This window comes from Streptopelia decaocto, assembly GCF_964273445.1.
Source record: "Streptopelia decaocto genome assembly, chromosome: 4".
Taxonomy (NCBI): domain Eukaryota; kingdom Metazoa; phylum Chordata; class Aves; order Columbiformes; family Columbidae; genus Streptopelia; species Streptopelia decaocto.
Window position 1 is genome coordinate 67,676,606 of NC_138658.1, and position 144,179 is coordinate 67,820,784.

A 144,179-nucleotide genomic window follows, 5' to 3' on the forward strand; every position below is an offset into this window, starting at 1 on the left:
TGAGATAATTTCGGGAAAGACAAACCAATTTCTTTTGACTTTAACACCAGACAGGTTGGTGAGGAACTGTAATAAGGAACAGAATTAATAAATATGGATGAAATTATTGATTTGGAATGAGTCGCAAGAATGTCTTGTGAAACTATCAGTGTTCTCCGAAGATGGCAGTTTACTGGTAAGGAGAACCTGTCAGTCCAGTATATTTGGCTTTAAGAAAAAAGGTTGACAGGGGCTTTCAGCAAAAGCTGCTAAAGAAATTTTCCCTCAACCAAAAGAATTTTTGTCTCCGTCCTTTTGTAACCAGATATATTAGTAAATGAATTTTTTTAGCAGCTTGTTAAGAGTCTCAAAGGATATGTGGTAGGACTTGTCATGCTCAGCATATTCACAAATGATAACAGAAAAGAAGTAAATAGTGAGGGAACAAATTTTGTAGAGGACATAAAATTATTCAAGATAGTTAAATCTGAAGCTGCTATGCAGAGATGCAGAGATTCACAGTGCTGAATGACCAGGTGAAGATCAGATGATATTCCAGGCTGATAAATGGAAAATAATCCACATGAAAGCTATTCTAATGTAGCTCTCTGTACTTAATGGTAGACATACAAATACAGTATTATCACACAGAAATGAGACTTTGGGGTCATTTGCGGCAGTTCTCTAAATATGGTAATGGAAATTTTTTGTCAGTGAGGCATATGTACAGTTCTGCTGTGGCGGAGAGTTAAATGAATAGTTCTGAGAAAACCCACACAACAAAATCCATCCAGATGGGTGATTCAAAGCTCTGCCATAGTACATGAATTATGTTCAAAAACTTTTTTTTAGAAAAAAAAAAAAAAAGAGCCAAAATTTGATTCAAATGGATTAGAGCAGGATGCAAAAGTTGCAAGTGAAGTTTCCACTTTCTTTGTTGTTGTCTTCAGCAAACCTTTCACTTTTGATTTGAAAGCTCATTTGGTGATGTAGTTACTTTAGTGCAGTGATGCGCTGGGGAGGATAGCTGAGTAGCTGCATTTAGATTTACTGCGAAGTAATAAGCAATATTACTGCTGGATATTCTTGGAAGGATTTGACTTTCAATATATTCTTTGATTCTTCTCAAACTGCTTACTCGTATACTTCCCACTAGCTCCATTGGATGACCTAAAAATGCCATTTTGTAATGAAATATAAAAGCAAAAAATATTAGGTTTGTGGGGGTTTTTTGTTTTTCTTTCTTTGTTTGTTTTGCTGTTGTTGTTTTTTATTTGTCACTTGATTTTACATGTAAGGCAAAATATTTTGAATCATAAAGTACAAAGTTTTCAGGTAGGGACACTGTATTCCTTTATCCATGACACCTAGCACCTCATATTTGCCTTATGTTCTTCTGAACTGATTACGTATCCACTTATTTGTCATTTTTCTGTCATTATTTTATCTCTGTTCTTACAGAGATTTTGCAAGGATGTATTTCACCTTTAATATGTCTGAAATAATAAAATATCTGTTTCTGCCTTCCTGGCTTGGAGAACAGTGAAGTGCTTTTGGTTTGTTTATTCCTTTTTACTGCATACAACTAGCAACAAATACCATTACTGTGAGGTGCTGTTTATTTTTTCTGTAGACAACACTTGGCACAAAATGTCCCTGAAATGAGTACAAAATTGTCATTAAAGTTCACAGATCTCAGATATTCTTTTGATATTAAACCCTGAATTGTTCATTCTGCAGAAGGGGGTTGTGAGAGTTGGTCTGAAGATGGAGCAGTATTTGCCTGAACATTGCCATCAGGCGATGGGGACCAGAGACCAGAGGGACGCCTCTGAAGCTCTACTGGTGGCAAACACATCCTCACTTCCCATCTTTACTTTTACATTCCCCATTTCTTTTCCCTTTTCTCTTTCTTTCTCTCTCTCTATCATGTGCTGCCTTACAGGCAAATTAATTAAGTAACACTGTTTGATTGAATCATAACTCCTTGGCTTTTTGGTTGCCTTAATTTTGTGCTCTGATATCAAGGTAAACAAACCATCGCAAGTCCATCACCGAGTGGACTGTGACAGGGGTAAATTTTTATTTCTTTGGACCCTTTTCCTCATGAAAGTACTCTGAAGGTTACTTACCATCATGACTGTTCTTTTTGGTTTTTTTAGTGAGTACTAGGCCAAATTTAAGTTAAACTGCTCTAGAAATATTACAGTTGCTTGGACCAATCTGGTTTCAAAAGTTCATTGGCAGTCCGAAATCCCACATAAAGTAATGGCAATGGTGGAGCAGAGACTTTAGCGCTCTTGAGAACTACAGTATTTCAGTGTGAGACCATCCTTCCCATGCCTGCAATCCCTCCTTCGGTCTTTCAACTCTGACTTTTTACAACGAGTAAAACTGTTTTGAAGTGGGGCAAAATAAGAAGTTTGGCCAACAGCTTTCTGCCTTACAAAACCATAATCTGCCTCCAAAGCAGAGTCCATTAGTACCTCAAAGAAAAGACTGCTGAATATACATGTACTTTTGATTCTGGCAATTCCTTGTTTTTGGACGGCACAACCTTCACAGCACTCTGTGTCCAAACAGATTTTGTGGAGACTTTTCTTGGTGTGCAGATCCCTAAACTTTTAAATATAGTGGACGTGAGCTCATTTTCTTTTCAATTGTTGGCATGACACCCCATGGTGTTCCATGGTTCTCCAACAGGGAAGTGGTTTCAGACCCTCTCCATGCATTGGGGGACAGTCCCCACTGCTGCTCACTCCTCTGGAACCAGACACATAAATGGGTCAGGACGTCTGCAGCCTCTGCTCCTGGTAGCTCCTCTGCCCACATCCAAACAGGGTAATGAAAGGAGACTGTCAGAAGTCTGCAAGGTCAGAACCCAGGCACTGGGGGTTCTGCAGTAACTCACCACCATGGGAGGTGGCACATGATCCAAGGGTCTTTCTCTCCTCTCCTGGCTTGCTTTCAGTGGGGTTCCCATCCAGCTGGGGAAGCACAGGAAAAGTAATCCCCAAGCCTCATTTTATGTGTCACAGAAAACTAAGCCCATGGTCAAAGTGCTCCCTCCAAGCCCTGTACTGAGGATGGAGCAAGCTAAATCCAAAGCAGGTCCTTGACATATTTAGCCACTAACCTCCGGCTACTGGCTGCTGATGTGTGGAAGCAGGTTTTTTCAAAGTCTTAAACGCTGAGTATATTTTCCATGGGAACATAAGGGCTTAAACTTTGCAGCAGGGTAGCCCTCATACCTCACCTGACAAGACCTGCGTGCCCTGGGCTGCTGCACACTCAGCTTCTGTGGTACCGTGTTCACCCATGGCAAGCCCAAGGAGGACACCCTGTCAGGGATCAAGGACATCAAGAAATGGAGAACCAGTTAACCTTTGACTGTTGAAGATGGGAGACTTGGACAGAGTAAAAGTATGAATCAGGAACATACATTGCACCAGTCTGAAAGGAAACAGGCAAGATTAATTATACTTGAAAACAATTATTATAGCAACTGAATATGTGCAAATGCCAAGTAAAAGCTATTGTGCTGAGTCTCCAAACTATGAGTATTAAACTACATGCACAGAACAAGTCAGGCATGCATGTCTGAAATATATTTGACATAAATGCACCTTTTGTTGTGATGGTTGAATCCCCAGAAGCTGATTTATTTCTGATATCAGACAATCAGTTTCTTAACAAACTTATATAAAATGCTTTTTGGAATAAGATAGCTTAGTTGAGTAAAGCACATTTCTTATAACTTTTAGAAACTGAATAGTGAAAAATGTTAGATAGGACTGCTTCTTTGCCAAGGAGGCAATTTAATCAACCAAATATTTTTGTGAGAATATACTCTTCTTTCAATGTAAATATAAAATAAATGAAGATAATTTAACAAGGCACTGAAAGTACTGTACTAAAATTCTCCTCTTAATCACAGTTATCACATACATTAAATGTTTTCTAAATAAGGTCTTATGTGTGTGCTAGACCACTGGACATTCGGAGTATAATCATGTTGTTTTCCCTTAGGCTTTAGATTTTGAAACAAGTTTGAAGAAGAAGATATAGATATTTCCCCTTCTCTAACTCAAGCTTCTGAAAAATGACAGTCTGCACATTGTGTTGGATTTCAGTTATCTGGACCTAGGACAGTGAGCACCAAAGTCGTAATTAGTCAGTGCTTGTGAGAAGTTGTGCAAAATATTGAAAAGCCTTCCTAGTCATAGAATAGCATCATTTCGTACTGTGATTTGTTAAACAACTGTTGTAGTATGTTGCTGTTCTGCATTATGTTGAGGTTGAAATATCCTAACAATACAGAGTTTGGAAAGGCTTTAAAGCCTACTATTGACTAGCAAGAGTTTCCCACCTCACCCTTTGTCAAGCATCTTTTATCTCCCAGGAGAGCAGACATTGGCAGTCTTCGCATGTAGACTTTTGGTAGGTGCATGAGGTCCCCAGGAGCACGGTGCTGTGCAGAGCACCGCTCCTCTGTCCTGGACACTGTCCTTTGCCTTCCACGCTTTCTGTCTGACATGGCAGAGCCTATGTTGGAGAACCCAGGGCAATCTGAAGCCCATTTCTGCTGAGGCTGTGCAATGGGAAAGGAGACAGGACTTCTTACAGAAAGAAGCACTGTGCTCTGTGCTGGTCACTAGAGCTTGACAGCACCACCTTTAAGGTGGTCCAGCCTTGTTCTCCACTGAGGAGTCAAATGTGACTTTCAAATAGCTGAGAAAAGTGGCAGTGGGGCAGATGTTAAGGATGTCCATTACAGGAGTGTGACATCTATATCAGGAGAAGAAACTGAACAGGATGGAGAACACTTTGGGATTGGCTGGTCACCTGCTTGTTTCTTTTATTCTCATTACTTACCTCAAGGTAATTACTGTGCAAGTCGGACCAGAAAATTAGCATCAGGTATTTCTTAAACCACATGTTGCTCTGGGCAGCAACCTATTCCATAAAGCATCCAGTACTCTGATCTGCTGCGATGAGAAGAGTAGATTTGTAAGCAACACAACTCACACTTCTCCATTTCTTTGTATTTCTGAAATTCTTTCTTCTGCTATCTACTCACAGCTCCTCTTGTGAAATGTGAACTACCTCACATTTAAAACCTTCATTGTGTCTTTGAAATATACTTAAACCTCAGGTTAAAGAAATTATAGGATACTTTTGGTGAATAGCTTCATTCTTGATCCTGTCTGCATTTTGGATATTACAGTATACATGGCAGCTATTTCTCTTCTCTTAGTGAAACTGGATATTCATTGATTATATGGCATTCCTTTCTGGTCCATTACAAAATACAGGGATAGCAAACGTTCCTGAACCTCTCGTGATCTGCTATTAAATTGAAATTTTAACCATGTCAGAGGATGGATGAAAGTTTACTTTGCTGAAAAAAACAAAATTACTTAGATTTCATCCCAACAATAACTGGTAACCAGGAACCAGCCTAACAGCTTTGATATAAAAAATATGCCACTAATAAAGCCCTCAAGAGCAAACTGGTCACTGTAACAACAAGTGACTTATATGTGTGATTTTCAGTGTTAGAACCAGCTTCTCTAGTGCACTTCTGACTGGGATTTGGACTCCAACATGATCATCTTTTTGAAAGCCTCTTGGCTCCATATATTCACCGGAGTTCTTGCAATTTCACACCCTTGTGAAAGAGAGGAGGAATTACATGGGATCTACTAACAAGGGGCTGGGCACAGCTTAACGTTCTACTTCTCTTATTGTGCCATGGCCAGTTTGAACCTTTCACAACCCAAAGTTTTAAAGACTTACTTTAAAAGTCTCACATCAGTTGCTAAAGTTTTATCTCAATTTTCACAATGCAACAACCATGACAGCACCAGTATCATTTTTGTGAGGATGCACAACGTCTTGAGCAGTGTTTCACCCAACACCATGGGGTTTTTTCTGTCTGCAAGAGTTTTGTTCAAATAAGACATTCATTACCAATGTCACAAAAATATTTTCACCTGCCTTCACTTTGGATGTCTCTCTTTCTTCATTCTTTCTAACCCCAGTGTCTACATGCCAGTCCAACTGTAAAATTGAAAATATTTAAATGTAAACCGCTCTTGTGTCACTAGTATCATTCTTCTTGAGAAACCCAGCAGAGAAAGCAGAAAGCTTATTTTTCTGCTGTCAGCACTTGCATCAAAAAAGCTCTGCTGGTGACTTTCTGAACAGCGTTCCAGGATGTCGCTTGAGGAAGAATGAACCAGTTGATGGAGGATTATAAAAATAAATAAATAGATTGTTCTCGGAAAGCTGGAGATCTTTTTGAGCCAAATATTTTATAAGATTTGAAATAGGCAGCTAACTCCTCTCTGTCATTATTGTACCTGTGTTTTTAATGTGTTGTGAAAAAAAACAACCAAACAAAATCCAACAAAGTATAATGCTGGACAGCAGGTAGAGAAGAGTTTTTGAGAGTTTTCTACTGGGATATTAAACTGAAAGTACCAGGACACCTTATAAAAGAGGTCCCATTATCTTTTCATCCCATCCTTTTCAGAAGGCTGTTGAGAAGAACATCCACATAGAAATCAGTGTTTTGGAGGTGCAGCCATCACTGATTCTAATTGAAACATCATCTGAGGAACAAAAACTTTGAGTCATTTCTGAGACTTGTTTTTGTTCTGCCTGTGCCAGATTTTTGTGTATATAAAGAGTTTGTATATAACTTGTGATTTTATTGATAAAGTTATTTGTTATAACCAATACACACATCCATTATTAAAAAATTACAGTCCATAAAGATAATCAATGCAAATAATAAGTAGTAGGAATGATGAATCTACTTCTGCAGCTGGGTTTATTATGGCAGAGTGCACAGAGGAAAAAGATGATCTAAAGACAAAAAACAACAACAACAAAACAAACAAACAAACAAACAAAACACCCTTAGAAGACAGATTAGTATTTTAAAATAAATTCACTGAATTTCTTATTCTTAGAAGCACATTGTGCCCCGAGTCAAATATAACCAACATATAGACCACTGTTGGTCCAAGTTATTCTGGATGTGGGTAGAACTGCACACAAAAAATTCAGAGAGAAACAAAATGGCCAGCTAAGTTTTGAGCCTATCAAAAGGATAAAACTCCCACTGATTCCCTTGAGCCAAACATTCATTCCAGAAGAAGTTGTACAACAGGTAGGGACAGCAAATAGGCAGATATGAATTCTGCTGTGATAAATGACAAAAGGTATTTTTCAACTGACATTTCATGGAGAAGTTAAAAAATAACAGAGATCAAGGTTCATGTGCAGGACTTAGAAATAAATCAGTACTAGGACTCTAGCAGTTTTTGTGAGTATATAATACAGCAGATTAGCAGAAGTGTTTAAAAGAAAATGGCCAAGTGATTACTGAAAGAAAACCAAACAAGAATAATGAGTTTATTTTTTCTTGTACAGAACTGTTGACACCTGAAGACCAAAGGAGAAATAAATAATAGACATACTGCAATAAAACTAAGTAGTGAAAAGAATGTTTTCCGGAAGATTGTATTAAGTTTGAAATACATGACATTGCACTTCTGTGATTTTGATCATTGTGATACTTGGCTGTCAGTGAGAAGAGCAAATGACAGTGTTATCCACTTATTTGTACAATCTAATGAAGTATAAGAGTTTTCTGGTTAGAGAAAAGCTGTTTGTCATTGAGAATACTTGTTAACAATGCCCTGTGCTTGAGAAATCTGAAAACATCAGATATTTTATTTTTCTTCTGTTTCCATAAGTGTAGTAGTTATCTTGATCCACTGCTATTTAGGAAAAAAGTAAATAACACACTGCTGGCCCAATTCAGCAATCCAAATTTCCCCCAACTGAAAAAGGGACAAATCTAACAGTTGCTGTGAATTTTTCTGGTGCTTATCTCAATCATTTCTTCCGCATTTTGATTTGTTGCAAAAAAGCTACCGACGATTTAAACACAGATGCCTAAGTGTGGCTTCCTCTGCATCTGAATGTTAGAGAGGGAAATGTTCGCTCGTGCAAAGTTAAAATAGGTTCTATCCATGGATAGATAATTTTAAATCTGAGGGTACTTATTTTATGCATGCAGTCATTCATCTGTAAGCATCTGTTTGTATCTTGCAAGTGCAACTCAGATGGAAAATATAAAGTGTGTCCCATGTTTCTGGAATTTTAACTCCTCACAAATCCCTAACCCAGCTTAACTTCAGCATCTGATTTCTTGCCAGCTCCAACCCTAGCAAATGAAAGTATTACAGTCTACAGAATTCTACACTAGGGTATCATGTCGTCTCCCCACAACCTCTTCATACCTGAAAGCTCAGTCCATTAATAGAGTTGACTTTCATGCAAGCAAGTTCCTTTAAGGACCTGTAAGCAGGCATTTGCTCTTCCTTGTCATTGTCTGACACATTCTCTCACTTTTCCCCCTTATTTTCATCTCTTCTTCTTCCCATGAGTAAATGGTGTAATGCTACTGGAGGCTGCATAAAATAACTGAAAATAGATTGCTGTTCTACAGAGCATCTAATAAAGGCTCATCTGGAAAAGACCTACATTATGTTGCTTTTTTTAACCATTCAATAGAGATCAATGAAGGATGACATTGCTCCTACCAAGCACTGTGTTATGGATTTGTTTTGCAAAGGAAAACATTTCTTCTTTATGCTAAATATAAAATATTATTTTGATAAATTCTGTTTTTGTTTATAGAACAGAACATTATTGGACCCCAAAAAATCTGTCTCCTAAGGCTGCAAAATACCAGGTTTTCTTTATACCCCAATAGAATGCTTATTTTTGACCCATACCATGTGTCAGTCCTCCCTTCTTCTGTTGACATGTTATAGATCCAGCACTGAGACACAAATGGTAATTATCGCATTTCTGGTGATAAAAAAGTGATGATAGGCACACACAAATTGCCACATTGAAGCACAGAGTAGCTCAGTTATGCTTTTCATCTCTGACACAGGTCAGCATCAAATTTAGGGACGTACTTGGAAACCAGAATGTACAAATCTAGAATTCATTTTCTGGCTGCTGTCATTTAATGTTTTGTTTATGCCTGAAAACATGTGGATAAATATTTCTTACATGTGTAGCTTATCTATATGACTTGGTAGTATCTTTCTACTCATATAAACTTCTCACCTTTCTCTAAATCCTAATTATGCTCTTGGCCTCAAAAACACTGGATAGCATTTCTTCAGAGGAGCAATGCCCAAGTAATTGCTACACCATCATGTAAAACCAGCAACAGCAAACGATACCATTGTATGGCAGATGTTTAATGCAGAGCATGGCAGTAAACATGATTGCTTTTTATTTCATTTCATTTCATGCTCTGAAATTTCTGTGGAGGAAACTATGTGAGAAGGCTGACAACACTACTGATTGTATTACCTTTATTTATGTGGAAGATTCTCGTCAGCCAGTTATTACTGTTGTTATCCTTGACTAAGACTTAATCGCTCAAGATGTAGCAGTTACTTGTCTCCTTTCCAGCCACTGAGTGGAAACAAGTGAGTTCAATTCAAAGCAGTCAGCATAACTCTGATTTATCAAGAGATTTATCAGGAGCTGCCAGCCTTCTAAATACAAGGGTGTCCCTGGGTCAGTAGAGGTACAAATATTTCAGTGGCTGTCACCGTGTTGCACTGTGTTGTTCATTTGTCAGCGGAGCTCTGCCCTTAGCAAAACAAGCTGAATATTCAAACACTGTAATACATGGCAGCGAAGAACAAGACTGTAGGCTGACTTTTTTGTAGCACTGAGGCCCTAAAGTAGCAGGAACATTATTGCAACATTTGTATTTTGATTAAAATTTGCCATGTGGATGCACAGATTTGCCAGTCTGGTTTCTGAGGTTCCAAAATCATGACTGACACTGTGAAAAATGTAGTGATATTAGTAAATCGTACTTCAGTGTGTGTACAGGCACATATACAAACACACCGCCCTGCCACACACACACATAATGTACATGAATTATTATTATAAGCCTTGTTTATGCATATAGATTGTGTGTGTACGTATAAGCTGCAGACTTAACTTGATTCCAACCTCTACAGTTGATCTCTTATTCCTGTCAATATAAAAATCCTATACGCAGGCTGAATAAAACTGAAACTCCTGCAAAACTTTGTAAGATTTCCAGAATTTCTTTATCTATAGAAATGCAAAACCATGGCATTTTGCTTAAGAAAAGCAAACCAGAAATTGGGTAAGAGTGACAAATAAACCTCATTTTTTTCATCCTAACCAGAGATTTTTTCCTTGACATAAGATATCTTTCCCAATTTTTTCACTGAAATAGATATATTTCTACCACAAAGTTTTGTTTCTAATAGATTTGCATCAAAACCCCATCATTTCCAAAGAGAAAGATTTTTCTCTATGTTTACACTTAAGGTGCTGCAACCTATAGGCATTTAATAGGGACTTTTGACTAAATAAGTAGGATCTGTCCCTAACAGCATTTAAGACCAATTCGCATTTTCAGGTGCTAATTTTCTGAATCATCTCACCCTCCATTTCTGCATATTCTAGTCATATGCAGATGATAATTGTAATTACATACTTGGAAAGGAGTCTGTTAAAATCATGGTCAAAATGCAGGAAATAGGTATTAAACTCTTTTGCTGCTGACCACTTCATACAAGATGCAAAGAAATGATCCTTGAGTTTTCCAGGAAGAGAGACACACTACAAATCTTCTTTCTTTTGTAACTTCCTTTTAAGACAGACATCTGCGCTGAGCCCCACCTCCAAAAGACAGGTTTGTGGTTGTATTTTGCTGATCCTATATGTGTCAATCTTTCTGCTCTTGTTTCCCCCGCACACTCATCAACATCTCTTTGTCTTTCAGCTCACAGGCCTTTTTTGTTCTTGTGAACAATATATCCACCTTCCATATTACTGGCACCACCTTTTCCAAGTGAAGAATCCAAGTACAGAAGGGAAAAATGGCTCCAAAAGTTGTCTCTGACACCGATTAGCAGGGAAGTTTTCTAAGGGAAAGACTAAAATGCCAGCAAAATCAAGCACAGACAATTGTGTGCAATCTTTTAGGTTTAGAGACTTTTAGTTTAAAGTCACACCCTTGAATTTTGAACTAAATTATACCTGTTACATTCCAGTCTTGCTGCTGGAGAGCATGCACTGAAATGGAGTAACCTAAGAGAAGCTTTTACAATGACATTTCATCCTGACTAAAGTGAGGAAGCACTGGAAATTGAAAAGACAGGCTGTTGTTTCTGAGACTAATTGCAAAAATCCAGCACGTTATATACTTTGAGCTCTGCAGAAGTGTCTGAGCTTCTGAGAGCTGACAAGAACAAGAAATGATCTCTGAACCTGCAAGTGAACCATATGAGACTCAGCCCTTATTAATAATCTCTTTCAATATCATCTAACCTTTTTTTTCTTTGCTACATCTGTGAATTGGCCAGGAGCCATTGTATTTCACACAAAATCCTCCCTTTGTTGCTACGTCTAAGCTGTGCTCTGCCTTCTGCAGATTCTCATGGATGTGTTCAGCACAAAGATATGGGCTTCAGATTACCATTAAGGTCTGATCACACTTCCAGAGTTAAATTTACCACCATAAAGATGGAAATTTATATTCGAATCACCAGCCCCACTGTTAACAACAACAGCTCGAAATCCTACTGCACCTGTATTAAATTACTCCAAATGTTTGTTGGAAAAACTGAGGCCATAAAACAATTGCACTCACATCTGGCCTCCGGCTCTAGGCTGTAAGGCGGCAGCACCATGAATCCTCCTCAGCAGCAGAGAGCAGATGACTGGAGATTGAAGTGCCTTTAAACCTGCTCCAGCTGTCATTGAATTCTTCTGGCTCCCTGCTAGTGGCAATTTCAGCTGTAGCAGAGTACAGTGGCCATTTTGTTGCAAGGGTTAAGAACAAACAAACGAGTATTTTGTAAGCCTGAAAAATCAGCTTGGACATCTCTCAGCATCATCCATAGTGTACCAGCTGCAGCATGTAATGAAGGGAAGAGCACAGAGCATCCCTCAAACTGAGGTTTTAGAGGGATTACAGATTCTATACAAGCAATGTAAAAGGTGGTGAGATTAACTAAAATGCAACTTGGAATTAAATGAATATAAGACCTTTACAAAGGCAGTTCAATCTTTGCCACATTTTTTTTGTGAAGGCTCACCTTATCATTATTTTTTCTCAGGTCCATCAAAGACCATTCAAGACCCACTAACACCAGTAGAAATTTTGTCACAAATTTGTTTGCCCTTGAATTTAACTGACTGTTCATTTGTTGTATGCTATTTCATGAAAAGAAAAAGTTTCTTCACTGAAAGAATCATCAGGCATTGGAAGCAGTGTCACCATCCCTGGAGGCGTTTGGGTGCAAACTGGAACACAAAAGGTTCCACTTGAATTTGAGAAGAAACTTCTTCTCAGTGAGGGTGACAGACACTGGAACAGGCTGCCCAGGGAGGTTGTGGAGTCTCCTACTCTGGAGACATTCTAACTAGCCTGGATGCCTTCCTGGGTAACCTCATCTGGGTGTTCCTGCTCTGACAGGGGGATTGGACTGGATGATCTTTCGAAGTCCCTTCCAATCCCTGACATTCAGTGATTCTGTGATTCTGCATTTAACAGACATGTAGATGTGGCATTTAGGGACATGATTTAGTGGTGGACTTGGCAGTGCCAGACTTGTGGTTGGACATTATGATCTTAAAGGTCTTTTCCGACCTAAATCATTCTGTGGTTCTGTGAATGACCCTCCACCAAGACTTCATCCACTCTTAGAAGAGGAAAGGACTCTGGCTCACTCACTCAGTCACTCATCTCCCATGTTTGTCATCAGCCAAGAGTGGCCTAAAAAATCTTCTGGTGCCTTTAACAATAACAAGATGACCATTTTATACACAGATATACTGAAAAATTAGCTTCCATTTACCAGTGACTTTATTTTGTCCTAACATTTGCTTTACATTCCTGTCTTCTGAAATTAGAATAATTTTGCCCTAAAAGGCCCCAGATACACGCTGCAGGGATACTTCACTGCTGTCCTCAGGTAATTAAATATTCCTTTCCACCCCAGGGCACTTGCCTCCATGGCAGATCACAAGGTATCAGTGATGAATGGGGTGTAACAGAATAAGGAGATAACAATTCTCATTTACAATAAACTGTGAAGTTGTTATACACTAAGTGAAGTTTTTCTGAGATAAACAGATGTATTCTTTAATCTCCTTTACATACATATTTAGGGAGCTGCAAAACTCCAGTCTGCAAGTTAATACCTCCAGTTTCTTTCACACTGCATTATTTTACAGTGAAATTTTTAAAATTTTCATTGGTCATTTCTGCACTTTGTCTCCTGCCTTTTTTTTTATCTTCTCCAACTGGGAACCTGTTGTAATGAATTTTCAAAAATATTTAGCATGTATGGAAGAGCATGCTTTCCTCGCTTAGCTCTTTCAAAACATATCTGAATATCTTAGTACAAAGTAGAGGAGGGAGTAGTGCCTACTTTACATTCAAGTAAAATCCTGGGGGAAAAAAATATATCTATATAAATATATATGTATTCTTTAAAAAGTAAAGAGAATCAACAGTTGGTGCTGCTTCGCTAAAACAAGATGTCATTTGCAAAGGAGGTTAGGTTATTCCAGGAATGTAACTCCTTCCTGTTTATTAGTAGTTCACAACCATTAAATATTTTATCAAATCTCCAGTCATCAAAGCTATCTTATTAAGAACTGTAAGATGAACTTGATTGGTTTGCTGATTTTTCCTCTGAAGACATAAAACTCCGACAGGCATGAAGACTTGAAAAATGAGTTTTCAACCAAAAGAAACTGTTTTAAAAGTTAAAACCCATGTGACAATCAAAAGCCATTCTGTATTTAGGAAGACACAAACTTTTTTTATTTTTAACTTAGTTAACACCACTGGTCCTACAAAACTTGTATTGAAATTAAGGAAAACAGATCAGATCCATCAAGTTTCCTCTATGATGTTAAGAGGAGTTCTTCCAGCTGGGTGGGAGTCAGTATTACAAGTGATATGGTGGGATTTTGTCAGCTTATTTTCAGTCTACAGCACTTTCTGTTTTCACCATTTTTCCTTCTGTTGCACAAAAAACTGTCATTGCCGTTTTACATTTTATGCCAAGGAGAATGTGCTGATCTAAAAAATAGGGAGTATCTTTTTTGTAATTTCTGAGCAGATTGTTGTGAAATAGGTTATGAAACTCAGATGCTAGCTTACTGGAACACAGGGGAATTTACTGTTGGAAGCTTTCATTTAGCAATGTTTATTTCATTCTTCAAAGATATGCGCTCTTTTGTGTTAGGTGAAATGTGTGATATGTTCACTGAGTCTAAGAATTTGAAATTATTTTATGTAGTAGCTTTGAAATCCTAGTGTTTCCTTTAATATATTGTAATGCTTATTTATTTTCAACTGTCTACTTTTTAAAAAACAGATATAACATGCTTTGCAGGGTGCTTCAGCTGAAGCCGTGTTAGGCAGATAGAGTTAGCTGTAGTTCTAAATATTTTTTAAAAAATAAAGTTGTGACAAACTTCTACTAATTTTCTACTTTAAAACAATTCTTCTCTTGGCCTCCAGCATTTCTCTGGTTTGTTTTTGTTTTGGGGTTTTTGCTGTTGGTGGTGGGTTTTGAGGGTTTTGGATGTTTTTTTTTTGTTCTGAAAATATTTTGCTTAAAGCATTCTTTGTTTCATCCAGGTTTTGATGGCCTTGTTCTTTGTTTTTCTGAACTTAAATTGGAATATTAAGTTAAAACACCTACTAAATAAAAAGGGGAATAAATGTTTCAGATAAAATAATTCATCCAAATTATTAATTTTCACATTAGGAGAAATCTGCTAGAGAAATTTTGTAGGCGACCTGATTATACTCAGATATACCATGTTACCTGACAGAGGTATCTCACAAGGAGCAAAACTACATGGAAAAAGATATCACTTACCTCAGATTCATGTGTCCTCAGGTGTGTGTATATGCATATGCAGATGTGCAGATGTAACTTTTAGGTTCCAGCGCTTCCCTTCCATCTGTCCTTCCACCCAGTCTTTACATGTGTCTCAAGTACGTGAATGATCAATAGAATCAAATGTTTCTGTAGGGAACAAAAAAAGTCTGGGCAAAATATTTTATGATACACAAGTCACCAAATGAAGGTTTATTGCATGTGTTACATAGTTCAGGTTATACAGGCAGAGTGGTCCTCTCTGGACTGGAAAACTATTGAAATTATCTGTCTAGCAATTCCCAGACTAATTTGTTAGAGGCTGGATATCTATCATATTTTTTAAATGAATTGTCACTTTGAAATTCATAAATGTTCCCAGAATATTTCCTGCAATCATAAAACTAATCCTAGTGGACTCTTGAGCCTCATTATGGAGCTGACAACACTCCAAGGAATTTCTGTCTTCTATTAGTTTTTAAATAATTGAAAAGACATGCATAGGTCAGATACAGCAGAAAATTGAGGAAGAATGGAGGATGCTTTAAGAACATTACCCAACAATTTGGCAGCGATATATACTTAGAATTACACTACTTATAGAAATACTTTTCCCCAAGGAATGCCAAAGTATATGTTTCAGATGTTACTCATGACCTCTGATGACCTGACCACACATAACCATACCAGATTGTTGAATCTGAGTTCAAAAAATATTGACTTCATATGAACAAATTGAAATGTTTCCTATCTTTTTACTCACATAAATGTTCTTTTAAAAAGCCATTCTAAACAAAACTCAAAATAATCTGGAGAAGAGCCATTTTCTTCACCCCAAGACATGTAACAGTTATCCCCAGATAATTCTTTTATTATGAAAATGGCTTCTATAATTTTTTAAAATTTATTTCCTTTTCCATCAATTTTGGTTTTGACATGATGCTTAAGAAAAACTTCATGTTGACATTTGTAGAAACTGGGTTCCATTTCCAACAGATTGTGTTTGCTTGGTTATTTTCAATTTTTGGGCAGAAAAGAGAACAACAGGAGAGCAGTGGGGCAGAGTTTTAATGCCTGTTCAGGCATCAATGGAAAGACTGTTGAAGACAGTTGAAGGACTATTGGAAATTTCAAATGGGCTTTGCAACAGTCATCTTTTATTCTGCCTGCATAAAAGACAGTATTTAGACAGTTTTTCATTTTGTGGTTTTGTTTGTTCTTTTGCTTGTTCTGTTGTTTTTTTTGTTTTGTTTTGTTTTGTTTTATTAATAAGAAGGGAATACTGGAACTAAACTGGAACCACCCCCAGAGTCACAGTCATCATGGTATTTTGGATACTACTAAAATCATCAGGTAGTTAATAGAAGTTTAATATAGCTTAAATCATAAAATCATAGAACAATGTGGGTTAGCAGGGACCAATAAAGGTCATCTAGTCCAACCCCCTGCAAAGCCCCATCCAGCCTGGCCTTGAATGTCTTCAGGGATGAGGCATCTACCACCTCTCTGAGCAACCTGTGCCAGGGTTTCACCACCCTCACTGTAAAAAATTTCTTTCTCGTGTCTAGCCTGAATCTTCCCTCATTTACTTTAAAACTAAAGTCCAGTTTATCGTTATGTCTCCCCATACCTGAAAACAGAAAAAAAAAAATCCCTGTGAATGAATGTCTTCTATTCAAAGGAGAAATGTGTTATAACAAAAAGATACAGACTAGTGGACTTGGCCAGGCTATCAACAGAGACCGTGCTTGTCTTGCAGACATGGAGGTATTTAGTTCTGTGTGTTTCTAACTATGTTTTTCTTTTAGCCCTATCCTTAAGACAAATGTCAGTTTACAGCTGACTGAAGATGACAGGTTGTCGAACTGTAAGTCACCTCTCTTGCTCCAAACAAAAACTGTCAGGAGGTGACAGGCTGATACCTGCCAGCTTTGCTGATAGTGACAGAGAGGTGCCACACAAAAGCCTCTTTACCTGTCCCACCACGCATTTCTGTGAGTCATTTCCAAGCGAGAGTGGCTAACAGGTGAAGAAAAGGATCAGCAAGATTCTGCATTGAAGCATTAAATGATGGCACATGCTGTGAGCAAAATTGGCCAAGACAGCACAGTCTGACTTAATGTCTTCCATAGATGGCTCCAGCTGAATTACTGTAGGGCAAGAGCATATCGATATTTTTTCTTTCCAACTGACAGACTAGCTGAAATGCGGAAGACAGAGAGGAATGAAAGCTGAAATTAATGAACAACCAAAGATTATGAAGAGGAGAAAACCAAGAGGAGTTTGTAGGTGTAAAATATTTTTGCAAAAAATCCTTGCCTTGCCACTGGTCTGGTGAACCAAATGGCAAACATGCTTTTATCTTCTGTGCTAAGCAAAGTATGGAAATGGTCTTGTTCCTGTGGTAGTGACATTGCAGCGGACGCCCTCCACCAGTGCTCCTGCACTGGGAATTTTGCATGATTTTGACAGCTCCAGTTTGATGGAATCAGAGATTCATGCTGGAAAAGCCTGACGAGGTGCTTGGAAAGTACGTCAGAGCTCCTGCCTTCCTGCTAATTTCTGAGATTTTGCTGTAATGAATTTTAAATCTGGCCATTCAAAGCCAAACCAAGCTTGTTGTTCCTTTTACCACAGCACAATGGTAATAATAATAATCGGTGTTATATTGTAACAATAAAAGATATAAAATTGTCTCTAAAACCCACAGGATTCAGAAGGTAGCAACTACAGTAGCTCTTGAGAGACTTCACTGGTAGTTATAAACAGCAGAAATACAGTTAAGGGAGCAAAAAATCCAGCAGCTGAATAAGGATTATTTAAATTAGATTTGCCTCAGATCTGAGTGTTTCTGATTTGTTCATGCTTATGAATTTCCTTTCATGCATGTGTGCATCCCCTCCTGAGCTTTAAAGCGACTAGACACGAATATGGAGTGGAAAGGAAAGCCTCTGTCCCACGAGGAAATAAAAACACAAGTCTACCTGAAAAGGAATACTGACTCAGTTATACTTTACTATATTTTCTCAATTAATTATACAGAAGCCAGTACAAAGACTAAAATAGAAGGAGAATAAATGAAATGTTGCCTCCATTTGTTTATTAAATGGAAATGACTGTGAGGCATATTAATTAAAAAAATATCACCCCAGGAGGCACTTTTTTGAGCTAGTCACCTCAGCATGTCTCCAGCATCCTTGCATAACAAAGATTTATGACAACTTTGCAGCTGAGGCTTCACTTAATTGACAGTACTTTGTTGCCACCACTGAAAAATAATGTTGGGAGCTTTAGGATATGGAATCAGCGACTGGTACACATGAAGTCCATCCCAGTTTACTTCCAAACTCTATTGAAACAAAATCCCTCAGAGGTGGCCCCTGGTATATCTCATTCTGAACCAGGCAAACTCAAGGGATCTTTAACTTTGGAGAACAAGCTGCTTTTGTAAGATCATTTTGAATTTTCAGGTTACCTTTGCCTCTAATTCCAGCCTCATTGCTGTTCGCAGCTTTGCTAACAAGAAAGCCTTCCTTAACTCCTAATGTTTCCTACAGACAACAAGAACCGAACTGTTAAAAAAAAATGAACCTGGAAAATTGTTATATAACTCCATGTCTGAAGGAAATCCCAGGATTTCAAGCATACCTGTGACACTACACACCTCAATGGTTTTACTGGGAGCAGCACAGATCAGAAATCAATCCACTCATTCAGATACTTGTAAAAAAATTAGCATTAGAGCTGCAAATAAGCAATTCTACCTCATGAAGAATTCTAACATTTCACTAACCCATGACTGAGGGGAAACTTGGCTGAAAATGAACGAATGTTTAGAGAGAAAAAGCTCTGAAGATCTAAACTGCAACCTGGGAAATACCAAAAATATTGAACTTGATGCTAATCTATGCCTTCACAAGCAGCTGTGTCAGGACAGAAAAGAAACTTAAAAAGAGAAAAAGAGAAGGACTTTGTTATATTATAAAGATTTCCTTGTTGATTTTATAAAAGAGAACTTATTAAAAAGAAGTTGAAATATCAAATTAGACTCTGAATGGTCTGTGGGTTTTGCAACAGAATAGATTAGTGGTAAAAATATCATGCTTCCAGAAAGTATACTGCTCATTTCTATAAAACCTTAATTACCGGGTCCTATGGTAGCCATCAATACTGACTACTTCTGTGAACTAGAATTTGGGAATGACTTTGTAACAAACAACCCCATGGTGAAGTCCTATCAAATGTGATCCACCTTTTTTGTTGTAATCAAATACAGATCCTTGTTAAGTTTTGTATCTTTTCTCTCTACCGGTTCCTCTGTAATGACTGACATTACTGTAGCTCCCCTTACAGATAGCTTTGGTCACAGGGCTGATGTTACTCTGCTCTGGAAGCAGTGAAATTTGTAGTTGTCAAATGCTTTTCCTTGATCCTTACAAATTTGACTACCCAGATTCTACAATACTGAAATACTTTTCAATCAAAATGACACATTAAAAGAAAAAAAAAAATATGAATTGACCAAAAAAATTACACTTGAATGTTCAAAATAAATAGATATGTTTGTATGGTGGGGGTAATTTGTGATTACTTAGACTAGATTTTTTTAATCTCACTTTTAGATCTGCAACTGAAATCCACGATCTAATGTTCTTAAAAATCTGATTTCTTAAACTGAGGCAACAACACAGAGGGAAAGAGAGGAAGGGAGGAAGGGAGGAAGGGAGGGAGGAAGGGAGGAAGGAAGGGAGGAAGGGAGGAAGGGAGGGAGGAAGGGAAGAAGGGAGGAAGGGAAGAAGGGAGGAAGGGAGGAAGGGAGAGAGGAAGGGAGGGAGGAAGGGAGGGAGGAAGGGAGGGAGGAAGGGAGGGAGGAAGGGAGGGAGGAAGGGAGGGAGGAAGGAAGGGGGGAAGGGAGGAAGGGAGGAAGGGAGGAAGGGAGGGAGGAAGGGAGGAAGGGAGGGAGGAAGGGAGGAAGGGAGGAAGGGAGGAAGGGAGGAAGGAAGGAAGGAAGGAAGGAAGGAAGGAAGGCAGGCAATTTCATTCATTTAAGAGTGAAAGAATATAATCGTCTAATAATCTTGCATGATGAGTGAAGGTATCTTGCCTATTTTTGTAACACAAATTAAAAAAATCAGTATAAACTATGAATCTCAGTAGGTGCTTTAAAGTATTACATTTAAGACAATTCCTATCAGCAAAACAGAATCCAAGTCCTGAGTTTTTAACCCACAAGGGCTTAAGAAATCCAGATAGAGCTGTGGTGGATGCCAAATGAAGAGTTATCAGGACCTTTCTTCTCATGCTGATATTTTCAAAATGGGTTTCAGTGGTCCATGTTTACCTCCTAAAGAACCTCTTCCTTTACTGAAATTTAACAGTTTAACTCCTTGTCCTTTGTCAAGGTTTAAGGCAAGGCAGCAATAAACCGTGGAAGACACTCTCTGTTATCCCCTTTACCTTCCTCCACCCCTTCCTTTAGATTGGAAAGATGATAAGAAAGATAAGGGGAAAGGAAGACAGACTTCAAGCTGGAGAGTTTTAAAGGGTTTTACTAATGCTACTAATAAATAGAGAACATATATACAAAATATACAAAACCAATCTCGAGTGCTCGATGTGGAGTTGGCGTCACTCCAGCAGCAGAGCTGGGTGTGCGGAGCTGGCGGCTCCAGCTGCTGCAGCTCAGTCATGGGCGGGACTGCACAGCCAACCGGAACCTGTTTGCAGGATGCAGGGCCTGAGGCCTGTGGATCACAGACAGACAGACAGAGGCCTCTCCAGATACCGGCCATGGTCGAAGAGAGCGTGACCCTCGTGATCACCCTCTCATATAAGGGGGTATGACGATTGATGGAATCAATCAATACTTCCATTGGTCAGTTCTAGTCACCTGTTCCATCCACCCCTCCTCAAACACACCCCTCTCCCAACGGAACGTGGGAAAACTTGTCAGCCTTTCTTAGCTACCATAGTAATAAAACTGAACAAGAGCTTCTTCAGCATTCCCTTGGTCTCTTATCAGCACTGAGTACAGCATCCTAGGAAAAATACGCAGGCTAAAACTCAGAAAAGTACAGCCACCCAAAAGAACTTAGCTGAAAGAAAAATCATTAAAAGAGAAACGGTCTTGTTTTTAGCAAAACCAGGACATCCTTGTACCACTTCTCATTGTACTACTGTGACTGCCTCATAGTCTTAACTTAATCAACACCTTATCGTTTAACTTTGCTCCGTATCTCTTTATGATTCTGTTGGTGTGATTACAGAGTTCTCTCTGCCTTAATCTTCACCAAATAAATTAAATTATTGCTTTCCAATCTAAATTAATTAAATGTAATGAATTAATTAGACTTAAATGAGTTTAATGACCCAAAGAGATATATTTGCATACTCAAGATACCTGTTTCAACTGTCACTGTAGCCACAAATTAGATCATAAATATAAAGTCACTCAAGCTGCACAGTTATAAAGTCTCCATAATGTCAGAAAGAAGCTTCCACAAATGCATTTATCTTAAAAAATACTGGAAAGTAGCAATTTTTGTCTTGCTTTGAGATGAAAAACAACATACTGGTTTTCTACAATCAGTTATATCTTCAAATTGAAAATATCGCTGATCTTCAACAGTTGTCTTAACTCTGTAGCTAGAGTGACAAAAGAAACCTTCATTAACAAACTTATTTAGTTAGGCAAAACTCCTGTACATATACATGCACATATGTATGGTAGTACTCACTATATTGAAAATGAAGTTTTCCAGTCTCTTGAAAAATGATGGCAGTTCAGTAAAAGCTGGAACCTGAGATCCATGAGAGCTTGTTGCTTTTGAGAGACTGGTTGTTTCACACAGGTCTGTTTTACTCCACAGAAGACTGGAGATATTTTTTCCAATAGTATGCCAATTTGAGTTAGTCAGCGAGCTGAAGCACCAGTATGCATAGAATAAAAGATTATTGGAGAAGTTTGTGAAATTCTGTAGGCATTTTTTTTTTTGTTTTACTTAAACCATTGCCTATCAGCTGTAAGTAACAGCTTCACTCCTAGTTAGCAAAATGTGTTAATAGATAATACTCAGTGCTCTGGTATAAAGTAATGGAGCTAAATCCTGAATTTTAAAAGGCTATGTAATATTTATTAAATCAAAGCTGGGAATAAGAACCAGTAGGACAAGCTGTGGTATGACGTCTGATACCTCACCAAACTCACTTTCCAAGAGCTGAAGGCTCATAACGTGTATTGTTTGTACACCCTGCTTGTGAGATCAGCACTAGTCACTTACACAGTGAATTTTGGTTTTCCTCCAAGAGCTCATAGATGCTCCCAGATGTTCCTCCTAATTTATGATTCAGGCACAGAGACCCCCTCCTACAAACTTCTGGATTCTTTGCCCTCCTCTGCCATGGAAACATGATATTACTGTTTTAGGGGTGGGCTGTGTATTAGCACAAGCCTTGCTTTGGATTTCCCTGGGGGTTACTGAGGCTCATGAGACACTATGAAAGCTTACATTTCTCTTTTGGAAGATTACAGTTTTAAAAACCAGATATTGCCAATCACATCTGACTGGGTTGTGTGTTACTGAGGTGACTACATTATTTTTATCCCATACCATCTGTTAGATGGAAGTAACAAAAATATTAACTCTGTCTATAATGTGTTTTGCAATAATTAATTTATAACAAGAACATTTAAGCCTTTCAATGCAGAATTTAATTTCACTTTTAGTTTTCTACTGTTGCCGTTCTTTTAAGATCTATGTGATCAGTCACCCTATTTTACCCGTGTTTCAATAAGCAGCTGTCTGATACACATCATATTTTGTCTAACCTGGATGTGGTACTGTTTTGTTTAAAATCTCTTGCTGCTTATTTACTAGTTTTTGTCCCGTTTGTTCATTAGGTGATTTGGTTTTAAATGGGTCATGGTGTTACCCTGTCTTCACAGCAGCTTTTAACTGTGTCATACATTCTTCCACCCCACACATGGTTTCTGTTTCTGTTTCTGTGTATGTTACCTCCATGCAAGTCTTTATCCTGAGCAACATGATTACTTTTGCAGACGTCTACAAAGGTATCAGTGAGCACTCAGGTAACTATGTTTATTTTATTCCTCTAGTAGCATATTAACTGGCTCAATTTTCTGCCATAGCCTTCACGATATTTCCTTACTCATTGTTTTGGAGGGAGAAGAAGGATTTTACTGCAACCCGATAAAATGTTTATTTTCCGCACTCCTTAATTCCGTTATCACCTGCAAGTTTCTGTTGTTTGGCTCTAATGGATTGTTTTTTCATCATTTACTCTTTCCCACTTTAGAGATAATTTTGTCTGTAGGATTCATTATGTGAAATTTTTTCTAATCTTTTGTAAATACTATAATGACAGAAGACAAAACTCCAACCTACAATAATTAAAAGCCATCTTTGGATAATACATTTATTCCAAGGATCTTAAGTTGCTTTACACATGAGGATACATGCCTAGACACTGTGGTGACGTGGCTTAGCTCCTGGGAGAAGATTCAGCAAGAACCACATCTGAAAGCACTCAGGAAAAGTGTCAAAGGGACCAAAAGTCCTTGGTGTGTCCTGCTGTGGGCCCATGGGATTCAAGATGCCAGCAGAGCTGTGCTTAGGCATAAGACGCACAAACAGAATGAAACTCTTCCCAGACATCATAACCACTTTTTTTCTTTTTAACGTACAGTCCAAATAAATTGTGTTTTCTTTTTAGTATGTAGTGTCTGAGGAGGATATCAAAGTTTGCCTTGTTGCTTTCGGGAAAGTAATCTAAGTGGAAGGAAGAAATCTCAAGGGATTTTTCGCCTTGGGCTAGAATGATCAGCTGCATCCCCGCCTCAAAGCAAAAATGCTTTTAGGCAGTGGGCAGTATTTCTGGAAGTCTATGAGGATGATACTACCTATATTCTGCTTCTCTTTTGCACCAGTCAGCAATAACTTGACAAAAAGAGAATTATGCCAAGATCCTCATCTCAGCTGCACAATTCTCACTGCAGTTGTCTCTTGTTCCAAAGTATTCTATTTTAGCCATTCATTTTCACAAAGTCTTCCTATATTATCATATAGCAGTTTGTGTCATTGAACTATTTTTGTTGCCTTTCTTCTGTGTTCATATTTTGCTTTCTGCCCTCAGATCCAAGGGCTGAGTAGCTGGGGATGCTGAGAGAATTCATAATGGTAGACTGAACATGAGACTGATGTTAATGGCAATTCCTCTTTGTGTTCAGACATAGATTTTATAAAGCTTGAATGTTCCCTCAGCAGGAAATCTCAGGTAGAAAGAAAAATATAAACATAAGTGTGGAAATTCAGTTGTAGGAGCACAGAAGATGGGAAATAAAGGTCTGCAATAAGAAAACTAAGTCAAATTGTAAATAACTGCTTGTGTTCTCCAGTCAAAATAACATTGTTCTTTATTCCAGCTCAGTCACTGTGGTGAGTGATAAAGTGAGAGTATAATGCACAATAATTTTAAATTATCATGAGAATTACCAACAGTATCTCTGAGCTTCAGGATCTTGGCTGTCACAAACCAATGAGAGGAACCATGATGTTTGCTTTCTTCGCACCTAATGTTGTGGGGGTTCTGCTTAACCTATCACTTACCAATGAAAATGTATCTGATTTTACTCCAAAGGCTTTGAGAAGTAAAAATTATACCCTGTGTATTAAATTTAACTGAATGAAATATATAACAGTATAAATCAAATTTAATTGGTGTACTATTCCATGCAAGAAATGACAAGATATTTCTTCAGCTGTGGAAAAGATAAAGTGTGATTGATGGCAGAAATTAATAATTGAGGAAAGACAGTCACTGCAACAGATACGATCTACAGAGCAGTTTTCACAATGGTTAGACAAGGCTAATAAATGGGAAAAGTGTTTCCATAGCTCTTGTTCAAGAAGCACAAGGTGGTGAGATAAATAAACAAACAAATAAATTAGAAGGCTCTTAAAGACAAACAGAGCCAAACTCCAACACATTTTTAAACAGTATGCCCATGTCTTCGGCACATTCGAGAGGAATCACAGAGATGCGGAGTCCCCAGTGCTCGGGACCACAACTGGCTCTGCTCTGTCACACAGCAGACGTTTGCAGTGTCTTCCATCAGTGTAGCAAAGGGGGATGCAGAAACTGCTTTTGAAATGTGAATTTGACAATGTGAATAATCTTATTTTAAAGTAAGTTCCTGCACATCTGCACCTCTTGACAAGAAATGAGTCTTCAGTGCCCAGGTTTCATGGCAGAGTCCTGTGCCAGACACACATTAAAACACCTGCTCCTGCTCCTTGATGTAACCAAAGTCTCTCTTTGATTTGGGAAATTAATATTATGTCCTCTCTTCCTCACTCCTGCCCTGGACCGAAACCCCCACATTTGCCCCAGTCATTGGGATCAAACCTGGGAATGGAGGGAGGAGCGGAAAAGATATTGCTGGCACAGAGGTGTTGAGTAGCTCCAGCAGGATTAGGTGTTAAGGTTTTGTTCTTAACAATGCTTAAGTATAGTTTACTCATCACTAGACCCTTTTCTTTACCCCTTGTTTGATGAACTTCAATAAAAATAGAAGTGAAGCTGTAAAAGAGCTAAGAAAAATCTGATTATACGCTGTTACTTAGAAGTGCTTTTGTGAACTGTTGTTTGGGCTGTAAAAGGATTCAAATTTGAACAGTTTTACCCCCGTGAGTGATGGAAAAGCACAGCTCTGCCCTCTTTCCCTTTCCCGAGCTGTGAGAAACCTTCACACCTTCCCTGTGCAATCAGCTGATCAAATGAGTGTCCAAAATATTGAGTGGCTAAAGAGCTGAGGAAAGCAGTCAGTCATTCCAGCTATGCCAAGGACCCATCACTTCTTCTTATGCTAATGTCTTGTGGGTACCATTTTGTACGATCAATAAAGCACTTCCTGTTGATGGCTAGAGGAGTAAAGGGTTGTGCTGGATTCAGTTTGCAATATGCGTTTCCAATGGTCATGACAAACAGGACATTCGGCTCATTATCTACCTGTTATGCACCAGTGTCACAGCCAGGTGACTGACATTATTTCTGCAGAGCTGATCCCTCGACCTCTGCTTCCTCCACATGCTCATGCTATGGCTCCTGCTACCTCCAGGCCAAAGAGCCGTGATGAGCTGCTGTGACCCTGACAAGATACAGACAGTCCTCTGGAGCCCAGGCTTCACATGCGCAATCCTTTCAATACTGCTTCTTCCTGTTAATCTCCCAAATTCAACAGTATTAGAAATAAAAAATGTTACAATCCACTAAACGAGTAGGTGAACAGAGGTACCCCAAATCAGGCCCAAATTCAGCACAGCATCACTTCATAGGACTAATCTGTTTGATGTTACCAAGTTGCAAGCTTGAATGAAAGTTCATGCTTCAGCGCCTGCAGTCCAGAGGAGTGGCATTTTCCATCTTCCAGGCAGTGCATAGTTTATGTTGACATTGAATAAATCCTTTTTTTAAGCTAATACATTAGAGAAATTGTTCAAGAACAGTTCATCCTTTATAAACATCATAATGACTGAATGGAATGTTTGCACAATGAGTGCGCATGAGGTTTGAGACACAGGTGCGGAGATCAGTAATTGAATTTTTGTTTTGGATTAAACTGCAAGTGGACTTTTTTCCCCATAATGATTACTGCTACTGTTTAATATCACATTGTAAATTAGACAAAATACAATTATTATCTGGATTGCAGTTTTATTATTGCAATAATACATTATTGCTATTTTGTTGGGCTTTTTATTTTATTTTATTTTTTTTTAAGGCATTATTATTTCAGCAAGGATGAAGGAAGTGAACAAAGGGCTAGGACCCGGGGCACACTGCTTGCTGCACTGTGCACCGTGGGGATGCAGCTGCAGCTGCCCTGTGCCCATCAATAAGCATATTAACCCTGGGCTCTAACTCCTACCTCTACACTAACCTGTGTTAAAAAGTGCTAAGTTAATGTCAGCTCTTTTTCAGCTTTTGTGGAAAAAAACAAATGAATCCCTCTTGAGATGTCTGCCCTCTGCCCTTGAAGGTTCTGATTTGAAATCTTACTGGTGGGCATGGATGGAGACCATGCTGCCTTCCAGGAGAAGACTTAATAAGGCGGCTCAAAAAGCACATTTTAAGATTTCTATTGTTCTCTCCATATCAATGATTTTTTCCTCCCTGCTTCTCTCTCTCTGTGAGTCTTCCTCCCCACGTGTTTTTCTCCTTTTATATTATTTTCATGCTTTTATGTTCATAACTTTCCTGTAACTAATCCCTGCCCCTCACCTTCAAAGACCTCAATTTACAGCAGCTGAATCATTTCACAGCCTGGAAGAGAGGATGCTCTGCTCCCAACAGTGGAAACCTCACATGTGAGCACAGTGCCCTTGCCCTTGGCCAGGTGCAGTGGGATAGTTTCCTCACCATCCCTTCTAGTCTGCCCAGCTTCTCCTGAAGGCTTAATCATGAAACAACAGATATGTCTTGGAGAGTTTTTCAGGAGTCAGTAATGCACATTATTTCTTTTATCTCCACATGTCATTTCCCACTCATAATCACACACCTAGACTGAGATACTGGCACTAATTCTCAGATACTTAACAGGGCCTGTTGCTGTGCGCATCAAGTCTGCGATATTTATCCACAAAACTGCTGCTGCAGTTCCTCAAGGGATGATCTTGCTTGTCTCTCACCTATTTGAAATTTTCTTAGTGTCTTATAAACACATTTTTTTCCATATCAATTTGAAGAGTTCCCAAATTTCTCTTGGAGAGGGCCAGATTCTGACACTTTACAGTGGGCACTAACTTCAGGATCCATTCCACTGAAAACAAAGAGACTACTTAAGAAGTAAAAGGTTACCCAGTTTCTAAAATCAAGGCAACTGTTTATCTGTTTTTCTGACTTTGAGAGTTTAATCACACATTGCCTTGTTTAGATCTAGCAAGTTTGTGCTGGAAAGGGCATTTAATTTCCTCCATTCAGTTGTTATAAATATTTTGCAGATACTCTGTCCCTGTCAAAAGGTTGCACTCCATCACAAAATGGACATGAGTGTTTCGTACAACAGTCTCTCCTTTTGAGAAGTATCTCCTTAAGTGTTACCCTCCTTACTTTCAAGCCTCAGGGACCAGCTTCTCTTTCCAGGAGTGGAACAGGTTTCACCTGTAAAGATGTTCTGAGGTTTATACTCAATTTGGTGCAGTTTGTCTTTCATTTGTAGATATGAAGAAAACCCATACTGAAAAGCAAACCTACATAAACACTGCATTTTACCTTATTTCATAATCAAAAGCCAAAGTTTTATAATTCTCATGGAAAAGTATGATTTAGTAGTATTAATATTATAATGATTCCTGGATTCCCTCGTGCAGGACATTTATGAGTTTGTAAGAAAAGCAGGCAGAGGCACAAACAGCTTCTGAAGGAATTCCTGCAAAATACAAGCAAATATTTATGTACAGAGTATTTCTGCAGGTCATCCGCACCTGTAGCAAACATATACTTCTGAAGAATAGTCAGAGGTTATAAAGACACTTGACACCTTTTATTCTAAACTGCAGCAGTGTTAAGTGACACTTGTGTGCATGGCACACAAGGACTGTTCCTGCTACCCTCGGAGTAAAGAAGGGCTTTCAGTCATTCCCGCACCATTCCCAACCCAGAGTAAGTACTTCAATAATAATAAAGCTCCAGTTATATTGAACCTGCAATTTTCCAAGGATAATACATAATTTTAACTCAGGACAATGGGGTATTATATGGATTTTCTTTTGGTTTTCAGCTTTCCTTTTATTTAAGCTAGTGATGTATAATAGAGCTCAAATATTCAGCAGATTTCAGGTCTTGAATAATAGGTCACAGAAAAAAAAAATATGGTCATCACAGTGCCTGTCAACTAAACTAGCTGTACTGTAAAATTACTATTAAAAAGTCAAAAAATGCCCTATGTGAAGCCCTCTGTTTTCTTTTTTCTCCCACCTCCTGTAAGAAGATCCTTTAGCTGTATTCAGAACACAGCTAGCACACCGTTTCCTGCACTTTGAAATGCAAAATCACTTCTTTTCTACCTGAACCCAAAAGCCATGTGTATGGGTGCATTACACTCAGTGCCACGATGTCTGTAGCAGCCAGACAAACCAACAACTGCAGTGATATTAATAATTTCAGTTCAGCAATGCATTCCTCCTCCTTATTAGTGTTACTCATTTGCACAGCCCCTGCATGTACCCAGGCATTGGCAATACAAAGAAAAACTTATTTGAGGAGATTAGAGTCTCATCTGAGTTATGATCTGAAGGAGGGGTTGAGAGGTAGGAAGCAGTCCCAGGCTTTGCGATGAGAAATTCAGTGCTAACTAACATCAGCTGGGGTCTTTGCTGGGTCAGCAACATGGTCAAATACTCTTAGGTACCTCAGCTTCTGCAGCTGCCATATGGCTGGCACTGTCTCTCTTCCATAAGAGGTGATAGGATTATAAACAAGGACATGAAAGAGACTATGGAGAACCTGTCGTGTTGCAAGGACTGCATGGAGCCAGGTGGGCAGAAGTAAATGCCATAAAGCTCTTCTAAGGGAGGCCGTTATCCTGGCGCTGGTGTGCAGGGATGCTTCAGCCAGCTTTCCAATTGCTGGGTCTTTCTACTGAGCCTTGTGACAGAAATCTGAAGAAGAGGAAGATATCTGAGGAATCGCAGTAGGAATTAAGTCATAGAGTTATAGAATAGTTTAGATTGGAAAGGACCTCTACTGTTCATACAACCTGACATCCTGCACAAAGCAGGGCTCACTTCACAAATTATACCGAGGGCCTGGCCCTCCTGGATATTAAAACGCCAGTGTCTCTGGGCAGACATTCAAGGGTGACTTGTTTTTTCCACCATATATCCATCAGAATTTTCTTGTTGCAGCATATGGCTGTCATGTACCTCTGTGAAGAGGCTGGCTCCTTCTCCTCATAGACCCTCACTGGGGAGGTGGAAACAGCAACCACATTCCCCATCACCTCCCTCAGCCTTTTCTTCTCCAGGATGGACAATCCCAGAGTCCTCAGTCTCTCCTCACATGTCATGTGCCCAAGTTCCCCAGACGTCTCAGGGACCTTCTGCTGGACTTGTCAATCTCTCTCTTGTACGGGAGACCCAAAAATATTTCAGAAAACACCTCCCAAGTTCTGAGCAGTGGGGAGCAGTCATATCCCTTAACCTGTAGCAGGGGGCAGTCTGAGCTGGGGAGTGAGCTAGTGCTTACTGGGATACTGTTAAGATGAATAAATGGGAAGGTGTTGGTACTAACATCTGAGAGCTGCCACAGTTTGAATGACACAAATGAGCCTTCAAATGCGTAAGTGCTTATTCAAACCAGCTCCCTAAAACTTGTGAAGTTCTCCCATCCCTAAATTATAAGAGTAGTTTCAAGATGTTTCTGTTTTCCTCTATCTGTTCTTGTTTCCTTGGGAATTTGTTTTGCTGAGGGAAAATGATGGTCTTTTTGCTTTCTATGAGCAGCACTGACACATTGCTATGGAAACTGGAAGTTCAATATTTTAGTGTTATAACTTCAAGAAAAACAGGCAGGCTCAGTCAGGACCATTCCAATTTATTTGCATAAGTTTTTCTTTAATTTGCTGCTGTTTCTGGTTAACTGTGATTTTTCATCTGTGCTAAGATTATTTTGCAGAGGTTGGCCAGTTGCACATAATTCATAAAGATGAAATGAGGGTTTCTTTCAGCATGGTAACTGCTCCCCGGCTTTCATGGAAATTGATTTGCCAGCTTCAGTTTGTGCAGATGGAGCCACACGTGTGTGTACAGGGTTTGGACTTTCCAGTGGCTGGGAGCAAGTGAGTTTTACAGCCTCAAGTTTTGGTTGTCTCATCTGAGACACTTATTTAAGTCAGCATATTCTGAAAATCCTGCCTGCCAGGCACCCTAGCTATTAGCTACCCATGACTGTTAGTTAAAGACAGTCCAGATAAAGAGACACCCTTTACCTGGGCACTCATCCTACTGAACAGCCACATGGAAATTATGGAAGGAAATGCTGTCTGTATTCACAGCAGAAACAACCCGATGTATATTAAAAGTTTTTTGTAACTAAAAGTAATCATTTTAGCTAAATACATGCAGTCTTTCTGGCTTTTCTGGAATAAGACACATGACAGATAGCAGAGATCTTATCCTGTGGAAGCAGCTCCTGCAGCTACATCTCAAAGCAGGTGGTGAGCCTTCGCCTATCTAACATACATGTGCTCCGGTAAGTGATAATTGCAAATTAGATCTTTTTCAAAATATTGAGTGCTTGTTAACACTGCATTTACATCCCTCCACTATTACAGTATCAGCTGCCACAGAGTTGTTAAACATCAATTTTCCTAAGTATCTTATAAAATATAATCTGCCTTCAAGGACACTCAATGCCAAAACATTGCTGTTATCTAGTCTGCAAACATTTCAAATTATATATTAATGTGTTACAAGGTTAATTATGCTCATTACACCATTAGGAAATCCTATGTCTTGTCTTACATGTGCATTTCTGTTATGCAGAATGGTTATGCTTATTACACAAGCCTCCTAAGTTGTTAACAAGGTTTCTCAGCACTCCTGCGTCCCCACCACCAGCCCCTACATTTTTCCAGGTGAGAGCAGCAGTTGCTTTGTCTTCCTCAGGGACATTGCAAGTTTGACTGGTCCTGTGCCAGGAGAGAAGAAAAAACCCAAGGGAAGAAGGTCTGTTCCCTCTTAGAGGCAGGTGGGGAGATGGAGGTGCTCATCTTCTGCTGAGGAGGAGGAGTGCTACTGTGGAAAGTCCTGTCCCTTTTTAAAATGTATGCATTCTCCGTTTATTTATCCATAATTCATACTGCTTGGATGAAGAAGAATGGGACTGACTTTCCTTTATGTAAACTATTTCTCAAAAAAAACACACTTATTATTTAAAAAGTAAAAGAATGATGGCAGTAACTGTGAAATAGAATCTGTTTGATTAATTATTTAGACTAAAATCAAATGCTCCAGGGTGGAAGAACATTATTGTTTTACTTTAAATCTCATTGTCATGAGTGAGTGTGGTTTATGTGGAGAAGCTTAAACTGAGAACTAGTCAAACCCAAATAATTTGTTTCCTTGATAATAAACATCATAATACAAGCCAGAGAATGGCACTGATTCAACCCACCATGAAATGAACTGGAGAAACAAAGGAACTTGGTGCGTCAGGGCAGCAGAGTGAGGTTGTACCCCCTGTAATAAGGCAGAAGTTATTCACGGAAGAAATAAAACTGAGATTGTTAATTTTCTGTGTTTCTAGCTGCTACATACTGTTAATTTGGAAAAGGTCATGGTGGCAGGAACCCAGTTAATGTCAGGCTTAACCTCTTGCACCAGAAGAAGCTACTGTGCATATTAGAAATCTGTCTAATGGGAAGCACATGATAATATTCAAAGAAACAGCAATTAATCATGCAATAAAATGATTCATCTATATCATACACCAAATGAAATGTGAAAATTACTCCAAGGGCATTTTAAATATTAAAAAGAAATTTGTACATTAGCATTAGGGAAAAATTATTACTTCACTGTTATTATTGTCTATGTGCTCTTGACGAGGTTACAGTGACAATATAGGGAAGTAGGGTTTTCTTCGCAATCCAGACCACCCAAGCAGGTAATATCTGTTAAGAATCATCCCCAGAACATTCACTTGTGCATTGTAACCCACGAAGAACACCCAAGAGGCCGCAGCTTATAGCTAAATGTAGTCAGAAAGCAGAGGTCTGCAGGCTCCAAAGGCCAGGAGAGCTTGCAGGTCTAAGAGTAGTTTGGATGACCCTAATTAGAAAATTGTTCTTAAAATGCAGGTCAACGTAAAAATTTAGACAGTGAAAAAAATGTACAGTTCAGATGAAGCTACATGGAGTTTGGAGGCTATCAGTCAGAAGAAATCATTTATTGCACAGAGTTGATACACTCAGTGGCAGCCAGTTCATTCAAAAGACCATTTAATCCTGAAGTTTACTTAAAAATAAAAATATTATTTTTTGAAATTCAAAATGTATAATTGTGCATAGAGATTAAAGCTGAAATTGCATTCCTTACCCTCAATGCCACTTGGATACTCCAGCCGTATGTTCCTGTGTTAATATGATAGTAGCTCTCACAAACCTTGCCTAAAGATTAAGACCTGTAAACTTAATTTGTTGCATTTGTAGTCTCACTTTAAAACAAAAGCTCTTTCATTTTGAAATGCCAAAAATATTCCTGGTTGTTTTAAGAAGGACTTTGCCTTAGTTTTCATTCTCTACTGTACCAAAAAGGGGGAATGATGGAGTATGACGGCTTGTCAATATAGAACAAAATGCCACCAGAAAAACAGAAGGTCTGTGCTTGAATTTGGAACACTTATTTTCAAATGGAAAGTAAAAAAATCAGAGAGATATAGAAACTGTTGCATATCTACTACATCTAAATTGCTATATATCTACTCCCACAAGCAGTCCTTGTGACATAGATGTTCCTAATGATTTCAATTACTTTCTATTGAAGCTGTAAGATGTTACATACTCAGAGAAAATATGCAGAAATTTTTTCAAGTATGTGATTTATAAGCCTAAGATCTAATCTCACTGTTTTGCACAAAGACATTTTAGATCACAAAATTATTCTGTATAAAAAATAAACACATATATTCTTATGTCATTTTTCTGTAGTTCACAAAATCATGTTTTAGCAGTAGTACTAATTGTAGTAGGACTGACAGCAAGAGAAGTATAAAATATCTTGGTAACTTCAGATCTTTCTGAGGGTGTCCATTTGTATGTCAGAAACCTGGGAGCTACCTAGCCATAAACTGCGGTTGTGTTCTCATGTACTAGCTGTCATTGCAGCAATTGATGTCATTTCAGTGCAGAAAAATGATCATTTGTCTGCAGATAAGAGGTCTTAAGTTTGAGGTCTGATGATGCAATCTCCCTTGTGAAAATTGGGACTAGAGTTGCAGGATAATCTTAATAATGTGAATTTACAGCACATCCAATTTAAAAAATAAATTTTATATAGAGAGGTCATATCTTCCAGTAGATCAACTAGTGCAGTTGGGAAAAATCACAGGGTTTTGAACATAGATTTTTATTTGCATCCAAAATGGGATGGAAAGTTCAAAGCTAAATGCAGACTGAGAACGACAGCTCTGAATTTAATTAGCAGTGTTAATCAGTCTGACCACACGTAAGAAAAGGTTATCGGTATCTATAGAGCAAAAGGAGAGGTGATAAGCTGGTTTTCTCTTGAGAATGAAAGAGTGGCAGACCACTTATTACCTGTGGAACATTGAAGAATTAGTGAGACGGATAATAATGGTCCAAGAAAACAGTATGCCTCTGAGGTTCATGACTTCAGGACTCTGTCGAATTAGGAATTAAAATTCCCAGAAATGAAAAGACAAAGAAGGGTCTTTATTCTTTATAAAGAAATACTTCCATACTTGCGATGGATGTTTCTATCCTTGTTGTTTGTACGTGCCTGATTTATGGTGATGCTCAGTTACCTGAAACATGAGACTGTAACAGAAATCAAAGCTGTTGGAGTACAGAAAGACGTCCGTCTGTGGCACAGGTCAGTATTGACATTTTCCTGGAAAGAATAGCCACACTGTGGTTCTGTGAACTGTTCCATGTCAGCAGAGAGTGTAAGGAAATCTTAGCAGAACCTGGAAGAAACAGAATAAAAAATGGTCTTTGCCTCTGGCTTCAGAAGTGAGTGCAGACTCCCCTTGAAGGTAGGGGATGAAAGACAGACCAGTGATACAACCTGTGAGGGCAAATTATTCTGCCAATCATGCTCTCCCTTGTTGCCCCCCCCCCCCCCCCCCCACTTCCTCGCATCTATTTTGTTTTCAAATTAAAATAACCCAAATCTTTAAAAGTGCTTAGGGATGCACATCTCCTCCTGAACTTACTAGATTGTTCTTTATTGAACTTCTGTACCTATGTTTCTTATCTCTGTGTTCTGAGAGCTCCCAGCACCCGGATGAGACTTGCATACAGCCCTGTCCCAACCAGCACCGACCTTCCTGGGACAGAAAATGGGGCAACACCAGGGGAGAGGGCTGAAAGGGGCCCAGGTGAGAGGACTGGAGAGAGACATATTGCTAGGAGGGTCTTAGAGCACTCCTTCCCTGCAGTCTGGGTGCAGCCGACATAGCCTGGCTCTCTATTTAACAGCCACATTGGAGTGCACCCTTTTGCATCCTTCTGCACAAAGGCTTCCTTATGCGTTTCCCTGAAATGCAATTAAATAGACCAAGCAAATATTCATATTTACTTTGAATAAGAAAATGTTGCCCCATCTAGCTGATTCCTAGAGTACTATGGTCCTAGAGTTCCTAGAGCCCATGGTATCTGACAGAAGCTGTGCAGTGTACATTTTATTTGGACTTCTTTAATCGATGCTGTGAGTGGACATTTGGAAAGGAAGAATCTGTTTGCAGTTCTAATTTGAGTCTTTAATTTCAGATTTTCTAGTTTTCATTGTATTTTCTTTTATCTTTTGAATCACAAGCATTTGGTGTGATCCTGTGAGCTTTCCTTCCCCGCCCCCCCCGCCTCATATTCTGCCGCTGTATCAGTGTACAACTTTCTAAACAGAGTTGAGGATGTGAATGGAAATTATTCTTCTATCTGCAATATTTCACTGAGCTTTCTACAAAGAATACTGTATTTTCCTCTGAAGTAAGTTTACAAAATAGTTCCATGCTGCCATAGGTCCATGAAATATATTGTTTTTAATTTACAGTGCTGAAGGTAACTTAGATGTGGAGAACCCAAAGATATTTTAGGAATAGCTGAGGTCAGCACAAAAATCCACTCTGATCCCCTTTGTCATAGAGGACACAGAATCTCAATCACAAGCACCAATCAAGCCCCAAACTCTTAAGAAGAGGTATCTAGCCTCGATTAAAGGCTGTGAGGGGTAGAGAATCCAGTGTACACCCAGTAAATTGTCCCAATGAGTATTCACCCTCACTACTAAAAATGTTTCATATTTCTAGTGACATAGTACTAAATTGTCTTTAATGCTATCAATGTATTCTGATATATACTCAGAAATTGTTGCAAGTTTTCCTTACTCTTCTTACAACATATTGATGATTGCTGGTTTTCTAGTTACTGTTGGATCAATTAATGACATTGCCTGAAATTTCCTTCACTGTCTCTGCATTGACAAATGTTATATGAAAGTACATTTAGAGGAAAAGGTTAAAACCCTTTCATGGTATTGCAATTAGAATGAACATCATTTTATATCCATCAGATGTGAAATCCATTGCACAAAATCCATTGTACACAATGGATTTCAGCTGGAAAACTCTGCTTTTGCTGTCCCTGATGAAGTCCAAGGTTTATCAGCAGAGGCAGATATTTAGAGTTATCTTGCAAACCTAAGGCTAAAATGTGTCCACTGTCAGGAATAAAGACAAAGATTCAGACTATAACTGCAAGGTAGGAGTAATTTCACTGCAATCAGTGACAATTGTATTAAAGGAAATTAGCTCAGAGTCTTACATAACATTTTTTTTCAACATATTAACAGGCCAGCTTCTGTCATTCTTGTTATGCTAAATAACCTTTTCCACAGAAAAATGCTGTAGAAAATGGCCCTTTAAAATATATTAATTTCTGCACTAATGGTCAGAAGGGGATGAAGAAGTATCCAAATGAAAATTTTGAAGTTATGGTAAATCTGTTCTGTTCCACTTCTCCACAGCAAGCACCAAGGTACTTATTTGAAGTGCTCAGATGGCAAATCAGCTTTTACCAGCCTGTTTCAGCCACTGATTACAGCTATAAGCCTTTGATAAACTCCATGGAATGGGAAATTAGCCTTATTTGACTTTCTAATTTTGATTTTTATAGGTTGCTGATGTTTTAAAAAATAGCCCAGTTGTATTTTTATTGCTAGAAATAAACAAAATCCTGTAGTTTCCTTCCCGTTTCAATAGCTAGATTATAAATACTAATTTTAAAATAAAGGTAAATAATACAATATATGTTGCTCCACAAGCTAGTCAGCATGCAGCTAATCCTGCCTGCAATCCCAGCTGGCAGGGTGGTCCTGAAAGTATGGATTGCTGAGCAAAGAGGAATCTCAGATCCTACTCTGGCTGCAGAAATGTTACAAAATCGGTGGCATATTTGCACAGAAAAATAAACCTGTGACAAAGGACTTTTTCAATTACAGGTACCCCTAAGAACTGAATTCATTTAAATGTGTGAGTAAAAGAAGAATTTCAAATCTTTTCTATCCTAAATAGGATACCTAATTTTAAAATCAGGGAGTCAAAAATGATCATTCGACTGACCTTCTACATAAAACAGGTCATTGAATTCCACTGATAGTTTGTACAGCAAGCACAGCTTATAAATACTTAATATACCTAGAATATATTTTTTGAAAGAAATTCAATCTTGAGCAAAAGATTTAGCTAATGGTGAGTTCACTACCCCTGTTAGCCGGTATTTCACTGGTTAATTGAGCATAAAGGGGAAAATACTGCACTTTGAAGTATTATAGCCTTAATATTTGGTTACTGGATTGAAATCAGATTTACAGGAAGTTTTTCAAATATTGACTTTATAAACTGTAAACGGAAATCCTTACATGTATAATCAGGATACTGAATCCTGCTGTATTACTGTTGTGTAGCATCTTTGAGTTGAGACTGGTACCTTCACTAGATTGTCATGTGACTTGCTTTGACTTTTTTCCCTTTTGAAGATTCCTCTCTCCAGCAGTCTCAGACTGCAGTATCCTCCAGACTTTATCTCTGTCTGGTAATTCTCTTTGAGCAACTTTACAAAATTACTTTTGTGTCTGGGCTGAAGTCCTGGAAAAACTAGTCTGTAGAAATGAAGGAAAGCTCATTTTCTTGTTCCTCCTAACATTTTTTAAACTTATATTCCCCAAAAATCTCAGTAGAAGAGCATTTTGAGGTTATTTACCATTAACCTTAGGGTCTTTTCAGCATTCCTTACAATCTTCTTGTCTGAACTTGCCCATCTCATTTTTGATGTTTGTGACTTCTCTAAGAGCTTGATGCTCTGTAAGTAAATCTTGAGCCAGGTTTTTCTTTTCATTGTGCTGTTCGACTTGGGATGCTCAACAGTCCGTAGCATTTCTCTGGGGTCAAGCTAAATGTTTGGCTGTTCAAAACCCACAGCTAAATAGAATAAATCCTCATCAAGGACTCTTTGTTCCTAAATGTCCTTTCATGACCCTTTCTCCAGGAAAACTCCTATGTATCCACTTGAAAATATATTCAAGATTCCACTATGATTTTGTCTGACCTTTTGTTAAAGCCTGTCTCTGCTAAGCCACCAATTTCTGACATTCCCTTGAGTGGCTGCTCAGCAAAGGCTTAATGATGCAATATAAGAGCTTGCAAAGCCTGATTCTACTTCAATAATGTTTTGAGGTAACAATTAGAAAATCCTATCACTAAAATGATCTAAACAAGACTCCAGATGTCATTAAAGAGTAATTTTTAGAATAAAAGCAGTATTGGTGAGATCCAGAGCTTCTTAAAGCACAAAACTAGCCTTGAAGGAGGAGATAGGAAAGAAGTAAGAGGAAGCAGTTAATATATTTCTTCTAAAATAAGAACTGAGGTTCCCCTTAAAGGCAATGGAAAGTGTGGCTAGGATATTTCTGAAGCCCAGGAGCAGCACTAATATTTTCCCTAAAACAACCATTGCTCTCCTCCACTGACTGTCCAGGGAACTGGTAGGAATCAGTGGGAATTATAAAGAATTACAACCCAGTATTTCCTATCCCTCTCCCGAGCAATAAGTTCCTGAGGACCAAAGCTATTTCCTTCTAAAAAGTTGTCACCTAACCTCCATGATCACACAGTTTGCACAAAACTGAATGCTAACACAGGCAAGATGGGAAAGGCTCCAGCAAGTCCCCGGTCTGTACCAAAACCACCACAGTGACTGCAGTAATGTGTTCTCCCCCTCTTCCTAACCTCTGTTTAACCTATGATAACACTAGAAAATGACTCTCATTTGGGAAAGGGTGGAAAAAAAATAAATTCAATCTGCAGTATTTTTACAGCTATTCACTCTCTAAAAAATGGCAACTATTTTTTTCATTTAAGTGTAAGATGTGATCTATCTAGTTTTACAGCTGTTTGTTCTGTTAGGAGATGAAAATATTTGGTCATATAAGCATAAAAAGAAAGCCAACAATGACACTGATTCTTGTCTGACAAGTTAGCTTACTTGTTCTGCAGTGAAGAAGCCAGATGCCTCTTACCAATATAAATTGAACTACCTTCGTTAGTACATGTAGAACAGTGATTTTTGTTTCCACCCTCTGTAAGTGTGCAAGCAAGTGAAAAAATCCATCTGGACAGAGAAAGCTCATAAACTAATGCAGATACTTACAAACCAGGAGCAGATTCTCTTAAGCAACAAAATTTGATTGCTTTCTTTCCTAGAACATTTCCTAGAAATAACCCAATAGGGTGATGAATCAGAAATAAGATACTGGCCCATACTTTGATTCAGTCAAGTGCTGGTGCTATTCAAATACTTCCGATTTCAATTTTGTGAGTTGCCATGCACCCTAAATAGTGTTATAATCACAAACAATGGCTGAAAAATTTAAAGGGGGGGGGGGAATAAAAAAGGATTTTGTGTTCAAACAGGAGGTTATTTTGTTCTCACACCGGAAGTGGTATCTCAACACCTCTAGAACTGTCAGCATAGTTCCTCTTTACTCTTGGCCACTGTCAGTCCAGTAGAATCAAAGGATATGTCCTTTAGGTTAGGAGACACCTCCGGAGCTTTCTAGTCCAACCTCCTGCTCAAGGTTGGGTCAGTTCAGCCCAGGCTGCTGAGGGCTTTGTTCAGTCAGAGCTTGGGCAACCTGTCCCACTATTCACTGTTCCCAGGGGGAAAAACTTTTTCCTTATGCCAAATATGAACCTCTCTTGTTTTACCCTAATCCCATTGTCTCTCATCCTCCCATGATGCACCACTGTGAAGACCTTGCCTCAGTTGTCTGCTCTTCCTTACAGGTGTAGGTTGGCTGCTGCTAGGTCCCCCGAAGGTCTCTCTTCTGGGACCTGAACAAGCCCAGGTCCCTCAGCCTCTTCTTACAGGGCTCGTGCTTCAGCACCTTTGCCATCTTGAGGGTCCCTCACTGAACTCACTGCATTTTATAGAATCATAGGATAATTTTGCTTAGAATAGACCTTTAAGATTCGAGTTCAAACATAACCTAACTCTAGCACTAAACCATGTCCCTAAAGGCCTCGTCTAAATGCCTTTTAAACACCTCCAGGGAGGGTGACTCCACCACTGCCCTGGGCAACCTGTTCCAATGCCCGACACTCCTTTCTGTGAAGAAATTTTTCCTAAAATCCAATCTGAACCTTCCCTGGTATAACATGAGGCTATTTCCTCTTGTCCTATCACTTATTACTTGGGAGAAGAGACCAACACCCCCCATGCTACAACCTCCTTTCAGGTAGTTGCAGACAGCGATAAGGTCTCCCTTCACCCTCCTTTTTCTCCAGGCTGGACAGCCCCAGTTGCCTCAGCTGTTCCTCATCACACTTTTGCTCCAGAACCCTCACCAGCCTTGTTACCCCTCTCTGAACTCTCTCCAGCACATCAGTGTCTTTCCTATAGTGAGGGGCCCAAACCTGAACACAGTATTCGATGTGCAGCCTCACCATTGCCGAGTAAAATGGGACAATCACTTCCCTATGGATGTCTTGTTCTGGGCTGCCAAAGCTGGATGCAGCATGCTCTAACAAGTGCTGTGTGGAGAGGGCTGTTCACTTCCCTCAATCTGCAGGCTCTGCTTCTGTTCATACAGCCCAGGTGCTGGTGGCACCTTTGCTGCCAGGGCTGGTTCATGCTCAGCTTGCTACTCACCAGGCAGAGTTGCTCTCCACCAGTCATGTTCTCCTTTCCAAGGGTAGGACTTTGCATCTCTCTCTACTGAATTTCACAAGGTTCCTGTTGCCGCATTCCATCTAGAAACACTGCAGATAGCCCTTCTTCACAGTATTTTGGGCAGTACATTTTTGGTCCTAGTCACAGATCATTGCTAATGCCCAATATCCATTCCATTCTCATTTAGTCTGTAAAATATCCAACTTTTACCAGGGGTAAACTTGTTACCTCTGGTATTTGTCTAGTTCTAAGACTCGTTTTATTTTTTAAATAAATCTCAGTATAGCTGTCTCAGAAAACGCAGACAACTTATGGGTGCAAGTAAATAGCGCTTCTGTTGAAGCAGAAAGTTACTTCCTGAATAAAAAGTGTGATGTTATTTTAAAGGCTGTGCTATGGAGCGTGAGATTAGTCACTTGCCAAGATAATAGGTCTGATTCTTCATGGTGCTACTCCAGCTGCATTTCTTCCTGTGCATACCTATTGTAACATTGCTTAGAACTGAAGTCATACACCGGTGAATCAGGCCTAGAAAGTTCAAGAAAATAAGAAACGGAGGTGTGGTGGGAGGTTAATTTTCCTCCTACAATATTTCACAACAGTGAAACCAACAAAACTACCTTATTTTTTTTTTTTTAACTGAAAGAAATGTAATCTAGCTCTCAACTCGCCACAGTAGAAGTTCTATTGTTCAACAGCTGCTTGTAAAAAAGTTCCTGCTTTGTAGCATAGAATGTTTTCTTCTGACTGGTTTTCAATGACAATTATCATGGTCTGGATAGACTATTAAAACATTGGAAAATGCACGGATGAAATACGCAGGGGAAAAAAGTATAAGAGAAATAATAATATTCAATGAAAGCACATACTTCAAAGCACCCAGAACTAAAAAATTCAGACCCATAGTTTGTTGAAAGTCTGTACAGTACAGAATTCATCTCATTCTTCCAAAGGTGACATGACAGCAATGCTATTCAAGTAGCTGGGATCTAGTTCTAAGAATTGCAGTTCTATGGAGTGACAAATAAGATCTCATCTCTTTCCTTTAAATTAAGTAAGCTGTTTTGGTGGTGTTTTGTTTTTTTTTTTTTTGGTTAGTTGGGGATTTTTTTTGTACTAATGCTGAAGAAAAAAAAAATGTTTGAAACAAGCTCTTAGCTTATTTTCATATGCTTATTCCTTTTCTCTCATAATCCTGTCCTTTATGACCAGTATATGACAACGCAACAGTACACAGCTTACATTAAAGTTTGAATTTTCTAGCAAACTATCTACATATGCTAATCCATAGGGAACATGAGACTACTGAAGAGCTTCTCTTGGTTTCCAAATACATCAAATGAAGATCATGACTGGAAGGCTTTTATTCTTAGCCTTGATTTAGACATTAGCAAATCTATTTGGTATTATTTAGGGAATTATAACTTCTCTACACTTCCAGAACATTACACTCAATAATACTCTACAGCAGCACTAATTTCTCTGCTACATTGTCAAGTTATCCCATCTTAGTAACAAGAAACACAGTATGAAACTGGTGAAAAAAAGATGCATAATAGTTTTATTTCTGTATAATTGAGTTTTCCAAATCTACCCTCAGATGCTGAAGCACAACTCTGCTTAATTTCCAAGAGCAAGAGAGAGACACACATATCTGAACAAAAATCAGCACTTACTGTTAAATTCCTTCACAAATCTGCTTAGCACATTAACATAATTATTCTATTACTCTGTTATTACACCTTACTGGAACAATCTTCCCTGACACAACCTTCCCCTAAAAGACTTAGCTTTGCTGACATAAAAAGGAGTCCAGACTCAAGATGTAACTTTGATCTTTGCTCTATTTCTTTGTTTTTCAAGACTAAATGTGATTGTGGCAGCAATACCAGCATCAAAAGGGTGAACTGTCTGTGATTTGCCTTCCAGCAGTAAAGCAAACCTGTTCCTTTGCTTACATCATTAGCAGTGTGTCTAATACTCTCCAAGAACAGGTCCCCAGAGTGCTTTATGAACACAAACCAAAGGTGTTCACTGCCCCGGAGAATTTTCATTTAAAATCGTTCAGATGGGCAATGAGAGAAAAGCCAACCACAAGCAGAGTTAAGGAATGCTACAATAATGCAACTGTTTGAGACTCTTTCGGGGAGAAGGCAGAGAGAGGCTATGCAAAAGGGTCTAAGGAGGGATTTACCTTACGGGAAAGAAAGGTAGGACTGTGGAGGAGCACTTTTCCAAAGGGGTAAAACACAGACTGAAACTTGGAAGACAGAGGATGGAAGTGAACACCCATAGGAACAGGGCAGAGAGGAGCCTATCAGTGCTAGGGAACATCTGAAATCCCTAAAATCTGACTCCTGGTCTCACCCGCTATGTTCTCTTACCAATTACTCTGCAACTTCTGGTCAGGGCCTCCCAGACAGCAGTGACCCCCTCCCACTGTCTGTGGCCATTCCTGATGTGGCTTTTGCTGTTGCAGAGCCCATGCTTGGTTGCCTTCATCCACCAATGGAATTCCCATGAGGTCATTTAACACCACCACTGCAGGACAGTGCTGAGACTGTTACAACAATATCAGAGTACATAATCCCATTGTGGCTGTGTTCCCTGTGTAAGAGAAACATCTTTTCTAGAGTTTTGTCATTCATGACACATCCTTTAAGCCATCTCCCAAAGAATAGGTATTGAAGAAAGAGGAGACTCAACAAGATAAGGAGTATACCATAAGGAGAAGGACCCTTAAGTGTATCATCAGGGCAAGACTTTCAGAGTTAAAGAGAATGAGTCTACAGTGAGAAGAAAAACAGGTGTCTCTTCTCACTCATTGCAGATCTGCATGTGAAAAGCCCCATTATGTTGGGGCAAACACATTTAATGCATTTTCTGCTAGGCATGAGGGACTCTAGGAAAGGAACATCCTCTGCATAACAGGCAAATCAGACTGCATCACTTCCTAACACAAATAAATACGTTTACAAAACCCCAACCATTTCCTCCATGGGATTTATGGGATTATTAAGTAATTATTCTGAAAGGGAATTGAAACAAAAACAGAAACAAAACAAACAAAGAAAGAAAACCCACAAAACCAAAAACAAACCAACCAAACAACCAAACAAAACACCATCAAAAAGCCTATTCCAAAGCATACCTAAAGATTTCCTTCTGGTTCATGCACACAGGTTTATCTAAAGAATAAACCTTTCTGTACAATAATATGAATAGCAAATCCTAGATCTTACAGTACAATAACTTTTGCATATTACTTAAATGAATGCAAATTAACTTGTCAGCCTCGGATCACATATATTAGAAACTGAGGAAGCTGTGAGTGCATGTAGCAAACATTGTCAACTTGAGTCTATCACTGGCAATGACAATGTGGGAAGAAGTATTTTTCTGACAAACATCATGAGAATAAATAAATGGATTACACAGCCACACTTTGGCACACATTTTTCACTGGGATCCACACTAACGATGGCTTAACAAGAATTCTTTTTTAAAATCATTTGTTGATAACAAAGCCTGATTCAAACTCTACCAGTGACATTGGAAATCACTTGTCCACCTGGAGTGGAGACTTCTGCCTTAACAAGAGTGAGGTGAAGTCAAGGCATGAACAGCGCCGAAGAGTGCTGCTATCTCATCTCATGCTTCTCATTGAGACTTGACCCTCAGAGAACATCCCAAACAACAGCTCATTTAGCATCTAATTTTGTTAAAAAAAAAAAAATGAAATTGTGTATCAGAAATTACATTTTTCTCTTGCCATGTCATCTGAGCAGGTAGAGTAGAACTAGGCTAGTTCTACACACTTGTAAAAGGCTCTTCCACCATCCTACACAGCCTTGGTATCACTGCAGTGTTGTAATCAGACAAATGGCAAGACCACATGCATCATTTTTTCCATCAACTATTTCTGACCTCAAATACTTAATCAATTTACTTTACAAAAACTGACTGATTGAGGCTACAATAAAAGTCGTCTTCACACTCTTTTCATGCTTCTTTGGTGAACAAAAATGTCTCCTCCTCAAGCATCACCTGTCAGCTCTCTTTGTATGATGCTTCATAGATACTTAATTGACTCATCTCAGATAGCCTGGCAGAATTCAGAAGCTACTGCCAACACTGAGCTCCTTTGACTATTCTCCTCGAGGGACAACCCTTGGAGGGAAAGATGGGGGTGTTACTATGGAGACACGAGGAGTCGGCATTCACTCGTGTCCCACTTGCGCACAGTGACATTTCTGGATCTCTATAGTAACAGAGATATTTCTTGGTCTGTCTGCCCATATGCAGAGTGAGAGAGCAGCCCTCAAGGACTTATGCAAAGAGTGGTTTAGGTGACTGTAGTTAGATCACGCAGGCACCCAAATAAATGGTTGTTTTCCTTAGGCTCATAGCACAATATTTCTGTGACTGGGCAGCTTCCTGAAATATGGAATAGAAAATGATAGTTGTGTTCCAAGGAAAGATAAGACAGAAGTCCTGGTTTAGGAAAATATGAGCTTACAAAACTAAGCTACTACTAATAGGTACATTACAGACTACAGAATCGTCCTTTCAGGTTCTCTTACATTTAGTGGTTTTACACTGTGAGTTTTTGTAGTGACTGGTCCATGCTTAAGAGATGAGTTTGATTTACACTGGATATTAAAAAAACTAATTTCCTTTATTTTTTCTCATACTGTGAATTGTGATTCTTGAAAAAAAATATAATGGGACTCAAAGGATGTTGAAGAATGCTTAAATCAGAGAACTGTTAGCAGTTTTTATTGAAACTGTCACCCAGGTAAAGAGGTTGAGTACTCATAACTGCAGTCAGGAATTACAGCTGGTTCTCACTTTCATTCTGAAAGACTTGAGATGTTTCTTGCAATTACAGATACTTATAAATTTCCTGATGAATACAAATGCTTCAGGGTAATGGAAGGTTGTGTGGTGATAGTTAGACCCAAATATGAAATTTTTTCACTATCATTTAGTATATCTATTATTTGTATAATCTATGTAATCACAGAAGACACTGAAGTCCTAAGGAATAGGCATGATGACTTCTGGATCCTTCTTTAGTTTTGTGATAGAATGAATGTGGGAATAGTTAAGGTAATGATCTCACATTTACAGCTAGTATTTCTGATCCTTTCAGTGGCAGGACCACATGGTGAGCTAAGGTTCTGCTGCTGTTTTTTTGTTAATATTTTTGTGTCACTACTTCGGAAAGATCCAGAGGTCCAGGTCTCTCTATTAACAGTTTTAATGGGGGCAACCCCCTTTTTCCATTTATTTTCAGTTCCCCTTCCCAAATATCTGAGTAAAATTTGCCAAATCAGATTTTTCTGTGGGACAAAAAGAACTGGGACAGTTCAGTGCACTAAGTGGTCAGAAAAAGGAAAAAATTAAAAAGATCTGAAATGAACCTTTGAGCAACTGCTCAGTGTTTTCTAAAAGATGCTGTGATTGCTCATAGAGCATGGAAATGAACTGAGCAGTAACAACAAGCTGCATATCACTCAAGTGTCAAGTGAAACAGTAAAGGAAATCACATGGTCAGAGGGCAAGCTGAGACTCAGTAAAGTACAATTAAAAAAAAAATCAGCAAGGAAGGCAGAAAAATCAAGCAAAAAGACATGACAGGAAGCATACAGAAGTTTATATGCAAGGGCAGTACTTTCTGTGGAGTTTGTCTCATTGGCTTTTGCATTGTGAGCCAAGACCATGATCCACCATCAAGAGGATTTGGTTTAGACATGTTCTTATCAAACATTCATCAAAGGCTATGGGAAACAGGGGCATTGACTGTGCTTCCTAGGATGAAGCAGGGAGATTTCAGATTCAGTGAGGCAACTGGGCAAAGGTGTCAGTTGCAACATGACGAGAATTAACAGGACCTGCCTGGTCACACACGGGAAATAGGAGAAGCAGAACAGGGTGTTTTCTTCTTTGTGCTAAAAAGCCACAAAACTGTCAGTGTCATTGTTCAAGGGTTGTCAGTTGGTTTATGGTCATCTAGTGGATAATAAAAACAAGGCTTGAAAGAAAAGAGCGTTAAAAGGATTGAAGCTTGGGGCTCTTTTTCTATTCCCTGGCTGATAAAATTGCCAACTGACAAGTGGTAACCCACAGCAACCAGAAAAATTTATTGAAGATATCAGTTAATAATTACATTGGTACACTGTGCCTGTAGCTCTGGGATAGACTCGTGTGCTTTCTTGCTGTCCCTTTTGAGCTAGACTATAGAAATCCACATCCTGCAGTTATGTCCAGGGACTTATTCAACCAGACAGTCAATGAATGAAGCAGATCTCTGGCTTGAGACTCAGGGCTCTGTCTTGCCCTCCATAAGCATCTGATTTCCACTGGGCAGGGAGTTGCACAACTCAAATAGATGATATGCTTTTGCTCCCTTTGAAGATTTCTGTTGTTCATACAAATATTCTTCAGTTCAAGACGGACCACCTTACTTTTATCTAAGATGCACTTACTAACTTACAGCTTTCTGTGCAGCTATTTGTATCATCATGTACCTAAATCTCTTTCAGTTTCTTAGGCTCTGAAACTCATATTTTCACCATTTGTTTCAAAAAAGTGATATTTTTCAGTCTATCACTTAACTTGATTAATGTCTCATTTTTCTTTGGGAGCATAGTGTGTGTTATCATTGTGATTTTCATGATGTACTTAGGAACTTAAAGCAGGTGGGTTTTTTGTTGTTTTGTTTTGTTCTGTTTGAGGGGGTTTTGTTTGTGTTTTTGTTTGTTTGTGAGGTTTTTTTGGTTGGTTTTGTTTGTTTGTTTGTTTTATTGTTTTATTTCCTCTCAGAAGTATCTCTCTTTGCAAAAGCCCAGATTCATTAGGCCTCAATTAGGAGCTTAGTCACTTATAGGGAGCGACACAGCCCACCTCATACCTAAACTGGAGCTTCAGAGTACCTTGGTCAATGGAAGGAACCTAAAGAAATCAGACACCTGCTGTAGGTGCATCAATTATGTGTGCAGAGCTAAATGGAAAGGATCATAGTCTTTTGCTTCTTATGTAAAAAATCTTAACACTTTGCTCTTGTTAATAGAGACAGTTAATTTACTTTGTCTCCAGTGACAGTTAATTCCATTTGCCTTCTTTTTTTAGAATATATCCCAAATAGCATGCTGATAGACATGCTGTTTTGGAAATCTAATATCAACTGTTCATCTGAAATTATGGTTGCAATATCAGATCCTAAAAGGCAAAAACTTATATGTTCAATTTCATGCATTTTCAGTGGCACAGAACTACAAAAAGGGGGAAAATAACTAACATATAAATAAGTATGTACAAAACAATTTTGTAAAGCTGAGGTCTTACCTAGTGAACCTCTGGCTTACATAGAGAAAATACCCAGTGTACACTGTAAATGTTTCTTGTTTAACAGTATCTTCAGTGTGCTTTGACAGATAAATAACTAAAAAAAAGGTAACAATTTACTTACTAGTTTCTAGGAGCTCTGTAGTAATTGTAATGAGCGTACTCTTACCTAGTGGTGACTGCTTTGACTTTGATTCTAAGTCTGACCCCTCACTAGAGTATGGCAAACTCAGTCCTAGTGCTACTGTCTTTCTACCTGCTGCTCTGATCTTTGTGATTTGACTTCAAAAATTATCTGCATTGCATCTTTGTTTTCTGTGTGCTAAGTAATCAGAGTGGCAGAACAGGCTCATCCTGAAATCTGCAGGAAGGTGAGTTATAGCAGCACAAAACAAAAAGTTGTTTGGAGGATATGAATAAAGGAGCAGGAGAGATGCAACGTACCTACAGACCAGCAACTGTCTTCTAGTTGTACTAATACCATAAATATCTTCTTGCTTTTGGTTTATAATTTTCTTTGAACCTTTCCAACTCTTCACATAGTTGACTTAAAATAGGTTTTGTCTGCACTCAGGAAAGCCTTCTTTTTCTTGCATTCTTCTTGTCCCACATCCCAAATCCTTTCTCTCACTGCCAACAAAGCTGGCAGCTCATCACTGACTTATTGAGAAATATATTTACATGTCCTATACTCAGGATTAAAAGGAAGCAGGAATACAGAGTTTCACAAAAGAGTGAACAAACTGCAAGGGAATACGATTTTCCCACTCCCAAGAAAATTTTACAAATCAGGTCATGTTCTAAGGCACATTCTCCTTTCCTGGTAATGTATTGCAGCCCAAATAGTGGCCGACATGACCTACTAAATTAACACAATGGGAAAAGAAAGCTCTACAGCGAATGATAAGCCAAATCACCTTGAAGACAAGCTGCCAAAGAGTTTTGTTTTTTCCATGGTACAGACATGCACATGATCTGACTTTTTCTGTTTCTTGGAGTGAGAAAAAAATTTGACAAGTGCACATTATTGAAAAACGAAATGACCCAGAAATGGAGATTAGGAGATAAGGGATGTCTGGGGTCCTTATTATTCCCTCATGCTTCCCCAGGAACATGATCAGCTTGTTCCCACTGTTGCATAAGTAACTTCTGAATCAGTGGTGGTTTATCTCTCTGGCTCCTCAACTCCATGTGCCACATGCAGTTGCATATGCTCTGTGGGCCGATGAAGGAGGAGAGTAACCACAACAGCTACACAGTGTGCATGTCTCCCTAGATGTTGGCCCACACTAACATGTGAGCCCAAAAATGGAGCTGGAAAAGCAACATATTCATATTCTCTGATGTAAGGGAAAAGAAGGGACATGTGTCACCACAAACATATTCACTGCTGAGTAGCAGCAAAGTATGCACAGTGAAATCTCCAAACTTGAAGGTGGTACAAAGCTCTTCTGAGTAGTACGTTTTATGTTGATAGCAAGTAAGTCCACAAGAACCTCACAAAAGTGAGCAAGTGAGTAATAAGGTGGCAGGTGAGTTTCATTATAGATTACCATGCTGGGGTAGAGTTAACTTTCTTCATAGTTACTAGTATGGGGTTATGTTTTGGATTTGTGCTGGAAATAGTGTTGATAATACAGGGATGTTTTAATTGTTGCTGAACAGCGCTTACACAGATTCAAGGCCTTTCTGTTTCTCGCACCACCCCACCAGCAAGGAGGCTGGGGGTGCACAGCCAGGCCAGTTGACCCCAACTGACCAAAGGGATATTCCACACAATATGCCATCATTCTTAGTAATAAAACTGGGGGGAAGATTGGTTGGGGGGACCTGCTGCTCAGGGACTGGCTGAGCATCACTTGGTTTCTGGTGAGTAATTGTTATTAATTTGTGTCAGTTGTCTCTCTTGAGTTCTATTTCTCTCTTATTTTCCTATTCATTGCAAGTTATTATTACTAGTATTTTTAATTATTATTTTATTGTATTTCAATTATTAAACCGTTCTTATCTGAACCCATGAGTTTTCTCACTTTTACCCACTGAGGGGGGAAGCAAGTGAGAGGCTATGTGCTGCTTAGTTGCTGGCTGGTCTTAAGTGACAAGACTCTAAGGTAAAGTGTGTAGGGAAAATCAAAATGATGCCTTCATTATGCTGAGCTTTGAACTGGTAATGGTAATTTAGGAAAAGTATTATGGAATCATCATTGGCAGCTCTCTGAAATCATAGAGTCATTTTGCAGTGGTGGAAAAATGCCCCCCCAAAAAGTATTGGGCATCACCAAGGATGGTATTGAGAATAAAACTTGCTGTAATGATATCATGAGTATTATGTGTACTTTTGGTCACTCTACCACAGGTTGTACTAGTGATGATAGAACAGGTACACAGGGTAGCAAGCAAAACTTTCAAAGAGAATAAATTGTAAGAGGAACAACTAAGAAAGTTGGGTTGTTCAGTTTCAGAGTACAATTCTGAAGCAAATATCATTAAGATTTACAAAATCATGAAAGCAATTGATACAGTGATTGATATACCAACTCTTGCAGTAGTCCGATTAAAACTAGTTGAATGTCAAACACATAAAGAATTGTTTATACAGTAGGTTAGAAACTTCTGGAGCTTGTTTACATTTACAGAAGGCTTGGTGGCAAAAGACATCAGCAGCTTCAAAAGGGATTAGACAAATTAATGGTCTAATGCTTAAGGAAATAAATAAAATGTATCCTTTTAATTTTTCTAATCCAATGACTGTGAATGCTTGGAGGAGTATGGAGGTTTGGTCTGTCAACAATAGGCAGGGTCTGGTACTCTCCTGAAACAGTTTCAGCTAATGTCATTTTCAGAGTGCAGGGGTAGCTGGAGCATCTATCAGGTAAAGCAAGACACTCTGTAAGATCCTAAAACTGGCTAAAGATGTGCCCAAGCAGTTGTCAGTCCCTCGTGCACTCCCAGTACTCATTCTCCAGCCATCTGAGGTCCTAGTTCACCTCCAAGATGTACCAACTTGTGAGCATGTTGTCTCTGATCCTCACCTCGATGTGATATCAGTGTGCTGTAGACAAGCGTCCTACATTGAAAAAAGGTGGGACACTCACGCTCACTGCATGTAAACATATATTTTTAAATATGTGATAAGCTGATCTTTGAAAGGTATTGCTAAGGCATTTTGCCATGACAAACTGCAGTTTGTATTTAGAGCCTTGAACGATCCAGAGTCAAGCACATTTACAAAAATTATTGCAGACAGTAATTTTGTACACATATTCAGATATTGTTTGGATATTCAACACAGAAACTCCAGCTACCACAAGATAAACAACTGCCCACTCTTTTAAGCAAAGTTGAATGCAATTTCTGTTCGTTAAACACCTGTGAAGTGTGCTGAGCAGGTGACAGAGAAGTAAAAGCCCAGGAGCTGTACCAGTTCTTTCTGTAAATTACCCCCTCCTAGATGGAGAGTGAGATGTTAGAGTTTGTCTTAATTAAAAAGCTAGCAGGCTGTCCAGAGACACTGTTTGGTACAACCAGTCTAAAGGTGAATTCTGTGGGTTTATCATTCTCCTGCCTTTTCTTCTCTAATGTATTTTGCCTTCTGTAATTTGCCTTAGATTGTTTTGAATAAGCAAGCTGGAAAAAATATCAGATTCCCTTAAACTACATGTATTTCTTTCACTTGCTGTATTATGTGTTTTATTACACTTGCAAGAATGGAAAATACTTGAATAAAATGCAATCCCTCGTCTAACTGTAGGAAATACCATCATAAGCATGAGACAATACAATAAAATTGGATTTATACTTGGAACATGGTGAGAAAATAAAAAGCCATGTACATATAGGAAACACTACAAGTGTCAGCTCTACTAAATACCTGTGTTTCCTTATGAGAAGAGAGTCTTTTGGCACTGGGTTAATCAGGAACTCAAGCATCTAGAAGAACACATCCCAGGATCCTAGACCATCCTGAATGGAGACAGCATAACACTTCCCTCTAACTAAATATACCTCTGTCTGCAGTGCATCTGAGGCCATTTTGAACACCCACATGGACCTTTGGAGTTTCTGCTCTTGGATCCACCAGATGATGTAATTTTTTTTTTTTAACCCTTTCTTACCAAAATTTTCTAGCTAATGATGGCAATGGAGAATGTTTACAGTAACAGATATTTAGTTTGTAGCTATTTAGTTTGGTATTGTTTTAATAATATGTAGCCCTCCAGCAGACAGGAGCTTTGTTGTACACAGCATAAGGTCAAAGGTTTTTGCTGATCTGAGATTAGATTATTATATAAAAAGGGGAGTAAACAAGATAAAATTAAAAAAACCTGGAAGTGCAAAATGCATTCACCCAGAAAAATTATTCATAATTTATTTTTTTGTTTTTCCTGTTTGTGACAAATAAATCCTTCATGAATGGACCCATTCATGAGGTCAAGAGAGGTTCTCCTTCCCCTCTACTCTGCCATGGTGAGACCACATCTGGAATATTGTGTCCAGTTCTGGGCCCCTCAGTTCCAGAAGGACAGGGAACTGCTGGAGAGAGTCCAGCACAGGGCAACAAAGATGATGATGGGAGTGGAGCATCTCCCTTACGAGGAAAGGCTGAGGGAGCTGGGGCTCTTTAGTTTGGAGAAGAGGAGACTGAGGGGTGACCTTATTAACGTTTACAAATATGTAAAGGGTGAGTGTCATGAGGATGGAGCCAGGCTTTTCTCAGTGAGAACCAACGATAGGACAAGGGGCAATGGGTTCAAACTGGAACACAAGAGGTTCCACTTAAATATGAGAAGAAACCTCTTCACAGTGAGGGTGACAGACACTGGAACAGGCTGCCCAGGGGGGTTGTGGAGTCTCCTACTCTGGAGACATTCAAAACCCGCCTGGACACCTTCCTGTGTAACCTCATTTGGGTGTTCCTGCTCTGGCAGGGGGATTGGACTGGATGAGCTTTCGAGGTCCCTTCCAATCCCTAACATTTTGTGATTCTGTCAGATAATTTTTTTCGTACTGTAACACATACTATATATATATATATATACTATATATACTATACTATATATACTATATATACTATACTATATATACTACATGCAATACTATATAATTCCTTATGTTCATGCTTGTCTTTCACCAAAGACTTCTTAAAACTGCCCATTAAAATCAGTACTAGTCTAGCTCAAATTCAGCTTTAGCAAGGGTCTCGTAACAAGATGAAGTTTTCTAGTTGGTACTTCATGTATGCTGTAGGCTGTTGGAAGCTAGAAATATTTTTCACTCTGAAATCTGCCATATTTTTTTTATTACCTTGCACAGCTGTACACTCCTGAAGTTACCCCAGAGGTTCCATCCATTTTACAGAGACAGACCCAGTGTCCATAAGTAAGATGTGCACCATCTTGTTGTCAAAGCCAGTGTTCAAATATTTCTCTCGCGAAGCAGCGTTTTCCTCCCTTTCATATTCCCATCAGTTTCAATTAGATCACGCCCATGAGGGGATCTGACATGACTAATGGTGGATTTTAGCCTTTTGTTATTAAAGTACTATGTATACTTCCCGCACTGCATAAATAGGTTGTTATAAAATTCTTAATATTAAATAAATTGAGTGGGTTTTCAGCAAAGGAGGAGTAGAAAAATAATTGCTTGGAAGGCATCGGCATGCTGTAGGACTAATACCAAAATCAGAGAAAACGGATATTCACAGACAAAAACGGTGTTTAGGAGAGATTTTGTGATTGAACGAGGCTGCTTGGAGGTTCACAAGCAGTGGTTCAAGAGTCAGGAAACAGGGTCAGACAGGAGTTATGGGACAAGATGATGAGAAGCACAAGGAAAGGAAGATGATGAGACACTTATATACTGTATATTTATTTTCTAGAAAAAACTGATTTTCTTTTAATGTTGCTGCTGACAACATAAAGTTTTACATTAAAATGATGCCATGTAAAATGTACAGTGAGATCTAAATAACTTATTTCCAATCATGATGAGCTTCAACACTGCAGAGCTTTTGCATTTACATGGTTTCAGTCCTGTATGTTCTTTAGACTACGACTGTGTACATTTATCATCATTTTGAGACTAATCACTGTGTGTAGTGTAATGCAGATGTTACTTTACAGAGGCAGAGTTTAAAATCAGCTGTATTTCTTCTTGCTGTTCCAGGATGGAAAAAGTTAGAGGCAGAGAAGGAAGGCAAACTGTGATGAAACCTGACCCATAAAAAATTACCATAAAAAGCTCGTCCGTACCACCATTTTGTTTCTTATGGTAAGATTTCAATTCTGTAACATTAATACCAATACTTAAGTTTTTGCATATAAGGAAATTAGAAGAGTTTTATGCTTTTTCAGCTGTATCAGTTTGAAACAAATGTGTACTTCTGCAGTAGAATGAATCACCACATGAATACAGCTGTGATAGTATAAAATGCTTTGCACGCTTCTGTAGTTTTTCTTTTTTTCTCCACTCTCAATCACACTTGGTCAAGTCCCTGATAAAGAATGCATGGCATGGAGAAAAGCTGATCTTTTGTGGCACTTCTTGTGCAGCTGCCCTAGAAGACACAAAATAAATTCAGAAAGCTACAGACCAACATTTAATCCAATAAACATATGTTTTCCATATGAACATATGCATATAATATGTGTGTATCTATCTGTGGAAAATGTGATTGGCTCTATAACTTGTAGTATTATTTATGTCCATATATTTTAGCAGAATTCCGTCCACTTCTCTACTTTGGCTACAAAACAAATGACATTTTAAATAATAATCTGTTTTTTTTGGGAGGTGTTGTCTGAGGATAAAGAATTTTCAAGGTAATACAAAGTCAAATTAGATCATCAGCTATCATATCCTGGTAGCTAACTATCAAATGCTGAAATTCTATTTAAATGCTCTGTGGCAACAGTATACTTATCAGCCAGTCTAATATAATTTGCTTCAATGTTTTCTTAAATAGTTTAAATCCATTTTTGGAGATGTGCTATGTGTATTTCTGGACTGCTAATATTTGCTGTGTCTTAATAAAATAATTCAACAAAATATCAGTGGTTTTCCTGCAAAGGATTTGGTTTTGGTAGGGAAGCAGAGATGTTAAACAAATTACACACCTGTTAATGTGTTTATCTTGAAACACAACTACAATCAGAAAATCAAGTAGGCATTACTTGTAAGCTCTTTAATGGATTGTTTCTTGTCTTCACTTTTTAAGTTAATGAACAATTTAGAAGAAAACATTGACTTGTCACTGCTAACATTTGCAAAGGACACTAACATGAGGGAAGTACTAAATAATAAAAAGATCAGGCTAGCTAGAGTGATTATAAACCATATTCATAGGATTAAAACGAATGCTTTGGATGACTTTTTACTAGTGGTTTAGAAATATTAAAATTTAGAATTGGTGAAGAATGTTCACTGGAAGTGCAAAACCTATTAGAAGCTGTGTAAACATAGATTACCCAAATTTTCTTTTCTTGGGCACCTTTTGGAGTTCTTTAAAACTATTGAATAGCCTGGACAAGATGACAAGCAGTGCTTTAGATCCAGATACTTATATGGACAGATTTTCCCTACAGATCTAGCTGTCTCAGAGGTCCCTAAATATAAAAGAGATTGTCAGGCACTAGAGCAGAAGAAACACAGCAGGAAAAAAGAGCTTGTAGTGTGAACTGCAATTAAATAAGTTTGTAGTACGGAGAGAATGAATTTCACATGGAAGTAAAAAAAGTCCCCTGTAGTTCCTGAAGAGGACAAAAAAATAACTCTTTGATGAGTATCATTAAATGTTGCAGCTCTATAATCAAAATTGCCCTAGATCTCCAAGAGGCTTTCCTGCAGGCAAGACTGGAATAAATATTTCTTCAAGTGTTTGGCATGGACTAGACTTCTATTTTCTGAACAAGGGTTTCTCTGGCAGAGAGAATCAAATAAAAATGTTTTGACTGTGAGATTGCTGCTCTATAATTCTTTCATCTAGGCAACAGGAAAAGTTAAAAGCACTTAATTTTAAATAATCACACCTGAAAAGAGCAGTTTAGATCTTTGACTGGAATAAATTGATGTAGCCACATGAAATCAGTGAAGCTAAGTTTATATAAAAAAGAAAGAAGATCTGTCTCTAGACCTAGACAGCCAAGAAGTTCAGACTATGCACACAAATTCAGCCAACTCCGGTTCACATGCAAATTTCCTATGGGAAGAGAGAGAAGGGTAGGAAAGAGGCACCTCCCTCCCACCTTCGCTCCCATTCCTATCCCAGCCAGCACTGGTGTTGAGTCAGCAAATATGGAAACAGCGTCACTTCTGTCTGTCTTCTTGGCTCCTGAACTCTTGGGACACCCAACCCTTTAACAAGCACACCCCGATGCCTGTAGCCTTCCTGAATTGCACAAAGTAGTCTCATTTTCTGTGTGCATGGTGGTGGCATCCTCCAAACTATTAAAAACCTGTTAATCTTGGGCAAGGGAAGGCAGGAGAACCTCATCCCTTACCTGCTGTGTGTGACCACACTGCAGCTGAAGGGATGTAAAGCACTGGTCAACAGGCAGGTGTGTTCTAGCCAGGCACTGTGAAACTGCACACTGTCTAGTTCATGACATGCCAATACGAAATGGAGAGTAAAGCTGAAGATAGCTTGGAAGCTGGGAATAGCAAGGGCAGGTTTAAGACACAGAGAGGGGATGTGGAAGTGTAGAAAGCATTGGGCCATCAAGGTATCAAGGTATCTTTACAGCAAAGAAAGGCTGGTCTTGCAGCGGTGAAGAGGACTTAGCACCTAAGTGCTGAGGACACCAGGCTTCATTCATTCTGCTCATGGAAGGAGGAACTTGTTTTACAACAGGCAAAGATTTCTAGTATCTCATCTCTGGTGGAGGAGTGGCAGGAAGCAAGTGTTTCTCAAAGTTGTTTTCATTGTCCATCTTTGAGGAAAACGAGTAATTCCTACAAGCTTATTCTCTGTCAGATTAATTTGGCTAGGCCAGACTGGTGGCAATGTACCAGGAGCAGATCCAAACTGTACAGGGTAGGATGAAATAACAGTCCTGAATGAATACTGATTTATTTGTATTGCCATGCAACATGAAGAATACCATGTGTGAGGATTATGCAGAAAGTGATTCCTTTAAGAAAATAAAATCATTCCATTTAGTAATTTCGCCTTGTTTCATGATATTTAGTTTTTTATCACAGTTAGTTCTTTGTAGCTTGGAGTGTTTATCTTCATGCTGAGGATGAATCTCAAATAAAGGGATTAGAAGTTATGGGAAGGCTTTGCATTGACTGGAGAAGCATAAAGGATGAAACAAACTGTGCAGCTGAAAGATCAGGCAGGGTGAAAGCAGTATGCTTCCTTCAGCACGTGGGTGCTCATGGATTCGCACCGAGGAGCATGCTCTGTACAACACCAAAAGCTGCTGCAGACCACAGACACTGATGCACACAGCTCCATGATGTTGCTTTGGTGTTAGGTATATACACGTATATATTTGAAAGCTGTGCAAAAATATAGGACATGCCCAGCATTCCTAATCTTTCAGTACCATCTGCAAAGTCAACTATTTATTAGGATTGATTTACAAATACTATTTTTTCTTGGGAACTCTGTAAATAGCAATCACAATGAAGGTCAATTTTGCATGGATTTGGGTGTGAAAGGTAAAGCTAGGTGGTTCCCTATCTAACATGGGATGAAAACTTTCAGCATTCTTCTTCTCAGCATAAGCACTGGTATGCTTTCCTCCACCCAGAGGATAATTTTTACAAAACCTGTAGAAACGTAATAGTTTTGAGATCTCTTATCCTCTGCAGTTGACTATTGACTAGTAAACTAAAAAGCTATTGGCAAGTCCCAAAGTCAGGTGGATGCATAGACTCATTCACCAGTGCAATGTCACTGAAGCTTCATTTCCTTATGGCTTTGACAAAACTGGATCCTGAAGCTAAGGCACTGCATGGTACTTGTCACCATGCAAAACTCTTGGTGAACAGCATGGGGCGTGGTAGTCGCTTTATTAGGCTGCTGGCAGGAGCAGTGAGAGCTTCAGAACAATGTGCCCAAGGTCAGTAAACACAGAACCATGTCCATTTCATGCCAAGAAGCAGTTGTCAGCAGCCTCCTCTGTGGAAAAACTATTTCAAGGCATAAGGTCCAAAATCCTGAGCGCTGTTTCTGTCTGGCTTGTACCCCATTCACCTAATGGCTTGTGCGAAGAGCTCCCCTTCTGCTCAGCTGGCAGGAGCCTCTAGAAAGGTAAAGACGGATAAAAGGCCCTTGTTCTATCTGCTTATCTCTGTCCCTACTAGTACAAGTGTCATACAGGTCCTTGGAAAAGCAATCATCTCATCTGAGCCCACCCAGCTGGGAAAATAAGAAGTTGTCTGTCTCCAGAAACACCTTAACAGTGGTTGACCTTCCCAGCTTAGCTCTGGGTGACATATCAGCATCTTTGCTGTCACTTGATTTGAATTGCTGGCCACTTTAAAGTCTATGGTTGTTTTTAGTGGTCTGAGGACATTGTCCAGCAGCTGGTAAAATACCTCATAGAGAGACAACTCCTTTCTGTGAAGTAGTAAAAAACTGTAGTTCAAAGTTTACTTCTTTTTTGACCATTCTAGTCTGCTCTAAGGCTTGTCACATAAGAACTTCCCCTTACCCTATACTCTCTAGAGTGTGATCTATACATAGCTAATACTGTAAAACAAACACACTGGAAGCCAATGATTACTAGGAGCAGAAACCTCCTAGCAAGGTGGCACCAATTCACAGTTCATCCTCTTTTTTGATAACAAATTGTTGAGACAGTGAAGGAAAAAATAATCTCTTAACTATTCAGGAAAGGAAGGATGAAGAATTACATTAAGGTGAGTCCACTAAATCCAGTTCAGGCTGCTCTACACATTGAAATACCATCTTTGTATTTGTAATTTTGCATTATGCAGGTCCAAATAAACATACTAGTTAGTCAGGTAGGGTGCTATACCTGCATGCAATTTATGTGGACTGTATATCACAGCACGATGTCATTTTGACCAACAGTAGGAGATAATATACACTGGTAACATCCTGTGTTTAAAATGAATTCTTAAAAGTCAGTGTAATCAGTTCAAAAGTAAGAAAATATGTCTCAAAAATAGGCATGTAAAAATGTATATCTGATACCCATTAAACTAACAAAAAGTAAAAATATATATCTGATACCCATTAAACTGACAAAAAGATAAACTCAAATTTAGAGGTAAGAGTGAAAACTACACAAATAACAGTGATACCATAATTTACTTGTAGTTCCTAAAAACTGCTAACAGAAAACATTTTGGTAGGTATTGAAAACAGATTTTACCTCTTATTTTCTGGCAAAGTCAGAAATCCTAGATCAAAGTATAAGATGCTTTGAAGTCTAAAATTTGAAACTACCCAAAATAAAATCATGTCAAGTACGTTTACATTGCTGTGAAACAGATACATAGTCCATAGTTACTCTTATCAGCACTGAAAGGGAAAAACCTGAAGAAAACTTCGATGGCCAAACACTAGAGTAAGTTTTACCTGATCCCATTCTGAAATCCCAATATACATTGTGTTCTAGTCCTCCTCACAGGTGTGCTGTCAAATGAAATCCCATTTGTGTCAGTACAGTTTTGCACACACAAAGATTAGTTTCATTATAAAAAACAAACAAACAAACAAACAAAAACCCAACAAACAACAGTATTAAGATGACTTGTATTATTACAAGAGAGTAGCTAGATAAAATTAGCTGGAAGTGAAATGTAAAACAAGGTTTTCCCAGAGCTCAGGAGTGCAGGTCTAATGCAGTAGGTCAGGCTGTGTGAGTTGTCTAGCACTTTCCCATCATAAGACTGTTTTCAGCTGCCAAAAATAATGATTTAAGGTAAATGTGCATTTTATTTCTCCACCCCAATGAGGCCCCCTTTGGCAGGGGTGGGGGGATAAAGTGACAGAGGGAGTGATGCACAGGTGGAGCAACCTTGAGAAGGAGAGGAAGCCACCAGGAACCCCGTGCAGAACAGGCAAACCTGGACCTCCTGTGTGTTCAGCTCCTGCCTTAGCTACCAGGGTTTTGGGCAGGGGAGGACCAACATGACCGCCGGGGGCCAAGGCATGAACAAGGAGGGAGCTGCCTTGGCCTTCACAGGCTCCAGTTCATGTTGGGCAGGCCCAGGAGCGGCAGCACAGTGGCCTAGGGCACATTACCATTGAACACCTTCCTAAAGTTCACCTTTTCATGAATGAGTACATCCCTAAAACTGTAATACCTACATTATCTTGCAGCTCTAGTTCTTACTGTTAACCAGCTTGGTGTGCCAGCCTAGTATTGCACCTGGGGCTAAATTCAGCTCTTGATAATCATGAGCTTTGAAAGGGAGAGCATCGAAAGAATGCACAGATCACTTTACCTTTATTTTCAACCATTTCCCTGCTGGTATTACTATTAATCGCTTTAGAGTTGATTTCAATTCCTATCAGTTTAAACATTCAAAATAAACTTAAAACACTTTGCAAAAAAACTCCTTCAGAAAGATGAACTTAAACATAGAGAGTGTCTGAATATGGCCAATGGTTCAGCAACAACAAAAAAAAAAATTAGTATTACTGTGTCACAGGAATGAAAGCTACTTATGAACCAAACCATCCACGCAGCTTCCCACCACACACACACCCCCCTGGAATTACAATGCACTGGAAAATTAGGAATTTCCTGAGCAACCTGAATTTTGCTCCATATGCATCTGCTTCATTTCATTATCTTCCCATCTGTGATCACAGGACTTGTTGCCTTCGAAGGCGAGAGGAGGGATGGTACCCAAGGGGAGGCAGGTTTCTGGCATTACGGTTTGTCCTCACTGCCCAGAGGGTGGCCTTGTGCTCAGTCTGCTACACATTATTAAAATACTCTTTCAGTTGGAAATTATTAAAGTTCCTGGGACATTTTCTATAGTATTAATCGTTATAGAATCTGACTTCCTCACGAGCACTCAGTAAATAAACCCTTACTATATCACTCTGAGGTGAAGTATATTAATTTTGCAGGTAGGAAGCTAACAGAGGTATTGACTGCAGAAATCTCCTGCAATGTTGGGAATTCAGTTTACAGAAGCTGTAACCCTTCCTGGAGAAGACATATTGATTGTATTTTTTCCTTAAGATTTCAAAAGGTGCTTTCTAAAATTTAATTGACATTGGTATGCGTAGACTAGCCTATCTGTTTTCCAGACCAAACTCACAAGAAGGTCTGATTTGGATCAGTGTGTGCTTCTTCTGACCCACTTTTCTCATCCCCAACAGAGACAAGCTTCGGCATAGGCTCAAGTCCTCACAGGGGGTAATGCACTGTGAAACATAAGACATTATATCCAGTACTGCTTCCAGAAGCAAGATTATTATATCAGCTTCAGCATGAATAGGATATTTATTTACTTTATTTAAGAAAACAAAAAACCTAACACTTTTTTTTGTTAGCTACACAGAAAGTGAACGTGCTTTTTAAGTACTTCGCAAGTAGGATGACTATAAACAAAGCAAAAATTGCCAACCCTTGGAAGAGGCTGAAGCAATAAGTATGGATTGCAGGATTTGATCTTGTCTAGTGAAGTAAGAACAGGTTACAATGTTTTAGAGTCATGCTGGGTCTTTTCAAGAGTGATTTCAGTTTCTGATTATACAGCAGAAAGGAGCCTGGCAAAAGCAGCCTTCAATCTAAGCAGCCAAACCCAAATATTTTTATTTCCCTTCCTAGACTTATGTGCTTTAAACTCTGTGCTCAAATCTGACAGAATATTAGAGGCCAGTAAATTTCAAATATGAAATCTTAGAGAGGGTCATAATTCAGACAATTGAAACTGAGAGCTCTAAATCCAATTTCAGCAAAGGAACATACTAGACAATGTCCAAACTGTCCATCGTACTGCATGCCTTGAAGTTTGCCACACAGAGAAATAGCTTTTTTTCATACCCATTACAAATACCTGCTAAAAGCAGCATTTCACATCTTTTGCTGGGTTCCTTTGTACCTCATTGAAGGTTCATTTACTGGTCCAGTTCTTTGAGTTAATGTATATGAGAGTAACCCGTAATTTGGGGCACTGAAAAAGCGGCAGTTCTTTTCAAAAAGTTCTAAACATGCTTTTTGGGAACCCTTCAGCACATCTTATGATTAGGTTCTCAAAACTGGTTGCCTATATTCACTAGTCATGTTAGAAAATAGAGTAATTTTCCTTTGGAACTTCTGTGTTGTGGCTTTCTCTCTTCTGACTAGTGGCACTTCGCTAAGCATTCTCTTGAGACATAGAAATGCTGAACCCAAGCAGTGTGACACTAACACTCCTATACTTTACTTTTTTTCCTGATGCTGAATTTTTCACAGACAGTATTTTGGCACTGGCTTTTGTTTTGCAAAGCAAAAATAAATTTCAAGTCACCATGTTTCATCAAAACCATATGGTTCAACTCAAAGTTCTACAGCTTGGCAAGATTTGCTAGTGGAAGCAAACGTGATATGAATAGCTGAATTCCCTCTGCAGTTTAAATGTGTTCTTGGAGATGGCCCTGACTGATACTGAAACAAACTATATTTGATTTAAAGTGATAATCACATGATTTAATTCCAATTTATATTATAAAAATGAAGTTAGATATAAATAGCACAAAAAGGCAAAAACTAGATGGAGATTAATATGGGCCAAAAGAGAGATGTCAGATATGTAGGTTAAATTGTAAGATATTGTGGAACCCCTCCAATGCCTCTGTAGAAAATCTAATGCTGCCTCAGGACTAGTATTTGAGACTTCTTATGAATCATGAGATACAAGATGCTTTTTACAATCTTTTGTATTACAAATACAAATTCAGGCAAGTTGCACCTTCTATTGACAGTGGAATAAATCGGGATACAAAAAACTGAATATATCAATTTCAGACTAGCAGAAGAGAAAAAATAGGCTTGTTTAATTTTGCCTGCATTTGCTAATCTCTACTTTTATCAGAAATCATCCACAGGGGCAACTAAACTATTTACTGGTGGGGCTCAAAGGTGGAAGGAGCAGGGCTTGGTTTGGTACTGCCTGTTGTTCTTCAAAGACAATATGCTCACATTGCCTTTGAAGTGGCAGCGGAATTTGTACCAGTCACCTGTCCTGGGTACACAGCTCTCATGTGGAGATGGCTGGACCACCTTGCATCATGTGGCAAGTTAGAGGTGGAGGTGGTTTTCCCTCACCAAGCTTCAGCCCTTGCTCTAGAAGGAAGAAAACCACATCCAGCACATCAGTGCTCAGATTTGCACTACTAGACTCCAAGTACAGATGCACACCAAATTTGAATGAGAAGGAACTTCTTTAGAGCCCTAAATTGCTAATTTAGACACACCCACAGGACCTTATCCCCTGCTCACACACATACACACACAAGACTAATGAAATCCTCAGTGTCAGTGCAAAATACATACTGTGGCAACTAATATTTTTTTTCATTGATTTCCACCAGCAGCGTCTTGTACTTCAGATCTTAACATCCTCTTATTTACATTTTTAATCCACAGCAAAACCCAGTCCTCATGGAACTGGTCATGTAACATACTAGTTTCAGCAGAATGCAGGTTTATACAGCCATATTTCTATTTTTATACATAGCATTACACTGTAAATTTGGAGTAACTCCAATGGTATCAATGGAGTAGATCTGGTCTTACATTATTTAAACCAAGACTGAAGTTAATTATCAGTAACCATACACCAGCAAATCTATCTCCCTCCAAAATGCTTTGCCAAGCAACCGTGCTCAGTTCCTCTGCATCAATAACTTATAATTCCATTGTAGTAAAGATGACTGAGGCAACATACATTTCAAGTAGAATTTGGAGTAGATTGAAATGGCAGTCAGAAATATGATTTTCTTTAGGAAATTTTTTTTTTTTCCAGATAAAAAACTTCAAGAGAATTCATATCAAAACAATTAATGTGGTGTTTCTCTAATGACTCAAGTTTCGATATTTCTCAGCTGTGCATGTATTTGCTAGTCATAAATAATTTTCTTCTTAACTAACTACTTTGAAGTCACTTAAAATCTGTCTCATGAGACCAGATTCTCTCAGTTATATATAACCTAGATACACTCACGTCTTAATCTGTATCATTATAATAAGCATGGATAAAGTATGGGAAAAATCCTTTATGTACATGCTATATGCTAAAGAGGTCTGATAAAGACATGCCTGTTATGGCCTTGCTGTGCATGTTTAGGTTATGTCTACATCTGACTGCTTTGCCATTCATTTGCCTGTTTGAAGTGTTTGTTGTAATAACAAGAAGAAGAAAATAATCACTGCAGTGCTTTAGCATCAAGGTTGTCTAAATTAATTCTGTGTCCTACCGCAAGCCTTGCTGGCTACGTCTATACTGCTGTTACTGGCTGTACTTGAGTCAGGTTTAAAAGACAGTGATTAGAGTTAGTTGCACCTATTTAGTTTGTGGCAGCAAGGTTGGGTTGTATCTAACTTTTCTTCATGGAGAGTCAGCTGGCTCACTCTTGGCCAGAGCCAGAGGATGAGGTGATGGGTAGATGACAAGGGACAAGGGACAAGGGACCACTTCATCATTTCTCTTCCTGCCAACATCTCTCCCACACACAAATAACATCTATCCTTTCTTTCAGGTGGTGCAAGCAATTGGTATTTAAGAATGGCTTTCTCTATTTCAGGCCCTTGATCAGAACAGTGACAGCAGCACTACCACTATGATAAAAATTAGGCAGTGGAAGGGTCCTAAGCATGGAAACAATAACCATAGTCTTAAGAAAACTCTCTCCCTCTATTTTATGAAGGTCACATTTCGTTAGATTAGCGTTTCAGACAATTTTAGATTCATACACAGAACGTAGATGCAACAGTGACACAATACTCAGCACAGCAGAGTGGAGCCACCAGCTGTATTGCACGGCTTCTCATAGCCCTCGCTTTGTTGTTCAGTGTCACAGTGTGGATGGCTCTGGTAACAGGCTCTTCAGCCCCCACCTTCTCACTGTCAAGTATCTTAAAAAAATAATAGAAATATATATTGTTTTAATTCATTGCACCATGGAAAATAGTCTGTGTTCTACCTTTTACTTCTACCCTTTCCTTAGACAACCTATACATCATTGCTTGTTATGTTAACTTCATCTCAGGCCTGGTTTCATTACAGTCTTTCTCTTAAATCAGTTTTAGGATGATAGCATTAGTTGGTTTATATTTGGAGTTGCTCTACTAAGGAACTTGTGGTTATGCTCATTATGCCCCAATCTCAAAAGACTTTGACAATCTTTAATAAATCTTTAAACAATCTTTAATTAATCAGCAAGATTTGTTTTCTTTATAAGCTATTCTCCCTTTTATACTTGTTCCCTCATACAATCCTGGATGCTTTTAGGTTTTTTATTATGCAATTCGAATACAGGCGCTTCCTTCCACATCAAAGAATAAATCACTAAGTATTTTATTATTTCGTACTCCTGCTTCAAGCTCCTTCAAAACCTGCATTTAGTTTATCTCATAAATGGTCAAGTTTTTAAACATATCTATTTTCCACAGCATTGTAGAAAATTGCATTTAAAATATATCCCTTAAAGAAAAGCAATAGCAGTATATATCAGCAGCAGTATCATGATTGCCAATCTGCAGTATATATCTCGGGTTTAGGAACCATTAACCCTTATTATCCTTCTTTGTCTAACAGCCATCTTCAGGACCCACTATTACTATTTGATGTGAAAATGTGCTGGAATCATCTCCATGCTTTTGTTTGTGACATTCACCTGTGTTCAGCAGTGCAGGATCTTGGAGCTGAACTTGTGAAGGGTATACATTTTTCTTTGAATTTGAGGAATAGGAGTGAAGTATTTGTTTTATTAGTTTGATTCATCCTTCACTTATCTCTAACTTTCTATTGCTTCAGCTTCAATCAGCACATTTTTAATTCATTTTCTTAACTGATTATCACTTGAACACTGCCATTTCATCCATCAAAAATATAAGCATTTGAAATTCTTCCACTTCAGAAACTAGGAAAGTCACATATGGGACTGTGGACAGGGCAATGATCAGATAACAGGTTAAAATCCTGAAGGCTGTTTCTCTGGGAAAGGGGAAAATCTTGAATGTGATTAGAATATGAAAAAACTTTCTAAAGGGCTTCTTGAAAACTTTGCAAATAAACGGAACTGAGACATAGCTCAGTTACCTCCAGAAGGAGTAGATTCTTGCCAAGGAGTGGAATTCAGGTCACTCATTACCTGTCTCTGAAAAATGGGTGGAAGTTTTTGGAGGATAGGAAAAGGGAGGCCATTTTTACTGTTTTCTTTTACTATGATTGGATCTACAAGAATGCTTTTTCAGAGGCTTAAAATAATCTTCCAACACCATGATGAAATACTTGAAAGTAAATAATGCGTCCAAGCTGAAGTAGGGTCAGAAATCTTCATGTTAGCTATAGAGAAGTCTTAACATTAGAAAAGCCAAGATAAGTTCTGGAGATTCAAACAAATGGTATCCTCAGTTTGAAGGGCTTATGGAAAGTGAGAGAGCAGTGGATGGGAGAATGAGAGCACAGGTTCTTGCAGCTGGGAAGAGGAGGACTTGCCGCCCGCAGGTGTTTTGTTGCCTGTAGCCTATTCACATTATGGTTCAGGTCTAACCACAGCCCAAGCAAGACTCTTGCACTAGCTTTAATCCAGTCAGCTTGGGCAATAACAGCAGAGAGCATAGTACAGGTGCAGAGAGGAGCCCAGAGTGTCTGCTCAAAACAGATACCAGGGTTTCTGCAGTCTGGGGAAAGGGGAGACAGGAATCCAAAGTCAGAAACTATTTTGTGATGACAGCCCTGTGTTTCCTTTCAGGAATGAGAATGATGGAAAACAAACTTCAGTAGAGCTAAGGACATATAGTACAGGGTAGGACAGAAGGCAAAAGAGTTGCTTTTAAATTGAACAGGTAGGGTCTTGGAAAGATGAAACCAATAATTAAATTAACAGCTCTACTGAATAGGAGATTCAATTCAGTGAAACCTTTGTTTACATGGCCATAATGACCACATTGAGAAAACATCTCACTGCTTCCCAGACAGGAAGTGCCTTTCTCTCCTCTTCTGTCCCTTAGTGGCTGATGGTTGTATCATTCCTTCCCTCAATAACATCCCTATTTCCTCCATGAGAAGTGACCACTGTTTCTCCCAAACCATCTCATTCATTCAAGAACATGGTTTAAACTCTTAGCAAATCCCCTCAAACTGTATTAGATTTTAAATTTTTCTGGGGAAGGAACAGGCCTGGGACTAAGAGAGTACCTGCTTCTTCCAAACATGCCGCTGGATAGGTTATTTCTCTCTGTAAGTTCTGCTTAATTTATGTCCTTATACAGTCACTGCTATTTGGTTCTGAATAACACACTGTAGGAGAATTCAATATGAAGGCAAAATAGTCTATTTTGATTATCAGAAAGGATCTTGCACTTAAAAATTTTAAAAAATCAGTTGCTTGTCTGTGAATTGTTACTGGCCTGTGTTCCTCTGCTATCTTGCCAAAGAACTGTCAGTGCCCATCAGTGTAATCCAGAGTAGGCATCCATCTTCTCTGACCACAGCCAGGACTGGCTAACATAGGAAACAGAGATTTTAAAATAACGGAGACTTGTGTGTGTATTTATGCAGGAAAATGGGAGAGTTAAGCCTTACAGAGATACAAACATGTCATGGCAGCACCACATCTAAATTACAAATACTGCTATTTTTTTTCATTTTACAACCTCATATACATGTGTATAACCCAGAAGACAGTCTCAAGGGCACATGACAGACATGGATATATGCCTTTGGTAACCTAATGTCAATGTGCAGTCCCCTCTTTCACAACGCATGGCAGGGTCTAATATTTGGTTTTCCCCTGTGTTTTATGGTGATGGTGCTGTGCTGCATGGCTCACAGCAAATGACTTCTTTAATGTCATTATCACTCCAATTGGGAATTCCTGATAAGGTCCTATCTCCTCTAACACTCAGGCAGTGTTAGGATCATGCATCCTCACGCCTTGCCTTTGCAGACCCTGTAACAAGCTGGCTGCTTGTGTATAATAATTCCAAGAGGCAAATCTTATTTCAGGTCATTAAAGGAACAACAGCAGACCCTGGTGTGGTACACTGTTTTGGGACTTTGTGCTCTGGTTCATATTGTGATTTGTACTTAGCAGTGGTATCCTAGAAAGAAGATTCAAGGGCTTGTAAGAGCTGAAAATTCAGCCTATGAGAAGCATCTAGTGCTCATCCACTTACACAGGTACAACGGAGCACACATCCCTTTAGCCTCTTTTTGTACTCACAAGCAGATTTTGCTTCAAAGTGCAAAACAGGTTAATGTTGGCTTGCACACAAGTGGGCTTTCTATGTCTGAAATGTATCTTTGGCTGAACATGATACTGAGTGATTTTGGCTGTGACACTGAATTACAAGACCGATGAAGCCTGAGGGTGTGCTTGTAGTGTTGAAATGGGAACTTCAAAGTGGGGGTACGAGCTTTCAAAACGGAGCAATATGGAAACTTTGGCATCCTCCTGCACCTTTTTCTGCCCTGTCTCCTCTCTGTAAAATGCTGGAAAGCCTCTCTCAAGGACCATTCTCAAGTGCCAGCATATGCTGGCCCTCTGAGCACTGGATGTGTCACCTGCATGGATTTTAGCTGCAAACACATCAGAAGCTCACATAGTTTTTAAGAATGATAAAATTTTCATAAAGGGAGCAGAACACTTTTGGAAAATGTTCACACTTCAGGTGCTTTCTGGCAGCATCTCTTAGATTTGCAGGATCCCATAAATTTAACTTGTACTTCTTTATTGTGTTAGGTAACAGGGCTGACCAGTCTCCAAACAAAGTCTGGAGTTCATTCAAGGAGTTAGAAAATCCCAAGAGTATTGAAGTATGGAAGGTATGGTAATGAAAAAACTTCAAAAACTGAATGCAGTGACTTCCCTGGTATCAAACACAGGGTTAATTTGATCTGTCCAATACCATATGTGCTTTCTGACTTGCTGTGTAGGATGTGTTATCCTAACTTTTTCTGATTAATGCTGTCACTTTGCTGGATTTGGATAGCACAGGTTCACTAGGTTCTTTCCACTGGCCTTCCTGCATGAAGTTTGTCTTAGAAGAAACACATACACTTTCAGAGAAACATAATCCTGTACATTCTGTCACACTTTTTGCTCCAAATACAGTCTATCCTTACTGAAAGTACATAGCTCTTGAGTGCGTTTGATAACAATGGCAGCAGTTCTTCAGCATAAACATGGTACTATCCTCTTTCAGTGTCTCTTGTAATTTTTTTTCCAAGCCTACTTGTGTATATTTGATAATACCATGCATCTGTTAATGGAGAAGAAAGGCTTTAACAGAGAATTATAAAGATTTGAATGCCATCGTTAGGCTCCAAAACAAGAGTAGAGATGCAAAAGCAGGTTTATTTTCCAGTGCTTTAAGTTGATACTTTTCCCCAGTATACAGGAAACTAAGACTTTGCTTGGAGAACAGAGCATCACTTTGCATTTCACAGAGCATTTTGTTTTTGTTGTGGCTGGGAGGCAGAGGTAATCACTGGCCTCCCTCTCAGAAACTAACAGCTAGAGTCTGTGCTAAGTGTGCTCTTTGCAGTATGGCAGAGTAAAGCTGGGAAATTGCCAAAAGCACTGTGTAAATCAAGAAGGATTAGAAACAGGTGACTGCCAAGCAGCTGTAGCAGAAAGCCCCTATATGCAAACAAGCAAAAATATCCTCTCCCTTAAGAAAAAAAAGAGCTTTAAAGGAGCTTGAAGTGTAAATACTCTTGAGAGATGTTATAAATCTTTAGAAATTGAAATGTGAGGAAGAGAAGGCTGATGCAGCCTTGCATTTTTCTCTCAGACTGGATTTTCAGGGGTCAAACACTGTTTTATTAGCATGATGTGGTGGTTCCTTTCTGCCAGTCTCCTTATCAGTCACAGCAGCTGCTAAAATGCCAGAAAGAAAAGAGTTACAGAAATAATGTACATATTGGATGGAGTCCATATTTTTTAACTATCCCTGCAAGAGTTGTAATAGTTGTGTTCATTTCAGAGAAGGCTTGTTTCTGATACTTATGGCTGAACATCTGTTTTATAATCTCTGGAGAAAGCTGTGCAGAATAAATTCACTGTCGTTAAATACAGAGCAGGGTTTATCTATTCTACTCCCCAATTCAGAACATTGCTGTTATTTAAGGGCTTAAAATGTTTCTCTTCATGGCTAATTGATCATGATCCATGTGACAGCTCCTCCTCTCTGAACGAGAAACTTCACTAAGGGATTCTTTGCCATTCTTAAAGTCTGCATCTTTGTCTTAAAAGTCAACTGTTCTCATATAGGCCACGGTTTTGATGGAGTTCAAGGTAAGGTGGAACCATGACCAAAACACAGATCAAACCCAGACTGCCCTGACAACCTAGAAAGCCTACATCAGGCGTCATCCACCCTGCCACAATACCCAAGGATGAGGAAGCCAAACTGCCCTAATCAAATCTGAGAAGTGAAAGTGTCCACTCATTGGAGACCTTGGGCTATGCCACCCTCATGACACCAAGGAGGGAGAGTTACACTTGTGTCTTCTGGTGGGAGACCATGCGAAGCACCTAAGATACTACATTTGCTGCTGCACAGTTTCCAAGCTGGCTCTTGGAAAACCAGACAGCAACTTCGTTTACTAGTTAGCAGCCCCATTGCAAATTCACTGGTGAAAAAGCATCTCTCAGCCTGACACGCCATTACTCATTGTTACTTTCCATGGCACGTTCTTGCTTGTACCCAACTCTTTTACACAGTCTCCTTGATTCCTGCCTCTCCAGCAGTCAGCCTGCCGGTAGGCTTTGCTGCTTTGCATTATTCAAAAGGGTACTGGGGACAAGAAGATCTTTTAAATCGCTTTGGTCTTTCCTTTCTCATAGACCTGATCCTGTTCCTCATCCTTGTGCCTCACATCTTTCTGTGGGTTCTGCTTGATGCTGTGATTAGAATAATCTGGCAATATCATGGTGCTGATCACAGTTGACCACAGTAGCCACACATGACGTTGCTGGAAGGTAATGACTTCACAAGGTCTACAGGATAAAAAAAATAAATAAAGCAGCCAGGAATTTTAGAAATAACTGAGCATCCTGTTTTTTACTAAATTTTAATGGGGATGAAGTTCATACACCAAGCTCATGACCCAGCACTGAGCTTGTGCCTGAGAGAAAGCATATAAACTGAAAACACTAGGATTATATATTTTGCTTTCTTATCAGTCTCAGTAACTGCATTCTCTGGCATGCTAAATCAGTATTTGTTTTGTTTTAATCTTTATTTGGTTTTTAATCTTTATTTTTGAACTAGAACTGTTTTATACTGAGTAGAAATTATTTTATTTTTTAAAAAGTTACTGCACAAGCACTAAAACTCGTAAGGTCAGAACAGAAAGCAACACAAACATGGGAGGTTAATTTGGAGAAATTGGATTTGGAAGCAGGAAGCCTGAGCTGACTTGCCATTCAACTCTGAAGTTGTAAAAGTGAAAACCCTAAAATATGTTTAAAGTTTTAAGGCCCTGAGCCTGGAACAATAAATCCTGATTCTTCCAAAGTGCATTTCCCATAAATTTCCTTGGAGTGTGTTGTCCTGCCAGAAACAAGGCAAATCTGTATGTCTAAATGTGCTGACAAAATTTGAGATGGTGAAAAACTAAAAAGCTTGAACATATCATGAGTTTTTCTATATCATCAATGACAAAAACAAGAGGGAGAATTGTCCTGGTTTTGTTAAAAAACAAGTTTCTCTTTTAGTGAATTTGCCTGTCAGCTAAAGCTTCATATTAGCTGCATTTTCCTGAAGAACCAGATACATGTTTGGGTAAACATAGCAATCGAACGCGAGGTTATTGATAAGCATGGATGGACATCTCGCGAGAGGGGCAGCGAGAAACAGGTGACCAAGAAACTGACCAACTGTGTATAACATTCCATTCACGTGAATACCTCATATAAAAGTGAGAGATCCCTTTTTCCTTTTTTCCCTTCTGCTTATGGCTGACATTAGGAGAGGACCTTGCTAGTCGTCCCTGTGAACTGAGGCCTAGTGACAGACTGAATCCAGCTCCGGTTGGCTGCAAAGTCCAACCCAGGACTTCAGGTGTCAGCTCTGCAGTTGCTGGGACTTTCAAGATTGGTTTTGTATATTTTGTATTATTTTCTCTATTCTTATTAGTAGCATTAGTAAAACATTGTTAATTTTTCCAACTCTCTTCTCTCTGTCCTTCTTTCCCTCCCGATCGCCTGTCTGCAGTGGGAAGGGGGTAGAGGGAGGGGTAAAAAGGGGAAGCGGGGGAGAGAAGGTTAACAATACATCTGCCAGGGTTTTATTGTCAACCCGCAATTATAAACCCTCGACAAGAATACAACACAATATTTTGCTGGCTAAAGGGACTTATCAGTTGGAAGTAAAAAATTATTTGAGTAAAAATGTTTACAGACAAACTAACCTGCATACCGGAGACAGTGGTCTGTAAATAAAACAACTTCCCTGTTAAATTGGATCCTGCAAGGGTATTCACTATTAAGAATTATGGCTGGAACATGATTTTTTTAATATAGCTGCATATGTACTGGCTCTGTCTGATGCAGGACTGCAACCTCCTTTGTGTTCAGCCCTGCTGCAGGAAAGAAACCTAAATGTGGAAATTAATATGTGGTGCTGAAGACTGATATGATCAGAGAAGTTTCTACTGCTTCAATGCAAGCTGAGACATACTCAGAAGTTCATTCTTTCTGTACAGTTGACACATCTTATCCATGTTTCCCTACTCTAATTAAACTGCTTCCTGGGCAACCCTCAGAATTGAGAAGCTAATTCACTTTTTTGGGAGTGTATAACCTGCAGTGGTTATTTGCAGCCTTACTGAGAGGTCTAACGATGTAAAAAAAAAGAAGCCAGAAACAGCTCCAGACTGGTGTTTGATAACTTAGTAGTGGCTTTTCTTCTAACATCATGTTATGTCTATACTTGCCATATTCAGATACACAATTAACAAGTACTGAGGAAGCAGACAGGGCAGAATTAGACATTTTGTTTGTTTTGCATCATCTTATCCCTTTCAATGTGAAAATTAATTTGACACTTCTTCAGTATCTTAATTCCAATCTACTCTTTTCCTCATTTATCTTTCAAGAATCTAAATCTATTATACTCTGACATTTTCCTCCATAGCATTATTTCTCTTCCCTCTCCCCCCAGATCTTTTCTTTTGCACTCCTAGCTTGGATGGATTCTCAAGGCACAATATGAGGGGTGTCTCGGTGGATGCCATGGAAACAAGGAGGTAAAGTCAGGAGAACAAACAAACAAACAAGCAAGCAAACAATAATAAAAAAGAACACCTTAAACAGAAGAAGTTTAGGGGTTCCTTCTGCACCCTCTGCCAGGATGGCTGAAGACAGGTTATGTTTTCATCCTGGCAGAGGGTGCAGAAGGAACCCCAGTCATTGTTAGCAGCTGGGTCGCCAGTCAGCCAGCACTTACAGGTGTGCTTACATATATGCAGGAGCTTTGCTTCTGCAAGTATAAACCTCCTTTTTCAGCTGGTGCTGTACGAAGCTTGTGGGATCACAAGATCCAGACCAAAAAGAAATGGACACAGCAGTTTAATGAGGTGCTGCTTAGTTTTGCCTGGGTTCTGGGAGGCACCCTTTGCCTCCATGCCCTCTGGGAAACCTCTGATGAAATCTGGCATTTCATGGAAAAGTTATTTTCTCATGCTTTACTATCCTTTTAAGTCTTTTATCCATACTCATTTCTGCAAATTAAAAGCTTTCTAGTTGAACAGTTGACATTTCCCTCAGATCTCGAGCTTAGTGCTTGCCAGAAAAAAACTTATTCCAGAAGGGAAAAACCAGGTGGAAACTCACATATTGAAGCTTTTCTCCTTCATGCCTGTAACCGTATTTTATACCGCCTGAGCACAGACACTAACCTTATTATCTCTGACTTTAAATGACCCCTGTGCAGACAACAGATCATAGAACAACAGAGCATTATTGTTTTGTTTTAAATTACTCGTTAGCCAACGGCTATCAGCTTGCTTTATTTATTTATAAAAATTTAATTTTATCTGATAAACCATATGTGTGAACACTTTTAAAGCTCATGTCTTAAGGTTTGGAAATTAGCAACTACAGAGCTGCTTGTTTGGTCCTCGGGTGTTATCCACATCTCAGCAGGATCTCTAATGGATTTTCCACATCATTTAATGTCTTGCAAGATACGACAACACATTGTGTCATTTTTCAAAAGCAATTAAGCTAAAGTTATGATTTGAGGGAAGCCGCCTGCCACTTCATCAGAAAGCAATATGTTTCCTTTGCCAAAGTTTAGCTTCACGAAGAGAAACAACGTAACAACTCTAAAAAGTAAAACTTAGGATCTGAAGAAATGTTTGAGAAATAGCTCCCCTAACGGGTAAATGTTACATACATGGATAAAAACAGAGTTCCTCTGTTTGGCACTGTAATCTGCGTGGGCCTAAGCAAGTCTGATCCAAAAGCAGCATAGCTCATGTATAAAGAAACACCTAATCCAGTCACCCCACCTTGCTGATTAGCTCAGGTGAGGCATGAACACATCGACACATCTCACATGGCCATGTGGCCACCTGGGTGAAACAATGTGGAGCAGAGACCAGGCTAACAAGTTTTACTGGTTATCACTTAACATTGTGGTAGCAACAAGCTGGTAGTTGGGATGGTCAAAACAACAAGGAAGACAGAGGAAGGCAAGGCCATGGCAAAGCTTCAGAGATCAAAGAATAACCAGGAGTGAAGAAGAGATGACTGTCAGGAGCTGCCTGGAAATCACAGCTTAAAGCTGTCCAAAGGTATCCATTAAATGTCTTTAAGCAGACATACAAACTGCATGCACACACTGAGCCAACTCACTGGTTTAGAGACAGCAGCTATTGGTCTCACTAGAGGTAAAATTTCATTTTAAGCTGTTTTCAGTAGCTTATAATACACTAATTCTTTTACTCTTTAGCTTTTTTATGCTTTAATCTATGCCAAAGCTGAAATATTTTGTTAAAGTTGAATGGAAATCAGATCACAATTTCTGATCTGAGTTTAAAACACAAGCAATTTCGTAAACCTAATTATACATATTTAGAAAAAGCTTACAGGCTGGTTAGGAACCATTACTGCCATGGAGACCTTACAAGCTTATGAAAATCCAGAGATCAACAAAGGGCAGAACCATCATGCTCATTTTGCACATTTCATTAGATCTAAAGAACAAGCCAAATGTGTGGTGGGGAGAAATAGGGCAGGATAGGAGGTCTGGCTCATAGCCTTACAGTTATGTGCATTTGCAATGCAAATTTCTCAAATATGCAGTAAAGTTGCTATTACAATTTGTTCAAGAGATGGTTTAAAAACAGATGAACTGAACAGTTTATGAATAAGTTCTTTTTGCCACTTGTAATTGGTTCCAGTTCCAGTCCACAGAGCAAGAAACCTCATCTTGGACATTTGCATTAGGTCCCAAAGGGATATTAACCCTTTCGCTTCAAAGCACAAGGTAACCTGCAACTGTAGGTATTGCAAAGAAACTTCCCAGAACACGGCACTTATGTAACTGAAACTTTCTTTTTCTACATGGTGTAAGGTGTAGTACTAGGTACTCTAAGGAAAAGACACTGAAATAGAACCAGTTGGCATTACTTCAATACTGTCTTTTCTATGTACCTGTCCATTCTTCAGGTCAGTTACTTATATTCTTAGCAGAGCATTCAGATGTATCTCATTCTTTAACAATTAAGATAAGCGATGTGATCTTGCACAGAAAACAAGATTTATTGGCAAGTCTTACTCATCCCATCACCTTGAGCCTAACATTTTTTTCAACTGAATGAAATATCATTCTGCTACTGTCAACTAGGTTAGAAAAGTGCAATTTAAATAGATCTGTGACCTTTAAACTTCCTGTAATGATTTAGTAAGGCTTTCTTTACTCTTTCAAATAAATACATATTCTTTTTTTTTCCCCCAGGTTGATTTAAATCCTGTATTTTAATGGTAGTTTGACATATAAAGGACAAGGTATTTTGCACCTATTTATGTCCATTTTGAAAAACTAATTTTGCAAGAGCTAAGTAGAATCTGATAATAAGGTCTCTTATATTCTATTGTTATCCAGTCCAAGGTAGTTCTCCCAGAGAATTACCAGGATTTTAAAAAATCATCCTCCTCCTTAATTGTCAGCCAAAGGGCAAAAGGCAAGAGTTTCAAAACCAGCAGAGACTACTTCTCACACACAATGGGTTTGCAACCATGTTACCTGCTCATATACCAACATCTCTCAGTGTCATGTCCTCCAGCAGTCACAAGAGCAAAACAAAGAAACTTCTTCCATTGAAACTTGTTGGGAAACCCATCCATGCAGTAATTCACCTTCTTTTACATGTCCTTTCTGTAAAACAAAAGCACAGTTTTAGAGGCACTGAGTGTTCTCCCTCAGCTCTGGGATGCTGAACTTTATATCCCATGTTGAGGCATTTTTAGACTAAATTTGACACACTGTAAGTTTGGATTTAAGATCTGTAGACAACATCCTCAGTATCAACTGAAAGCCTTGATTTCTACCACAAATGTAATAACCATGTTGATACCATTCTACAATGCTTCTATTTCAAAATCTATTCACTAAGTTCCATAATCAATACAAAACAATCAATGACAAACTGACCTATTAATGAAACTGAGAAACTAGCATGACTTTTACAAAATTTATTAAAACTCAAAATGTATGTTCGGGTCAGTATAACCTGGACTGGAAGAAAATTGTATTTTGAAATACATTTTCTCACTTCTCCCCTCCCACCATTCACCTGAGCCTACAACACATCTCAAACTCCTTGTGGTAGCCTGCCCACAAGTTGAAAAATGTTTGTGACATTACAAAAATTACAATATTTGACATCCTGCTTTTATAAACATCACAATAATTGTCCCCCAGTAGAAAGGGCTCAGGAGCTTTAAACATAACACAGGAGTATTTCAGTGAGTGATACCTTTCACCCAGTGCAGGCAGGGAAACCATGTGGATGACACTGAATTACAGTAGCACCTTATAGAGCATGGCTACATCCACTAAGCTGAACAAGAAACTGCCTCTGACCTCAGTCAGACATCTTCAAAGATCCACAAAATACCTTTGAGAGATGGGAATTAAATTCAGTGATTTAAAAAAAAAAATAAAATAATATAAAAAAATCAGAAGACACACCAGTTTTATGAACCACTGTGGTGTTGCCTTCAGTCCGCCCTGTGAAATCTCTGTTCTTCCTGTGTGAATGACTTCTCCTTGTGCCTGTTCCACCACAGCTGAGCCTGGCACCTCCACACCTACCAACGCCAAAAGTGCTAACTACTCCTTTTTTTTATCTTGTTCTCTAATTGATTAGTATAATTACATTAAAACATGAGCAGTTGTATATAACTTGTGCTTGTTCGTTGCTTCTTTGTCAGGTATCAAGAAAGTACTATGTGACAGAAAGCTCTTCGTTTCTGCATCAGACTTCTTAATAAAACCTCGTAAGTCTCCCTACACTTTTTTTCCTTCTTGTGTTCTTAATGTAGTATAGCTACAACACAAAACAGCTGTTATTGTACATTTGTAAGGCAATTTCTGAGTTAATTGAAGCAATTCATTACTGTAAAAATAAGTAGGACTTACAGCATTTTGTCTTGTTTAGATTTGCAATAGAACTTTGTTTCATTCTATCCACTTCAAAAAAATCACACACTTGAACACTCATAATGGAGAAAGTTCAGTAAAGTGTCACGAACTGGGCGAAAACTCATTGCAGGCAACTTCTTACATGTTAGAAGTCCTGTAAATTTATTTCATTTCAGTCAATTCTCTAATCGAAACAAGAGCCAACAAATACTTTTTTCTATCTCTTTGTTTTAGTTGTGAGGCTTCCTTTCACTTTTGAAACTTGGAGAAAACAACACCTAAGTTTAGATTCTACAAAAAATTTTCAGACCTGTGAAAAAAATTTTGAACTTCTTAGGATGTAGCCAGATAGGAATGTAGTAATCTCTAGGAACACGTGTATTAGCGTAAGTGAAAATTTTTAAGAAAGACAACCAGTTTTCTTCTGGAAGTCGGGTGTTGTACTGAACACACAATATGTTCATTACTAAACATTTACATTTTGGTTTCCATGATTATTTTTTCTCTTTTCTTTTGGCAGCTGTCAGAAGTAATAGAAGGAATAGGAGGAACTTAAGGTCTGTGGTATTTTTCTGGTTGTTGCCTATCTTTGAGTTAATCTGGAATGCATAAACTGTTTTTTGCAAATATTTTCTATCTAACCCTATTCAGAAGAGTTTTCATTTAAGTGCTGGAATATAAGAGGAACTTATCAAGTCTTCCATAGATAAAGTGCATTTGTTTTCCGTACACTCTTCTTTCTATAAAGACTATGATGATGGATAATTAAGGATTTCTGTTATGGAATTGAGAAGAATAAATAAACACATAAAAAAGGATTAAATATAAACCAGGGTCATGATTAACTGCCCTTTAAAAACCTGTCTTTAAGAACTATCTTGATGATTCAGACTACTATGTAATGCTAGGTCTCTACAAGAGTTTCACTGTTTCATCCCTCCTCCTCTTCGCTATTTTCCACATTCGCTATATTTAATCTCTGATTAGATGTAAACGCTGGGAATCAGGCAGGGGTCACCTTGAGTTTGTACAGCACCTAGTTCAAATGAGTCCTATTCTTGGTGACAAAGTTATTACTGGATGTCATAAGATCACCCTCAAAATAGCACTCCAAGAAATCAGTTTCATGTGTCCCAATCCTGCAAAGATTCTGTCAGAATAAATTGGACCACTGAAGAAGCATGAAGCAAAATAAGTGCAAACAAGTCTTTGCAGGACTGCAGATGCACAGTGGAAAATATGAATATATTCTCTGCTGCATTTCAGAGGCAGAAATCTAAGCAGATGGAGCAGGTAGGCTGAACTTATATTACTTAGCATTTATGGAATGAGCAACCATGAAAATACTGTAAAAATGTGTGAAGGAGAGAATGAAAGCTTTTTCATCACATTTTTTTGCCAAATAAGTCATTCAAGACAATGGAACTTGTTTAGCACTAAAGACATAGGGTATGCTGCCTTTTTTTATTGAAACTTTCAGCTGAGTGGAAAAAAAGAATTTTTTTTAAAAATCACTTTCAGAAGGGGAAATTATTCCTGGGTGTGGGTGTAGATAGAAAAATAAGAGTAGCACTTAAGATTAAGCAAAGAGTAGGAGGAAATGTCTGTGGAGGGTAAAGTAGAATTTTATGTCCTTAAAGTACAAAGTTAAAAGATGTCTGAAGTATATCTGAAATACCATCAGAAATAACATCAGAAAAGAGAATGCAAAATTATGAAGCATACCTTGATTATTTGTCAGTAGGGGTCAAATGCAATTTCATTCTTCCCTGTCAAAAATTGAGACTCTATTTTCTTTCGACAGCAAAAAAAAAAGTTCCATTAACCCCAAATAAGCCTTTATTTTTCTTTTTTGGCTTTACAAGAAAAACAGTTGAGAGAATCATTAAACTGTTGGAGGAGGAGTCACAGCCAACAGCCCAGATTATTTTCAATGGCACTCAGGATAACTGTGGCCTAAATTAGTTTCCTGCCTCTGAGGCTCAAAAAGCTCAAACCTGTATCTCCTGCCTCCCAAGAAAGAGAACTCAGGAGCCTCCATAGATTTACTTTTTTTTTAATGGGGCAATTCGAGCCGGAAGATGTTTGAAGGAATCCTATAGCAAAATCTCTTTCAACAGGGGGTGAGACTGAATTAGGCCTTCATTCAATCACTTCAATTAGCACAATATCTCTAAATATGGTAAAATATGGTATTATGACATGAACTTTTGGGTACAGCTATAGGTTAGCATAATGAAGTAAACCAAATGAAACCCAGCAGGATGATTCATCTACCACCATTTTTGCTCATAGGTACCCAAAGCAGAAACACATCCAACCCTGTGGTAGGCAGTCAGATGGAGATGGCAGGAAGTGTGGGAGTGGGATGAGGCTGCCCAGGATGAAGGCCCTGGCATAACACCTGCTCCCACCTCCTCTTCTGGCCAGGGAGAGTTCTGACAGAGACTCATCTGTGCACTTGGCACTGTCACTCTTCACTTGTCCAGCTCCTACTGTTGCAGGACCTCCTTTTCCCTTCCTCCTTTTGCTTCCATTTGTTTCTAGTATCTGCTGAGGCTTTCCAGGTGGTCTCTGTTTGGCCAAGCTCTGGGCCAAGCTTGTTCTGGCTGTCTTTGAAGTACCCAAGCCCTGGATGCTTCCCAGAGGGGTATTTCAGCAATGTTGTGCTGTAACCAGACAAAGGAGAGACGGGTAGGAAAAACAGGAGTTATGTTAGGGCCTCTGGAAGAGATGGAGTTGTCTTGGAAAACTGAGAACGAAAATAAACAATTGTGCTGCCCATTGGGTGTTTTGCCTCTGACTTGAACTTAAATAAATGAAAGGACAGACTGTCATCCAAAGCATGTAATTCCTGTTATCAGTAACCATCATGATTTTCACGCTCAAGTAAGTAGTGTGATGTTACCCATATTATACATTCGCAACCATTGGCTCAGTCTGTTTAATGCCCAAATGTAGACTCATGAGAGATTTCACAGAATCACAGAATCACAGAATGTCAGGGATTGGAAGGGACCTCAAAAGATCATCCAGTCCGATCCCCCTGCCAGAGCAGGAACACCCAGAGGAGGTTACACAGGAAGGCGTCCAGGCAGGTCTTGAATGTCTCCAGAGTAGGAGACTCTACAACCTCCCTGGGCAGCCTGTTCCAGTGTCTGTCACCCTCACTGAGAAGAAGTTTCTTCTCAAATTTAAGTGGAACCTCTTGTGTTCCAGTTTGAACCCATTACCCCTTGTCCTATCTTTGGCTGTCACCAAGAAGAGCCTGGCTCCATCCTCGTGACACTCACCTTTACTTATTTGTAAACATTAATGAGGTCACCCCTCAGTCTCCTCTTCTCCAAGCTAAAGAGCCGCAGCTCCCTCAGCCTTTCCTCATAAGGGAGATGCTCCACTCCCTTAATCATCTTTGTTGCCCTAGATTTCCAAGATTAGGATTAAACTCTTTCTAATTTAACCCAATACCCACATCATAGTTATCCTCCTATAACTTCCTCTCTCCAGAGAAACCAGCCATTGCCCACCAGTACACCACATCTCAGTATTCAATTTGCAGAGCCAAAGGAAGTGCAAATGCCTGTAAGTTCACATGTTACTGTGCTACCTTCACCTTTGAAACAATCATTATGGAAGACTTTCCATCAAAACTGCAGACTGAACAACTATGCAGAGAAAGACCATGAATTAAGGACTCTGTTTTAACTGTTGTCAGAGCAATGTTTTTTTAAATGCTGTGCTAAATTAATTTATGATAACAGACAACTGCATGCAGTAATCTTCCCTCCATACATTACGCAGCAGCACAAATTTGACAAATTATTCAGAAGGAATTATTTGTAACATTCATAATCATACTTACTCACAATACACCATAAAATGATCCCAGGCTGGCAGTTTAATAGCTTTATCTCTGATTACTGTTCCCATAAAAGCCTCAGAGAAACAGAAGCGCCTGCATTTGGATGACAAAATCCCCAGCTATTTCAAAGACAACTAAAATTTTAAAACAATAAAGATGTTTTTATTGTTCCCTACAGTAAAAGCATGACAGACTAAATAGCAATACTAGCATAAATTCAAGGAAAGCCTCTCTCTCTAGCAGAGGCTGAGACAGGAATCATTGGCTTCAGGCATCAGCTCAGTCAAGTATTCATAGAAATCTTCATGGCAATTCTTATTTCAAAGTAAAAACAGCCCATGTTAAGATAAATTTGAGATTTTTTTCCAATTTTAATGTGTTTTTTTCTTTCAGATATCAAAGGTACTTGGCATAGAGTTTTCAAAACAGTTTTCTACTCAGTGCATTCTCTACTCTGCACAGACATTGCAATTGTCAGTAAAATGCATCCCTGTCATGCAGCTTTCCTTTTATTCCAAATTTGCAACTTTGACCTCCATCCCTTCCTTATTTGTCTCCCTGGGCCTATCACTTCCTTTCCATACAGCATCTTAGTCTTCTCCATGCCCAGACAGAAGGTGAGGACTTCCACAAAGAGGGTCTTGCAGATCTGCACATCCAAACACCCCCCAGGACTCAGCAGGAGGCCGCACTCCACACATGCAGCCATGCACTGCTGCTGGATCTTGTTTGCAGGGACCTAAGGAAAAAGGTTGCTCCAGAGTTGTGCTGAGACATGGGATCTGGCTGTGGTTTATGTTCCACATGAGGTGAGAAATGTTACAGGATTATACATCAGACTTGGTGCTTTCATCAGTTATGGCTCATTTTTACTTTCTGACATTCAGGGTGGGACTCATCTCTCCAAGCTGAAGTTCTTACAACTGGGCTGTAGTTCTGGCAGTCCTTGTATACCCAGGAAAGAAATGGGCACTTCCAGGGTTCATATGGTAAGTTGGTTAAAAAACTGGTTTTCTCCATGGCTTATAAATGCACTTTGTACAGTTAACTTGGCCACCTGCACTGCAGACGTGTAAAGGTGTGAGAAAATATGAAGATGAAACCCCACCTTAATCATCAACACTGTAGCTATAGCACAATCAGTAGGGGAAAAAGAATAAAATAAAATAAAAAGGAGGGAGGGAGGTTTTATAGCGGTGATTTTATAAGGGCTATACTTATTCCCTTTAATTAGACATATTTGGGTTGAACAGAGAATAATCATTAACAAAGAATGGGGAAAACATTTTGTTCCTAAACACGAACCCACAGTGATGATGCAGTAGAGTTGCTTCTACGAGGTCATGTTTATTTGTCCTGTCATGACAGAGCCAAAACACAACTACGTCTATGGCATCCACAATATTTGAAATGTCTTTGAACCATGTTGTCTAGCCCAGTAAAACATCAATGACGATATTACTCTAACATCTGCATAAGGCAATCCTATATCTGCAAATCATATTATTTCTCCATTTCCAGTCAGAGAAGTGTCACTACAGGAATGGTTTTTTGTCATTGGAATTACATCTCCTCTGCCGAGAATCTAAAATGTCCTTACTGGTAAGGTTTTATCTATGGAAGGAAACCATGGTGCCTGGAGTGCTTTGGGCATAAAAAGGGGATATAGAACTAATCGGTGGTTGCAGTAAAAGGGTTTGGAAATAGAGATTTGTCTCCCACGGGCAATTCTAATACCTGAAATGCTTTTCATTCTGAATTTGTGAAAAAAAAAATAAATTACAAAAACCAGAAAGAGAGTGATTCATAACCAGTAAAAGATTTTATTTCAATAAGGCAAAACCGCAGAAAATGGAAGTTAAAATAATAACTTGAAACAACAAGGTAAAAAATACATATTTTGCTAGTGGAATGAAATGAACTGGAAGGAGTCCTTTCTATTGCCTTTTATATACAGTTTCCTCAAAATGGATACAGTCTTGTCAGGCTTTTCAGTTGCTTAAACAGTCTTTTATGACTTTTGCTAAATGATATTTCTCATCAGAAAAAATTTCTATCCAGTATTTGAGCAGATACATTTTATGGGATCATGCAAAAAGTGGTTAGAATCTCCCAGGAGCACTCTAGTGTTGTTTGACCAGGGTTGATCTAAGAACGCAAACAAGGGGACACTTGTGGAGAGAGGCTACAGGTGTCCACAGGTCAGCTGGAACAGCCAAAAATAGAGGTGAGGCATAAGGCCTTCTGCAGGATGGAATTAAAGCAGCTATCGCCAAAGGCCCTTGCATTTGTGGGCAAGTGCTCTAAGGTGAAGTTAGGCCATTTGAGAAAAGAGTACTTCATAGGTCCACTCACAAATGGAGTTCTCAGTGATAAAACAGAAGGGTCAGCAAGTTTTTAGGGTTCATTACTGTTGAGTAAACAGTTAAAGAAATAAACAGATTCAGATAAACAAACCAAACCACAAAAAAAAAAAAAAAGAAAAAGAAAAAAAAAAAAAGCTGCTTTTCTGTCACATTTGATGGGTATTTCCATCCATTTCCATTTAATATTTCTGTTAAGGACCTGGATGATGAAATACAGTGCGCTTATACTATTGCACATCTTTTCAAATGGGGCTGGTATGCATCTTAGAGTCATCTTATTGCAGATTACCAGCTTCCAATTGATAGGGCTGTGTTGTCTGTGGGCTCTGTTGTCTGATAGGGCTCTGTTGGCTGTGAATAGCTGGTTTGAAGTCTTGACCTAGCTAGTTAATGGAAGAGTCATGTTTAATGCTGTGAGCTACTAATCCATACAAAAAGTAAAAAGAGAAAGAAGCAAATTTTAAAACAGGGATGTGAAGAGGGATCAACTGTCAGTTTTCTATCTTTCCTCCCTAATTCGGAGATAAAATAGTACTGGTCTTAGTCCGATTACAGAGGAAGAGGATTAGGGAAACTAATTGTCTTGTCTTGAATGTAAGACAAGAATTTCAGCAGCTTCATTTGGAACTTCTGACTGCAAGCTCCAGTGGCAGGAGATTTTTCTTTGATGCTAATGCAGCACTGCTAAGTAAGTACTCTGATGGTGCTCAGTAAATTATTTTGCTTTGTATTGAGCCAGACATCAGCCAATGCAGAGATAAAATGCAGCTTTGCCAAGTGGACAAAACCATAGTGTCTCTGACTTGCATTTTTTTTTTTTTCCTTTAAGGGGAAAAAGGATATAACAAAATGTATTTGTTGGCTAAATGAACCTTATCTCAGTTACACGGCTGTACCCTACAGCACTAATGCTGAGTATAATTAACCTTATTTCAGGTATAGGATACTGAAATTGTCATCAGAAGCAGTCCTGAAATTTGTGGCTATTCTGCTATATAATGAGACCAGAATGGAAACCATCATGTACAGCACTTATCTAAATGACTGACTGAAACAGTCAATGATTTGGAACCCTTTTATGGCCAACTTCAAATATATTTTTGACAACAATCCATCTTTTGAGAACAATAGGCCCTAATTAGGGGCATGCACATTTTGTCTGTGGACATTTGTCACACATTTACCTAAGCATTCTGTTGTTTCTATTTCACAGCCATGTGTTAAATTGACAATTACCACTGTATCCTCTAATGGTAAACTTTGGAAGCTTTGTCAGATGTTACCAGCCGACAATTAAGACAATGAGGTTGAAGGAATGCTTGCATGTGTCGAACATGCCATAGGGACCAGATGGAAGCACCTGAATAATTTGGCATTCTTAGTGCTGACCTACATTACAGAGGGTTGAGACCATCCCTTTGTCAAGGAGACATATGAGACAACAATATGAGAGTCAAAGCTCCAATATGCTTACATAATGTTTCACAGTTTGGAATATAACCTAAGCAACTCCTTTTCAAAAGGCTGAAAAGAATTTGGTATGATATGTAGCAGGAACTGACAAATGCACTGCCAGTATTTTTGCTACAGATTTGCTTTACAGTTTTGTGCTGAGAACAAAGATACAGCAGGAGAGAAATCTACTTCAGTATAAACAGACTTCACACCTAAAACCCTCACAAATTTTTAATGAAATTAAATTACTTTGCCTGTGATGTGTGCAGCAAAATAACCTTTTGCAGCTCCTGCAGTAAGTCTCCATAGATCAATTTTCATGTCTCTATCTCAAATATCAGGAATAACTAATTTGCCTGATGTTTAATGGTACATGATGGTCATGTACTTTATAGTACGTAATAAAGCTGGGATTTAAATCCTGTATCTTTTACAAGCCAGGGCAAGCTCTTTCAGCTCTCAGTCTCCTCATCTGTAAAACAAGATAGAAATCATACTTCAGAGAGGCACTGCGGTAACAACTCATCAAGTATTCAGTGTTTTGTCCAACGCTCTTGGACAACTGTGGATAAATACTATTTGTAGCAGTGTCAAATACTAGACATATTAACAGAGGTTAGCAGAGCAGTCAGCAGGCAAAGTTTTAAAAATAGACTGAAAAAATGTATTATGTCTGTCAATACTGAAGTTCCATTGCCTTGCAAGTAAAGGTTCAGGGCCCAGACAACTTGTTCAGATATATTCAGAATTTAATTTTTAAAAAGACATAAATGAATGTTAGTGCTGCAAATTCTGACAACTTAATTAAACTTCCCTGTCCTGACTGCATTATCTGTAATGTCCCATGTTTTCTTCCATAGAACTCTTCATCTTTTGGTCAATTATATGTCTACTGGGGATCTCTGTCACTAATACTTTAAAGAGAAGATTTAATATGCTAATAGCACTGATATGTCAAAGAGCAAAATAATAGTGCTAACACATTAAAGAGCAAAACTTATTCTCCTCCACTCCTTTGCCAGATCCCATTATGCTACTCACCAACTTGTAATAATTTACTTCCCTTAGGAAACTCTTGGACAATGAAAGGGAGAAAGTCTTTCTCTAAAGGGTTTAAAAAGACAGCATAGCCTTAGACAGCACAGTCTTTGCAGCAAGTAAAGTTTTGTCTTTTGCTGAGCTTGACAATCAGCCTTTGGCTTCCAAAAGGGAATACTGAACCAGGAAAAAAATATTAAAAGAGAAGTTTTAATTTTAATTTTTACTGCTTATTTTTAACTACTTAACACAGCAGAAGATTGTAGGTCATTAGCAATCCCCAAAGGTATAACTATTTGCTAGTAAATCCTAGTAGTACAATTCCAAATCTAGGGCTTACATATCTATATTCAGCTCCACTGAAGGCTGATAGTATAAATCACTCCAATTTATCACCATCATGTATATTTACACTATGTAAGTTACCTTATCCCTAATAGCTATACTAACAGAAGTAACAGGAATATTGGGAAAACCAAGCATTCAACAGTCTGGAAAAATGTTTTTCTGTCTTATTGACTATCCTAGAGATTGAAATTATAGGCTTGTGCTACATATCCTTCCTGCAAACAAGGACTGAAGGCCTTGCCTAGATGATGTGTGGATGCACAGAAGTCCTGTCTGCTTGCATTCAGGCTTTAGCAGAAAAAAGGTTTTAATTTCTCCATTGATTTGTCAATGCTTAGTGACCCTAACACTAAGGATAACTATTTTAATTGCTGGGATCAAGAGCCCCAAATATCAGAGAGCTATGTGTAAAAGCACAACTGCAAGTAGAGAAATACAGAAACAAATGCTGTGGTCGAAGGAACACGATATAAAACTTGATGAAAAGCATCCTGGGAACTGCACATTGGTCCCACCTGACAGACTCAATATTATCCCTGTGAGGGTTACTCCAGTATCAAGGTTGAAAGTTCTCGGTAATCAGGATCTGTATAATCCATTGCTTGTTACTCAGTTTAAGTTCTTCCATCTCTTCCAGATCTCATAAATTTATAAAACTTGAGAAATAAATGAAAATATTTTAGGCTGTTGCATAGAAGAGGTGACATCAAAGCTGTTTTGTGGAAAACCAAAAGGTGGACAAAGTTCTCCACTCTCACTCTCCTTATGCAAGAAGCATACTTTAGGTGTAACTGGTAGAAAAGAGCTCAGCTCTGACATCAGGACAATGTCTGATCTTTGAATCCTTGTGCAACTGAATTGTAGCACCATGAAGGCAGGTGGGATGTTCTACAGGTACAAGGGAGATGAGATCAATTGAAAAAAAAGCACAGGCTCAGGACACTCAAGCCTTTCAGCAGCAGAGAAATTCTCTGTCCTTTCTACAGAGTATTTAACAGACTCCTGGTAAAACTGAGAGTTGGGGAGCAATAAAAAAAAATAGCATAAGCAATAAGACAGAGGCACGTGAACCTTTGTGATGTTGCTGTAGTCATACATCAGGACAGTTGCTTTGATTCTGGCCCTATGAGTAATCTCAAACATCCGTGTTTAATGAGAATGCATACATTCAATGGTTAATATGCGTGAATGCCAAGCAAATTTTGATATTCCTTGGTTAGTTTGTTACTTAATGAAATGCAAGCTGTGTTGTACTTTGTGCTTGTCCCTGCAGTTTAAGAGGCACTGCTCATGGACTTTGCACAATTTACACTGACAAACTGATATTTTGAGCTGAAATTAAGCAAGTGGATTTCTCTAAGTTTTATTTAGTAATTTTGAAATACACAGATTTTACAGAAAGTGGCTAACAAAGGAAAACAAGAATAATCATGTACCATTGAATCTAAACATGAGCAAGTTCTTTGTTCTCCCCTGAAATCCTCCAAGCAAAGCTCTTCAAAATATTGGGAAGGTTTTAAGAACAAAGATAAGCAGGACCCACCTCTGACAATCTCTATGAAGGATATAGCAACTGACTAATAAAAATAAAATTAATCCAAGGTTGGAAGAATATTAACTTCTCATCACAAAGAAACTTCACCTGATTAGAAACTGTCAGTATTTAGTACATTAAGGAAACATTCACCATATTTCTCTATTTGTAGCTAAGCTGTTTACCATTTTTCTAACAATAACAAGATAATCTTCTCTTGGATGGATCCTGTCTCTTTCAGATTTACTGGGAAATTTGGCAACATTCAGATAGGTCAGTTCCAGATAAAAAGTGATCTCATTTCCTATATCTTCCAAATTAAGACCAGATAACCTTAATTTTCATCCTTGATACATGATTCATAACTACAATAAAGACTTGATCTTTTTCTCATTTAGCATGAACTTTTACAAATTAGACATTAATGTTTCTCTTGTTGTACTTACTGAAAATTTGGCTGAGACTGAAGTTGATGTATTAATTGTCATTGCTGCAGGAGGGCACAGAAACTACAGTGTTAACAGGTTAATGCTAATATACTAAATAGACATAAGTTGGTTTGAAAACACTGACTAAAGTAGTGGTTTCCAAGCAGGTGTACTTCTGAGAGTAGATGCAAACAACTCTAACATGCTTTTAGATTTAGATAAGACACATCAGCAATGTTTTCTATCATATCTATTTTGTAGTCTTAATAATATTTAGTGTCAATTTCAAAGTAAAAATATATTTGTTGTTTTATTTCCCAGAGCTTTATTTGAATAAATACAGAATTCCAGACTAAAGGTGCTAAAATCATGTCTCAATGAGAAAAAAAAAAAAAAAAAAAAAAAAAAAGGAGGCATGTCTATCTCTTTCCCTGGTAAATAATGTAATAATGTGTGTGGTTTTATATGATAACACTATGCTGTAAAATACTGCCTTCCCTTTATGGTCAGTAACCTTCCAGAGACTCTTTATAACATTTACAACCCAGCACATATTGAGTGAACTCTGTTTAAACAGTACATAGCAGGACTGAATTTGATAAGAATAAATCCTTAAGAAATTACAAAGAAACTTTATTCACTCTTCTCTTCTGTCTTGCCAGTTTCATCTTGACTTTTCTGAGCCTGTAAGCTCTTTGAAAGAGAACCTCTTTCTATCTTTGGGCTGTTCAGAACTGAGAATACAGCTAATGCTTTGAAAAAAGATTAAAAAATTGGGTGTTGCAGAAAAAGCCCCAAGGCATTTGGGGTAAACAATATCCATCCCAGCCTCATAAGTAGAATACAAACACCTACGCTCTCTACTTTAGCATTGATCCAGCCTGCCAGAGGCATTCAAAGCTGTCTGCCTGTGCAATTTCATCCTAAAAGATGTATTTCAGTGAATCCATGTGTTTTTGTAGCCCTGTACCTTTGTTCAGTCACAAGGCACTCCAGTGGTCCAAGCCCTGCTGAGGGAGCACTGCTGGGCACGGTGCCCGAGGACGCCTTCTGCCTGCTTGCTCTGCTTCAGGTTCTCCATGTGCTGGAATCAGAACCGTTTTCTTGCAGATGGCCCTTGTGCACTCATATTGACTTCTCCTATTAGCATGTAAGGCATCATCCCCATGCTACACAGCAACTTCAAAGATCTTATCTGAATAAACTGTCTCAGCACTAATACAAACCCATGTTATTACAAATTGCTGTCTTGCTGTCTTGCATGATGATTGCTAGTGCCCAGTCATAAGCTACAATGCATGCTGAGGTCAAAAATTGTTGGATCTCAATAATCCCATCATTGTCTGAGGGAGGTTTCATCTACAGGAGACTGAAGCTTTGTGAAAGCATTGTAACCAGCAGGTTGAGGGAGATTCTCCTCCCTCTCTATTCTGCCATGGTAAGGTTGCATCTGGAGTACTATGTCCAGTTCTTGGCTCCCCAGTTTAAGAAGGACAAGGAATTACTGGAGGGAGTCCAGCGGTGGGCTATGAAGATGATCAGGGGCCCAGAGCACCTTTCTTATGAGAAGAGATTTAGAGAGCTGGGACTGTTCAGCCTGGAGAAGAGAAGCTGAGGGGGAATCTCATCAGTGTTTATAAATTTCTCAAGGGTGGGTGTCAAGAGGGGGGGACAAGACTCTTTTCCGTGGCACCCAATGACAGGATGAGCGGCAATGGGCACAGACTGAAGCACAGGAGGTTCCATCTGAATATGAGGAGAAACTTCTTTACTCTGAGGGTGCCAGAGCCCTGGAGCAGGCTGCCCAGGGAGGTTGTGGAGTCTCCTTCTCTGGAGACATTCAAAACCTGCCTGGACACATTCCTATGTGATCTGCTCTGGTGAATGTGCTTTAGCAGGTGGTTTGGACTGGATGATCTCCAGAGATCTCTTCCAACCCCAACCATTCTGTGATTCTGTGATTCTGTTCTAGACTATGCTCATTTCAGTAAGGAAATTTAAATGATATCTTGTTTCTAACATTGCCAGCTGGCAAGCAAGCTTGCAAGCACAAGACAGTGCAGGTGCAGACACAGTCCAAGATCTACAGTGTGGTTAAATGCACCGTTACTCCACAATATTATGTTCATGATGTCAGAATTACATCACACATGCAAGATATAGATGATTGGTCTAGGTATCAGTAATGAGGACTCGGATGTCAAGTGGGTCAAAGCCACTCAGAGATTAAATATTGAAGGATTCAAAATCACGTGTCAAAAGGCAACCGAAATCCAGTCTGTTGATGTTGTGAAATTTTTTTTTAAAAAGAGTATCTAATGGAAAAGCCTCAGGGACATGGGACACAGTGTACAACGTCATAGCAAATGTGGATGGCTTTGCTGAGCAGAAATATCTAGACTGTTTTGATGAAACTGAATACTCTGTTAGCTTAACATCTATAGCCATATATATAGCATGAAATTAGTAGGAAAGCAAGTTTCTTGCCAAACAGGCAAACAAGTTTTTTCTCTTCAAAGATAAAGGGTAGGAAAAAAAAAACACCAAAAACAAAACAAAACAAAACAAAAAAACAAAACAAACAAACAAAAAAAACCCAAAAAACCAAACAAACAAAAAAAAAAAACAACCAAACAAAAAAACCACAGAAGAGCAGGAAAAATTCCAGTTCTTTTACAAAAGCTTAAAAACTGTTTGTGGTTCCAAAGATAGTAATGTCAAGCCACTTCTCAACAGTGGGAGTCAAATGCAGTCGACTGATGAAAATCCCGGTGTGAACATTGTGGCAGTGTATTAAATGGTCTGTGATCTTTGATGAAATGGTATAAGAAGCCCCAAAGCAGCAATTAGCAACCCCAGCAAATTTGCACTCTCAAAGCTACCAAATGGATGACACCAGGTGATACAAAAGGCATCATGGGTAGTCCTATAAAGGGATACATGGATGGTGGTCAGCAGATGGTTATGTTACTGGTGAAGGTCAGGATCGCGTTTCAGGAAGTTAAGCGATGCAAACAATGTAATCGCCTTCACTAAACCAGAGAAGTGACTAACTGTGACTTGATAAACCATGGTATTTCACTGTGCCCAGTCACTGCAAAAACCCTTGCAAGAACAATAGGCAGCTGCCCAGTTAGAGAACTTGCCGGACAACTGATTCTGAAGGGCAATTGAGCTTTTAGTGTGATTGAAACCTGACTGTTGTAATCCCTCTTTGCAGCTTCATAAAGTCAGATGAAGTGTGCAGCAAAATAAAGAGTTGTATATGGTCTTTGTCAGCTGAAAGCCTCTGAGGCTGTAAGTTATGAATGTCTTTGGAAGTGTCCGCACAAACTATGATGTCCAGATATTTTTACGTATGCTGCTTACTGGTGTCATTGCTTAGAGATGGGGGTTCCCAATCATGGCGGACTACCACAACATATCATTGTCAGTGGTACTGAGTAAGGCTGTATTTGCCTCCTGATTGTCTTTTATCATAATTTCTGCATCAGTAGTTTTTATGCATCCACAAGAGAAGATCCACATTCAATTACAAGATTGTTCAGCCACACATGTTGGACTGCAAGACACTTTATAGTCTCATAAGATCCAAATGCTAGTCAGCGCAAAGTGTTTATCAAGAAAATTACAGCATTCATTACTGGAAAGCATGTTGAGCCAGTTGAGAGTAGTGAGAGCACAACAGCCAGTTCCTGCTGGTCAGCAGCCCACTGCCCTACAAAGCTGAAGCTGACATTGGAGTCACATAGAAGATTGCAGAAGCCAGCTTTGGGGGCAATTAAAGAAGTGTATCTGTAAAGAAAAAATCATACAGCTTCTAATAAAGTGAATGCATACTATGCAAGTATCATCACTCTTCTTCTCTGAAAAAAAATACCATCACTATATCAATCATATACGTGATCTCTTGTCGTTTCCTTACTATTAGCAATTCCTGAACATTGAGTTCTTAGGCTACTAAGGACTCAGAGTTCTCAGTGTTTTTGTCTGGGCATCTGATACATGTACTGAGCAAAAGATTTTCTGAAGCTTTTTTGTATGGCCAGTTAGAGTAAGGTGCAGGTCTAACTATGTTAGAAATGTATGTTCATCAGTTATATGGAACTGCCTGTACAGAATGAAAAACTATAGGTAGAGGCTATCTGCTGTGGCAATATTGATTTTGTCTGAGCATGTAAGCAAAACCAGCTTATGATAGACAGTGCAAGAGGTAGCAGAGGACAGGGACAGTAGATAGGGTATTATGCATTTGGTGGGAGAGCTAACACTTTGCATGGTAAGACATTTACAAATCAGATGAACTTTATTAACAAAAAGCCACACAATTTGCATCCTAATAATCCGAGTCAGTGGGAGACACCATGATTCCTCATCAATAATAGTAATGGTAGAGCACACCCTACTAACCCAGAATTCAGATAACTTATTGATAAATTCATAGACTGCAAAATTCACTGAATTTGAAAACTGAGTTTTTCTGTGAGGAGGCAATTTATTAATGATTTAAATATAAAGCTTTTATATGTCTCTTGTACCAAAGATCTTGCTCCCTGGAGTTTTGTCTCCATAGTATGCTCTGCTGTTCACGTGGATGTAGTAAGAGACTTTCATTGTTTAAAGGAAAAAAAAAGGAAAAAAATTTGTAGACCTTAAATTTGAGTCACAAAAGTCAACATACATAAATATATATGTGTACATATGTACACATAAATTGCAAATTTTTGTAAGCATACATAGCACATTTGAACTGTATAAAAAAGGTGCAAGCAAAACGTCATTTGGTAGATAATTTTTGAACCAGTTTAAGAGCAATGAAAATGTCACCAACCTTCTCGGCATGAAACAAGGATGTGGACACAGGCCTTTGCAATCAAAACACATCCCTCTCCATTTTATATATGTAGCTGATTTCAGGCATCTCATATCTCTACTCTTGACTTAGGCAGCTATCATCTTCTCCATTAAAGCTGCAGACTTGAACATGAGTTTGTTCAAGACAGGGTTGTATTGTTTTATTTCTTATTTGAGATTACGTTAGCTATCATAAGGGGTTCTGAATTTTTTGTTTGTTTCAGTCTCAATGGGAATAATTCAGGTAGAGCAAAGATCTATAGTTCCCTAAAGGCTAAGCCACTGGAGGAATACTCAGTAAATGTGCTTTACTCATGAAGGAAAGACGAAGATAATGGATTTCTCAGCTATATTTAGTTAGCACTGCCTATGTCTTCTGCAGAAAACATAGGCTTCTGCTACTCCTCCCTTCAAATTATTCAGTTAAAAAAAAATTTACAAGTTCCTTTGTTGCTCACTAATATTATTTTTGACCCAAAACATAGTTTATAGTAGCTTCTACAATAAAGAGGAATGAATGTTCATGGTTGTTTCTTTGTTACCTATGTTTATTTCACAATATCTTTATTTTCATTTGTCTAATGTGTGGTGCACACTCACATGTCACCTACATGTACAGAACAGAAACATACTCAGACCCCATATTTGGATACTTTAATACTCATGGGATTTTCTTTGCCCTCCCTTGCTTCCTGTTGACAGTTCTCTTAATAAGACACAAAGAACATAGAGTCTATGAATTCTTGGACTTTACAACTTTTCTCTAAGTAGAAATTATGAGAGGAAACCTAGGGGGCATCCAAATTACGGGAGTATGGGGTGTAAGACTGAAGGATTCTTCCATTCTCTCCTGTGGGTTTAGGCACTGATGTACTTCCAGGCCAACGAAAAGATTATTTGGTTTGAATAAGAATAAAGCATGTGCCACTGGTCAGTGCTTGAAAAATTCTGTCACCATAACAAACAGTGAAAACATGCAGGGAATTCATGAAGAAAACTTAACACTCCGGAATACATATTTGACTTGCACCACCAGTTATCTATTGTGGCAGCTCTAGCAAGTTAAATAGGAAAGAAAAGGCTTAACAGCCAAAAAAATGGCAAAATAATTGTTGGAAGTCTATAACAAGTGGGAAGAAGAAAGCAGGAGCACCATGAATACAGATGAAGAAAAGGAACAAATGAATATGAGAAGGCAGAAAAGAAAAGAGAGAATTGTTTCCTTCTCTCAAAGCACCTGCAGCACCGTACATCCCCAGCCCCAGTAGCAGTATGAAAAGCACTTGTCCACCCCTTGTCAATATGTCTCTATTAATGTTTGTAAAGCTGACCTAATGAAAGGGGAATACCTAGAACTCTACGGCTGGAAAAATCCAAGCATCCAAGCATATCCAGGAAATCTGAAGGACAAACAACTTCACAATTAAATTAAAACCCAAATTAGGCAGAACAGAGGCTGTTTGTGGTGATTTACTGAATTTGAAGTATTTCTTATACAGGCTTACATGGCAAACCTGAGCCAAAATATTAGGCCCAGCTGAAAATGTGCAAATCCCTGTACAAGGCAGAGAATGAGAAATGACTTCTCCATCTGCAATGAATAACCAGAATTTTGTACTCTGAATATCTGATACTTTCAGGTATCTGATATCTGATATTTTATTAATGTGCTGGTCCAAAATCTTCACAGCAAAACACAGAAAAAGCCTGAAAGATGTTTGTATACAGTTTGCAACCAGCAAATAAATAATGTAATTTTAAAACATCATTGCTTACATGTTCCCTCTCTTATAGCTTTTATCTATAAACAGCAAATATGCACAGTAGCTTAGAGCAATATTCCTGCAGCTGCAAACACAGTATACTGTAGAATAAGTAAAAACTTTAAAATCTTCTGTTCAATAGGCCAGTAAAAGTACCATTAATTTTTCATTATGCTAGAAAGAAGGCAGTTCCCCAAAAGATAAACATGTTGCAAAAGAACAGAGGTTTCTACAATATCAAAATCACCAAAATACGGTCTGAGCTGGTAACGAGCATGTAAATGGAGGTTTGTACAAGATTTTATATCATTGGTCCATCTGAGGTCAAAACCCACGTTCACAGAGGAATGACTATTTTAATGAAGGTCATTCTGCCAAAGGTTGTTCCACCTTTGAAATAATTTTGTATTTGTGATTAAGAAGTGTTATTCACTGTGCCATTTGGCCCCCATTACACATATGCAGGATGGCAATGTCAATCTGTACAACTAAGTGCAGCATAATTGTTGATATTAGTTTAGTTTTAACATCTCCTCAAAACCTTCATAGCAGGGTGATCAAGTTTCTCAAAGCAATTTACCATCAGAGTACTATTATATCAAATTTTTAAAAAGCAGGATATCAATTTAGGCAAAAATGTGTTTTCAAAACAGTGGAGAAAGCTCTTTGACGGTGTTGAAATGTCTTGTTTTGACATTTTCAGCATAGGAAAGTAGGAACAGGAGCTTGCTAAGCAGGAATGGAGTTAAATGACTCTGTACAGTTTCAGAATCTCTATTTTGATCATTTCAAATTTCTGTTTACAGTAGCTATTATTTATACCAGATTTCTGCAGTGGGGAAACTAGCTCACTAGGAAATTAAAGTGTTTTGATATGGACATTAAAAAAAGCATAATCTTAACCAGATGACACTAATCACCCATCCAAGCTTTAAATAGATTTTTCAAGAAAATAGCAGATGGCTAATCAAGGTCTGTCATATTCTTACTCTGTTTTTAGACAGAGTGGAGTTAACTCCAGTTTATATGCACTATCATCTTCAAGTCACAATAATAATGATTCACCTTCCGATTGTCACACTCCCATTCCCAAACTATAGGGACCGATTTCATGTTGTACTTAGGGTGCCTGTCTGAAGTCAGCAAGACATTTCTGGTTGAAATACCATATAGTCAGTAGAAATTCTGCCAATTCCATGGCACTGCTAATCTCCAACTTGACTTGGAAGGGAGAATAGTTTTTCTAGCAAACAAACTACCAGGAGAAAAAATAAAGTCATGGAGTGAATTTTCAGGACAGAAGGCATTTACATCAAGACATGGAGTAGTTCTATGCTTCTGTTCCCAATAACCCAAATGGACTTTAATCCAGAGTTTGAGAGCAGTGTTAAGGAAGATAATAAAGCCTCATGTAATTGGTAGCATGTAAGTATTAATATATAGAGAAGATAATGAAAGAAGGAGTGAGAAGAAGAAAAACAACTCCCCAAAGTGTGTAAGTTAGATGGATCTTCTTTCCCTTAGTCATTTAGTTCTTTTTAGTTTCTTTTCTTGCTAAATTTTCCCTGCTATAACTTATGTCTCTACTGAATTATGAATGGGCTGTGTAATTTATGACATGTGGGAAGTGAGACTTAAGGTCAAGCTTATATTGTACTCACAAGTATGATCAAATAAATTACACTATCAGATTAAAGTCTTAATTAGTGACAGGATCTTCTACAAAGGAGCCATTTGCCCTTGTGGGTATAACACTGTTTAAATTATAGTTCCCAATAAAGAAAAGATATCAAGGTGTTTAACCCCAGCCTGCAACTAAGCACCATGTAGCCACTCGCCCAGTCCCTTCTGGTGAAATGGGGGAGAGAATCAGAAGAAGAAAAGTGAGAAAACTCATGGTTTAAGACAAAGCCAGTTTAATAAATAAAGCAAAAGCTGCCCACACAAGCAAAACAAAACAAGGAATTCATTCAGTACTTCCCGTGTTCAGGCAGGTGTACAGACATCTCCAGGACAGCAGGGCTCCATCACACGTAACAGTTAATTAGGAAGACAAACACCATGACTTCAAACATCCCCCTGTTCCTTCTTCTTCATCCAGATTTATATACTGAGCATGATGTCATATGGAATATACCTTTGGTCAGTTGGAGTCAGATGTCCCAGCTGTGTCCCCTCCCAACCTTTTGTGTACTCCCAGCCTGCTCACTTCTGGAGTGGTGTGAGAAGCTGTAAAGTCCTTGACTTCTCAGCAACAACTAAAACATCAATGTATTATCAACAGTATTCTCATACTAAATCCAAACCACAGCACTATACCAGTCACTAGAAAGAAAATTAACCCTATCTCAGCTGAAACTAGGATACAAGACTATGCTAAATTCTGGTTGACAAGATATTGTTATGATTTGATAATGACAAAAAACAGAGTGACAAAAATGTATTTATTTTCTACTAAAATGAAGGATTGAAATAACTATTTAGTTTCTGATATTGATAAGGTAATCTGAACACTTGAAAGATTTATTTACAACTGAATTTCCTGAGTCATCCTGAAGATGTCTTAAGGGTTGCATTCAAATAATTTTAAAATACATAAAAAGAACTGAAACCATTCAATGTGTAATGCAGAGGTTTATTAACAAAATAAAGGGTCTTGTCAAAGGTAATTTCAGTAGAAAACTGATTTAGGCAGTCCAGTTTGGCTCAGTTCATTAGGGTTGCCTTGGAAGTTTCATTTCCACAAATCAGCCAAAGAGGGACACAAGTCTTTGAGCCTGTACAATTAACCCAGCTTGTGTGATGTAATTGCCAGGTCTCCATTGGCTAGACATGCTAAGTTGACTTTTACCAGCTGCTTTTGAAACACAGAATCCCTTTTAGACAGCCCTGGTCCTATATGTTTAGGACTGGTTTTATACTGTGTATTTTCTGTCCTCAAAACAAGAAACCATTTGCGCAAATAACTGACAAAAGAAGAGCTGTACCTATGGCCTAAATGCCCAATTTTATAATTCTTTGTGGGTTGTGCTGTGTGTTCAAACCTAGTATCACTCTGACAGTCATTTCTGTATTAGCTGAGCAAACTTCTCACACTACCAGTTGGTTTAAAGGAGATTCAAGGAACTTCTAGACCATATAACGAGATGTCTGTGGGCTTAGATAACCACAGAAAGGAGACTTGAAATGTTTCCTGGTACTTAATTAGATTTTCTTGTTATTTACATTCCAACTCATATTGAATTCAGGTATGGGTTGGACTGTTAAAAGGCATCGAAGGAGTTAGATTATATCATTCCATAGGCTATTGACTGGCTCGTTCAGTTGTCCTAAATTAATCTTAAAATTTGTCTTTCCACTGTTGTTGAAGGTGCCAAAGAAGAGCTGAGACATACCCGTGGGGCTGGCAGAGGTAACGCAAGAGCTAGAAGACATACATGGCCTGAGGATGAGAATATGTTCACGGATTCAGGTGTCGAGATTTAAGCATCTACAGACGGATATTTGCAGATGAAGTGTCTGGAATTCAGAAGTATTCTGTGGCTTGGGAACTCTCTATTCTCATTCTGTGAAGCCCAGAAGTCTGAAGACTTTTCAAATCAAGTTCAGTAAAAGTGACTTGTTTCTTTTGATGCCAGCAAAAATAAGCTGACTGAAATGCATAAGTACTACTTAAGCTTAAGAAGCAGCAAGGGAGGTTTTTTTGCATTGACATGACAAAACGCCCAAGAAAAACACTTCATGTCAAGTGCCTATCAATTCTTCTTTGCATTTCAAAGGTAGGCAGATGCATCTGCATCTTTTCTAGAATATATTCATCTCCACTGACACAAATAATAGTGAATGGATAATGTCATTGTATTATTGTGATTGAAAATGACATGAAATTTATGAAGCACTAAATATAAGTTAGATCATCAGGTATGCACACATTTTTGAAATGTTTGGATATATGATGGGAGTTATAAAATAGCTACTAATATTAGCATTAGTTTGAGAGGGAGCAGAAGTAAGCTTGCAGAAGCAAACTCCTGGAATATGCATATACTTTACACTAGGCCATTATGAATCAGAAAAAAACAAACAAACAAGCAAACAAAAACAAACAAGCAAACAAAAAACAAACAAACAAACAAAAAACAACCATCAAACAAAAAACCCAAAACAAAATAAAACAAAAACAGTCTTAGAAGAAGACTTAGTCAGTTCTGCTCCTCAGACACCTAAGTACTATACTGTTGTCCAGGGTCATGGTCCCTTATCATCTACTTGGCAGCCTGGTAGTCAGATCCTCTCTCAATATTTGCTCCAGTCTTCTTTGAAGAAATGGTGGTTAGAGCTCAGGTTTCCTGTATTGTGTGTACATATTCAAATCTATAAACTACTAATCAATAAGTAGAACATTAAGACACCAAAATATGGATTAATGTGAACTTTATATATGCAGATCCCCTGATAATATGCCTTACAAAACTAATTCAATTATGGAACCTCCAAGTTAGTTGTTGTCAATCAAAAGTTGTTGACAGGCCTAGGCAGTCATACAAGGAAATGTTATTGATTGCTGCTTGGAATCAAGACAAGCAGAACATCTAAAACACACCTGTGCATGCACAATTGAATCCTACTATAGCTGTCCCATGTTATTTTCAGTGGGGATTTAGTCAGTCTGAGTCTAGAGAGCTATTAGGCTGACCTAACATAGGTGTCTACAGTATAGGTGTCTACTTTGGAATGAGATTAATAGCTCTTCAGACTCCATTGACAACATTGAGTAGATCCCTATCAACTATGATGCAGGTTTAGACAACTAGCTCATGTAGATACATTTATAGATAGACAGCTAAATGTAAAGATGTTTCTGGAGCTCAGTCCTGCCTTCAATAATTCATGTAAAATGTTTAAATTCGTGTCATGTTAATTTATTCTTTAGTGTTGCAGCAAGAACAGAAAATGCTGAGATTATTCTCAATGAAGTAAGGAAAATATGTTTTTCTTCATGTGGATACTATTTGAAATGGCATGTGGTATAAAGATGATCACTAAATATAAAACTCAGAGGTGTTATGGAGAAAAAAGCTGGTGACTAATCTCATTGTTTCGGTGCTAACTGCCACCCACTAATATTTATGAGGTGAAAAGAATAAACATCAGCCTAAATGTCTGTCCAGCACTCCATTACCCAAATCTTTGTTTAGCTCCTTAAACATTCAATTAACTTTTTAGGTCTTTCCCAAATTAAGTTGTTGTAGAAATAGTGAGATTTAGAGATGAAAAAGACTCGCTCTTGTTGTGTTAAGGCTTTAAAGAGCTGTGCTACCACTCCATGCTCAGATAATAACAAACTGATTGCTTTTTCTCCCCTCAATCCAGAACTCCCTCAAGCCCAGCTGTAGCCAGCTCAAGCAGTGGCTAATGCTTAGATTCAGCTACATGAAAACAGCATAGATGCAAATCCCCACCTTCACCAGCCTCCTTCTGCCTAGCAGATTCAAAAAATGAAAAGACACACAGTAGTTGCATTTCATAGCTCCTCAGCAACTAAAGCTATTGCCTGGGACAACTTATTGTGATTTGTCTGGAAGAAACATACAAGAGTGAATATGATCAACTCAGTTTTACCTTGCTAAGATGATCAAAGGTATTGAAGGTAGAATTATCTTTAGAGGTACATAATCTTTATTCACTACTACGAGGAGCTCGTCAGTCCTCAGTACAATGCAGCCTGTCAGTTACGAAGACAAACTATACTCTTAACAAGGCAAAGATTTTAAATCACAGATTTTCTTGTTACAATTTTCTCAGTCTTTCCAAAACCAGAAAATTGACATCCGGGTATAAAGGATCCGCTTCTGCTTGCAAAGGAAATAATCAAGATGTTCTACCCAATAGAACTACCTGTACCTTAAAGCCACAATGGCAACGTTGCTGAAGGGAATCTTGAAAGATACTAGTCGGATAACTACAAAAGGCAGCAAGAAAGGAAAATCAGCTTGTGGAACATTTAATTGATTAATGCTAATTCCAACAAGTAGAAGAACTCAAGCAGAGAAGGAGGAGATACACCAGAAGAGTGGTGTGGCACTGAGACAGGTTACTCTGAAAGGTAGTGGAGTCTCCAGCCATGGAGGTTTCCAAGACTCAGCAAGACAAAGCCCTGGCTGGCTTTTAATCTGGTGCTTAGCAAGATTCCCTTTCAGAGGGGGTGGTTGGACTGGACATCTCCAGAGATCTTGTCCAGCCCGCAATTGTATGATTCTAAGAACATGTTGTAGACTGATGTATGTACCAGAGAAATTCAAACAATTTCCAGCAGTTAACCCATGAAATTCAACACATATTCAGGTCAAACTAAAGCACTCCCTTGAGTCTAGCAAATTAGTCCCTCTACCTTTTAGCACAAATCCATGTAACCTTTCAGAGGTGCAATCAGACAAGCATTAAGGCATTTCTTTGCACCTTGTGTCAAGGAAATTCAAAAGCAAGGTTCCAATTACTGAGAACAGTAACATTGAGACTTTTAACTTTAGCTTGCATTTCCTTCTTCTGCTGCTCACCTGTACAATGTAAGTTGCAGAGGGAAGTCAAAGTTTTGTAAGGGGATGCCTGGGCATGTGTAACATTGATAAAAGGCCAAAAAACCTTTGCTAAGTTTCATACAATAACTCCATTGCAAGACCAATGTCCTCCTTTTGGACTTCCTGAACTCTTCCAGTTTCTTTATGACTACTTATAGATAGACCATTAGCATCTAATAATAAAAGGTGATTGATTCAAGCAACAAACGGTTGTTACATGTCATCATAATGTCATAACTATACTGTAATTACTTCAGCTTTCTTATTACTCATGTTCTCATTCTTTTTTTTTTTTTTTTTCCCCCAGTTGAAAATAATTTTATCCAAATAGGCAGTAGAATGATAGGATGGGACTCAAGTGACTTCATTTACAGCAGAAATAAATTGCACTGAAAGCAAGCAGCTTCAGGAAGCAGCACAGACTGAAAACTGTTCCTCCAGTCTTCACAGTGAATACTTTTCAATCATCCCACCGTTCAAGGTCAATCCACAAAACAGCTTTGCAGACACATAGACAGACTATATTTGCAATGTGTGTTATTCACAGCAGATAATGTGACTCACACCACCTGCTAATACTGAGTCAGACATGACCCCTTTATCAGTGGACATTTCAAAGAAGATTCCTTTTGCAGATTTAAAGTCATGCATATGCCCTGTGCCTAATATGTCATTTGAACTCAAAAAAAAAAAAAAAGGCTTTTAATATTTACACTCTAAAATATATTATTTTCTCACTTAAGACACATGTCTCTCTGGCTAATGAAGTGCTATTCAAATGACCTGCTATTTTGTAACTGGGGCATACAGAGGTGGACACGATAATGACATTATTTGTCAAGTGACTTTTTAATCACAGTCGAGGAGTCCTACCAAACCATAGGAAAAGTGAAAAAAGATCCTGATGTGCTTGTGAGAAACATTTTTATAGAGTAGGCTCCATTTGCTGCTAGAGAGAAAATATGAGCACCCCATTGAAATGAGCTGAATGTTTTATATTTGTATTACTATATATAAGCATAAAAATGTGGGTTTATATATCCATTTATGTCTTTCCAGATGTATTTCTACAGAGGTCTGAAGGTAAAAGCATACTCAACATTGATAATATCAATGACAGAATGTTAAAAAAGTGTGGATTCTCCTTCGTTGCATTCAAAGTGAGTTCTATATTTCAAAGATTCTCTCAATTTCTTCTGACTTGTATCTGTGCAAATCTGGGACCAAACTAGTAGAGTCAGTTATACAGTCACAGATCTGGTGAAAATAAGACATGAATAAGCACTTCACATAACCAGCATACAGAGAAAAAAATGAGATTATAGTAATATTCCCCTTAATATTAAGTCATAATATCATAGGAGCATAATTTCAATCTCTAGAGTGAATGGCAGTCTGTCACAGTTAACAATTTTATAAATAAAAATCTATTTTCAGAGCTTTTACATAATTTTTCTTTTTTTGAGTGAACTACAAATATATATATATGAGTCCAAACAGGAGAAGAAAGTAGCCATTTGAATAAATTAAAAAACCACCAGTCTTTTCTTGAATATTATTCTTCTTCTTGCTATCATTCTTCCTTTTTATTTTCCTTTTTTCACTGCCATCACTGAGTCACTGTAACTTCCCCAATGGCCTTTTAGTGACTCTGCGAACAAGCTGTGGACAACAGCACTAAAATTCAGACAGGGCAGGTCCTGTCGGGCTGGTACGGGCATGCCCAGGGAAGGTCAGGTCTAGCCAAACCACAGTGATGGGCAACTCTTGCATTAGACAAGAAACAATCTTAGAAATAGAGAGTTAGGACCAGGTTTTGGGACATTCAGTTCTCTGCTGATTCTGCCATGCAGCACAAAGTACATTTGCAAAATATCTGCGGCTCTGTGTGAGCTGTTTAGGGAACAATGTTGTGTTGTTCTATTACTCTTGGCATCTGCAGAGATTTAAAAGGCTCATAAGAGTGCAAGCACATTCAGTGTAACATGTTACAGTTTTTATAGTCAAGCAAAGTGTACTGGAGTATCTGTGGCACTGTATAAAGTAAAAACAATGACACAGGACAAATATTATGGTCATATTAAAGACCTGACCACCTCCTAAGTTTAGGGAAACATTAGTTAAGGAAACTGTTTAGAATAGGATAGTAAATTTAAGTCCAAAGAGCAATAAAGCTGGTGAAGGATCTGGAGCACAAGTCTGATGAGGAGCAGCTGAGGGACATGGGGCTGTTTAGCCTGGAGAAAAGGAGGCTGAGGGGAGACCCTATCGCTCTCTACAGCTACCTGAAAGGAGTTTGTAGCATGGAAGGTGTAAAATTTCTTCACAGAAAGGGTTGTCAGGCACTGGGACAGGCTGCCCAGTGAAGTGGTGGAGCCACCATCCCTGGAGGGGTTTAAAAGACGTGTAGATGTGGCACTTAGGGACATGGTTTAGTGGTGGACTTGACAGTGTTAGATTAATGAGAGGAAAGGAGGAGAGACTAATTAAAATAGAGGCACCACTTCTCCCCTCCCAACACAATCTATTCCTCTCCTGTATGGGCACTATCATTAAAAATTCTTTCTTAATGCCTACTGTAAACAATCATAGGAAATTCCTAAGAAAGATTAAGCACTTTACTTTTTGTCCTGTCTGCTGTGAATGGACAGTTTTTCTCCTCTGCTAGGCAGCTATCGGAAACTATCACATGTCAAATCTAAATACTTCATCTAAAAAGTAATAACTGTTTGCCTTAGCAGAAACAGAGTTATTGATGACAGAAACTTGTCACAAGTCCACAACCTCCTGCTTTATAAGGCATTTCATTAATTCAGGATTTATGCAGCACCTGGAAACTGCCGTTTGACAATATTGCTGTCATCCCTTTATTAATTGAGAAACAATAAGGCCATGGATGAAATACTCAGTAATCACTCTTTTAATAACCCCCAAAAGTTCTCACTGTGCTTTCTAGGTTGATGACAAGCAATGGCAAACTTGCTAATATTTCTCCTCAAGTTCCGTCCTAAAACTTTTCAAGTTCTCTCTTTGATATTCCTATTGTACTATATTAAGAAAATAGCTGAGGACTGAGATATTCCGACTATACCACATTCCAGCTTTGTTTTCCATTGTTGCCAATCTGCTTTATCATGGGTACAAATGCCAGCATTGGACTTGCTCATTCTGTTGTTACAGTTTCACGTGACTGGCACAAAGAGGCATGAGGAAGAATTAAGGCCCAAAATGACAACAAAATAACTTGAGCCTCTAAAACTTTTTGTATGATAACTGGGCAATAGATATCCAACAGATCAACAGGTTGTTCTCCAGAGAGAATGCTTTGAATGATATGTTTTTTAATCTTAGCTATAATACTTGATTCAAACAGTAGCACCTTATAGCTTATGTTCCTTTTCTGTGAAAGAATACTGAAACTGAGTCTTCAACAAATTTCTGCTAAAGCTTAGAATAAAATCTTAATCTTTTATAATGTTATCAAGAAAATGTGAAGTTTTCCCAATAAAATTGCAGAAGTTCACCTGTACAACAATTCATGTTTGCACTATGCATGGAGATGTTCAAACATTTTACTATACCAAGTATTTTCAATATGCACAGGATGTGATCCAGTGATGTACAACTAGAGCAGAGTGATGTTGGCACATGAAAATGAATGTTGGATAGTGTGATGACATGGTTACAAAATGAAGGCTGATACATAAAAATGATTTACACATGTGAAATAAACTATATCTTTAACTGTAGAGGGACAGCAGTCTTTGACACAGGAATTGTATTGGCCATTTACTTTGATACTGAGAGGAAATTCTGGAGGGAAGGGGTACCTGTCATCAGACTGTTTAGTAAAAAGATCGTACTGGTTCCACATTCATTGAGTCAGTGGCCATCGTGTGGTGAGCATCATGAAAGCCAAAAACAAGCAGAGACATGAGATGAGACTGAAACGCTATAAAAATATCTGTGCTCTCTGTCCCAAGAGGAAAGGCTGACTTTGAAAACATCTGCTGGAAGAAAAATAAGTAGAAGACGTGCATACATTTTTTAAATGCTAGTTTGACTCTAGAAACCAATGTAAAACACCTGCAGGCTGGCTAGACCAATATAATTAGCAACTGTCTATACTTTTCTCATAATAGGAACTTCACCCTTATGGCAATAGAGAGCTATGTAAAAGTAAGAGAATTACAGAATTTATCTGCACAGTGAAAAGGACCTCACTCTTGTGACAATTGGTGTACGCTAAAAACTTTCCAACAATATAACCATGCCATCAGGGTAGAAAATATTCTATTCTGTATCACCCTTAAATTCACCATTACGGCTGTTGTAATATCCTAATCATATTATTTTTGAAGATCACATGCAAAACAGCTCCTCCATATAACAACCACTTCTTCAGCTAGTGTTTGTGTTTCACTGCATACCAATATAAGGCATTTCCCTTTTTTATTCAGGATTTACAGCCTTTGAAAGAGGACTATGGCAGGAACTGGCACTGTGAACCTTCATGTGCTGCTCCACCAAGTTTATGTCAGACTTTTCTTTACATTAGCCCACAACAATCCTTTTTTTTTTTTTTCTTGAAAGTCACAGTACTAATACAATCAAGGTTGAAGCAGTATCATCACCAAGCTGATCTAAACCTTTCCCAGGCTCCCCTTTTCACCTAACACTATACAAGTTTGTATTGGAACCTGCGGAACTCTTCCTGTATTTCTCATTCATGGGTCATTATTGCTCTTCATGTAGGTGAGATTTGAATGAAATAAGATTGATCACTATATTGTTTGAACCATTGAACTATTATTTGACTGTCCATCTGGTGGATGTTTCTTGATGTTCCATTTAAAAACTGAAGAGCTCTGAGACAGAATAGTACTCTGGAGGACCACCTCTGGGATATTTATTCAACAATTAGACCAGAGACTTTGATTCCTAAGACAGCTCCCAATGTTTAGGTATCCCTTTACACAACTAGGACCTTGATACAGGGAAACAATATATGCAGGAATGTTATCTCATTTTCCTTTCACTTCAAAGGCACTTTCAAAGGATCCATCTTTGCAAATCCCCCTTTTCCTTTCTGTTTCTTTAATCCAAAGCAATACAGTGCTAGAGTGCACTGATGTAAAAAAGGAACATGTGGCAAATACTCCCAAGCTTCTTCAGGGATTTTTCACTCCACTTTTTTGTCCACTTCTGCATTAAGAAAACATTGTCATTACCTTTCTTCTGCAATGTAAATGAGGTAAGGCACTTTCTTCTCAGTTCCGCTCTGACTCCCTTTTTAATTGCTAATTGGACTTTTCCTTAAATGATCTAGTAGACATTTTGAAAACTTTCTCATATTTTGAGTCTACATATATTATATAAAGCCCCTGTTTCGATAACCCTGTGGCTTCTATTAGATCACCAGTTTACTATAGTCATGCCAAGCCACATCTTGCCAAGTGCATGGAGAGTTCATAGGCCCGTAATAGTTAAAAGTCAGAAACATCAGACATGGTACTGTAACTTTCATGGCAGAGGCAGTAATCCTCCAATGCTGTTCAGCCTGAAACAACTAGTGTGTAAGGACCCACTGGAGATAGTACAGAGGACAGTAACAGGAAACAAAAAAATGTGGAAACAATTTTCCCTTGAAGAAATCTGTATAGCATTGTTTTTGTTTAGGTGTAAGAAAACTGAGGAGAGGGCACTGCAGCAGTGTTCTAGCAAAAATATTTTTTAAGTCCTTTATAGATGAGTTGTGAAGAGAATTATATAATTACATAAATTCCTGACAGTAAAGATAGTCAGGCTCCAAAGTCATCGCCTTGCAAGACTGTGAAACAGCCATCGTTAATCCCAGCTTTCAACAGGAGATGAATGGGATTATAAAACAATCATCAAAAATGATACTTCTCTTGGCTAGTTCTTTGCCCAGTTTATAATTCTTGACATATTCAGTGTTTTCTCTAACTGAATTAATGTCTTCTCTTGCAATATAAACATACAAGCTTTCACACGCTCATCTATTAAACCCACATTTCTTAAAAAATGGGATACCAGCTGGGTGAATATATTATATCCCAGTTTACTTTTGGTGCAACCATGCAGTTCAGCCGGGAGTACAGCAAAGGGTGGGTCTGTAGCAGCAACCACCACAGGCTACTTCTCCCCTCTGTGGTATTACTGAAGGCATTTCCTACAAGACGAAAAGTATCGTCAGCAGTCCCTAAGTAACAAAGGAGAAGGTGTGATTATGAAGTGGTTTTGAGCTGATACTAACAAGTCAAGCCCTGAAGCTGTAGCATATGCTATTCAACAATTAACCTGTTTCCTTCCCATCCGGCCAGTTCTGCCTTCAAACCTCAGAAACCTACCACCCAAAAGCCTGCTATCTAATTTACCAAATTTATCTGAAGGATGAGCAACTGAGGAGACACCTGTCAGCTTGAGGCAATCTGGGTGGGAGGTTGGCTCTCCTTAGAGAGGCTATGAATGCTGATGGAGCCAACTTTGGAGAGGTAAATTCTTCTGATGTGACAAGTAATCATGTATGAGGTATGTATTGTTGTCTCTTAACCAAAAATTACAAAAAAATGTGGTGGGAGTGTTGTGATAGAGATACACTGAGCCAGGTGTCTGAAAACTCAGCCATGTCAGCTGGATTAGAGTCAGTGCTCCAAAGGCAAAGGACCAGTTGTCACTTTTTGCATACAGGAGGACTGTTGTTACGACCTCTCACTCTTTTTTGTGTCATCACCAGCATCACTGAGGTTATGACAAAGATAGTCAGAAGGCAGGAGATAGAGGACAGTTGCCTTCAACCCTGAGGTGGGATAGTCTGTCATTGAGGACTGTCTGTTGTCACCATGATGAGCTGCAGTTCTCCTCTTGCCTTAGATTTACAAAGTAAGGCTCATTCGCCCTGATGTTCATACAAACCTATATGGAGATCTTCATAGTTGGGAACAGTTTCTCACATTTATCAGAAGTTCAGAGAGATGTTTAGTAAGTGAAAAATTTTAAAAATAAATAAACCAGAGAATTTGTCCCATTACTTTGGATTCCGTTCACACCTCAGTCTGAGTGCAACACAGATAAGCATCACCCCGTACTCAGAAACACTGCACAGTCAGGCATCATTCCCTTGTAACAACACTCCGAAACAGTGCTGCCATGCACTGCTGCCTTGTTGGCAGTGCACATTTGTGACAGCTTCTAAAAACCCTTTCACGGAGCCGTGATCCAAGAATTCGCTAATGTTTTTTGTTGACACCTGTCGGAGTATCGTGCTGCTCAGGTGCATGCTCCACACCGTGCAATCCCACGCTTCTCTAGGCAAGCACACAACTCCTTGAGGGTTTATATGCTGCCAATGTGTTCATGCCTTAGCATCTTTCTTTTTTTTCTATGAGTCTTAGGGAGTTGAAAGATCTTCTGTTTTGCCAGTTTGGCTCTCCACATCATGCACATGTATCTGGCTACACTGAGCAAATTCTGAGGGTCGCTTGTGCTTGAATGTAAGGTGGTTTAGTATGTTCTGCTCACTTCGTCTGTAGAGATTCTTGTTCTATTACTCTAATTGCCTCTCAGCACCTCAATGTCTTCCTTTGCTTTTATTTGCACTAAAATGCAGTCTGCACAATGTGATCTGGTTCAGGCTAGGGACTAGCATCAGTTCTCTGACAGTCTGTAAAAAACCCATCCCTAATAAGTTTTCTCAAATCATGATGCTTCTGCATTGTATATGATGCTGGGTTTTTTCCAGGCTTTCTGGGGAAAATGTGCTGTCCTTGTGAATTACAGCTAGTTCCTTTAAAAACAAAGCAATTTCCCCAATCTTGCTTTACAATTCTTTGCACTCTTCTGTTCAAGTAAAAAGTATTTGGCCATTTTTTTTCTGCCTTCTTTCTGAGAAGACATGCAAGCATACAGATAAGAAGTATCTAACAAAGGGTGAGTTTACTCTCTTCAGCTAGCATAATAATAAGGTCTCTCTCCAGATATTAAATTCCATTAGAACTATAGGAATTTAGATTATACGCTTTTATTAGATTCAGCTAATATTCACCATCAGCTCTAAAGTTAATAGGAGGACAGTTACATCAACACACAGTGATCTCATTTCATTAGGAAACCAGGCTAAGTACACAGTTCCTGCCCCATGAGTAGAGCTGATGAAAGAGAAGATGAGTAGGAAATTAAATGGGGAAGAGAGCACAGTCAGAATATAAAACTGTGTGAGCATTGGGTTTTCTTCTGCATTTCCCTTGATCAATTGAGCTTTTTTTTAATCCTTATTACAGACGTGTTATAAATGAGACATAGTGCCAACTACTTTGTGTTACAAGCAGCAGTCCCAGTACTCAAACCCAGTGACCAGTAGACCTTAAGAGGAGATAGAGTCCCACAGAAAATTCAGACATATTGATAATAATTTTTTTCCTCCAAGTTAGAGCCTTAAAAGAAAGACCTTGGCACATTTGACATATGATGGCACAAGTTCTCACCAGGGAGATTAACAAGCTGCAGTATCCTCCAAGAGAGAATGAACTACTTCCCACTATGGAAAGACCAAGTGTCCCCCATCAAACTTGCCTTTCTCTCCTTCCTGGCTTCTCAGGAAACCAGCTCGGCCTTAATGTTTCCCATATGTTCCATCTCTACTCCTTTGTCCCCATGGGTACCTACAGAGCCTATTTGAGCCCCACTGCTTGGCCAGACCTGTCACGCCCCAGCCAGTACAACCTCTCTGGCGCAGCATTCACACATGCCACAACAATCAACTTTCTACATCCTACCTGCCTTCACTCCCCTCTGCTTCTCTCCTCCCTTCTTCTAATTCTTCATCGAAATACCTTCATGTCCCTCAGCCCCTTAACAATCATCTAAAAGAGACAGAAGTTACGGGTTTTGCAGTGAAAACTGGTAAAATGTAATTAAGCAGCTGCCGGTGATGTCTGCCTTCTATAATCCAGCAGCTGCACTATACATCTTTGCTCTCCTCCCTCTGTCCCTCTGTTGCTGCCCTATAATCTGCCGTGATCTGTTAGGATGAAAATTGTAGTCAATGCTGCTCATCAAGGCAGAGCTGTGCACTTAAGTTTTGCTGAAACCACTCAAACTATCCCCATGAATACGGAGTGTGTGGCTCTCTTGGGGGTCTCACATGCAGGTGGAGGCCGAGCTTCCTGCCCTGTAGACCTGTAGGTGGCTGTATAAGTAAGACTGTACATTGGCTTGGCTTTTTTTTTTTTTAATCACAGATTCTAGCTCCTCTTTTCCTATGCTAACAGGTATTCTTTTGCCTCTAAGGCTGTCATTAATTTATAATATCAATATTTTAATATTTTATTATATTCCTTGTGCATCTAATTGGTTTCATCTTATTTGTCTTCCCTTTGGTAACTTGCTATTTTTAACATTGAAGCAGCCTTTCATACAGCCAAACTGTCCACTTCACGTAATTTCCAGTCTTTTTTTTCCACTGTTATCTGTTGCACCTGAATTATCATGGTTCAAGAGGACGTATCATATAATTACATCGAATATCAATTATCTCCACATTGTGTTGTTCTAACCACAGTCTTCGAACTATGCAGAGTCTGTCAGATATTGTACTGTGTATTTGCCTAAACCTTTTCTGTGTTGACAAAGTAAAATTACAACACTGCAGTGTATGAAAGCACTACTCTACAACACTGCATCATACTATAAAGCACAGATAGTAAATTGAAGAAAACTCTAAGGCCATCACTATCATTTTTTACCATAGGACATGCAGATATTTATTGACTTCTTAATTCTTTTTTTTCAGCAAATCGTTAGAGAAGCCAAGCACTACACAGCACTTATGTATTTTTCTTTCATTAGTTACCTACAAAAAATCTGTTTGGTTTACATAAAACTGTAGATTTGAAACCTCAGACATCTAAAATTATCCCTACAGCTATTTTCAGTTTCAGCTGAGGTAAACAACTGATAAACTGAAAAATCAAAAGAGCCCCTCCAAATTCTATTCTTCCCTTTGAGAAAGTGGATGCATTTTCTCGGGATCCAGGGTTGAAGTACTCATGTTGGGAAGAGAAAGACTTAAATTTGGGTCTTTCCTCTTGCAGATATTCTTCTCAAGGCATTGAACTTGGTGTCAAAGGGTGGTTTCCTCTTTGTGTAAGAGGACTGTTTATTTTCACCATAGAAATGACCACAATATAAAATTGGTTCCTTTCTAAGCATAGTCAGAGGAGTATCAGAGGCCCACCAAGTTCTTTAAAAGAAGAGGCAAAAAGCATCTAATTTCAGATTGTCTTGGTCCTTGCAATCCTGAAAACAATAGGGATGGACATGACACAAGACTCATTAGGTCACATGCATTTCCTTTCTGAGCAGCTGTTGACAGCTGAATGAGTGAAGTTACACACCTTCCTCCCAAAGCTCTAATTTATTTGGATCCCATTTTAATCATTCAGTCCTTTCTTCCACCTTAAATAGTTCTGACTTCTCTATTCCATGAGTAACTGCCTTGTTGAGATGAGGTTAATGCATTGCATTTTGCGTTTGAAAATTTGTTCTTTTTCAACCCAGTTCTGCAGTCAACAGTACTGACACTCCCTTAGGTGACAACGACCATGGTTTCTGCTCATTTCACGACTCTCAGAAAGTGACTCTTTAGGGGCAGACTTCATACAACCAGCAGACGAGTAGGGAAATGGTAGTGACAACAAATCCTCATCCAAATCTTACCTCTTCTCCCTTCTCTAAGATTATAGCTGACTTTCATCTGATCAGCATGTGCTTCCTGAAACTCAGTGCCTCAAAACACCACAAACACTGGACAGTAGAGACAGCCTGAGAATTTTGTTCAGAAGTCACAGACTTGGTTAGATGTTCCATGGATCTGTTTCTGTCAAAACCCAAAGCACTCCAAAGCACAGCAGTCTCTATGTAGAAACACCTGGTTTACTGCACTGAAGGATGCTCTGACTGCATGAAGGTAAATCAAATGACACACCAACTGAAATGAAGAGTGATTTTGGGTGGGTTTTCTAGGTATGTTTATGGTATCTGCCAGGTGGCCACCTGTATGTTTAATCACAGTAGTACCATACAGGCAGATTGCCATCATGCTATCTCTAGTAAAACAGTTCTAAATTTCCCAATCACTTGAAAACTCGTGGACTGAGTAAAAGGAAGGCATTGCCCAGGGTCACAGTCACAGACAAGGATTCAAATTAAAAAAGGGGACTTCAGAGAATGACATGCTGTCCACGATCCTTATCTCTCAGTACTATTGCACTGTAATGCATTTTAAATCCTACAGCTGAAACAAATCTGATTAGGATGGACATATCCCCTATGAAGCCAATGAGAGACAAGGCAGAAGCAGGTCCATAGGTAGTACAGAGGCAAGGCAGTCCCCCACACTTGAGAGCCTGCCATGTATATAGATTTGAGATACGAACACATAAGTGAACCTCAAAGCATCAAAGAACTCCTGTTGCTGATAACTAACCCTCCCCTCTGGGAAGTCATGGGTATGACTGTAGCTTTAGAATATAAGCCTAAAAGAAAAATTGTTTTACATTTTATCTTTTAAAACCAGAGATTAAGTATGCAATATCTAACCATTAGAACTGTTTCACACTAGGGCTGTAACATACATAAACAGTAACATTACAATCCCAGCCGACTCATTGTCCTCTGTCTCATGCTCCAAAGAATAAAAGCCAGATAATGGCTTCCCATATCTCTTTCTACAGCAAGAGACTCTCTCCAAATAAGTAGGCTGCTGGAAAATATAAAATCAAGCAGCTGCATACTAAATACCAACAGCTGCAGAAGCGCCTTGCTGAGCCATTTGTAGCATATGCCATTCACTTTATGCAGAGTTGCTTGGAAAGGAGGAGATTTGTTAGACAGACAGGCTACAAACAGAAAGAGAAACATTTTCCTTCCTGGTGCTGTTTTTAAATCCTCTCTTCCCCATCTTTTCAGGGATCAATTTGCTTTTTCATGTTAAACAATGGCAGAAATTCATATAACACCACTGAAATAAAATCTACAGACACAGTTTCTGAAGTTCTCCCTTGTCTGGGAAAACTCTCCCACTCCTCAAAAGCAGAAACATATAGGAGTTTCATCTTTTGAAACTTGCATGCATGCAGTCTCTCTGTGGCAGGGATGGGTGTTGTGCCTACAGGGATTTGTCAAGACCAGCAAACACAACCACGGATGGTGAGGGGACCTGCAGGGCCCACCTGCAAAGGATGGGATCATCCGTGCAAGGTCCAGTTACAGACCAGGGTTCCCAATAGCAGCAGCTCAAGATCACAGTGACCAGGACCTACCATCGCTGATAGGAAACATGAAAAACAACAGTAGTTTCAGGCTCCACTGCTTTATCGTCTGTCAAAGAGCTTTCTGAATAATAGTGACCACTGGAGGAGACTCTGAGACCTGCTGCTTACACAGAATCACGTTTTGGATATTTGCAAAGATCTGGGGATCTGAGGCCTTGCTCATATTACCCAGTCTCGAGGTTTTAGGGAGCAAAACCTGTTGCAGGCAAGTTACCTTAAATTGTCTTTAACTCACAATAGGTTGTGAAAGAAAACATTTCCCAAATTCAAAACAAGACAAAAAGGATTATAAAGACATAGGCATACAGAATGAAAAAGAAATCAATTTCTGAAGATTTAGATCAGGTTTAAAGGAACGTCTTGCCTTGGTTCAGCTAACAATCTGCAGGCTCCTCACAGTCTTCCCAAATGAGGATTCCTCATACAACTCACAATACGACTCACATTCTCTTTACAGAAGGGATTCAACATCTGAGGCATCCACTGATTAAAGTAGTGTCCAAACCTCATAGAACATCTTCTCTGTAGATCAATCCTTACTTTTCATAAAAACCTTTTAACTAGGTGCCAGGCTTTAGAGCCTGGCATGTGCTCCATCACAAAAGGAGATGCTTTACTATACAAATTTGGCACAATAATGTATTAATCAAAATTGGGAAGGTGGGAGTGATGAACTTGCTGCATCCTCCAGGCTCTAAACGAAGGTAATGTCAGATTTTCTCCCTTCATTCCTTAAGTTTTCAGCAAGGAAAGCTCTTGTCAGGTCTACCAGAAGGCCACGTCCTCTGTGTGCCCCTAGATGTGCTCCTTAGTGGGTCCTGGTGGAAAGGCTGGGAAGCTGGTATGATGTCCAGAGCCCCACAGTGGAGAACACCACTGCAGCTGCGTATGAGCCCAGACTGAGCTGAGCACACTTAAACTTTGATTGTGCTGAACTCAGATTATTAACAGATTAGAAACTCTTGGATTCCCAGACTACCCAAATCAAATTAATACGATTGGAAAGCACAATGTGAATCCAAAGCATGGTACATATTTACTGATCCAGACCTAGTGAATGCTTTCCACAGTGTCAAGCTCCTATTGGGCCAAACTGGAAGAGAGATGCATAAGTAGGAGAGACAGATACAATACCAATGAGGGAGTAACAGGAAAGATTTTCTGTCCCATTGAAGGTGTCAATTTGTCTCCCCAGTTTATCAGCCACTACACTTGGCCTTAGAACAAGAAGATGCAATCAAGACAACTTTGCCTGAAATATTTGTCCAAGCCTCTTTTGAACTGATGCTATTAGCCTTAACAAACAGGCCTTTAAAATCAATTAACCATTTTATCCTTGACCTCCTGAGAGGGATTAAGCATGATACTCGTATTTAATAGGAATAAGCCTAATAGGTTTATTCCTGTAATACAGAAAACTCTGCTAATTTCTATGTAGTTTCCCAAGCAGAGTATACAGACAAGTATTTAAGAACCCCAGTGATATAATCAGAGATACAGAAGTTGAGAATATGGCTTAAAATTTCCCACACGAAGACTGACTCTTGAGAACCTCTGACAGCTTTACTACTCCCACGTGATCTCTTAGGGCAGGTCATCCCCAGACACTAGATTCTGGCATATAGTGAATGCCCAATTAGGAGATTTATTAATTGTGATAAGCACTAATTAATAAATGTAAAGAGGAAACTGAGATGGTATGAGTATTTTAAAATACATCTGTAAAAGAACAAAAACTGGATTTGTTTTCCTCAAAACTTTACCCTCTCACAATGTGTACCAACATCTTTTTTATAAACTGGTATATAAAATGACTTGATTTTGGTAGACCACAGTGTAATGAAATCATGTTACAAGAATACACATTCTGAGAACTTAAGGTTATTTAAGATTGACAGTTCTAACATAGGCAATCTGGTTACACTTTAAGGAAAAGCAAGAATGCCTTTTTTTATTTCAGAAGTTTTCTACCTGTCTTCAATGATATTGTGACTAGCAGGAAACATAGTCTTGGAACAATTTTTCCAATTCTTACAAATACTTGTCTGTTAATCTACCTTATATCATCAAAAAATATCACACTCCTTAAGTGCCTTGCCAGTGCTCATCTTCATTAGTGTCTTATTTGCAATATTTTTCATTTTGATAAAAACTTATATTCAGAAAAGTGTTTCAAAAAATCATCTCAGCATGCAAATAAGAGGTCTGGCCACTGTTTCTGTCAATAAAGTCTCCAATTACCTGCTTGGTATACCAGATTAAAGGACAGGGAACTGCTGGAGAGGGTCCAATCTAGGGCAACAAAGATGATTAAGGGAGTGGAGCATCTCCCTTATGAGGAAAGGCTGAGGGAGCTGGGTCTCTTTAGTTTGGAGAAGAGGAGACTGAGGGGTGACCTTATTAATGTTTATAAATATATAAAGGCCACGAGTGCCACGAGGATGGAGCCAGGCTCTTCTCGGTGGCAAACAATGATAGGACAAGAGGTAATGGGATCAAGCTGGAACACAAGAGGTTCCACTTAAATTTGAGAAAAAGCTTCTCAGTGAGGGTGACAGAGCCTGGAACAGGCTGCCCAGAGAGGTTGTGGAGTCTCCTTCTCTGGAGACATTCAAAACCCACCTGGACACGTTCCTGTGCGACCTCACCTAGGCGTTCCTGCTCCAGCAGGGGGATTGGAGTAGATGATCTTTTGAGGTCCCTTCCAATCCCAAACATACTGTGATACTGTGATACTGTGAACACCATGCCAGGCAGATTTTAGTCTTCTGCCAGTCAAAGGAGGAGAAATATTCCAGATTTATACAAGTACAAATCTGATTAAAACCAGGCCCTACCTTCTATTCATGCTTCACTTATTGTCTGCAATTGCATCACATCTGAGCCTAGCTCTACCTACCATCACTTCAAGACTGTAAATCAATAAGCAACAAGCAGTTTGTGCTGCTATGCTTTTCCTATATCGTAAAGCTAAGTTTCTGTGCAATATTTGTTAGTTTCAGAGTTTTATTGCAACTTAAGAAGCAAAAACTGCAATGCTAAGGAGCATAGCAGGGGAGAAATGTTCATGGACAGACAGAATTGAGCTTCAGAATCACATCAGGCTGAATTATAGTATTTATCTCACAGTAAAGTCTGCTGAATAATAACAGACAATAGTGCAAGTCTACCAAAAAGGAGACTATTAAAATGGGATCTGTCATGTCCCACCCAGAGGTATGAGTCGGGGGAGAGATGACTCAGGTTCATGGGTCCCCTTGGTTGGAAAACAATATATACAATACTTAAGGTCTGTAAACAAGAAATGCAACACCTTTTATTTTGAAGCTCAGCCCAATTAACAGATGATTCTGTGACAGAAAGATTTACATTACTTAAGCTTAATTGGTGAAGGGTTTAACACCAAAAGGATTTACATAAAGGAGTTTGCAGCAGATGTGGAGTTGTAAGCCTTATGTTATTATACTACTTACAGAAGGAGAGGCAAAGAAATGGGGATATAGGAAAGCAAAAGGGAAGAAAGAACAAAAAAAAAAGGAAGGAAGAACGAATGTGAGGGATCCCACCACACTTACAGCTCCACAGTGTGGATGATGTGACTTGTTGACAGTGTCTCATCTCCTGAGGTTGGAGAAACTGGTTTTGGCACAATGTTTGAGACATAATTCTTTTCAGTGTCTGACTGAAACACTGTGGTTCTCCACAATGTCTCTTTCTGCCAGCAAGTTTTGTAATTGTCATGTTGGTTAGCTTAAGAAGATATAGAAATCATATAACTTTCAGTTCTGAAAGCAGTAATGAAAATAAAGGCTTTACTTGACAAAGCCTAGGTCACTTTGTGGAAGGAAAGGCTCAGGTAAAATGCGATGACTCAGGGAAGCATTTGATCTGGAGTCAGATATTCACTATAACTCGAGTTTCAATTAATAAACTAATGGTATTTCCACCACAGTCATCACCTGGGCTGTAGCAACATGGAGACTCTTCAAGAGACTTGCCTTGCCCAGATGTTACCATCCACTTTCCAAGATCTTTTGTCCTCCATCTGTGACTAAAAAGAAGCATTTATTTGTGCTGCTGTAATCCCCTCCTGGAAGTTTTCATCACCAGGGCAACTGAATAAGCACGTGTAACCTAAGGATGACTTTAAACCATCATACACATCAGAGGAAATAGCAGCTTATGTTTTGACAAGGCATCATCAAACTGATATTATGAAATATCGTCCCCCCAACCCCATCCCTTTACTCACCAGTCTGATGAAGAGTTTCTTCCTGAATCTTGAAACAAACCGCAAAATTTCTGCACCCAATCTATAAAAAAGAAAAGATATAATATACCTGACAAAGGTACATTAGTCTTGTCTGCTTCCAGCAAATGCACTAACTATCCCCAGACAATCCTTCAACCTCTGATCAGAGGCACCTGTGCACTTTCTGCTTCGGTCTGGCTCATTAAGGTCATCTCTATATTCTCTTTCTCCCCCTTCTTTTTTCCCAAATGATTTCAAATTTAGTTTTGGTAAACTTCTGTCCAATTAGAGTATAAAAATACAAAGAGTGACATATGAATTCTGCTTTTAAAGAAAACAATACCTTGAAATACCATTTACTTTTCTCTGCACAGTTGCTATGAGAATATCAAAACATTTCCCCCAAGTCCATTCTCCCGGTCAAGGCATCACATTTAATGAAGTGCAGTTTGTTTGTTAAAACTCAACAGTGCTAAACATTTTTTATTCTTCTAATAAAGCCCTGACAAGCAGTTAAATGATATAGTCGAAGGTGAGAGAACCTGGTCATAAGAGAGGAACAAATAAAAGAAGGCTGTCTTTTCTCCTATTGTTTTGCTTCCTCAGTGCAGAGCACTACATATGAATATGATTCCCTCTAAATTCCAACTGTCACAAAGCCATCAGTATCTTCATGCTGCATATGAATTTCCTGCTAAACCACTCACTCACCTCAACTCCATGTACTGTTCATGTCACTAAATTGCTGTGTAAATCAGCTCCTTTCATACTTGTGAATTAAGTGCTGCATGTGGAGCAGTATTCCCACAGAGAAGATCTGAAATTTGTTACCTTGGCAACAAACGCATGTTAATTTAATACATATGTGTGTTTATACTCACTTATTTCTTCAGATTTTTTACAGGAATGACAACGTACTGAGTGATATTCCCAGTTTCTAAACCTGGGATTTTAGATTACATGAGAAGGAATCAGGTTAGTTAATATCATGAGCAGGTCATATCACTACTCACCTCCAACTGATCTAAGAAGAATCTTCTGAAACTAAGGCAACCAGATGTTGCTATAATTCTCAGTCAGTACAAATGCAGTTTGTCCTTCATTGTAATTTCTAGATTATATTTGTTTCAGGTAAGGGCAGTTCTGTGCTGGACCAATTTACCACAAGCTGTAATGATTAGTTGTCCACAAAACACACTAAAATGCCATTCCCAACTGTGCTGTATTTCAGAACCTTTAAAATGAAATTTATTAAAATCTATGTAAAATAACACTCCTATTTTGGACTTGGATTAAGAATAAATTAAGCCTGTTAAGGGCTTTATATCTTTCACAGCTCCCATAGCATGTCTGGGAGTTCATTCAACCCAAGAACATAACTCACAGGTCAGCCTACAGGTTATCTAAGGATTCTTTCTGCAGGAGAAATCCTCATATATATCAATAGTTTAAACCATATCCTAAATCAGAACTCACTCAGTATTTTAAAACATGGAATAATACATATTTTAGCAGAAATGTACCTGTATCAAACACATCAATATATTATAAAGAATGCTGATCTTTTGTTTGCAACCCAGGTCAAAGCAAACTGTTCCTTCTGCACTCTATATTTTCCATTAATAATTTGGTACATTATTTTTTAATGTAAAAACATACCAGGATAATCAGGCTGCTGCATAAATCTCAATAAGGGTCTGGTATCAGTCAGAGAGAAGAGGAAGACGTGACACTGAAAGCAGTAGAAGCACATTGTCAGCTGCAGCCCAGACGAAGTCAAACACAACTGAGCCCCAAGGCCCATTTCTGAGAAGCAGAACTGGGTGGCCTTTGCTCAGCTCTGTTGGAAAAATATCACTGGGCTGTGAGAGAGTACATAAGCTAAGCCACACAGGAAAAGAAAAGAAAAAAAAAAAAAGGAAGAAGAAAGAAAGATGTGAATTTTTTTGGATAATAATAGCAACTCAAGTGAGAAACAACCATGTAAAATAGCATAAAACCGCAAGAAAACTTTGACATTTCAGAAACAGTACTCGCCAGATAGGCACATTGAACAGGCAATGGAGATCCACACCTGTCGCCTCACTGCCCACCACCCGGCCAACACAGACTGCTTAAATGCCCATACAGGAGTGAGCATTTTAATGCTCAGGTTAGTTATATGCTGATCCTGTGATAAATGCTTCATGTCAAGTGTGGGGAGGGTAGGAGTACCCTGGAGTTACTAAACTCTTTCTGTTCTGCTTGTTACACCTTTGATATCTTGGTCCAAGGATGTTTTATGCAGCTATATCATATTATTATGAACTGTCCAATGAGCTTGTAGAGAAAAATTATTCTCAGACTACACACCACTCCACAAAGTTTAGAAAAGGGACAACTAGGACCACGCTGTTTGCAATGTTGGCTTTGTTGCAACTGTCATTTGAAGTCTTGGCCTCATTGGAACCCATGGTGCTATTATCCCTGAGTTTCCAGAGTGTGATTCCACCCAGCACACCTTCAAATGGTGCACATCAGCAACTCTGCTGGGAATTAGCATCATACAAAGCTGATTATTTTTCTTTTTCTCCCAAACGATCTCTCATTATCTTCAGGAAAAGGTTATTCTTTTGTTGGTTTCAGGCAGCAATGAAAAGAAAGAAATGCAATACTCTGATGTGTGCACATGAACAAAGGATAATGAAATCAGAACACAGGCAGAAGACAACAATGCTCCAGTTAGTTTCTCCAAGCCACTTACCTAAATTTTACACTGGCTTGTGATCACATAATCCTGGTGGTGACTTGAGGCATCTGCAACAATGGAGCAGAATTTGGTGCTCTTTCATTTTTTTCCACTTTGAAGAAAGGATCAAAATGATCTCAGCATGGGCAGCCAAGAGGGATGTAGACTTTTGACTTGAGCCACCCGGCAGAGAAAGAAATGAGGCTCGGGCAGGACAGTCTGCAAACAATCAGCTGAAAACAGCAAGGCTGCATCATGCTTCCTTAAACACTTAAATGGGACAGACAGGAAAAAAGGGAAGTATCACTGCCTGGCAGCAGCATTTCAGTCCATGACCAATGGATTGTGCTGCTCAGCAGGATCATGATCTCATCCACCCCACTGCAGAGTCACGGAAACGAGCACACATAAACAAGCAAACACGTAAACTGTAGTCTACCTTTCACGAGGCCTAATACTAAAGCAGTTCCTGAAAAGATGGTACTTGTCACTTCTTTTCCATAAATGTTAAAACACTGTTGAATTTTTCTAGGTTGGTTGAGGCCTTTTGGGGGTAGGAAGAAGGTTGTTTATGTTATTAAAGATTAGGAGATGTGAAGAAAAAAAATACAAGCAAAATCCTCCTCTACAGAGTAGTTGGATGCACAGCATGTATGTGCATGGCTAAAGTTTCTTGCTCCACCTTGCAGGAAGGAAGGCATTGGGATCAAAAGGAGCAGATCAGACTCAAGGCCATTGATCATTTCTAGTCCTTGAGTATGAGATCCCTCCTTTTCATGGGTACACAGGCCAAACACCCAGTTCCCCCCTGTGCATCTACTGGCCTCATAAACTGTCCCAGAAAGCCATACTGTCACTTTGATTAAGCATGACAAAACCAGAAAAAAGCAGAGTGAAGTAACAGCTCTTTTTCAGCTCCAGCAATAAAGATTAGCATCAGCAAGTTCCTAATGCTCCATTGACTTTGCTTCTGCATGGCAGCAATACAGATGGTACAGTGAAAAACTAGCAGTGAGAAGAGCTACATAAAATGCAGAATTTCAGGAAATTTCTGCAGAGTGCCATGCTGTTGAAACACATCTGTTCAGCTACAGAGACAAGCTGTGCTAGTTGCAGACTAATCTGAAATAACAATCTTAAGAAGGCACATTGCAGTCTGCACTAGCACAAATGGGGAGTTAAAAGAAACAGAACAAACTAGCAGTAAGTTTTGACTTTGGACTAACTTTGAATCATATTAAAAAGAGTAAAGTGGAACAAGACTAAACTGCTTAATGGAGTGCATCTGAAAACAAGTTCAGACATAAAGCATTAGTCTAGTCAGGGATTATATAGGGGTCTATCAAGTTTATTTAATATCTGTTTGTATTCCACAATGTATTCTCTATAGCAAAAGAGTGGTTTAGCGTCACAAATATTTACTAGTGATCCATATCCTGCCATTTAATTGTATGCTGAATTTCTTGCAGAAGTTCTTATATTTTTGCACCTGAAACTGTGGCATGTTTAGGGATCTGCATGTTATATTAGGAAACAAATATAATGGTGAATATCTCTCCTTCCAGAAGAAAGAACATAATGGACTAAAAATGGGTCTAGCAAAAAGCAGCACCTACATACTGCTGCTACTGGTGATTGCAAAAAAAATATTGTAACTCTCTTTCTTCTGTATAGGGAACAGTATGTTTGCATCTCTGTTCAGCAGGGCACTTTGCAGTTCTGCGCTGCAATTTCTGTGATAACTGCAGAGCTGGATGGATCTATGGCTAATTCATAGGAATATCCAGGTGATGCAGCCAGTCACGGATAGGAGTTCAAACGTTGTAAAAGTCTCACCTACCCCAAAGACAAGAGAGTGCTGAAGCCCTTTTTCTGGGACAGGAAATGTTAGAGAAGAGAGGGTTGTCAAGGCTTCATTGCTGTGTTGGGTTTTGTCCTAATTTTTTGAGTAAATAAATGATAGAGAAGAAAAGAAAAGTTTGGGATAAAACTCTACACACACACAAACACACACACAAATCTACTAGGCAAATCAAAACATGAAATCTCTCATCTCCTACAATAGATTAAAAACCAGTCAGAAGGCCTAAGAGCCAGTAAGGACAAGGCATTGATTCATAGCATCACAGAATCATAGACTGTCCCGAGTTGGAAGGGACCTGCAAGGATCATAGAGTCCAGCTCTTGTCCACAGTTGACACCATGTGTCTGAGGGCGTTGTCCGGTCTCCTCTTGAACATTGACAAGCTTAGGGCTGTGACTAACTCCCTAGGGAGCCTGTTCCAGTGCTTCCCCACCCTCTGGGTGAAAAATCTTTTCCTAATGTCCAACCTAAACCTCCCCTAGCACATCTTCCTGCCATTCCTTCAGGTTCTGTCTTTGGTGAACAGAGAGAAGAGATCAGTGCCTGCCCCTCCTCCTCCTCTTGAGATGAAGCTGTAGGCACCATGAGGTCTCCTCTTAGTCTCTTCTCCAGGCTGAACAAACCAAGTGACTTTAACCACTCCTCATACAGCTTCCCTTTCAAACTTCCAACTTCTCTTCCACAGAATGTATGATTCTACGATTCTGTGATTCCATACTTAAAGGAAACTCCTGTGCTTCATTCTGTGCCCATTGCCCCTCATCCTATCGTTGGGCACCACTGAAAGGAGTCTGGTCCCATCCTCTTGTCACCCACCCTTGAGATATTTATAAGCATTGATTAGTTCCCCTCTCAGCTTCTCTTCTCCAGGCTGAACAGATCCAGCTGTCAGTCTTTCCTCTTAAGAAGGATGCTCTAGACCCCTAATCATCTTTGTAACTCTCCACTGGACTCTCCCCAGTAATACCTTGTCCTTCTTAAACTGGGAAGCCCAAAACTGGACACAGTATGTCTGCTACTAACGTTCTGAAAAGTATCAAAAATGTAGTTCATCTGAAAATTTGAGATGAATTTATTTTAAAGTCAGACTAATCTTGTGCAGTTCCCTACAATTCAAAAATTGAATTTTTAAGACAAAGGCATCATTGGCCTACTTAAGATTAAAAGCAACAAACAAACAAAACAAAGATTCAGAGCTTCAGACATGGGTATCATTTAGGAATGGAAAAAAGAAAAAGAAAATTTAAAATATGTAATTAATTAAAAATTGTCCAGACAGGTTTTCTTATGCTTTCCTCTAAAGAATCTAGATGCTTACAGAATATAAGAGCAGAGTGACAGGTTTCCCCTGCAGTCATGTCTGCTCTTTTTTGCCTGTACTCCTAAACTGGGTAATTGGGAATTGACATAAAATTCTCTGACATTAATCACAAAGAAAGATAGTGTATATGCAACTGCTTTTTCTTAGAGATTAATGTAATCAGTTAAGGTTGGAGGCAAACATTTTGTACTTGATTTTTATTCCCTGCTCTTTCTAGAACCAGAATAAACATACTGTCCGTGCACTGGACAATACCCTGCCCCTAAAAATGTTCCACCACATAGTGCAGTACAAACAAACGACAGTTTGGCTCCCTCACAGCCCTATATAGTGCATAGGAAAAATGTGTGCTCACTAAGGAATTTTTCGCAGTCATCGGTTTCAAAGATACCAGGAGAATATGGATGCTAATTTATAGACTGTAATAACTTGCATGATACTTCTTTGCCTTCTAATTCAACAGCCAGCTGAGTTTTCAATTTTTAAAGAACTTTTTAAGAACACGTTCTCATTTTCTCGCAAAAAATGTAAGTGAAAATTAAGGGGAAAAAATCATCTAGGCAATTCCAGAAGAAAAAAAAAGTCATTTATGTATATATATATATATGTATGTATGAAAGGTATTTGTTGCTAGGTGACAACATTTTTACCTGTTCCGTCAGAGTATTTGCAAAATACTTACAGCCAAGAACATGAATGTTTCAGGATCTCATCAATTCTATATCAGGTGAACATATGCAAAAAGAAAGTCATGCTTGAGAAGTAAGACAATGCTGGAAACACCAGCAAGAACAAGCTAAATAATGTAGGAGGACCTATTAAAATTAGAAATGCAGATGGAAGATTATGAAATGAGATTAAACTGATTAGCATGTCATGTATATTGTGGTAGAATAATCAAAAGGAAAGATAAATCTGCTAGATAGCTATCATGGTCATGGATAAGGTGCTCTGATTGAGTTTGCAGCATGAAATGAGAACAGAAAAACACAATTTCAGGTTTCACACACAAGTTAAACCTCATGAAGCTGGATGCTAGTAGTTTTCCTGTAGAGCAGCAGGCAAAACAAAGGACAGATTTGTAGGAATTTCATCACCTGAAACCAAAAAGCAACTGGAGGAATTCTGGGAAAAAAAGTAGAGAAATGGTACCATGGATACCAAGACAGATTTATGCAAACAATTAAAATCATTACATATACTTTGATTACTGAAGTGAGACACAGTGAAATGTCAACTTCTTAAAGCAGAGAGATGTACAGAAATCAGAATTTTGTGAAATATTATTTTTCCAGAGGATTCTCTTAACTCTGAAATCAAAACCAGCTATTTTTACATGTAAAAATAAACTAAAATGTTCATATTTTTCTTAAGGTACATCAAAATTAAACATGAAATGAATATTAAAACCATTTTTGATGAATCATGTATCAAGCCAATCACCTAAAAGTTGTATTCAATGTAGCCATACAAACCCCCAAAAGAAACAGTAATTTTCATCTGAAATGTGAAACATGGTGTAAGAATCACTCTCCAGACACTAACCTCACTTCGTGACATCACTACCATGCTGCTAAAAACTAATAGTACAGAAAACAAAGCTGGTTTATCCTTTCTCATGGCTGGGATCAAGTGACACGACCGCCATGACCTGCGAGGAGGCTCCGTGGGAGCCAGAGCCCTGGGCTCTCGCCTGGTGCTGAACCTGCTTGCAGAGCAGAAATCACCAGTGGAACAGTCATAGCTTTAAAAATATAGAAACTAGAAAGCATATATTGAATAATTGCCCTCTTTCCAAAAATTTAGGACAATTACAGTGGTATACTTCACCTGTCAATAAGAGTTGTATACTTGGCGGCTGCAGGAAAATGCTAGATTCTCTCAGCTATCCAAAGTGAGCATAAATCAAACAAGGCATAAACCAGGTATTAAGTCTCATTTAAAATAGTACAGTACATTAGTGCCTGATTGCTTTCTTTATCACCTTTGTTCTGCACAGAGCATCTTTCTTAGTCATTCTTTCCCCCTATACATAAGAACTCCCATATAATTATGCTGCTTTAATGTTGTACTATTTTGGATTAAGGAAGCTCTTCCTTTGCTCTTAGTGACAATTTTTCTACTCTGGTACAAGAAATTGGTTACTTATTCCCAACAACAGAGCTGTCGACCATTGTGATATCAAAAATGTTATTTAATTAGTTAAAGAGTGATCATTTTCAGAAATCACTGTGTGATGATTATCTACCTTTTATTTTTTTATACCATGCTTTTAATTAATTTGTCTCCATATATGATAGCTGAAAATTCTTTGCTGGCCTTTGCTAAGCCTAAAACTTAGCAAAATAATAAAAACCAAGTTTCTTTGCCGGACACAAAATTCAGATCTGTTTATCTTCACTGTCACTTGCCATTTATGAAAATGCCTCCAATTGAAAAGTCTGCCTTTTTCTTTCTCCATACTTGAATGTGATTTGTTAACTCTGTAGCTCCCTCAATGCTCACAAAGCCTTATTTGTATATGGCTACATAGAAGCAAAGGCAAAATGGGTCTGACAGTCTGACCATGGCTCTGAGTGGACACATTCTGAAAATGATTAGCACAGTGCAAATAATAAGAAATCCATCTGGCAGCATCAGAAATGAGAAGAATGAATAAACAAGCGATGCCCAAGCTTCTCCTGTCTTTTGAGGTTATCCATGTTGAAAAATCAGGGATGCTGTAGGGTCTGTGTACAGAGTAGGTAAAACAGCAGAGGCTGTATTGCTACTGCTTACAGTACTCTGTTTGCAGTTGGAGATCTTACTGTCTCTGAAGTGGTTTAATAGGAAAAAAAAAAAAAAGAAACAAAAGGAGAAAGAAAGATGGAAACATACTTGCAAAAAAAAAAAAAAACAACAACAACAACAAAAAAAAACACGCATTTCCCACTTGCAGCAGAAATTACCTAAATTGCAATAAGTATAAAATGGCAAACCATGAGGCAATTTTTCCCATGGCTTATGAAAGCCTGATCTCTATAAAATATACTTCAATCATGTATTTCATTCAGAAGTAAGATGTCTTCATTATTTCGTTTAAATACCATTGAATAAGTATATGCTGTTTTCAGTCTTTGAATTGTGATTCCAAAGGATTTCCAACTATTGATAATTCTCAGCTGAATAGTATTGGTCCAGGTCAAAACAAGCAGACATAGTGTCACTTTTTCATGGGAACAAACCTGTAAGTCTTGCTTTATGGTTCCTCTAGGCAGAAATATTTCTTCTCTTGTGTGGAATATTAATATAACAGAAATGGGACATTTAATGATGATCTCTGCACATTATGAGATCTTAATATTCAAAAAACTGAGAGGTTATTTCGACAAACTTTAACTGCTGAGCTAAACTATTCAATGAGGAGTTCACACTCAAGCTGAGAAGAGATGGAGCTGCAATAGGAACTGTTTGTTCCAACATCTGTGTTGCTGTTTCAAGACTTCATAGTAAACAAATATGCACAGTAAAATCTCTTCATGTCTAAGTAATTATTTCAGCTTTTCTTATGAATTGAGCACTAAGTGTGTCTGACTGGATCTGCCAAACTAATCTTCAATTATAAAAATTCATAAATGAAACAAAATATTTTTATGAATTGCAAAATAAATGTACTGAATATCAGCAAATCTCAATGTGACAGGAGCATCTTTGGTTTTAAGTTCTCAAAGAGATAAAATAAGTGAATTTTACTGTTTTTAGGTGCTACTTATCTTTAGGTTTATTCTTAAATACCTCCTCATTTTCTTTTAATGAACAGAAATTATGATGCCACCTATACCATCTTTTTTCTTTTTTAACTAGCACAAGCAGGAGTTTCAGGTTTATTTTTCCCACATTTGGAACACCTCTTGTATTCTACTTCATATCCTTTCAGTTCCTTCATATTTTTCATGTCTTAACAATTTTTTTTCCCTTATTGGCCTTGAAGACAGCATTTTTATGTCCCCTGGGCAAAGCAGCATTGCGTACAATCCATTCTCATGTCTCATCTCCCTCCACCAGCTTCTCTGTCCCACTCTCAACCAGAAAATAAGATTCCCAATTTCTTTCCTGCAGCTGAAAACATTCCTAGCTAAAAACTCACCTTTTCTGAAGTGAAGTATAAAAAGTACCTGTAACAAACACAGAGCAATATTCATTCCTGTCCTGAAGCTGATTTCACTGTTATTGCTTCTGGTTACGCATTTCTAACCCATCACCTGCTCTGGAGCAGCAGAACATGCAAAAGCTTTAATCTGAAGAAAGAGGCATCTGGACTCCAGTAACACGCCACTTGTTTCTGTATTATGGGGGTATTAAGCTGTTTAGCCTTCACTTAGAAGAGGGGCCATTGAGCAGAAATCAAAGAGTGCACCTGACCTTGTCACCACTTATCTGAGTCTCCTTCCCAAGGAAACTGGGGTCAGTATCCTGCATGTCCCTGACCAAACAAGAACCAGGAGCGAGGACCAGTTCTAGGTTCCTAGGCGAGTCGGAAGGCAAGTGACTCAAAAGTACTCATTGAAATTGGCTCATAGTTTTCTTTCAGCTCTTTCAAAATCCCAAGATGAGCAAAACAAATCTCTCGCCCAGTCACATCTCTCTGACAGGAACCAACAGCAGAGGCTTAGAGAAAGTGAGAAATGGAAAGGGAATAGCACTGTAAAGTTTTCCCTACTGTATACTCCCACATTCTGGCAAAATGCAATTCAGACAATTCCTAAAACAGAGCTTGTATCTGTATCCTTAGTTTTAATGATCAGTTTTTTTCACTAATATATATTTGAGCCTTTTTAAGCTTTCAAGGTCTGCTTCATACCATAGCAATGCAAGAATTTCAATGCTTCTGCCTGGTATCAGTTTTCTTTCTTGTATAGTCTATAAAACCCTACGTGACCATTTCAGTTGCTGCCCTACGAAACTCATCCTGTGAGAAACAACAATTGTTCCTTACTCACTTTCTGTGTATATATGGTTTTATATGTTTCTATCCGTTCACCCTCCCTTCATCTAGCAAGAGTTCTGTGCTTTTTATCATCTTCGACAACCTTCTATACCTGAGCAAGGCTGAAGATACACAGGATTCAAAACATGAATACACAGTGGATTTTTGAGTGACATAGTGATATTTTCTGATTTGTTCACTGGAGTTTTCCCACTAATTGTTTAAATACACTTTTTTTGACTGCTGCTGAACATTGAGTTGACATTTGTTTGAATTATCCACAAAATGCCAAGATATATTTCCTGAATGGTAATAACTAATTTACAGCCCATCTTTCTGTAGTTTATCCAGGATTGATTCCTTCTCTTCTCCCCCTTCCCTCTATTAGCACAAATCAACAATGAATTTCACCTACAAGTGTATTACAGATCTTTCAGCCTCATTAGATCCTCTTGTAATTCTTCATGACCAACTTTTGTATTTACAGTCCAGAATAATTTCATACTGTCTGTAGATGCTTTCTGTTCTTTCATAATTTCTTTTCCAGATTCTTTATGATCTTTTGTCCTAACCTAAATGTTTGCGATAGGATTCAGAATGATATCCCTGTAATTCTGAGCCTTTGTCCACCTATATCAAGATCTGTAAGTAGCAGTGTGGGGGATGTCAGAAATATAAAAAAGAAAAAAGCAAGATTTAGAAGGAAAGAAGAGAACTGTTGTGTCTGACGCTGCTTATATGTGAGTTTATACCTGAGACTATTTTCAAATCAAATGTATCTGATTTCTCCTCTCTCTTTTCAATTGGTGAACCTAAGTATATTTATCAAAGACAAAACTGTTGATAAATGTGGGAACTGAGAGCAAAAGTACATCTATTCATAGCAAATTCACTGTCACCACACTGCCAGCCCCATCTCAACTAAAATCTGAGGTTAAAAAGAAGGGGAGAGAATAAATGCAAATTGCTGCAGAAGGCAATAAGTTCAGTCACTGGAAGCATTGCTGATTTGGAGCCCAACAGCTCCTTTAGTTACCTAGCAAAAATGCTGCCACTTATGTTTTAATTAAAGTTAGAAAACTATTTTCCTCTTTTATTTATAGCTCCAGGTACATTGCTTGGTGTGTGGCAACATTCCTATGGAAGTAAAAGACTATTTCTTTCGTTTCCCTTGGCTTTTTCCCTTCTAGTGTCACATCACTTACTCTGCTACCTGAACTCCATTTCCTCTGTGCATCCATTTTATAAAGCACACCTTCTTTAAGTGATGATATAACATTCCCCTCCTCCTCTAGATAACTGCTTCATTTAATGTAGAACACTTTAATGGTTCAGCAAAGAAACAATATTCACTAGGAGGTGTCAATTTTTATTATCCTTCCAAAGCAACATTAATATATATATATATATATATATATATATATATATATATAAAAGTTTGCCTCTTATAGATCTTTCTGTAGCACTGAATACTGTAATCTGTGAGCATTTCATGAGCCATAATGAGTTCTCCTAGTATTATCCTGGGAGATGATGTAGACTTCAGACTGCCTCACCAACCAATCCTCCCTTTCAGGCTTCTATCAAAGTGAACAAGACTGTGAAAAAATAAGGTAATTAGATAACAGCGTTTCAGTATTGTGTAGCATATTGTAAAAAAGGAAAGAAAATCTATAACATTCAGCTCTTTGGGTTTCTGCAGTGAAGTGCGTAATATGTGCAGCGCATAAGACATGTTCTCAATACGCACCTCTGGAAATAACTCAGTCTTCACTAGTCAGAGCAGACATTTACACTAAAATCTATTCATTTAGTTCATTAAAGTCCACTAAAACCCAGAGGATGCTGGACCATTCATAACCTAAGCACTTACAGGCATCTTGTAACTGAGAAATCCTCACATTTCACTAAAAAGCTCAATCTTACCAGAGCAGCTTTCAACTGCTGACACACCAGAATTATTTGGAATATTCATTTTATGGTTCATTTTTATGATTTTAAAAATGAACTTAGAGCAAAAATGTTTGGCTCTAGTGTGAGCTTACAGGTGAACTATACAAACTTCAGGGCAAGTTACTACAAATAACATCTTACTTGGCTCATTTCTGAGTAACTCTTTCCCTGGCCTATTTTGATAGAGTTATCAGTAAAGATATCAGCTGTTACTGTCTCTATTTGTGAATGCAAATCTGATAGTATAGAGCATACAGATTTTCTAGGGTTTTACTGCTTATTTCCTGCTGAAAAAAGAACAAACAAACAAACCATCTTATTTCTTACTTTTCTCCAGCTTTTAAATCATATTCTCTGCCTACTTCTTCTGGAACTTCCCCCTATACATACCCTCATCTGTTAAGAAAAAGGCCCAAATAATGTAGTTTCAGCCTGTAGGTCTCATTCAGGACTGAAATAAATATTTACATATAAAAGACACATATGAACAGCTGATCCAAAAAAAGCTTCTACTTATGTTACTGTATGACTGTACAGCAGTTTTGTTAATGCAAATAAAGTGCAGAGTCAGTGCAAGTTACAGTACCACTAACAGTAGTCAGTTCATAAAACATGAAGAAAAGGTCTATTCCAAGCCCTGAATCCACCTGAGCAGTAGTGTGGGTCAGATGCACTAATATAGTCAGATCTGTGTTTCTGTCTATTGGTTTCCTCTTCTCCTAGTCCCTGGGTGAGCTGTCTCTAACTATGTTAAGGTCACTTAACTCTTCCACTCATCACTGCTTACAGGAGTGTTTGCTGCTTCTCTGAGAACTTTTCTACTGAGAGTATTTGTCAAGTAAGAAATCTCCCTTGCTTCAGTCACATTCGAATCTTCCGGTTGAGTATGGGAAGTAAAAACCTTGCTGCTTACAGATGGCAGGAAACAAAAGATACCCACGCTTTTCTGCCCTACCTCTGCAGTGATTCAGAAAGGCCCAGGAACCCTCAGTTAGAAATCAACTTAGTAACAACATTAGTCGTGAGAACCTCAAAATAGTCTGTGTAGTCTTGTTACAAATACAACTGAGATTTTGTGAAGTTTATTAGTTGGAGCAAAATGGAAATACCTTCCCCATATTAATTTTCTAAGAATTTATGCTTTTCCTAAAAACAGGAGACTCCACGTAGAATTTAGATAATTATTAGTTTGTTATCAACCCATGAAAGATAGGCTGGAAAGGTGACACCTTGTAGATGTCACCCCAAAAGAGAATCCTCTCCAAAGCAGAGCAGGCTATTTCCCTGCTGAATAAACAGGAAAGGATGATGGCACTTCGTACAAGCAAGGGAAGGGACAGGTCAAAGAGCCAGGTGCATATCTGAGGTTCAGTACAACTTCACAGCAAACACAAAAGGTGTTTCTTGGCAACAGCTGTAGAAGCATCAATTGCTTTTCTCCAATTCCTTTCTTTGACCAAAGTAAAAGACTTCTGTCTTGTGAGGTCTGCCTGTCTTTGGTACAGACAGCTCTGAGTATGCTCCAGGACTTCTGGTGCAGCTTTAAAAGTAATATGTTGCTTTTCTTGAATAGTGAGAAGAAGCTGAAGGGATAAATATGAATTCAGAAAGGAAATAGCTGATGGATAACTGGCTGCTCAGCATTTGTTACCATCAACTCAAAAATATCCACATCTGATACGTGTGCAGGGACATTCGACCAACATTCATTTGAATTCAGGACTCTTGTCTCATTTTTCCTCTCTTTTCCCTCCTCTATTTAGCTCATGCTAAAAGATATGAAGCACTTTTGTCTAATTATCTTATTATTTGTTATGAAAATTGGCCTATCCGGCATTTTCAAAAATGGACAGGTCACAGAGTACCTCTGAAATTAAACCTTTAAGCATTTTAAAAGGATATCTCTAGATTTAGGTTTTTTTTGTTTAGTTTTTGTGTTTTTTTTTTCTTAGTAGCCTAGATAACAACATAAAAACCTATACAATACTGTTCATACATACTAATGAACTGCATTTTTCCCATCTCTGAAAAAACAACAGTGAAAATTCCCTTAAATTGTGCTAAAGTTACATTGAGAGAACAGAAGGATACTGATCCCTCTGAACATTAGCATATATACTAATAACTCTCTTTAATAAAGTATTATAATTTTTATTTTAAAAATGGATTCTTGTTTAGATATGTACTAAATCTCCAAAAAGTAGTCAGTAATGTGTGAAGAGTAAATTGTATAGCTCAGCTTTGAGACTGGCCATTTTCCTGCTTTATTGAAATACCTCAAAGTAGAGAGATACACGAGTAAATGTGAAACGCTGTAGCAGGAGGAAAGAGCTCTGACAGCCTTATTGATTCCCTGTTGTTTTCTGATCCTTTTATTATCCACTGTTGAGCAGCCTAGTCAAAGATGCTTAAAATTGTGGCAGGCTCCATAATACTATAGATCTCTAAAGTTTACACTATAACTGCAAAACCAATTTGCTTCTCCCACACCGTACCTTCAGTTTTTCCCTCTCTTTCTTCCTTAAATCACAATGGCTAGCATTGTATCTACAATATTCTGCACTGCACAAATGATGCTGATTCCAGCTGGGATATTTGGGGGCATTAATGAACAATACAGTCATTCCCTCTCTTGGGTTGTGCTCAGGGCTACCAAGTCCAGGAAACAAACTCTAATGACTCCAGTAAACACTGCATCCATTTTGGGTTGTCTCAGGGAGGAGAAGAGGTAGGAAAAAGTTGCAGCAGGAGTGACGACCAGGCAGTGCTGCTGTTAGAGCAAACCCAGTACTCCCAGGCTCTGCATCGTGTCAGCATTGCAGGACTATCTTGGTAGGAGACAAAATGCATCAAAACTGGCTTCTCACAGATTTTGCTTTCTGAGGCTCAAATTAATCTACCTGCCCTTCAGCACCGTCCTTGCCCTCACAACCCTGTAATACATGTAGAAAAAAGTGTCACTTTTTCCATGACCAGGGAGCTAAATAACTACTTAAGGGTCAACTCTACCTCTGTTAGATTTAATGTAATATTTAGAGGTCTCTCAAAGCCCTCCCACACCTGGGCACAGGCAATCTGTAAGTCTGTTTTCTTAGACTTAGTCTGTGGAGTTAAAATGATGATAAGTCTTCCTACATCTTTTTATTTCTCTGGAAACCTGAGAGAAAATAAAGATTAAAAAGAGAAGCTGATTTTATTTCTTCAAGTACCTCATCAACAGAACTGCCTTTTAAGTTCAAGTCAGCTAAACCTAGATAAAACCATTGAAAGGAGATGACACCGGGGGTCAAAAGTGGCATGAGAAACCTTTGTTTGTGCCACTAATGCTTAAGCTGTAAATAACTGACCTTGTGGAAGGCAGAGTGATGGAGAGAAGGTGAATTTTGAGAGAAAACACACTCAAACTCACGATTTCTGTGAAGTTAACCACTTTTGATGAGGGAACCACAAAGATCTAGTGAGTTTAAGAGTGTGATACACTTCTGTACTGTATGTTTGTTCAAACTAGAAATTGTTTAGATCTTAGGTTGATTTGATGGAGGAATTTTCTGCTTAAAAAAACCCAAGCTTAATGCAATAGGTTTGTATCCTGACAGTGCTGCAGGGCTCTCACTATTTACGGACTTTCTGTGCACAATTCAAACATTTTTGTTTGTACAAAAACTTATTAGGAAAACTGCTTATCTTTGAATAGCCTGTGTGTATATAACCTCCAAACTAGAGATATTGGACTACATACTCCCATCCAGCTGTCAAATTCTCCCAGCCACTTATATTTTTATTAACCTGGACATTATCATGGCAAAAGACAACTTTGCTAGGGAAGCAGTGAATGGGCAATTCTGTTTGGAACTGCTCAGCAGTGGTAATTTGTGAACTCTTCTGGCATGAAGGGCAAGAAGACCCAACTGGAAGAAGGAGTTAAACTGGCTGGAAGCGGGAATGCCAGAGATGGAACAATTCCTTGCAAGGGACTGAAGTTTCCCTGGGTGATGAGATAAGAAACAGCCTCAGCCTTGTCTCTGGGACTGGTGCTGGTGTGAGCGTACGTAAGGAATCTGCTTGCGACACATCTTTGCAGACTCCATGTAAAACCATGCATTGCATTAAGACTCTGCCCAGTGCATTTTTCCTTGCATAGTTCATTATTTTTTTTCCTTATATTTAAGCACAAATGTGTGTTTATTTTGTCTCAAGGAATACCATAAAAATCCCCCACAGCAAGGATTAGCTTCACCCACCTCAGGGCAAATTTTAAAAATTACAGAACAAGTCAAGCTGGTTCAAGCTAATACTATTAGGAAGGCTTAGGAGGAAGTTAGAAAATTAAATATACCCAAGAAGAGGTGACGAGAGAGGATGTCAGTCTGTAAACTTGGATCACTTTGACTGTCAGTTATATTGGGCTGAAGTAGCAATAGTCAAGAAGCTATTGCAGCCACCTTTGCAATAAAGCAGGTTTTGAGTAACCCACTGTCCTCTGCAGCTGAGCTGTGGGGCAGTAACCACCTGCTCAGGGGCAACAGGTAAGACAGAAGGAACAGTTTTATTTTAGGTCATTACAGCTATTTCTATGCAGTGACTGTGCATTTTAATAACTGTTCTTTGACAAACAGCAATTAGTATGCTGAAGAGCTTGACAGACACCTAGAGAACTAGTATTTTTCTTATCTGTCTGAAGGAAAGGATGGAGTGATGAGTGAGCTGAAATCTCCCAGGCAAGATGGAGAGGCAAAGGTGAAAAAGAGGGAATTTTAAGAAGCACCAGGGAATTTTAAAAGGAACCACAGATGTGAATCTCTGAAAGGCAGGAAGGAAACATTGTACAAGAAGAGAAAATAAACTTCAGATGGGCTTTACTAAAGGAAAGACAAGCAGAGGTCAGGAAAGATGATTGTGCACGTGATCCAGGAGCTGCCTTCAGAAGGCTCATAAAACCTACCCAAAAGATGCTCCTAATCAGTATGACAGCAGTGAATGGAAAATGAATTTGTGCAGGCTTCTCTTTGTACCGATCTCTTTCTCAGACAAAGCAAGGAGCAGTGATGTTTTCAAAACCCCATACAAATGTGCCTGTTCCTCCCTTCGCCTTCATCTATTAGAAACTCCATATCTGCTATGTTGGCTTCCCAACCTGTCTGGACTGGGCAAAATGAAGCTCAGATTAAAGAAGTCCAGGAGTGCTCTGTTAATGCAGTAATGAGGTAATTGTGCTGGGGTCTCCACTCCCAGGAGCTGGTGTCGGTGGTGTCACCTCACTGTCAGTCTCCTGCTCCCTTCTCACCCTTATTTCCTGTATGCTTTTTTACTTTTGCAATAGTCTGATATGCACATGCTTAGTGCCGGTTTAGTGCTTTCAGCTGTATTTCAGCAAACTACAGAAATACTTTCCAAACCCCAGGAAACCCAGAGTACACCACATAGGTGCCTACATGTGATGCTTTCCTGGCAATTCAGAGAGCCATCTGGGCCTTAAAAGCCTTTCTGGAAAATTTCATCTGTTTTGGCTTGGTTTGGTTTGGTTGGTTGGTTGGTTGGTTGGTTGGTTTTTTTCATTTGGTTTGGTTTGGTTTTGTTTGTTTGGTTGGTTGGTTGGGGTTTTTTGTTTGTTTTTATAGTTTTTTTCTGTTTAAAGAAGATCTTTCTACTGTCCCTGTTTCTGCCAGATTTTCCAGAATAAAGAGACAACCCATCTTCTGCTACCTTCCTTGCAGTGAGCCACTTGAGGCATGTGTTAGCAAGCTAATGTGTTTCCATGACTTATATGGTTTAGAAATGGCACAGGTTGCTATTTCAAAGACCTTTTTATGCAGCCAGAACTGTAAATACTATGTCCACAATCATTTGTAATAAAAATTTTTATTCTGAAAGCTACGTCCTGTGTTTGCAGCACAGAAACTCATGCCCGAGTCCTGCAGGCACACAAGTATGTGCCCAGCTTTACCTGGGTGCATTGTCCTTTCAGGTGCACCTGCAATAGTGTTTTATTTCAGACCAGGAGGATGAAGTAAATCTCCCATCTGTTCCTATTTACTGTGCTTTGGTTCATGCGGTGGAGAAGTTTTGGAATAAGTGCACCTCATGGAGGTCCAGCTGCAGGGCTGGTCGCAGCTACAGCTCCTTCTCTGTGCATGGACACTGACATTGCCAACATTAGCAAAGCCTCCAGACCACATAATTCCAGTTTGAGTTTGGCTGGAATGAGGCTTGGATGGAGACAGACACCAGGAATGAACTGTGTTGCATTTCCTGCCTGGCTTGTCATGGTAAAGAGCAGATTTCAAGTCCTGCCCTGGATTTCTTGCTTCCCAGGGTATTAGTATTACCCTGCACAAATTCCCAGGCTAAGAAAGAGAAACCCAGCACTTAAGGACTTGCAGTTTGTGCTCTGTTCCCTGTCACTTCCCATTCTGTGTCCTATTTGTCAGACCTGCCCATGGCTCTGCATTTTTTGGGGGGGCTGATTTTACAGCAAGCTGTACACTATCATAAAATATTGCTATAGAAATACGGCTAGGAGGAAAATAATTATGCAGCTAAAAAGCAGCACATATGCTCAAGAGTAAGGTAATGCTGTAAATGCCAACATTAATTATGAAGGACTTTTCAGATTTTTATTTTATTTTCTACAGTGAAAGATGTTATTTTCATTGTTTACTGTTTGAACAGTAACTCTTTTAATTGTGAATTCTCATAAGGGCTACACCTAAAGTTCTTTATGCAGTTTTTAATGCCATTAACAATATCATTAAACTTATTTGGATTACTCATGGAATAAGAGAAAATTAAGACTAATGTTATCAAGATCTTTTCCTTTGTATATCCCTTTTTTAATCATTCCAGGCCACAGCTGTTCTTTCTTTTAATTTCTATATGGCTTGCACAGGCTAAGACACGTAGGTAAAAATGAAAATGGCAGCTTCTATCATCTTCCACACATTTACTCGCAGGAAGAGAGTTGGGTTTCCTGCTGCTTTCTCTAGGGTCATAACAAATTTCCACAGCAGGGGGGGCTTCCCTGTCTTTGCAACTTGATGGGCCTGTAATGCATGGCATTTAGGTGTAAAACTCATATTTGCCTTGTGTAATTGCACTTAGGTCTGTCCCTTCAAGATCTGAGTGCTGTTAAATGCTGAAGTGGCACTCACGATGCAGGAGTTAACACGGAACTAATTAACAGTAAAGGAACAAAAATCAAATCCAGCCCTGGATGCTAGCTTTTATGTTAGAAAAAAAATAACCAGGATGAACAAATCAATACAAAATTATTACTGATTTAATTTCCCCCAAGCAGTGGCAGCCTTAAACAAAACATCTATAAGGCGCTTTAAGATCTGCAGCATTTCAACTCCCTTTCCTCCCAGTTTGAGACAGGACATCAAATTGAACTCCACACTGCTTACATCCCAAGGAGTTGTTTGGCCTTCTGTGGGTTTTACACTAGTAGTGCACAGCAGAAATTCATTTAATAGCCGAAGAGACCTTCAGTCTTCTTTTCTACCCTCTTCAGTTTAACTGTGCTGCATAAGTCCAGACATAATAATCAAAATCCCGTATCACAGTTTGCCTTTGAGATATTTGAAATGGTGAATGACCAAAAAGTACCAGGGCATGGAGTGCCGCCATGGAAGAACTAACCTGTGAATAATTTGGGCATAATTTCTTTACAAGACGGGTGTTGTGGAAAAAATTGCTTGAGGCACTCAAGCAGTGAGGCAGGCAAGTATCATAAATTAGCTCTGAAAAATAAACTGGGCAATTCAAAGTGGGAGTAATGATGGGGTTTGGTCTCACTGGTTACGTATGTCATTTAAGTTTGTGGTGAATAAATGTGCTGATCTGAAAGTGCATAATTCCAGCTGGGGTAGCAGAGAGGAAAGCTGGGGTTGGCGAGAGGAGGAGGAAATAACAGTCCTCAGTGTATTGAACCCAGCTGTGAAACAATCCTGTTTAAATACCGCCAGCAGGCAGCACTGCAGTCTCCAGATAAAGATAACCTGATTTTTCATGCTTCTTTTGCAGGGGGCGGTTTTATGTTTTCTTGCTTAGTTCTCATCTCACTGGCAAGCCATGCTGGAAGGGGACATTGGAGGGCTTTTTTGTTCGCTTTGTTGTGGTGGGTTTGTTTTATTTTGTTTTTTAAACTAAGTTTGAAGGACATCATCTCTTGCCCTTTCAGCTCAGTAATCAAATCCCAGATCATGGTACATTACTTTTATGGCTGCACAGATCGACCGTTTGATCATGGCCAGATATAGTTTTCACCTCAAAAATTAAGCATCTCCTCAGATGAGTAATGAGTGGGTGTTAGGAAGAAATCAGGCTTTTTACTACATGTGGAGCTTGGTCAGTTAGGTGTCATTCAGAGAAAGACATGGGCACAGAATGAAAATGAGATATAACTGAGAAACTATTTGAACTGTGTTCAAACATTTGAGTGAGTTCAAAATTCTAAGAGGAATGTATTAATAGAAAGGACATTACAATATTTTTATTACTAAAAAAAATAAACCGCTATATGAAATAACAGCATCTCCCTTAACTTATCCAAACCCTAACAAAGCTCTTGCATCACTAGAAGAACTTGTGGTTTTTTTTAAAATACCTGTCAGACCAACTCAAGTATTTAAATATATTTTCATTTTATCTGGAACCAATGACAGTTTATTCTCTAGCTGATTCCTTTTGCCTACCCCTTATAAAAGGACATGGAATAAAAACTATTTCAAGTTCTTTCTGCTTAAATAGCGAGTTACCATACTAGGCCCAAACTGTCACTTTAGCAAGACCATTTTTCAGCCTTTCTTGCTCTGGACTTCAAATGTCTCTGAAGTCTGTTTGCATCATTTGTTTGGATTTGTTCCTTTCAAAATGTAATATGCTTTGGATATGCCTGTTTCAGACTTACCTTCTAGGCCAGCTTAATATCAAAACAAGCTGTATTCAAGCTCTATCCAGGGTTTAGTTCTTGATCATAATCACTGAAAACAAGAGAAGACACCAAGGAAGAAAACACAAGTCTTGTTGCTTTAGTAATGGCAGACAATTCTTCTTACCCTTACAGAACTTGGAAGTCCATTGCTGCTTGCACCTTTTACGGCCCAAGCTTCTTTTCCTTTTCCTTTTATTTATGAGCCAGGTAGGTCAATCACAGAGTCCTCATTTCTAAATACAACTGAGAATGGTCTGCTTCATCCTCCCCACCACTCAAAGGTCTGTATCTTCATCTTCCCCTGGAGCTTTTCCACAGGCACATTCCCATTACTTAAAAGTGTTCATCCAGCATGAGGGGTTCTCTCATAGGTCACTGTCTTTTTAAGACTGCTACCAGATGACACTTTTATTATGAGAAATACAGCACATGCACCTCAACTCACCATGTTCCTTTTCCTGGAGTTGACATATTAATAAAAGAGAATTGGCATTAAAGGTGATATTATAAATTACCTTCTCTTTCCCCTGCCCTTACGTTCATATAATTATTGTCAGATTGGAGGAGGGGCAGGTTTACTGTCACACAGGATTTTGATGTTAATAATGGTGATAAACAGCCTTACCGTGATGTCACAGAATCTGAAATCTTTCATGTCTGCTTTCCCCACCTCTCCTTTCTCTGTCCTCAGGGTGCTCTGTTAAGTGCTGGCTGCTAGATGAAGTGTAACATCAGGGTATCAGAGTTATGATGGAAATTCACCTCTCTGGGAATTAGAAGATTCCTCTTCATTTAGCTTTGTGATGTGAGCAATAAAATGGTGATGACTGAGTCTAACCTGAGAAGACCGCGCTGCACAGTGCACACAGCCTGGCAAAGGCATTTTTTTATAACCATTGAGCTGGATCATAGTTGCATAAGAGGAAATAAGTAGTCACAGCTCAAGGGCTAAAGAAACACGTTATAAATTGTTATAATTATTTGCTATGACAGTCAGCAGAGAGCAGCTTAAACGCAGGAAGTATTTATGGGGCTGGGAAGAGTGCACACAGGCTGGAGCACGCACTGTTCACCCACTGCTGCACCGTCTAGGAGGGAGGATGAGCAGACTTCGGAGGGACAGACAGAACAGATTGCTTTCTCTTTCATCTGAGATGAAAAGCTGTCACACGGCCATGCACTTTGCCCCTGTGACCCCACAAACTTCACCTCCCTTTCTGCCGTGTGCACAGCAGCAGGCAGAGAGACCCTTTCCCTGCCCGTCTCCTGCGGTTTGTGTCGAGACATTCATGGAAGAGCTGGGAAATGTGGATCTGATTTCAATTTACCTCTGTCTAATTTGCTTTCTGTCCCGAAGGTGTTGGTACTGCCAACTTCTTCCTACATGTGCTACCAAAAATAAATAAATAAATAAATAAACAGAGTCATCCACATCCAAGATGCAGGAACAGGTTTGAGACAGGGATTCTGGGATTGCCAGTTGCCTACTGGTGCTGAATTCAGACACCAGAGCAGAACAAGACGGTGAACCAGGATCTTCTTTTTTAAGGAAAGTTTGGTGGTGGTGGTTTTTAGTTTGTTTGTTTGCTTGTTTAAATAGTAACTTCAAAGGAAAATATATATCTCCTTCCCCTACCAGCTGATTGGTTTCTAAAGCTGGAATTTCTTGTTGACTGCAATCAGTTTCAACAAAGTTTAACATTTGGAAATACACTATTTCAACTTTTCTAAACTAACCCTTCTTAAAATTTTTAAATTAAATTAAATCTAAGTACACGATTCAGAGTTTTTTAAACATTAAAATCATATGTTTTCATGAGACCATTTTATTTTTCCTTTGAATTTCTAGTTGAAAAATATTTGTGAGATTTCAGCTTTTTGCTTCAATTTCACACGGGGTAAACATAATTTTAATTATTCTTCCCTTGAAAATTTTAGGAAAATTATTTTCTTCCCTGATTTCCTGAAGATGTCATTCCTATTGTAGGGCAACTGCAAAGGAAATATTCATTTTACAAATTGCCCAGGCTTGTCCATACTCACAGTTAAGAGCAGTGAACTTTGTCAGGCAACAAGGTGGTTGTGAGTGATGTCTTTCCCTGATAACACAGCAAATGGAAGAATTAATTGCCTTGGAATCTGCAGTTATTTGAGATATCATGCAGTACAACAAAATGAATGAAATTTAAATCTGCAGGAGATGATTCAGTGCTGGTTTTTGTCACAGACGTTCCACATATACAGAAATTATTTGCATATGAGTATGTGTTTTACATACTCTTATATATACATGCTTATATATCTACTTTCTGTGATACATGTGTCCACACTATGCATACAGCAGATACTTTCCAGCCCCTTTAATTACACCACTATGGAGCATGCAGAGGTTACAGATTTATGGTGGATTGACAGTAGGACTGATAGTACATAATTAACAGAGCAATCATACTGCTGCTGGCTTAGAGATTTTTACACTTGCAATGCAGCAAATGAGTTCAGATAGTGCACCAAAGAGCCTGGAGAGCAATTTGGGTTTACTGAAGAAAGAATGGCATTTATGTCCATTGACAGAGATGTAGCAGTTGCAAACATGCTTCTGGGTTCGTGGAGAACTGCCTGCTTTGAACACCATGCAGTTAAAGGTGAGGACAAATTTAAACAGCATAACTTCACAGAAACAGCAGCTGAGCCTACTGGCATAACATGCTTTGATTTGCTACTGGGGTAGGATGTAGTCCCCTGCCTTATATTATGTACATTTTTCTTTTGTTTTTGTTTTGTCTTGTTTTGCAAGATTTCTTTCCAGTGATTGTAGACACTGGGAAAGCAAAACTCACCAAATTAGTGTATGACTGCTTGGATTGCTTTGGTATTTGCCTTATAATGGGACTGGAGAAAATTTCAAGCTAAACAGTGAGATCCCTGCCTGAGAAGACATGTGAACATAGACTAATAATAATAACGATAATTACATCCAGCTGGGATTCAAATTCCCTTCTGAGCTCCCTCAGTGCTGCTCATTAAGTGATGTAGAGCTGCAGTAGCTTTTAAATTCTTCACTTAGGCAGCAAATGCCAGCGCAACATCAGGAGGAGGAGATGTGGTTACCGTTACCTCTTGAGGACAACAGCTTCTCACAATATTCTTGAAATATGCATGTTTGCAAAAAGACTTAAAGCTTTTAACTTCTGATGTTCCTAAGGCCTAATCTCCTTTAAAATACCTGATTCTTCAAATTCCCTGTATAGCTCCCTCAGGCATAGTTAAATATTAAGAATGCAAAATAATCTTAATTAGCTAGTATGTTAATATTCTCATAGCCCTTTGTAGGCACTGGAAAACTCTCATATTTGATAAAGGGAGCAAGGTTTGTATTTTTTTCTTCCCCTAATGCAGCAAGAAAAGTTGTGTGAAAGCGAATATGAGCTCTAGGGACAGAAGCAGTTATAGTTACATATTAAT